Genomic DNA, 123086 nt, shown 5'->3' on the forward strand with positions numbered 1-123086 from the left:
ACTACGCACCGGCGCCTCGGGAGGCATCCGTTGTACGTGTCCAAACCATCTCAACCGATGTTGAATCAACTTCTCCTTGATAGGTGCCACTCCGACCCTATCTCGAATCTCTTCATTCCGGACTCTATCCCTTCTTGTATGCCCGCAGAACCAACGCAGCATACGCATCTCTGCTACACTCAGTTGCTGGACATGTCGCCTTTTTGTAGGCCAACATTCAGCACCGTATAGCATCGCCGGGCGAATCGCCGTCCTATAGAACTTACCTTTTAGCCTCTGTGGCACTTTCTTATCACAGAGGATGCCAGAAGCCTGCCACCACTTCAACCAACCGGCTGAAATTCTATGTCTAACATCTTCATCAATGTCTCTATTTTTCTGAAGCATTGATCCTAGATACCGGAAAGTATCCTTCTTGGCCACCACTTGACCTTCGAGGCTAACGTCCCCATCCTCATGCCTAGTCGGGCTAAAGTCGCACATCATATACTCAGTCTTGGTCCTACTCAGTCTGAACCCCCTCGACTCTAATGTGTGTCTCCACAGCTCTAACTTCATATTAACCCCTGCCCTACTCTCGTCAACTAGCACCACATCATTACCAAAGAGCATACACCAAGGGATATCACCCTATATGTCCCTTGTGACCTCATCCATCACCAAAGCAAATAGATAAGGGCTCAATGCTGACCCCTGATGTAGTCCTATTTTAATTGGAAAGTCACTGGTATCGCCATCATATGTTCGAACACAAGTCATCGCATCCTTGTACATATCCTTGATGAGGGTAATATACTTAGTTGGGACTTTGTGTTTTTCCAAGGCCCACCACATGACATCTCTCGGTACTTTGTCATACGCCTTCTCTAGGTCAATAAAGACCATGTGTAAGTCCTTCTTCTCCTCTCTATATCTCTCCATCAACTGTCGTACTAAGAAAATCGCCTCCATGGTCGACCTCCCAGGCATGAACCCAAACTGGTTTTGGGTCACCCTTGTCAATCTTCTTAGTCGATGCTCGATAACCCTCTCCCAAAGCTTCATCGTATGACTCATCAGCTTAATCCCCCGGTAGTTAGTACAACTTTAAACATCTCCCTTGTTCTTGAAGATCGGTACTAAAATACTTCTCCTCCATTCCTCCGGCATCTTGTTTGACCGGAAAATTAGGTTAAAAAACTTAGTTAACCATACTACCGCCCTCTCGCCCAGGCATCTCCACACCTCAATGGGGATGCCATCGGGACCCATCGCTTTACCTCCCTTCATCCTCTTCAAAGCCTCCCCGATCTCTGCCTCCTGAATCCTTCTCACAAAGCGTCTGTTGGTATCATCAAATGAGTCGTCCAACACGAAGGTAGGACCCTCATTTTTCCCATTAAACAACTTGTCGAAGTATTCTCGCCATCTGTCCTTGATCTCCTCATCCTTCACCAGAAGTCGATCTGTCTCATCCTTGATGCATTTGATTTGGTTTATGTCTCTTGTCTTCCTCTCGCGGGTCCTAACTATCCTATAAATGTCCTTCTCTCCTTCCTTCGTACCTAGCCGTTGATAAAGGTCATCAAAAGCCTGACCTTTCGCTACACTTACAGCTCGCTTTGCAGACCTCTTCGCTAATCTATAGCCCTCGATGTTGGTTGCGCTCTTGTCGAGGTGAAGGCGTTTGAAACACTCCTTCTTCTCCTTAATAGCCCTTTGCACCTCGTCATTCCACCACCAAGTCTCTTTCACTTCCTGCTTGCCTCCCCTACTCACACCAAACACTTTTCTGAAGCCACCTTCCGAACACATATCGCCATCTTTAGCCACATATCATCTACATCTGCCCCTTCTTCCCAAGGCCCCTCGCCTAGCATCCTCTCCTTAAACGTTTGTGCCTCTTCCCCTCTAAATTTTCACCACTTCGTTCTCGCAATCTTGGCACGTTTATCCCGGTGGGTACGTACCCGAAAACGAAAATCCGCCACCACAAGCTTGTGTTGGGGGACAACACACTCCCCAGGTATCACCTTACAATCTAAGCAGGCGCGTCTATCCTCTCTCCGAGCAAGGATAAAATCGATTTGGCTCGAGTATTGTCCACTATGGAAGGTCACTAGATGGGACTCCCTCTTTCTAAAGAGGGTATTTGCTAACAGCAGGTCATAGGCCAACGCAAAATTCAAAACATTCTCTCCCCCCTCGTTCCTACTACCATACCCGAAACCCCCGTGTACTCGCTCATATCCTACATTAGTCGCACCCACATGGCCATTGAGGTCTCCTCCTATGAAGAGCTTCTCACTGATAGGCACGGTACTAACCATGCTATCAAGATCTTCCCAGAATTGACTCTTGGAGCTCTCACTAAGACCTACCTGAGGGGCATAGGCACTGATCACATTCAGGACCAAATCTCCAATGACCAACCGCACTAGGATAATCCGGTCGCCTTGCCTCCTAACATCTACAACCCCATCCTTAAGGCTCTTATCGATCAAGATGCCTACACCATTCCTACATGAAGTTGTCCCCGTGTACCAAAGCTTGAAGCCAGAACTCTCCTCCTCCTTTGCCTTCTGGCCCTTCCATTTAGTCTCCTGCACGCATAGAATATTTACACGTCTCCTAATTGCTACATCGACTAGTTCTCTTAACTTACCTATTACAGACCCTACGTTCCAACTACCTAGACGAATTCTAGTTGGCTCGGCTAGCTTCCTTACCCTTCGCACCCGTCGAGGGAAATGCGAAGACCCTTGCTCATTTTTCACTACACCCGGGCTGTCGGGTTTTATCCGGCTGCCCACCGAGGGGTATCCCCAAGGTGGTAGGTTTTTGGGTTGGGATGCGCCGAGATCAGGAACTCGAAGGTGCAGACAACACAAGATTTAGACAGGTTCAGGCCGCAATATGCGTAATGCCCTACGTCCTGTATGATGGTTAGTATTGCCTTGGTGTTGATCTGGTGATCCTCCCCTTTGAGAGGGGTCCCTGCCCGCCCTTATATATCCGGGGGGCAGGGTTACATGAATCCTAGCCTGATACAAGCTTAGGAATCGTACTCAAGTACAACTCGAGTAGTTTCCTTCTGTATCGACTAGTTCTACTCCGCATGCGAGTAGAATACAACATAAATGAGGTACAGGACATGTCCTATCCCCTAGTCCAATACGGACTCCTTAATGTACACAGCCCCGTGGCCCCGGGTCTGACAAGCCCCCGAGCTCTTCGTAGCTGAGTGCTGCAGGCTCTTCGAGTACTTCTGAAGTAGTCCTCGACTTCTTTCGCAACTCTGTGTTGAAATCTTTCTTCGAGTACTCCTTTAGCTGCATCGAAGCTATGAGGTGCTCATGCCCCGAATTCCTTCTTTTATATGGGGTGCGATGAATAATCGCACTCCATATGGAGTAGCCCCCGAGCCTTAGGTTGAATCAAAGAATCAGGCTGAGGGTCAAATTAGTCTTGAGTCTTCTTCTCTTCTTTATCCTTTGAGTACTTTCGAAAAATAAGTAGTTGACGCCACGTGTCTCACAGCCCCCGAGCCTTGAATCCAAATCTTTTGGAAAAAAGGATCCCAAAGGTCGTGGCAAAAAAGAGTTCCTTTTGAAAAATAACGTCTAAGAAGAGGCAATTTAGCAAAAAATTAGACTCGAAACCCGAAAAACCTCTTTTTCGGGAAAACTAACCCAGAAAAAATAGTAAATCGAGTAACGGCCCAAAAAATCTGCTAAAAAACTGCCTGTATCCAATTAATCCCATTGCGCGACGCTTCATCTTTCACACAGTAAACCACTGCCTGAACGCTGGTTATTTAACCCCGCAGTCAGTTAGGGTTTTTCCTGTGCCTTCAGATCTGACGCCGCCACCAGAAAAACAAAATCCCAATTAGAGTCTGACTTGTCCGACCATCACCCTCTCGCCGCCCTGCGTAGTCGAAAAACTTCGAGCCCACCACCGTAGCCCCCGAGCATTGTGCGAACAACTCGTGGCGGAAAAGGGGTGGAAATGGCGCCAAAGAAGATCAACCAGAAAGACTTGAAGGAAGCGCAGGCGGCGACCAGCGAATGGTCAATTAGTAAGTGCTCTCGCCAAAATCTTGCGAGTTTAGTACTGGGAGGTCTGCTGCAAGAGAGGGATCTCATTAATTGGCGCCTTCCTTTTCGTGATCCCTTCCCCATGGAAAGCGTCGATGAGATTGTTTCTTTCTGCTCTTTTTCTGAACGGGGATTCGCCCTCCCCACTTGCTCATTCTTCTGCGGTCTTCTCTACTTCTATGGGATTGAGCTGCAACACCTTAATCCCAACTCGATCTGCCATATCTCCATCTTCATCCACTTTTGTGAAGCCTTCCTCGGAATTGAGCCCCATTGGGCGCTTTTCCGCTATCTTTTCCGCATGAAGCCCCAACCCACCTCAAAAAATCCTTCTGCAATTGGGGGTGCTGGGATCCAGCTTAGGCAACACGCTAGTGACAAATACATTTCTTACAAATTTCCTTCCAATGTCCCTGGGTGGAAACACCAATGGTTCTACATTACGAACCATGCCCCCCAACTCCCTGTTCGGTCCGGCAGGCCTCCTGTTCAACGCAGCGAATGGACATTGGAGCCCAGTGAGGCCGAAATGGACCAAGTAAAAGAGCTGCTTGAGTTGATTGCCGCACACAAAGAGATGGGGGTAACCGGGGCGTCTGTGATGCTATCATTCTTTAAACGTCGAATTCAACCCATCCAACAGCGCCATACCTTAGGGTTCGAGTACATGGGTACTGAAGACCCATCCCGTATGTGCGCAGAAGAGCTTGGAGATGATGCTGCGCTTGTTCGCGTCAGGCGAATTCTACTAGATGTGGATGCTGTCCCGTATGTTCCAGCAGGGTTTACAGCCCAGAATCGACCACCAGCAGTAAGTGTTCGACTTTCTCGACTTCTTCCCTTGATCTGAAGAATTGATACTAACTAATTGTCGATTTGTCTTAATACAGGAAACATCAGCATTATATCGGAGTTACCCACCACACCCCGATCTGCCCCGGCCTTACCATACGCTGCCCAGTGCCGCCAAAGCACAGAAAGAACAAGTTGGCAGCGAATCAGCTACGGGCAGCCGGGCGGCTGGGGAGAGGGTGCAAGCCGACGACTCCTCCGGATCATCCGTGGACTGGTCGGACGACGCACCTCTCATTCCCCGGCGACGTCGGGATATGAGGAAACGCAAAGCCAGCGCCACTGACCTTGCCGGGTAAGTGTTTGTCGAAACATGAAAACTGTCGAGTTGTTTTGCTGAATACTGATGACAACCTTGTCTTGCAGCCCCGCGTCTTCTTTGCCCGGCTCCCAGCGCCAAAAGGTAGCGGAAGTGCCCCCAGCAGAAAAGGTGCACCAGAAGCCGAGCCCATAGAGGGCGAGAGGGCCGATCCATCGCCTTCTGTCGCAGGCGATGTGACAATTGCCGTGGCAGGCACAATGTCGGGGCAGCTCACGCCCTCGACCGAAACAGCGCCGCCGCTGGCAATAGGTGTCACAGACATCGCCGTGCCCGAGCTGCCAGCCCCCTCGTCCTGTACACCAACTCCTCCAGCCACGAGTACCGTGATAAGGAAACCGTTGAAGCTGGTATGGAGGAAGCCGATAATGACGCGATCCCAGATGTAAGTAATGCCTTGGACCTTGCCCTTAGCCATGTGTAAAGATCACAGTAAAAATGTTGTGCTTTTGTCGTAAGCAGATCAACAACTGCGGTGACGCCAGAACTCGAGTTGGCGCCACCGGCCCCCGAGCTGTTGCGTGGGCTACCCGACGCGCAGGAGCCAGCAGGGAGGGCAGATGTGATCATGCTTGATTCGCCACTACCCGAGCTCCAGCACACAGAAGCCGAAGCCCCCAGCAATGAGCAAGTCGAAGCTACCACCACCATTCCCGCCGACGGTGCAGGTAAATGATCCCACTGCCTTGTGCCACAATCATTGCTACTTTAACACTTGTCCTTTGCAGGGACCTCACAGCCGTCAACTTTGGAGGGTGCGGGTGCTTCTTGCGAGGTACCCGAGTTGCGGACCCCTGTAGGGGAAAACACCAATATGCTCCAAGAAGTGCACCTCCCAGGGGATGATCTGAGCCGTCTGCGCCAAATGATCAAGGCGATCGACTCATTTGCTCTGGTGAGTATTGACTGGACCACTGGTAACTGTAATCGATATCCTCTGACGCCCAAAAACATGTAGGACATGAACCAGAAGACTTCAACGAAGCTGGAAGAGTCCACCAGGCGTATCGATGAGCTGCTGCAGGAGCGAGCCGGCTTCGAGCAGAACATCATCGAGCTCCAAGGCCGACTCAAGGAACAGCGGAAAGCCCATCAAGGTATGTTGAACTCAATTCTCGGAGTCATACCCGTAGTCGATAACTTCATGATCTGAAACCTGCTTATCATCGCAGAACTTAAGCAGCTATTAAATTATAAGGAGGAATTGCTTACTGATTTGAAGAACATGCTATATCGCCGCGCAGATGAAGTCGAAGGTCTGCGGAAGGTGATGGCCGACACAGAGAAGCAACTAGTCGACTGCCTCCAGCAGATCAAGACTTTGGGCGAAGAAAAAGAGCAGCGCCAGAAGGAACTCGATGATTTGAAGGTGGCAGCTCAAGAACTCGTAGAGATGGTGGATCCCCAGGAAGACGGTGCGGAAGATGGGCAACCACTACTTGATCGTCTTCGTGGGGCGCCACAAAAGATCCTTAATTTCGTTACCGAGGCTGCCACATCTTACGTGGGCCATGCCCTAGGCCTTGTAAAGTCCTTCTGGCCAAAGGCTCGGCTAGAAGTACTCGCGGAGGGTACAGCTGCAGATTGTTCTGATGAAAACTTCCGCGAGTATTTGCTAGAGGTCCGGCCTGTAGCTGAAAAAATTGTAGGAAACATGGTCCAGGATTGAACCGTTAGTACTTAAGACTTTTGTAATATAAGAGACCACCTTTGTTCCTTGGTAGTCTTATGTGCAGACTAAAAACCCCATTTGCTTTGAAGCATAGGCGTGCTACCTCTGAGTGCAGCGACTCAGAGAGTAGTCGATTTAGCCCTTCGCGAGAGCTCATCGGGTGAGCTAGATAAGATCCTGCCAAAAAAGGATCCACTCGGACCCGGAACGCGCAGCCTATGGCGCGACGACTAGGATGCTCATGGCAAACAGTCGAAAACTACCCTTAGGTGTAACCACCGCGGGAGTAGCCAAACGAGTTAGATAGAAACCAAGCCAGACGGGCCTATCCAGTTTGAAAAAACACGATCAGCATCGTGACGACTTTTGTGCCAACGGCAGGTAGTCGATTTATATAGAACTTGAGCGTGGCCAGAAGCCGCCACCGTTATATTCAAGAATTTACGTTTTCGGGCTGTGTGGCACAAAGCCGCCAAATCGACCCGGAAAAAGTAAAACTTGCCATGAATGCATACATAAATTGGACACGAGTCTGCCTAGGGGTAGAACCGTCGCAGGTGCTGGATGTTCCACGAGTTGGGTACATCCTGACCATCGGGGTGCCGGAGTTGATAAGATCCCGGTCTTGTAACCCTCTTGACGATGAACGGTCCTTCCCATCTTGAGTTAAGCTTGTGTAAACCCGACTCATCCTGAACGCGACGAAGGACGAGGTCGCCAATGCTAAATGACCTTTCCTTAATGTTGCGGTCATGATATCGCCGGATTCCCTGTAGGTAACGGGCTGACTGAACGAGAGCAGAGCAGCGAGCCTCTTCAACAGAGTCCAACTCCAGCTGTCGTGCTTCGTCCGCCTCGCCTTCTTTATACATCTCAACCCTTGGGGATTTCCACATGATATCTGCTGGAAGAATCGCCTCGGAGCCGTAGACAAGGAAGAATGGGGTCTGCCCTGTGGCCTTTGAAGGTTGAGTCCTGAGCCCCCAGACTACGTGTGGCAACTCGTGAATCCACTTCCCGCCCTTTTTGCTGTTGGCATCGTAAAGTCTTTTCTTGAGGCCATCGATAATCAAACCATTCGCCCTCTCGACTTGCCCATTTGCCCTTGGGTGAGCCACTGAAACATATTTAACCTCGATGGATGAGTTTTCACAGAATTCCCAGAATTGGTTGGCCGTGAAATTTGAACCCAAATCAGTGATAATAGTGTTGGGGAAGCCGAAACGATGTAAGATGTCGGAGATGAAGTCGACCACTCTGTCTGGAGTAAGCTTGGCGATCGGCTTGAACTCGATCCACTTGGTGAACTTATCGATAGCCACCAGAACGTGAGTAAAACCTCCTGGCGCCGTTGTGAAGGGCCCAATCATGTCGAGGCTCCAGCAAGCGAACGACCAGGAAGGTGGTATGGTGATGAGGGTGTGGGCCGGGACATGAGTTTGCTTACCGAAGAACTGGTAGTTCTGACATCGACGTACCAGATCTTCGGCGTCGGACACGGCGGTAGGCCACCAGAAACCGGCTCTGTATGCTTTGCCAACCAGTGACCTTGAGGCGGCATGGTTACCGCACACGCCCTCGTGTATTTCTCGCAATATGTCCAGACCATCTTCTGTTGTGACGCATTTCATGAGTACTCCGGATCGTGCGCCCCGCCGATAAAGTTTGTCTTCGACTAGGACAAACCCCTTGCTCCGTCGCATGAGGCGGGCGGCAGCAGCGCTTTTGGGGTCCATCCCGGTCGGTAAGACGAGATCTCGGATGAAGTCGATGAAAGGTCCTCTCCAGTCCTCACCGACCAGCAGCACCTCCCGTTCTGGTTGTACGGAGCCAGTGGTGGTGGAAACCGGTGGTGAAGGGCTGATGGACGGATGCGTCAGCTCCTGAACAAATACCCCTGCCGGGACTTGAGCTCGGGTTGATCCCAGCTTGGATAAGGCATCGGCAGCCACATTGTGTTCCCGCAGCACATGATGAACCTCTATGCCAGAAAATTTGTTTTCTAGCTTGCGGACCTCTTGTACATAGGTTTCCATGGTCTCCTTGTTGCAGTCCCACTCCTTGTTGACTTGCTGAACGACCAAAAGTGAATCGCCGTATACGAGTAGCCGCTTGATCCCTAGTGATATCGCCAAACGAAGCCCGTGAAGCAAGGCTTCATACTTGGCTTCATTATTGGATACCTCCCAGAGAATTTGGAGGACGTACTTGAGTTGTTCGCCTCGTGGGGAAATGAATAAAACTCCGGCGCCGCCGCCATCGAGCTTGAGGGAACCATCGAAATACATGGTCCAATGTTCTGGCTTGTCAACCGGTCTTGGAACTTGATTCTCCCTCCACTCTGCCATGAAGTCGACTAGAGCTTGGGACTTGATTGCAGTGCGTGGCTTGAAGTCGATCGACAAAGCCCCCAGTTCTACTGCCCACTTTGAAATACGCCCCGTGGCGTCCTGGTTATGTAGGATATCCGCCAGCGGGTAATCCGTGATAACGGTGATCTGGTACTCATCGAAGTAGTGACGTAATTTCCTTGAGGTAATCAATATGCCATAGAGAAGCTTCTGGACCGCCGGGTACCGCTCCTTAGACTCCGAGAGTACCTCACTGACGAAGTACACAGGCCTCTGCACGCCAAAAGCATGGCCTTCCTCGGAACAGGCCTCTGCACGCCAAAAGCATGGCCTTCCTCGGAACGTTCGACAACAATGGCACTACTGATAACATGGGTAGTTGTCGCAATGTAAAGTAAAAGGGTCTCACCCGGTAGTGGAGCCGTGAGGATTGGGGGCGACTGTAGGTGTTGCTTGAGATCCTGCAGAGCCCGCTCGGCTTCCTTTGTCCAACGAAACTTGTCCTGGCATTTTAAGAGTTTGAAAAAAGGTAATCCTCTCTCCCCGAGCCGGGAGATGAATCTGTTGAGAGCTGCCATGCACCCTGTAAGTTTCTGTACATCTTTGATTGTGGCAGGTGCCTCCATATCAGTGATGGCGGTAATCTTTTCAGGGTTGGCCTCAATGCCCCGGTTACTGACTATGAACCCGAGCAGTTTTCCTGACGGAACACCAAAAACGCACTTAGTCGGATTAAGCTTCCATCGGTACTTCCTTAGGCTGGCGAAAGTTTCCTCCAGATCCGCGATGAGGCCCTCGGGACTTCGAGTTTTCACAACCACGTCGTCCACGTAGGCCTCCACGTTCTGGTGTAGCTGATCAGCAAAGCACATCTGAATTGCCCGCTGATAGGTGGCGCCAGCGTTCTTCAACCCGAAAGACATCGTCTTGTAGGCATAAGTCCCAAACGGGGTGATGAACGCGGTCTTGATCTGGTCTTCTTCCTTGAGAGCGATCTGGTGGTAACCTGAGTAACAATCAAGGAAACATAACAATACGCAACCTGCGGTTGAGTCGACTACCTGGTCGATGCGAGGGAGCCCAAAGTGATCCTTTGGGCAATGCTTGTTGAGATCGGTATAGTCGACACACATTCTCCATTCTTTGTTCTTTTTTAATACAAGGACGGGGTTAGCTACCCACTCTGGGTGGATTACTTCTTTAATGAATCCAGCCGCGAGGAGTTTAGCTATTTCCCTTTTGATAGCCTCCCGTTTATCGGGGGCGAAACGACGAAGTCGTTGCTTCTTTGGTACAGCCTGTGGGTACACATTAAGACTATGCTCGATCAGCTCCTTGGGCACCCCTGGCATATCCGATGGCTTCCATGCGAATATGTCTCGGTTAGCCCGCAGGAAACTGACGAGCGCGAGTTCCTATTTGTCACCTAAGCCCGCGCCGATGATGGCTGTCTTAGATGAATCGCCTTCTTGGAGCTGGATCATCTTGAGAGCCACCTCGCCCGTCGACTTGACGCCCGAATTACTCGCCTTCTTTGTCGGGATGTCCAGCTCGGCTTGAGAGAGTTGCTGTGCGGCCGCGAGTACTTCAGCGGGAGCATCTGGCACGCGAGAAGTCGATGCATACTGGATGGCTTCTTGGTTACAATCATAGGACTTCTTCAAGTCGCCTCGGAGCGTGAGCACACCGTTACGTCCTGGCATCTTGAGAAGCAAGTAGACATAATGTGGCACCGCCATGAACTTGGCGAGCGCCGGCCTCCCCAGTATGGCGTGGTAGGAAGATTCGAAGCTGGCCACCTCGAACTTGATGAACTCGGTACGATAATTCTCCCTCGTCCCGAAAGTGACTGGAAGAACAACTGTCCCAAGCGGATGCGCGGCATTGCCAGGAACAATACCGTAAAAGGGAGCTTTGCTCGGGGTAAGCTTGTTGGTAAGGTCCAGACCCATCTTCTTCAACGTGCTGGCGAAGATAAGATTGAGTCCACTCCCACCATCGATAAGAACCCGAGTAAGCTTAACTTCTGCGACCACGGGATCCAACACCAGTGGGAACTTCCCAGGCTCGGAAAAGCTGGTCCATTGGTCGTCACGGGAAAATGATATGGGGACCTCCGACCATCGGAGCGGTCGTGGCACCGCCGGTTCGACTGATAGAATTTCTCGTAGCAGCAACTTTTGTTCCCGCCTGGAGCAAAAATCTTCGTCACCGCCAAAGATGACATTGACGGTTTTGGAGGCATCCTGGAACTTGGGCGTCTCCGATTTATCCTCCTGTTCCTCGTCTTCGGGCTCTTTGCCCATCGACTTGTTTTTCTTGCCGTTTCCAGGAGAGCTGAAGGTACGTTTGAGCTGAAAGCAGTCGATCGCTGCGTGTTTAGAGTTGACACACCACGGGCACTTCTTCTGCAGAAGCTTTTCAAACTGCTCCTGCGTGGTCGACTTCTTGCCACGCGAAGGACGTTCCACAGCCGCGACGAGGTCGTCTGGCTTGCGTTTCCGGGATGAACCCGAAAAGTCCTGCTGGCCTTTGCCAGCCCGGTTGTCGTTGTTGCGCTTCTGGTTGAGGTCGGTGCGTCTTGGGAACCTCTCGCGCATCTTTTCTTCTTGTTCGGACCAGTCGTGCATCATGTCGCGTAACCCTGCAACTGTTTTCGGCCTGTTACGCCCAAAATCACGATATATACCTGGGTCTGTGAGGCCGTTGTAGAAACAGTCGATGATGTCCTCATCCGAGATGTTGGCGATGGTTGCCCGTACATCAAAGAAACGACGGGTGTAGGATCGGAGGAGTTCATTACGCTCCTGCTTGCACTGAGCAACGTCATGCCGTGTGCCTGCTCGAGTTATCGCCCCCTGGAAGTTGTCGATGAAAACCTTCTTAAGCCCTTCCCAGGAGTCGATGGAATCGTTGGGGAGGCTTTCCAGCCAAGTCAACGGTGCTGGCTCCAAAGCCATCGGAAAGTAGACAACTTTGGTAGTGTTGGAGCCGCCAGCCACCTCAACAGCAGTGGAATAACAGCGGAGCCATTGTTGGGGGGCCTGCTTGCCGTCATACTTGGTAATGCCAATTGGCTTGAAACCCTCCGGGTACTTGTAGTTGTTGAATCGCGCAGTGAACGCGGGGAAACGATCGCTGCAGTCAGCATCGTCTCGCTCGACTACCTCGCGCTCCCGTCGCCTCGAGTCGAGGACTGACCGGGCATCGCGCCCCTCATTGATCTTCTGACGAAGATCAGGTTGGTGGCGTGGAGGATTGGGCTGCCTCGGGTTGTTTGCCGGAGGTGGCTGTCGCCTCCCACCGGTGATCTGGCTTCCACCCACGCCTTCATTGTTGTTGCTGCGTTGGGATCTCGGGCGATGACCCGTTGTTCGACTTGGGGCCTGGCTTCGGCTGTCTCCGACGTGTTCGTCCCTGACGAGCGATGCCGGAGCCTGCTGGTCCAACTGGACCCACGCCCGTTGGGCGTAGATGAGTGCTTGCCGGACGTTGGGGTCGTTGCTTCGCTCGAGTAGTGCTGTTACCCGAGCAATGTTGGCCACAGGAGTCCTGAAACCACGTTCATCTGCCGCGGCGAATTCGGCGTCGAGTTCGCGATGTGCAGAACGTATGCGCTCGTTGGCGCGCCTTCTGCGAACTGCACGAGCTCTGTTCCTTGCACGTCGCGCGTCGCGCTCGGCGTCGTTCTCGTTCTCGGCTTCTGCGGTGTCTTCATCTTCCGATATGCCGTCAAGTGCGCCAATGGGGATGAGGGCGTCGTCGTCCCCTTCTTCCGTCATCAGGACTTGGCGAGCTGCGAGTTCTTCGGAAGGGGCTTCGACTAGCTCAGTCGAGCCCTCGGATATGGCAGCCAACGCCCTGCCCTCCTGAAAAGGCAAAGGCTCCAGATGGGCTACCAATCGGTCTTCATGTCCGAGTGGGTCGGACAAGTTCATCCCCCCCAATGAACAATTCGTCCTTCGGAGGTGGTGGTGATCATCAGCCCGCAAGCGGCCAGGTGATCCTCGGCCTCCCGACATGCGGTGGCCTCGGAGCCTCCAGCCTGGAGCAAAGAGTCCAAGTCCTTTTCCAACGTGGAAAGAGGAACAGTAGAGACAGACGCTGCCTCGGTTTCCCTGGCAGAGTCAGAAAACGGCAACTCGTCGAGATTATCGACAAAGTCGTCGAGCCTTGCGGCAAGTATTTTTGGCTTCAAGATGTCATCGGCGACGTGCCGACGGAAACCGCCTGCGCCGTTGGCAACGCAGACCCACGAGCTAAAAACAAAGGTCGTGCCCTCAGGGAGCACGGGACTGGGGAACTTGAAAATTGCCATCGAGTTCTCCAGCGGATCTCTGATGCGCCCCCCTACCTAGCGCGCCAGCTGTCGGGTTTTATCCAGCTGCCCACCGAGGGGTATCCCCAAGGTGGTAGGTTTTTGGGTTGGGATGCGCCGAGATCAGGAACTCGAAGGTGCAGACAACACAAGATTTAGACAGGTTCAGGCCGCAATATGCGTAATGCCCTACGTCCTGTATGATGGTTAGTATTGCCTTGGTGTTGATCTGGTGATCCTCCCCTTTGAGAGGGGTCCCTGCCCGCCCTTATATATCCGGGGGGGCAGGGTTACATGAATCCTAGCCTGATACAAGCTTAGGAATCGTACTCAAGTACAACTCGAGTAGTTTCCTTCTGTATCGACTAGTTCTACTCCACATGCGAGTAGAATACAACATAAATGAGGTACAGGACATGTCCTATCCCCTAGTCCAATACGGACTCCTTAATGTACACAGCCCCGTGGCCCCGGGTCTGACACGGGCGCAGATGTAGCGCGCCACAGAGGCTGCGACGACCCGGCCCTTGCTCATTTAACACCACACTCGGGTTCCGATGTAGCGCGTCGCTAAGAGGGTTACGCCCCAGCGAATTTCTTATGGGTTTCATTTCCATTAGAGTGGCTGATTTTTACGCTGGTTCGCCAAACCTAACACAACCCTCCACATTTTCTCATCGCGGGCTTGGGACCGGCAACGGCAGTGTTTGTTTGCTTCTTGGCCAAATAATAAAATTATAGTTTTTGGTGTATCAGTTCAAATGGGATCAATCTCTGCTGTAGTTGTTTTAAATTCTTATTTCTTGGTAGAAATATAAAATTTTTCATGATAGGTTGCTCAACCACCTATGCTTAAATCACTACCATAAACCCACCACGACCAAGTGCGATGACCATTTTATTCTATTGTGCGTGAAAATCCTTCAATATGAGACCGAGGCTAACGTACCAGTGCTTATGCTCTATTTGCTGTAGCTGTGGATTTTTTTCCAGAAAGATTTAGCTAGAAAGTTTGAGAAACAACTTTATAGATTATGTGGATTTTGGAAGCTAAGACTCCGAAAACCAATAACCTATGCCGAAGTTTGTTTGGCAGCATGGATTAAAGCTACAATCCATAATCTGTAACTGAAACTTTTACGTTAATATTTTGTTTGAATCATTCTTGATTTTAGAATCCCGCTTTCAAAATCCAACTAGGGATCCAAACATTCCAGATTTTATTACAACTACTACAATAGAGTATGAAAATCCAAGGATCCGAGCAAACCTAGCTTCTTGCTGATTCTAAAATTAAGAGGGAAATGGAGGTGCTATTTTTTTCGATGATAACCAAAACGAAGGGGCACCGGAGTGGCGGAATCATCAACCACGAGGAACTTTTCGAAAAGAGGAAAAGCACTCGGGACCTATCTGTAATTGTGCTTTACTTCGCGCGACCAAAGCGAACCCAAAATCCCAAAGATCCAGAAGCTTCAAGTCCGCCGAGGAACCCACGCTGCCCTTGTGCCCTCTCGACCTCTGTAGCCGAAGACCAACACCTCGCCTCGGCCTCCGGCCATGTCGCTCTCGTCGGCGCGCCAGCGCCGGGCCACGGCGGCGTCGCCGCTAACCGACGACGGGTACGCCAAGGACGCCAAGGACCGGAGGCGTCGCCCCGGCGGCGGCGACGGGGACGGCGAGGACGGGGGTATCAAGTGGTTCCTCCCGTTCCTGGCGCTCGGGCTCCTCCGCCACATGAGCGCGTCCTCCAACCTGATCCACGACTGCGACGAGGTCTTCAACTACTGGGAGCCCCTCCACTTCCTCCTCTACCGCTCCGGCTTCCAGACCTGGGAGTACAGGTAGCCTCTCCGACCCCACCCCCTAAACCCTACCTCTATCGGTCATTCCTGCTGCTTGATGCTCCGGAACGGATTGGCAGGGGATGGTAGTGTACTGACCTGTTCTAATTGGAGAGGATTTTGAGGGAGGTTATGACAAATGACGAGTAACCTTGATTGGTTTGAAAGGGGATGTGAAGATATACGGCGTCATTAGGAATGTTTTGCTTGGAGTATGTCGTAGTCTAAGCTGTACTATCGTAGATTAGTGGAACGATCTGAATGTTTAAGGAATTAAGGGGAACGAATGTACTATTCTTCATTTTGTGGGATTGGTGAAGCAGTGGGAAGTGTTGGCATTCTCTAATGCTGGTGTTTGACTGACTGGGAGATTTACTAGTGATGATGGTGAAGTTTGGGGCTGGCTAAGTTTGCAACTCCACCATTCTTAAAGAATGTCATTATGCTGTGAGTATTGTTTTATATTCTGTTTCAGAAATAAGGTTGCAAACTATTTACATTGAAAATAAGCCATCTGCTTGCCTTGGCTCGGCCGTCCTACGCTGCACCTGATGCAACTTACCTAATCGGCCTGCAGCTATCTTTTAAAGCACTGACTGTCAGTGCAACTGTGGACTTCAATTTTGATTTTAGTCACCATAAATTTGGTCATCCTATTATGTATTGAAATTTTATTTAAAATGATGATATTCCATTCTGTAATTTACTTTTTGTTTGAAGTTGTGATGCTTTGCATCCTGTGGAAATTCTGCTGGGAACTATGTTTTATGATATTTGGTTACATTTCTGGCAGTGGGCACATTTCTTTTAATTAACAGTAGTATGATTGGATGAATGATACAACTATATAAGATAGTTTCATATAGATAGTTTCATGTCTTTTGTAACTTTTTCTGAAACTGTTTTTCAAATTAAAAACTATGTTTTTTTTTGCCACATCATAGGACTAAATGCTTAATCCTGTGCCTAACTACCTTTTGTTGAGTGTTGGTCTAGACTTTTACTTCTACATCACTTCAGCTTGCAATATTGCTATAGTAGCATTTCAGTTTGATGTTTCATTCATAGCATCCTGGAATACTCCATGTGCACTTGTATGGAAACTAGACACACTAACAATATAGTTTGACTGCAATGATTTTTGTGTATTGTGTTCTGCATGGCATAGGAAGTTAATATTTGGAAGGACTTATTTTGACTTTCTGCATTTTTGTATTGCAGTTCCGACTTTGGTCTTAGATCGTATTTATACCTTTTCATTCATGCTCTCGTAGCTGGCCCTGCCTCATTGATCTTTGGTGAGCATAAGGTATGTAATCTTTTACTCTTTTGTTTTCTTCACATTCTTATACTTGCTGGTTGATCCACTACCCCACTATCTGTTACTGATGACATTTCACCTATTTTTGTTGTGGTTGTAAAGATCCGTGTGTTCTACTCAGTGAGAATCTTTCTTGGTCTTATTTCAACTATAACCGAAACTGTTCTGGTGGTTGCTCTTTCAAGAAGATATGGAAAAAGACTCGCTTGTTATGTTCTTGCAATGCTATGCTTATCCAGTGGTTGCTTCTTTGCCAGTACCAGTATGTTTCTCTTCTTGAATTCAATTTTCTATTCTTATTTTGAAATTATATTGCAGATGTCTGATTGCTCCAACTAAAGTGCTAGCTTACCTCATATGTATATCTATACCCTGTTCCAGGTTTCCTGCCAAGTTCATTCTCCATGTATGCTGTAACACTTTCATCCGCACTCTTCCTTCTTGAGAAATATGCTGCTGCTGTCTCAGTTGCAGCTGCTGGAGTGATCCTTGGTTGGCCTTTCTCAATTTTGGTATTCCTTCCTGTTACTGTTTACTCATTAATTAGAGGACCTTTTGGAAGGGTATTTTTATCTGGATTCCTGACTTCAGTGAGCCTTCTTGTAAGTAAAACCCCTCATAATTTCACTATTGTACACTATGTACAAGTTTGATCTAACCATGACAAGTGTTGCTAGGTTCTTTCATTTCTTGCTGATTATCACTGCTATGGTCGATTGACATTCTCGGTGTTCAATCTTCTGAAATATAATGTTCTTGGTGGTGGTGAAAGTCACTTGTATGGAACCGAGGGCCCTTCATTCTACTTCAGAAATGGATTCAATAATTTCAATTTTGCCTTCATCCTTGCTCTTCTATTCTTGGGGGTTGTACCATTTGCAAGAAAGAAATATGCTCCAGATCTACTGATAGTTGTCTCTCCTGTTTATATCTGGTTGGCTTTCATGTCTTTGCAGGCACACAAAGAAGAAAGGTAAGCATGAGTTTTGCAATTCAGGCTTATGATCAGTTGAAGACTTGGACATGCATATAATATAAAATAAGTTTTTTTTTCTTTGGAACAATTTACCTCTGCATGAAGATTGTTCAGAGGCTAGAAATGCTAATTCTGTTTGCCTTTGAACCTAGCATATAACCTGCTTTGATTTTATCTAGCTGGAGTACTTGCATCTATTTGACATATTCTCTCTGTTCTCCCTTAGACTCCATTGTTTCGCTGCAGTGACCAGTTCAATTTTTCTGAGATTAGATTAGACTTTAAAGTCAAAATATATTGCCCCGAATTTTGTTTTAACCTGCATCTTCTAAGTTGCTGATGTGTTTAGCTTGTATTGCTGTTGGAATTTTTTCACATTTAAAATGAATTCACAAAATTTTTCATAGGATAGTCTTGAAATCCACTTAAATTTGATTGAATCCAAATTTTTTTTATTGTACACTCAGCCAAATCAGCCTTGTATGCCTTCTAAATTGCAATCAATCTGTCTAGTTATTGCTACTAACAAATGTTAAGTGCAACAGCCAGGTTTTTTGTATATGTTCACCATTATTTTGGTGTATTAAATTTGTAGTGTTGGGTATGAAAAGAATGAAACAACTAGCTACTAGAGAATCCTTCTTTATAATCTCCCAGTATTTTAAATGCTAATATGCAGACGAAACTAAACGTATTGAAACTAACTGGCCTTCTCCGATCTGTTTGTGCAGGTTTCTCTATCCAATATATACATTGATATGTGTTGCAGCTGCAGCTGTTATTGACAGCTTTCCTGATTTTTTCCATGACAAATATTCATCTGATCAGTCTATCTTTGAAAAGGTTAGCTTGGAAAGTTTACTGATATTTACACTTTCTTCTTTATTAACTGGTAATTGTAAGTTGTTTCATGATGCTTGTGACAGATAGCCAAGGGTCTGCGGCCTTTGATCCTTGGTTTTATTTTGTGTGCCTCCCACAGCCGAACATTTTCTATGTTGAATGGATATGGTGCTCCCCTGCAGATCTATCAGCATTTAGAATATCATGAAGATTCTGGGCCTGGTAAGATTCCACCATCTATACACCTTTCAATATGATTTATTTTTTCATTTTGTGCTTGCTTAGTATCCTTTAGTATAATGCATTAGGCGCCTATGACGCTAGACATACCAGAGAGGGTATTGTGTGTCGCAGCTTCTATTTTGCTTCTTGTAAAGGTACTGATACAAAGGAAGAGGCAAAGCTGACTTAACGGATAGCATCCTATGCTCAAAATGTGAGATTCTTAGAGGAATTGTTTTAGCTAAATTACTGTGCCTGTTTGTTTGCAGGGTCTATTCTCTGTGTTGGGAGTGAGTGGCATCGCTATCCATCATCGTTCTTCATACCCTCCTATATCAGTGAAGTTAGGTGGATAGATGATGGCTTCCGTGGGCTGCTTCCATTTCCCTTCAATGAGACCCTGGGTGGCACCACCGCTGCTCCGGCATACTTCAACAACAAGAATAAGGCCTCTGAGGAGCAATATGTATTTTCCTTTCTCTCTGAAGTTTCACAAGGCAATTTTCTTCTAATAGCGCACTGAGTGCAATCTGTTTGATTTTGGATGCAGCTTAAAGACATCGGAGCATGTACCTTGCTAGTGGAGCTTGATCTAAGGAGGCCTTATCCCTCACGTGGAAATGACTTGACAACATGGGAGGTACATTCACACTCACAATCTCCTTATCAATTCATTAAGCAAAGTTTTATTTCCACTGCCTGACAACTGTTTCTGAACTCCAGGCATTGGCGGCACTACCATTCCTAGATAGAGAGCTTTCCCCTGCATTGTACCGGTCGTTCTTTGTACCATACCGATGGCAACGAAACAATGTTTTCGGCCTATACAAGTTGCTGAGGAGGTTGCGTACTGACCAACACTAGTGAAAAGATGTCTAATCTGGAGGAATCTAAGTTCGATGAGAGCTAAACCATGCGATTTCCTTTATCAAACTTCTGATTAGCAAATTTTGGCTACCGTTGATGTTTTTGATCCAAATGGTTTTGCCAGTGTCACGTGCTGGATCGGGCTTGTGCAGCTGAATTAGTCCCTACTCTGTGTGAGGATGTGTCTTTTAGTGCTCGAGGAGAGCCTATCCCTGCATTATGTCGCCTGTGAAATGCTCTGTAGCCGACTAGGGACTCGTTTGTATTGTGTGGAACCTTAGCCAATGACAGACTAATGAACTAGTTAGTGATTGGTTCATGACATCCCAAAATCATTACACGTTACCAGAGTTTATTCAATTTGAGCACCTTGGACTACTAAGATCTTTTAAATTTTCTGGATTTGAAATTTGGTTACGCGCGGTCAATTTTGATTGGAGACTATCGAGCAGTTGTGTTACGATCCATGCGTGATCAACACCAGCAACTGCCCTTGGTAATGGCAGTTGCGGAACGAATGACAGGCCCTTCCGGTGGTGTGACAAACTATACAGTGAATCATTCCATTATACAAGTGATCACAGGGTATTTTCCCTCGAAAAAAAAGAAAAGATCACAGTGTGTTTGTACCATCTCCCGTCCCGCGTACCATTTCGGAGACAAAGTTGGCAACTTCCCTTTGCTTATTCCTCCGATCGCGCAACGCGCGCACACAGGCGGCAGCCATGGGCCGCGCCTCCGCCGACTTCTCCATGTCCGGCCACGGGACGCCTGTCCGTCGCCGGCGACGCGGCGTCCGCCTCCGCCCCCATCGCCGCTGCTCACCAACTCCCACCTCCATCGATGCAACAAGCCAAGAACTCGCCCGTTCGTCCTCCGCGGTTTCAGTCTCGCAGCAACCGTCTCTCCCCTACCCGGACGACGCCCCGGGCTCCTACTTCGCGGTCGCGCCTCTACCCGTCTTCCGCGGCGACCCCGGCGAGTGCCCCGACGCCCATCTCGCGCGCTTCGACCGCGTCTGCCGCGCCAACATCTTCCCGGCCGTGACACCGGCGGCCGCCGCCCGCATCTTCACGGCGTCGCTCGACGACGACGCCGCGCTGTGGTACGACCTCACGACCTCGGGCGACGAGGCCTCGCCGCCCCCGCCGTGGCACGCCGTCCGCGCCGCCTTCCTCGGCTTCTTCCGTCGGCCGGACGCCGCCGACCGCGCGCGCGCCGAGCTCACGTCGCTGAGGCAGGGGCCCGGCGAGACCGTCAACCGGTACCACCTCCGCATGCAGGGGACCCTCCGGCGGTGCTCGGACGTCGGCGCCGGCATCCCCGACGACGCACTTCTGAAGGCCGCCTTCGTCGACGGCCTCCGCGCCGAGTTCCAGGACTGGGTGGTGCCGCAGCAGCTGGAGACGCTGGAGGACGCGGTGGCGCTGGCCCTGAGCCTGGAGCGCGCCGAGAGCGTGCGCGAGGCGCGGCGCGTGGCGAAGGCGGCCTGCGCCGCCGCGGGCCGGTGCTCGTTCTGCGACGCGGAAGGGCACGAGGAGGCGCGGTGCGAGGTGCGGGTGCGGATGAAGAAGCTCTGGCGGAGCAGCAGCAGCAGCGGGAGGGGAGGCGGCGCCGTGGCGGCTAAGGACGGGGAGCGGGCGGAGGAGGAGGGAGGCGGGAGCACGGCGCTGGAGCGGCTCGCGAGCGCGGTGAGCACGCAGTGCCAGTGCCGGAAGCACCAGTGCGGGAAGAAGGCGGTGGCCCCGAGCGAGATCACCGGAGGCGGCGACGTGGACGGTGTGGTTTGGGACGATTGACTCAACCAATGACATAGATCATAGATGGTGTGGCCCCGATCATATGGAATACTAGGAGACTTCTTACCTTGGCATGTGTAACCACCATTCATTAACAAATGTATTTCGAATGGAAGTTCGTGTTTCGATAGAAGGATGTAAGTGCATTGCGTCCAATAGAAGTATTTCGATCCACTGCTTGACTGATCATCCAGACAATGCATCCAAATGTGATGGGTCTGTCTATTTGACACACATCAGTTTCCCAGCGTCTTTGATTACAGCAACAATAACATCACCGATACGAGCATATCGCTCATTACCGGCGGCTTCTACGACTCGAATACACATCAATTTTAGCTTTTCTCGTATACAAACCATGAGGACTAAGGAATATCTAGCAAAGGGCCAAGGCCCAGATGGGTTCATGGCCGGGTCACCAAGTACGCATGCTCATAGCTTCAGAAGGCCGTACACATGCTCGCCGCCGGGCGTGGGTAAGCTCGATCGATCACCTGCGCCGGTTCCCGGAAGCTTCGTTCATCAGTCGGCCAGCAATCGGCCAACCGCGGGTCGCAGCTGGTGGACCTCGCGAGCGCCGCCGCCGTGGACGCCGGCGCGCCGAGGCTGCCGCGCTCCTGGCACGACGCCGTCCTCCGGTGACCGGTCCTGCCTCCTGCGCGCGATGGGACGCATCCGCATGGCCCCGGCCAAGGACAGCGTTTTCCGCCGTGCTCTGGTGGCCGCCGTTTTCCGTGCTGTTGAGGTTGAGCCTGCTCCCTCGCGACGAGCAGGCAGTTCCGCAACGATACGTCATCGGAATCCGGGAAGATCGCACGGGCCCGCCTCCCGACGCCGGTGTCGTGGCTCGCAAGAAGGCCGCTCAGCGCGTCATCGGGGGAGGTCGATCCTGTGGCCGGAAAGGGTGGGACGGGAGCACGGGAGGCGAGCGAGGAAGAACGGAGTCTCCTCATCTACTCTCGTCGCTAATCTCAACCGCAAATGTCCGATCTGACGGTTGGTAGGGGCCCTGGGGGTGGACGGTATTTCATTTACCGTCCACCCCTGGGACGTTGGCTCGCCGGACGGCAGCCGCGTCCCGGCCGTTCGTCGCGCGCTCGGCTCACCTTCCTCTTCCTGGTGGCCTCCTGAGGCTCTAGTATCGCCTCACTATGAACGGAACCGGCGCGGCGAAGGCCCTCCTCGGCCGCTGCTCAGTGCTCACCGCCCCGAGTGGTCCCGAGACGCGCGCCTTTATTTTCGTCGCTGCAAGCTCTGGTCAGCCCCAGATGCCGTTGGCCGGTGTGAGAGATTTCCTCACGTTGCCGATAGATGGGGCCTGTACCTGAACGCCGAGAAGCGCACGTTTCAGCGCCGGGAGACGAGAGAACAACGGCGACGGCGAAGAAACAGGCGAGCCTTGTGTGGAAGAAAAACAGTCCAGCCCGCCGGTAGCCTTTCCGGCTTTCATCGAGCACCTGCTGGCCACCTTCGACGACACGCGCGGCGCCCAGGCTTGATGGCTCTCGTGCCCCCACGACGTGTTCTGGCGGCCGCCGTTCTCTGCGCTGCTGAGCCCGCTGCCTCACAACGGGCAGCAGGATGAGAAGCCTGTTCCGCGGTAGGGCGGTGCGCAAGGACAGATCATCGGAACAAGCGTCTGGGTCTGCCTTCCGCCGCCGGTGCCACGGCTCGCAGGAGGTTCACTCAGCAGTCAGGCGACATCGAGGGACGCAGAGGGGGGACGTTCGGCAGTCGAGCGAGGAAGAAGAACAATGGGTCTCCTTATGTAATTTCGGTGCCAATCTCGGCCGTACAATCTTGATCCGACGGTTGGTAGGCCCCTGGGGTCGTCATTTCGTCTGCAGACGGCCTAGGTGCCGCTGTCTCGCCGGAGCACCGCCGTGTCCCGGTCGTTCCGCGCGTGCTCCCCTCCCGTTCGCGTGCCGCCTCCGCGCACGGCGTCGGCACGACGAGCCCATCACCGCCCGCATTCGTCATTCCTTCAGCCGGCCGAGGGCCTCCGAGCGGTCACCGATGTGATTCGCTTGCCTTGCCGATGGGCGATGGGGACGAGAGGATCAACGGCCACGGCGAAGAAGCAGGCGCGCCGCCGGTGTCCGGCGGCGCATTGCGCGTGGTTTTGCGGCGGAAGACGATATTGCACAGCACAGCTTGTGCTGCTGCTGCTTCTTGCTCTGCTTGGGGACGTGCTGAATCCCAACACTTCGTTTGTTGTAGCTACTGATGATCATTCACTTAGCCCATGGCCTAATTCTTTGGACAAATTTGGCCTTCTACGGCCTGTATCCTCTTACTGATTGATTCTCTGTTTGGTCTCTCAAACGTATCGTTTCTTCAGAAATCCCACTATTTTTATAACTGTATTTGCCAATCTGCATCAGTAGGTGTATGGGCTTGATTCTCAAATGCAACGACCTTTCTAACTTATATTCCAATAAAGTGTTGGTTTCCTTGCTGTATAAGTTTGTGCGAATGAAATAATAGATGCTTGAAAACAGAGTAATGAAACAACAGTGATAGTTCATAGGTAAGACGTTAAATGCCAATTAGTTTAACAGCAGGAACAGAAATTACTGTGATGGCTGGTTGCCCAATGACAGTTCCATCAGGACGAATGAAACACGAGAACCAAATGCAAGCTAAAAAAAGGGTCTGATTTAACCAGTTCCCTTCCCATAGGTTTGCAAAAGGGTACAACGAGAATGTTTGTAAGAATGTAAGCCAATGCATCCTGACGCACTGGATCGCGGAAGCCTTAAGCTTATGGTGATCCCTTCCCGTGAACAATCCAGTTCGGCTTACGCAGAGTCAGTCAGATCCCACTCGATTTACACGTGGCTTCACTGGAGTCTTCGAAGGGCTCACCCTGAACATCCCACAATGCCATCAGCATTAACAAATCTAAATATTAAGATTTTTCAATCTTAAATACAAAATGAACAGGAATAGAAGGAGGGTCATGCCTGACAGGCAGAGTTCCCAAAATCATCCCACTGCAATTCAGAGCCATGATGGCACACTCAGCCTGTGATTCACAGAGTTCAATACTTACAATCAAAACGTCCATCTGAAATGGATACGCTATATGAAAGGAAGAAATATAACATATGACTGTATGGGCAAGATCATGTTGCAGATCAATACACAAGTAACGAGAAAGCAAGAAGCACCACAGTTGTTTGAACGAAGTTCTTAATGTCACTACTCAGTCATGCATGTGCTATTAAGAGATTATGAAACATGCAGAGGTTGGATCTTATCAAACAGCTCCTGCACAATATGCAGCATACTAACTTTAACAGAACAGATGGGATAGCAAGAGCTTACTAGTGACATACTGACATGATTGGTACAGTATTGTGACATTACAAATATTAGGAAGGAAGCAATTTTAAGGAGATGCAAAATAGACAATCTAAACTAGTTCTTTGTGCAGGAGGATTTAGCCAGCAAACATCACTTGCTATAAAATATAAAAATAGGAGCTAACTAACAGAAGTAAAGCATATAACAAAAACATTTTGTTCTTACGTGAACAAACTCAACAAAAGCAATCCTTGTGGAATGTACATTATCCCCTAGAAGTCTCAACCGAGAGACCTGCAAAGAAAGCATATTTTAGCAGGTAAAGCATATAGCAATATATCAAGCAGTTTTTCTCTTAATAAATAGTATGTTTGATGGTGGGATCGGAAAACTGCAGACTCCAATGCTCACCTCACCACAAAGTCCTTCAAAGAAATTCTTTACATCTAATTGAGTAACCTACATGACAAAGAGGCAAATGATGTCACCAAGCATCTAATTTGATAGAATTACCTTCAGAACTTGCCTACTAGATCCAGGATCCCAAAATATGAAGTATTAATGAAAAGACAAATAAGTGAAAGACAATAAACTTCATGGAGTAGAAGGAGATGGGTACCATTTTATCTATGTTTGTACAATAGACAGTTCGCATAACCATTTCCTTCTCATCTTCCGTCTATGGAACAATACAGACACAACACCAGTATTAGCATATTGTGGAATAGTATAATACTTAATGGTATCAGGACATGAAACAAGTGCAAGACTGCTCACTCTGGGAAGAAACTTTGGATTAACAGGTAAGATAGCTGTCTTTGAAGGCAAGACTCTAACAGGGTAGAAACCAAAAATTGTCCCTCCAAGGTTAAGTGCAGTTCGTGCGCCCTCTACAGAGTACAGACAATGTAACTCAAAATTCATAAAGAAAGATTTATTACAGAAAGAAAAAACGTTAGAGTACTAGGTCAATAAATAATACCCTCATCAGAGAACTCAATAAATGCAAACCTAAGAACTGAGTGGGGATCACCACAAATTCTGCAATCAACAACCTAAGAGAGAGAAAGTGAGTTAGCTATCACGTATTTGGAAATCTGCAGCTGATAAATTTTCAGTTGTGAACGTTTATGGCAGCATTTTTTTAAAAAAAGTATTTTTTTTCGAAGGGGTACATTTAGAAGTGAAAAAACACAAACAGTAAATATGATCACTTAATAGACTCTACTTGATAACTTTTGTTGATCAGGACAAACAATAAATCAGTGGAATTTAATATCTGCAGTACACAAGTACCAGTACGGCAGTACAAATCAATATTTTCAGATGAAATAACTTACTTGCCCGCAGGTAGCAAAGATTTCAGCAAGTCTCTCCTCCGTCACCTACAAGATGGTCAACATCATTAGATCTTACAAAAACCCGAGAATATATAATATATAGCAATGCATGCTCAGGTAACCATCAATTACTCACCGTATGGTCAAGTTCAGAGACATAAACAGTTCGCCTAATGCTGTCCTCTCTTTCTGTACGCCTCACCCGATCATTTGCCCTCCTCCTTCCTTGGTTGAGGTATCCATTCCACCTCTGAAAATTACAAAAAACACTCCTTACAACTTACATCATACTTCTCAATGGGATCACAGAGTCCAATATTTGCTCTTACAAACAGCTGATCATCTAGCAAGTCCTATGGGGCTATGAAATAAAACAAATAAAGAAGCAATCTTGGGAAAGTATCACAAAATTGAAAAACTGAATACAGCAATGATCAAAGATTTGAAATGAAGTTTGGTCCATATAATTTTGTCTAAAAGTTCAGTATAGGTATTGAATTGAGCTTTCAAACTTAAGATTTCCTACATTGATAATTGCCGGACAGTGAATGGATCAATGAGCTACTCCATAACAATTAGTATGGAGAAATGTTATGGCGCTATAGTTTACAAATATTTGTTCCTTCGAAATGCCTTACCTACCTACTATTGCTAGTATGGCCGGAAATAGAGAAAATAGTAAAAACTAGTGATTTTCAACAAAGGAAAAGAATAGGTAAGACTTGAAGCAACCACAATATTAACCAAATCAAATGAAACAACAACCAGTTAAAAGCACCATAGCCGTGCAAGCAATCGCACATAAAACCAGATCAACTTGAAGAACAGAATTACACGATAGTACATCACCAGTGGCGCTTATGGAGTGGCGTCCCGTGAAGATCAAACCTTTACATCGAAAGAGGAGGACAAACCTTTTACCAAAGAACGCCAACCACCGCACTACGGGAACCACCAACCGATAACGCAATCCAACACGAAGATAAGAAAGGAAACTCCAAATCGTTACCAAACAACTTACGATAAAAGCGATCGAATCGTACGCGCAACCACAGCGCCGATCCAAGCGCCCCAGCGTCTGATGAAGAATCAAGAACAAAAGGAGCGTTGAGAATTATACCCTGCGCTGTGGGCTCCCAATGTAAAAAGAAGCGTCGGTGGCGGAGTCCTTGGCGCCCCCATTCCCGGCTCCGATCGAGCGGTAGTCGAACACCGGCGCGTCCGCCGACAGCGCCTTCTTGGGCGGCGACGCCGAGGCGGCCGAGGAGGGGACGAACTCCTTGGCGGCCGGGTTGAGCTTGGACAGCAGGTCCACCAGCTTCTGCACGCCCGCCTGGTACTCCACCTCCTTGGCCGCCGCCGCAGAAGCCGATCCGTCCGCCACCGCCGCCATCCTATTCCTAGGAGACGAGGCGGATCGAGCCCGACGCACGCGGCCGCGTGCCGATCTTGGTCAAACCTCGGCCGGATTGGTCGGTGTACAGGGACCAGAATCTACAGGCGCAAGGCCATTCAGCGCCTCTGCACACCGGAGCTGAGGGTGGCGGGGCTGGCGGTGCTGTGATGCCAATGGCGTCGATGGGATGGATGTGCGAGCCTCGGGTGGGTTTTTACTAGTGCTCCGTTTCACAAGGTTTTGGCCATTTTCGGGGTGGGAAAGTGGGAAATGTAGGCGAGAACTCGGAGGAGGAAGCGAAACGGAAACAGGGGAAGGAAGGGAGAGCGGCGAGGGGGGATGGGTAGGCGCGGTCTATGAGCCCGAGCCGGGGCGTGAAGCACGTGTGCAGCAGCACGGGCACTGACAAGATACGAGTCGAGGGCACGACTGGATGGTTTCTTTCTATTGTTTCTTTTTCAAACGACTCCTTTCTAAAGTTTATTTGAACTTGTATAGGTTCATATTCACGGAATGCAGGTTTGCAACGGTGAGCTTAGAGTTATCAAAAGGGATTTTTTTTAATTTCTGACACCAGTTCATCAAAGCATTTTTGCAATGATGCATGAAAAGTTAGATGCAGGTCCAATCTGCTGATGCGTACGCATAGACAACCATGAACGGGATAAGCAAAATAAATAAATAAATAGATACGTATAAGAAAATTAATGCCCAAATCTGATCGGCCTAATCTGATTATCTGAAGTTTACGCATGAACCACCATATTTTTATTTTTTGAGAAAAATCGACATGGGCTACCATCCAGGATACCAAGACGATTTATTTAACTATACTATGAAAAGTTAGGCGCCAACTTTAAGGCCTTAAAATAAGCTCTATTCGACTACTCAATAAAGTTTGAGGACCAAGAATAAAGAAATTTGAAGCAGTCATGGTGGATTGAGTCATGGTCCTCTTCAACTGAATCATCATCCCTATAATGCTGACCACTGTAATATTTAGGAAGGAATCACATTCAGAATTCCACCGACATATAATCAAAGTGTAACAAAATACAAGTGTGTGAGTCTCTCATAATAGCATAGTAATCTTTATGAAAACAGCAACTCCCCCAACCCCAAATGATACATCTGTTTTGTGACAATATCATGATCATCAGATACCTCTGTGCGCATAACTCTCTCCCTTCGATTAATAAGATGGTGTTAAACAAGATCAGATGAATAGAAAGATGGCCATGCCACTCTCCTTTGATGAAGTTTGTTAAACTGAAAGCTGGGTTGGAGACTCGGGGTAGCATTTGCACTGGACCACTAGTTTATGCAGCGAAACCAGGGAGGGGACAAGAGCACGGGCGGCTAAGCTGCTGCCTGCTGGAACCAGAAATTCAGAACCGTCAAAACCGATGCCCCGTCTTGGACGGAATCGGACCGATTCCTGGTCACTTTCTCCCATCCTCAGGTGACTTCTTTTTTCTTATCAGCAATTCGACCGCGAATCCGGCGTCGCGGAGGAATGCGCGTCTCCTCGCGTTGTCGAAAGCCCGGCCGGGGGGGGGGGGGGGGGGGGGGGGTGGGTTACTTTGGTGTTGTATTGATGAGGTGCCTGATTAGGGAGAGCTGTTTCGTTCACCAATTGGAGGAGATTTTGGAAGTAAAGAAAGACCAATTGGGATACATTTAAAAAAAAGACCAATTCGTTTTGGTTTGTGCTGAATTTTCTCCGCGAATTGCGCCAGATTTAACCGCGACAGACAGGAACTTGGTCGAGTTGGTCATTGCACGGGTGTGCAGAGGCTTCCTTGTCTTGTCTCCTTTTGACCCAAGATCTGTCCATCGCGCGTGAACTGAGACGACTTTGGCCGGTGAGAAGAAGATGAATATTGGAGACTTTGGAAGGAGGCAACAACTTTGAGTATGGATCCTCCAATCCTGCTGGCTTGCGTTACAAAAGACCAAAATTGCATGGAGAGTTGGGCATCCTGCATGCTTCCGCCTTCGGAGCTAACAAGTGCAAGTTGGGAGGAGGAGGATGCATAGCATAACCTAGAGTTTGTACTATGTTCATGGATTTCCTTTGCATCACTATCGAAAACCTTGCCTTGTCATTGTTTTCTTGTTTTCGGAAAAAGAAAACATGTTGGACTTGATGTGCACCACGAAGCGCACGGGGTTGGTCCATGCCCATGTCAAACTTGTCCTGCTGTACTCTGTGTTGCGTTATGGCACATCTGACTTGGATGCAGGACTGAGATGCCGAACAAAAGCATGATATTTTCTGTTTTTCAGCATAATGGACTCGTACCGTGATTTGATTTCCGTTGCAAAGGTTATACGTAGCAAATTGACCTTTTCTTTGATTCTTTGGAGAGGTAATACTAGTGACGCGATGTTCTTCTTGGAGAACTGTTGGTGTCATGCTGACAATGAACGGCACCGCAACAGCAGACAGTGTTGAACTGTTGATGCCTTTGTTTATGGGAAATAGCTACAGACTGCTAGTGGAGATGATTATTCCACAGTGCCTCCTTTTCAGGGGCCGTTCACTCCAGTCTCCAATGGAAGAACAGCTATACAGTCGCCCGACTGTTTGCCTGCTCTCTGTGCAAGCAACTGACTGCTAAAAAGGAGCCCTGGCCAGGTTGACCAACCAAAAGAATCTAAAAGGCAAGCGTCACTTTACTTTCTAGCCAAGGAGTTTGCAGCAGTGACCGTCCCTCCTTCGGGGGGATTCTTGCGGTCGTGAAAGCAACGGCTCACATTCTTGGCTCATGGGCGAATAGATTCCATCCCAACATTGAGCATGCTGCGCTGAAAGGGGGGAATCAGAAATAGAAAGGCAAGGAACTCGGCACCAAACAAAACACAGTGCCAACACACAATGCGCGAGCACATCACACCTTGGCAATACTACAACTGGACAACAGGTATTTACCAAATGTTCACAGAAGGATCATCCAGCACAATCTTTACACATGAAGCTCCATGTTTGATCTTTACAAGCTTTAGCACAAACACGAAGCGTTCCCGTCGTCATCATCCACCATCTCGCCACCTAGGTTAGAAGGTATGCATATCACTTGTACATGACTGTTGTTAGGTTCTGGAGAGAGGACCCCTCGCGCTGGTGCTAGAACAGGGTGTACATAGGGTAAGAGATGTTGATCTTTGTGCCGTTCATTCCAGAATCTGTGTTTCCATTAGTGCAGCTATCACGAGGGCTTGACATTGTTGGCTGTTGGAGCAATGTGCTCGCCATACCACCTCCCATGCCTGATTTTGTCCCCTGGCAAAATGCATCATATCCCCCAGTGGACATGTAGCTACCGGTGGATCCATCCCGATACTCAAGCTTATGACGTGGAGGATAAGGTGACAAGCGAGGGTGATTCAACCAACCAGAGAAGAAGGTACCTTGAAACTGTCCGTGTCTCTGGTTTGTATCAGTTGAACCGAGTCGTGAAGAGGTGCTCACGTTTAGATTTTTTGAGACATCTCCATCATCTTTCAGGCAATCTGTAGCCCAGCTAGGGAGGTCTTGTTGATCTGTAATACCACAAGAATCCTTTACCAGGGCATCAGATGCGGGGCATAGTCCAGAGCAAGCAGGGGAGCTCACATATACAAATTTGCCTGAATCAGAAGAGTGACGAGGCTTCTCAAATCCAGGAGGGCAAGCCTGTCTCTTTCTTTCTTTCGTATCTGGTGCTGCTACATCAGTGGATGATACTGCACTGGTTGGTCTTGATAACATAGTGCAATCTGAACCATGAGATGGAACTATATCACCTGATCGAACCATTTCCCTGTTGTAGAAGCTTTCATGCCCTCCTTGTGCTGAATCTTGTCGTTTACCCTCAGTCAAATTTACCTGATTATTAAGAGTGCTATGGCAGAGACTTGCTCTTGCTATAACAGTATTAGAAACAGGTGCACCTTGTTGATTTACCAGCTGCAATTGATTTTGTGATGTCAACTTGCGCTTCAAATCTGAAAGATCATTGGACCCAGCTGTAGCTTGAGATTTGGGATCAGATGTAGAAAGATTGCTGGGCACAGGTCTGCTACTCATGCTCTGCACTACAGTTGATCGGTGTGATGCCGTGCTCTCTAAAAGCTGCTTATGATTTCCTGGGACCAGCTTTTCAATGATATCTGGGAATCCATTCTTTTTCTCTGCTCCAGCATGAGATTTAACAGTAGCTGAAGCCTGCTGTGAAGGTTGTTCTAGGCTCTGGGAAATTAAATGACTTCTAGAAATGGTAATGCAATCGCTGTGATCATCTTTTACCAAAGCAAGTTTTGTAGAACATGAAGTGCCATCACCGATTTGTCCTGTTGCTTTAGGCCTGCCAAGTATAGTAAAACGCCGACTTGATACAACTTGTCCTTGTGAAACTACATTAGAATACTGTGGTTTTTGCTGCGAAGTGTCAGATGTTCCATTTTCTGCTGAGGTCGTTTGATTGGAATTTGAAGTGTCATTTCCTAACTGTGAAGATGCTTCGGATTTATCACTATTGGAGTCCACCTGCTCATTAAGGTGCACCTTTGATCCTTGTGGAACTAAACTCATATTCGATAGGCTCTCCAATGAAGTGCTCTCAATAGGTCTACATGAATGCTGCATATGCTGTACTGATGTCGTACTTGAACGGTTACGCCCTCCAGGTGGTATATATTTTTGAGATTTGGGGTCAGACAAATTTTGATGATTACTGCGTATGCTCTCATGGTCATCTCTTCGATGAAGAACCGCATTTGCAATAGATGGACTGCCAGAAGAAAGGCTTGAGTCCCTGCAACAAAGAAGAGTGGCCATCAGTGAAGGACTGAAGGTTCATACACATACATCAGGATCTGGCCCTAGCAACAACAGCATTTACCGTGGAGTGGTGGCTGGTAGTAAACTAGCATTCTTGTTAGCACCATTGGGTAGTAATCCTTCAGCATTGATGCAAATCTTTGCATAAAAGGACTTGGTTAGTACAACGATGGGTAAGTAATACATGCAAACTATAAAAAACACATCCATTTACCCCCTTTGCAGCAAAACCATAATGTCATATAAAAAAATAACAAGATAAATTTTAATAATTAGTTCAAACTAAATTAGATTCTTACATCTTTGGAGATTCCACTACAAGTAGTAGTTTTTGAACTGCAGTCACCTGGAGGAGGTAAAGTACGTCCTGAGCGATGTTGGGGACCCTTGGTATCCATTCCCATCAAATGTTGCAGCCTAATCTCCAGAAAGAAACAACAGAGATGTAAAAAAAATATATGTGGGTTGTTCCTATAAATAACTATATCATGTGCCCTTTAGGTGCCTGGCAATCCCATCTATGTAATCTTGCATCTAACAATCCAAATGGAGCATGGCAACATTGAATATAGATATGAGTTTGGACTGCAAGGTTCAACTAATCATGCTACATGGCCCTTTCTCTGTTTTGCTTTAGTTGAGCTAGGGCCAGAACCACACATGTGGGACATTCACCTTACTTTTAATGCTGCTGCTTGTACGTATCCTTATGAAACATAAAAGTTTCATGGCACAGGTGCAGGTGCCCTATTATACAGATTAAGAAACAAAAAAGGCACATCTTTAAGATATTAGAATCTTCAGATGCCCGGCAAATAAATGCCGGTTGTTCTGATTTATTTATACTGAGTATTCACTACTAAGCAGTTCCCATTTATTTATACCGAATATTCTCTACTAATCAGCAACAAATACGGGTCCAACAACAAGGTTGACATATTCATCGAATGTGTTGCAACAATCTAAGTCCGCAATTGTTGAATCCAAGGGCCCTACGCTGTCCTGCCATTAATTGCTATGTTAAGCCCCACCCGCCCGCCTACCCAAACACAACCCATGCTCTTCTAGTAATTAATAATTGCTTGGTTGCAACACACGCCATAAGCATCATAATCAAGCTCACGGTGGCGTAATCGGCAAAGGTGTGACCGTGTGATATAAGGGTAGTGAGTGGTTGGAGACTTGGAGTGAGTGGGCCCTGTGTGACAGTAGCGTCCGGTGACAAAAGATAAGCGCTTGTATTGTTGAACCAAACTATTACATTTAAACCAAAGCAAAGTCTTGCAGAACCGGAAGAACAATTCTTCCTCTGCTCTATCTCTCTATCGATTTCCTCTATTGGTTGCTCACATCTCAGCGAGAGATCGCCGGTGGCCAGGGGTTGTCAAAATTGTTCTCTGCTTATTCCCCATAGACGGTGATTTACATTGACTAGCACATGTCAAAATTGTGATATCCAAAAATGTACCTTGCACACACCACAGAAACATCATCTTTGGTACAAATATCTTCTGCTGAGGCTTTATGATGCACATATGAACAGTTTGTCTTATAGCAAACCTGAGCCAAGGCACAGCCAATTATAATTATCAGAAAAGAAATACACAGATGATTGCAGGGAACTAAATATATAATACATACCCTATTGCTTAGCCATATATGGCAATATCTTGTGACACCAAAAGTTGCTCTATATGATCAGCATATAGAGAGTCAGCCATAGCGTTACAATAAGACAAATAACAAGATGGATGGTGTTTTGCTTAAGTCAAACTGTAGTATATTTAGAGCCAACTTACTTTAAAGGTTTTCCATCCAAGATGTAGCCATTAACCGCCTGTATGCATCGGACAGCCTCCTCTTCTCTAGCATACGTAACATATCTAAAGGGATGCGAGCAAAGAATTACACAATAAATAAGCATCTGACCTCAAACGTAAAACAAATAATTAAATTTGATAAGAGTAACCACTGTTCAATAGAAAATGGATCCAGTAGGAACCAACAATATAATTAGGTAAAATCAGAACTGTAATCCCTGCTGCAAAATCATATCCAATGTCACAATAAAAGGTGGATTGTCCATGTCACTAGAAAGTGGAAGGGCATGCAAGCAAATTTGGAACGAGCAAGGCACATTTTCCAAAATGTGCAATTCTGGTTTGTAGGTCTTAGCTGCAAAGATATGAAGAATGATGTCTATATAATAGCGATCATATTACTGATCTGAACTTTCTATATTCAAATGACTTACACACGGCCAGAGTCAGGAATCTGTTGGTTAGCTCCAATATTACCAATGATAATGTTTTCTATTTTCCCATACTGTCCAAGGAAATTCTTCTGTCTCAGCAACTGCATGAATAGCATACGGTTAGCATTTATCTCATATTCATCGAAAGATATTACAGGGAGGGAAGAATCATGATCGTAGTGTTCACACTCCCAGTGCAAAGCATTTACCTTCTCGCTGGCGAACTCATTCGGCATACCAACAATATAAACAAGCTTCCGCTGAATCACACGGACATTATTTGGATCTTTTGGTTCTGACTGCCCCAACTGATCTTTTGCAGATGTTTGCTTATGAGACTTGGTTTGTTCTTTTTGATAGTTTGCCTTATCAGCGCAAAGTTCCTTTAAACTGGCATTGGGGAAAGAACGAAGAGAAAATTAAAGTAAATCAATTACTATTTTATTTTAAAATAAGAAGTTTGATCAATTAGAATTTTGATATTGAAAGATGGTCATAAGGTGATGAATAACACAGAATTTTAGAGATAAAGCACATGCATTTGGTTCCTGGAGCTTGTCCCCAGGATCCTATCCTTGTTATAGACAGAACGGCATCCAGGGCACCTCCCGCCAGATTCATCCTTCTGGTCCATATTCATTATACGATGCCAACACCACAGACATATCTACCAAGAAAATGATATATCATAAACATGCCAAGTTAACACATAAAGCTCACAAAAAAGACATCATTCGAGCTGTGCATATTTTACCAAACAATCATTTGAGTCATAAAGGTAGAAATGCAACAAGCATTTAATTCACTTCAGTCAACGGGTCATGTTATCTAAAATAGGATCTACAGATAAAAGTACAGCTGGTGTTTAGACTATTATTATTGAATCCTGAAACATACTGCATCAGTACTGTTTACTAAACATGAGTATGATGGTTTTATGATTGCTGAGAAGAGTCCTAGCAATCAGAAGGTATTAGAAACATCCAAATATAAAGAATGAAGGCCAGTAGAAAAAAACTAAAACTGAGAAATTGTTTCCATATCAAAATGGTACTCGAGCCATGGATATTCACCTCATATCCACATTTACAAGGCTTCAGCTGTTTATCTGTCAAATCCATCATCTCCATGCAAAGTGGACATTTGTCATTAGCAGTGGCGCTCATGGTGACTCCACCCTTAAAGAAGCAAGAAAAAAGAAGAAGAGTTATCTTACCAGAATAATAAGATATAAAAATGTACATTTTCAGAACATTATTAATCTAAATAATGGCATCACAGCAATGTTGCCAAATGATGTAGGACACACTCAATGCATCAACCACTTCATTGTTAAGGCATAATCGGCTTTCTTTAAGGTACAGGAAAACACATTTTAAGCCAGCATAAGCTTATATTCAAATATACTTTAAAGGTCAGCGTTTAAGACAAAATATCAAATCACAAGAATCTCAAGTGTAAATTTGGTGAATAACCATGTAGTATCCCCTAGAAAAAGTATGATTTAAAGTATTGAAATTTAAACAAAGAATATGATAACACAGCTTTTATGTGGACTAATTATTAAAGCCAGGCATGAGTTCTGTATGGCTTTAACTTTCAGTTCCACCAAGAAGTGCTCCTTTTCCCTCCATAATGGTGTCAAAATATCCTATGAGTAAGTTTTGTATACAAATTGGCACATTCCATAAGCGAAAGCCCAGGCGCCATACTAGTTATGAACAGCTTGTTATCATCAGTTAGGCAAATGATTGCAGTTATTCACCTATTGCTTGCTTGAACAACGCATGAAATGTTTTGTTCGAAGGAAAAATATTTAGTCTGGAATGGTGAAAGTCAAAGTTATTGCACTGTTAGAACCAGCACATCAGTTTGTCTAGACTTGATGTAATCATTGTCATGATAAGAAAAAATCTATCTCTACACAACTTTTCATCAACAAATTAAAGAAAGAATTTGTACGGCGTACAAAACAGGACTCCCACTACACATCATCTAGAATATTTGTTGATTGGGCTATTAATGGCAGCGCACTTTCCTGATTTCATTTCCTGAACTCGAGAAGCCTGAAGGAAAGATGCACCAGGCACATCATCATCATGCACATGGGTACATATCATAGAGCGAACGCGCTGTATGCAGTACTTTCCCTCTATCGGTATCTCCTCTGCAGCTCATTAAGTTCCAGAACTTTGCAAGCTGCACTGACATAAACTGCAGCATGCTGATCTCTTCCTAACAATTTAGGGGTCCACATGCAAATCCTCGACTTCGAGGGGGGCATGCAGCAAAAGTAAACCTAAGATGGAGCTTAAAATCTAATGCTCTCTTATCCTGATCGATCATAATGCAAGTTTAATGTCAAAAACAAACTAATCTCGTACTTGATAAATCAATTAGTCTTCGATACTCCAAGTCAAAGCCTATAATAAAGAGGAAGAACACAGCGAACTCCTGACCATTTCCCACTAAAACCCCACTCCAAAATACCAAAACCCCATAGAATCGAGGAATGCTTTTTTTTCTGCGATGCATCAAATTGCTGGCAAATCAAAACAATAGCGGATTAACTCCAGGCGCGTCTAAATACGCAGTATTGTGCAACCCAAAACCGACCCCCGTACTAGCCCCCATAATCAACAAAGTTAGCAAAAATCGCCGCCAAAAACATCCCACATTTCACCGCAACCAAACCCCGGGAATGATCGCGGGCAACCGCCGCTTTCACCATCAAAGCACGCCCAAACGAACCGGGGGGGGGGGGGGGGCGGGGAATGCCCCATAAATTTTCACCAAAACCCCCGCCCCAGCAAAGCCCTAGAGCAATCCACCACCGGGCAATGCTGGAGAGCAGCACGCCCGCGGCTAAAACGCACCAAAACACCGAGGAATCGCGGCCGAATGCCCCCCAGAACCCCACATTGCCAGCATCGGAAAGCCCTAGAGCGAGGCGAACGGGGGTTTGCGATCGGAGATTGGAGCGGGTGGGGGAACTCACGTCGGGGGAGCGGAGGCGATCGGAGTCGCGGGCCGCCTCGGGATTAGGGTTTCGAGCTCCCCCCGTCGTCTCCCTCCAGAGACTCTCTCCCTCCTCCCCCTTCTCTCGCTCCCCTCCGCCGCGCCCCCCTTCGCAGCCGTCGCCTAAAAACTGAAGAAGAGCTTTCGCGTCCTGCCCCCCTTTTTGTTTTTTCTCTCGGGGGCCAAACGAGTCTTCAATTTTCCTGGAGTCCAAAGAGAAGCGATGGTCTTTAATAATTGGCACCACGACTCGCCCGCGGACCCACACCCGGCAAGATACGCGGCCCCACCCCCGTCCTCACGCCGACACGTGGGCCTGGGTTTGCGTGGGGTCAAGCGCGCGGTGACTCCGGGTGGAACCGCCTCCGGCGTGCCGGTGCGGCCCGTCTGGTCATTTCTTGTTCTGCCTCTGACGCGGCCGCGTACTTTTGAGTGAGGCGGCATTTCTTCATGCCATACTCGCGCGGGCGTGGGACCGGATCCAGGCGGGACCACATGTCGGTGAGTAGGGCGCCCGGGGCCACGGAGGTAGCTTGTCGTTTCCAGGGCGCATCCGTATATCCGCTCGGGATGAGACCCATACGCAAGCTCTTGGAGTTATTATCCACTGGAAACCGGGCCCAAAAGCTTGAGCGCGCCACCTGTCAGTGAGTGGGCGGTGGAGTGGACGTGACCGGGGGTCAGTGGGCTGGCTTCCATTGATGGCAGGGGATAGCATGGTGTGGGGGTGGGGTTGGGGAAAGTGACTGCGAGTGGCAGAGAGAGCCGTGCGCGGTCGCAGCCGCGGCGGCATCCCTTGGTGTGGGCCCGTATCGGGGTTTTGGACTGGGTTCAATACGGGCCCGCGCACAGTGGGTTGATGGGGGAGATGTGCACTTTGATCGCAGGCTTGCAGCCTTTCAGGGAGCATGGGAGGGACCATCTTCTTCTCTTCGAACAGCTTGCGTTACAAGGTCTAGAAGAGCACTAGAGCAGGCTCTCAGGCTGTTCCTCTGTTTTCTACAACGGCATCTCCTGCAATATAGTTCCAAGTTCCAAAACAGGATAGTAGAGTTTTTTTAAAAAAAAGGTAAGGATTGTATAGATTGACAGATATTTTGTTTCCATGGCATGTCTATTATTGAATTTTTTTTATTCTTTTACAAAACACTAGTACAAATATCTTTAAGAGATGAGGACGAAAAATAACAAATACTCTGTTGTTTAGAGGGTGATGGGATATGCGGCACGCATTGGAGTCGGTTTTAGAATAAAAGGAAAAAAAATCTAGATGCGTGCTCCAACTTCAAAGATTGGACCGAGCAATAATATATGAAAAAATAACGTAAATCCTAGTAATCAGGCACCTTTGTGGAAGTACTCCACACTTTCTAAGAGTATAACATATATATGTTAATGAGTTGATGTAAATCCTACTTCGTTCCAAAATGTAGGTTGTTTTGGTATTTTTAAATTTATAATATTTGCTATATATTTAGATATAATGTATGTCTAAGTGTATAACAAAATCTGTAAACCTAGTTAAGTTAAAACGACCTACATTTTGTAACAGTGGGAGGGGTAATTAGGCACCTTCATGGAACGCGGTTTCATTTGTCCAAATCTCAACTCTTTGGTAGTTTAGTTGCATAGTCAATCAGACGCAATAACTGATCCAACTTTAATCAAGACTGGCTAGTTTCTAACCGATTATGTGTTTCTGAAAGTTGGCAGTCCTGAGCCACGCGCATGAATTGGGTCATCATTGGAGTCACCAAACAAGGCCTTACGAGCTGAATTGTGGTCATGTGCTAGGATCCGAGAGTGTGGTGGTGGAGGAAGAATTCACTGCACGTGCCCTAACCAAACTCTTTCTCTGCAGTTCCAAAAAGGAAGCAGCGATAGTGCACGTCCTTGGTAGAAATCGAGAGATGGTTGCCAAGAGAACATATCAGCAAAAGTGCGAGTTAGATGTTAATGTGTTAGCAAATGTGATAGCATCTCAACCGATGCATGTAAAATTGTAACAAAAATATAGATTGTTAAAGGGTACAATCATTTATGCGCATGCAAAATTTAAGCTTGAACAAAGATTTGTGCAATAAAAATTTAAGCTTATTTAACACTGGCAAAGTTACTTATTACTTCTTTGGCCATTGAAAATTCGAATTTCCTTATTTAACACCATGTGTGAAAATTGGTTCCTAATTTGATACTACCGTATATTTTGACAAGTTATGGTATTAAGTTGAGGTGAAAAGACCATTTTACCCCTTTTAAGCCTAGTACAGTGTCCATCCTATAGTTTAAGCAAGAGTCAACGTGCACTTTGGTTTATGTTTTTAAGATATAGGTGTCACATCGACAGAATAAGGTAGTATTATTTTAAAAAATAGAGCAAGGTCGCTGCCCATGCTGCGTCGGGGAGCTGCCTCACGCACGGCCCCCCGCGCGGCTGCTGCACCGCTCGTCACGCGCGGGGGCGCGTCCCGCCCTTCCGGCGCGGGGCGGCGCTGCCCAGCTGCGCCGCCGCCCGTCCCGCACCGGCGCCGCGCGGAGCACGCGCCTGTGCTGCGGTCCGGCGGCCGCGCCGCCGGCCATCTCGCGCAGGGGTCGCCGCCGTTCGGCGCGCGCGGCGCGCGTCGCTTGCCGTGCGTGGCTGTGCAGCACCACCGCGCCTGCAGCCTTGCCCTTGGACGCCACCGGTCCTTGGGAACTCGATCTCGGGTTTGGGGGGAGTGGAAACATGAGGGAGAGACATGGATACGAGGATGAAACGGGAGCCACAGCGTGTGGCCGCCTGGGTGAGAGGGTGCGGTGAGGATGGGTCAACACTTCAAAAGAGGCAAAATAGGCTTTTCATCCTCGATTAACACCGTTAGTAATAGACGGGAGCTAAATTTGAACTAGTGTCAAATAAGGAAGATTGAGATTTCGAGGGCCAAGAAAGTAATAAGTAATTTTGCCAGCGTCAATTAAATTTTTTTCTCAATTTTGGTCCAAACGTGTCAGAAACCCCTTCTAATATAATATGGCGTGAAAAGGAAACTAAAAGACTCAATAGTAACGGGCTGTGACAACTTCACGTTCGGCCGACCAAGTGATTCACCTCGTGCGGCCGTGCCAGCCCAAGTCCCGCGCCCCGTCTCTTCTAATCATCTCTAAATAAATATCTCGCCGCCCCTCCTTCTGCCCGTCACTAAATAAATATCTCGCCGCCCCTCCTTCTGCCCACAAATCCTACCCGTCAGCGGCATCCACCTCCCCCAGTCCGCCTCCTTAAGCGATTCATCCCGTGCGGCCGTGCTAGCCTAAGTCCCGCCCCGTCTCTTCCGATCATCCCTGTCCGTTTGATCGAATAGACGGCTTAGATGCCCGTCACTAAATAAATATCTCGCCGCTCCTCCTTCCACCCACAAACCCTACCCGTTGACGGCATCCACCTTCCCCAGTCCGCCTCCTTAAGCGATTCACCTCGTGCGGCCGTGCCAGCCCAAGTCCCGCCCCGTCTCTTCCGGTCATTCCTATCCGTTGGATCGAATAGACGGCTTAGGTGCTCGTCACTGAATAAATATCTCGCCGCCCCTCCTTCTGCCCACAAACCCTGCCCGTCGGCGGCATCCACCTCCCCCCAGTCCGCCTCCTTCCTAGTCACAGGCGTCCACCTCCACCTCCTCGCTCGCTCCTCCACCCCAACTCATCCCCGTGGCTGGCATTGCGGCTGACCTCGGCTCGCCGGAGTCGCCGTGGTCACGCCCCAGTTCTTTGTGGTCCGGATGCGGCCGGCGCAGCGCCAGGCTCGGCCAACTCGCGCGCGAGCTGGCTCTGCCTTTCCACCGCAGCCCCGCTGATCCGGTGGGTGCCGCGATCGCGCCGCTCGCAGTACCAGACTAAACCCTTATCACCAACGACACAACGTCTTCCGGCAGCGCTATCCGTATTCGTGTCCTCCCTCCGCGGCGCAGGGCGACTTCATGAGGAACCGCTCATCCGGCTCCAAGCTCGGCTGCAGCGGCAGAGCGGGCGTGCGGAGCAGCTTGGAAATGTCCGCGCGCCAAAACATTTTTGGGATTGGAGGTGTGATCACTAGGGTTGGCTCTAGTGACCTGCCTCTGCACCGACCTATCGGCTTCGGTCTGCCTTGTTGCTGGTAAGTCTTTATCTTCTTTCTTCCTCGTCTGGAAACATCGGTCAACTGCGGTGTACTGGGCTTTGAAATTGTTCTGGGCCAGTATATTTGGCCAATATATTTGGCCCATAACAGCTAAAACTCGACGCCAATACAAATAGCCGCACGGCTACCCGCACATCTCCCCGTTTCTTTTGATCAATCATCAGCTTCTTCCCCGTTCTCTCGTGCTTTCGGGATCAATTTGCTCCCCCTTTCTCCCTCATCACATCTTCTGTTCGAGGACTGGCAGCCACCGATCAGGGGTGTTTCACGATGACGGTACTGTTTGCTAGCCCGATGCTCTGGGTTTCTCTGGGGTTTGCCACATTGTGATATATCATGTTCCTCTGATTCTTGTGGGCCAATTTCTGAGGGATTTTCGGTTCATTGATCTGCTTTTGGGTTTGGCTTTGTTATAAGCATGGACGTTCTGGTTTGTTTGGGTAATGTGCTCACAAGAATTAAGAAGTTCTTTATGCAGGATTCTCTCATGTGCAGCGTTCTTGATTTCTTAGGCAGGATTCTCTCGTGTTCTTGATTTCTTTTGGCAGGATTCTCTCGCGTTCTTGATTTCTCGGAAGAACTTAATGCAGGATTGCGTTGCTTGTGGAGAAGCTCTTTAGGCATTTTCTCGATTCTTTATTTCTTACAATCCGGAAGTTGTTCATTAGGCACGATCGGGATGGGTTCTTTCTTGAATTCTTATAATCCGCGAGAAGTTTTTTAGGCATGATTGGGATGGGTTCTTAAGTTCTTCAGGATGGATCTCATTCTATTCTTGATATACAGTGTATGGAACATTTCTTTTCCTGGGTTATGAGATGGCGCTGAGGGATTTTGTTAGGCACGTATTACATTTCTTGTTTGGTTTGTAAAACGCACAAATTTCTTGTGTTTTTGGGAATGAAGTATTTTTTTCTAGGTTTAGGGGATTTGTTATATTAACTGTCTGCTTTTCTGTGATTCTGTGATTACAGCGGAAGGGGACCACTTGTTTGTTCAAGATTGGGTTTCCTACCCCTCCATCGGAGCGCAGAGTTTCAGAAGTGGTGAAGGTACATGTCACAATGCACGTTTTAGCATAGATTATGTTCCAGCACTCTATTGATTGGCATATCATATATTTTTATGTCTCATTACTTTGTTGATCCATATTTTAGCTTATCTTTTGATGTCTTAGTACTCTGTTGATTGGAGTGTATATGTCACAGGTGTCTTTGAAAGACAACAAGGAGTACCGTGATCCTCCACAGGAGGGACTTCCACAGCCAGCCCCTCAGCAGAATGTGGTAAGTTCTTTGTAGCAGAAATTTTTGTTACTTGTTCATGGCGTGTCCTACAATCTGTTGTTTTTTTTTTCATTTTAGGAGGAAGCACAGGTCTCTCTTAAGGAGTATTATCAGGATGATATCTCCTCTCTGGAGGCTCAGATAGCATATATGGACACGAAAGTGGCTGGAGTAATTGGAGATCCTGATATTAGCCCTGCGGACGCAAAGAGAGTTGCTAGAAAGTGGCTGGAGTAATTGGAGATCCTGATATTAGCCCTGCGGACGCAAAGAAAGTTGCTAGAAAACTAGGACGAGGACAAAAGTTTTTAAATTGGGTAAAGGCAAAAGTTGCACATATGTAAGTATCTTAACCGTCAATAGAGATTTGCTAATTGAAATGTCATTGCATAGAATGCAAATGAACATGCTAAATGCACAGGAGTAACAGATCGCGTTGCATTATAATTGCAAAAATGATTCCAATGATATAGTCTATAGCATGAAGCAGTTGGTTTTCAGGTGATAGACTTATGATTGTTTTGTTCCTGCCACAGGGAAGGGATGGAAGCTGCTCCGGGGGTAGGAACCAGAGGGAGATGTGGAGCAAGGAGCGCCTGAGCACATTCAGGAAAAGCCCATAGTCGTGTCTGCTCAGGAACCAGAGGGACCAGATATTGCCCTTGATGGCCTGTCAGTATCTTAACAGTCGATAGAGAGATTGCTAATTGAAACATCGTATAGAATGCAAATGAACATGCTAAATGCATGAGTAACAGCTCTTGCTGCATCATAATTGCAAAAATGATTCCAATAATATTGCCCATAGCATGTAGCCGTTGATCCTCAGATGATTGTTTTGTTCCTGCGAAGGGATGGAAGCTGCTCCGGAGGGACTGGGTGTCGAGGACCAGCGAGTCCCCAGAATTTCAAGTAATGAACTGTCATATAGGCTGAGTGAATTCAAGGGTCTGCCCTTTAGACGAATGCACCTACTGTTTTGATGGACCTCAGTCACCCAGCCTTTTCTATCTCATACTGAGAGGCTCTTTTCACGGGCCATAGTACGTCGAGGCTGTTCAGGAGAGCTGGACGTGTGACTTGTCATCATGTATCTTAAACTTGTTCGCCTGTCCTCGGAGTTGAACTGATTTGTGAGAAGCTAGCCCGCCAATCTTTTGATGAAGACAGGGATGAGTTTTGCCTTTCTGTGGTGGCTGTACATATGGAAGTGGTTTCACACTTGATGCTTTACGTTATTGCTTTTTTTTAATGATATAATTCAAGGAAAACGGTGTTGTTGTTTTTAGACAGAATGTTTAGGATTAAGTTTTTGGTGATGTTTAAACTAGATTCCTCTGTAATTGTCGAAGAGGGAAGGGTTGGCTGTTTCTGAGTCATGAGTAACAGTGCTAATTGTTGAGGGAAGGTTGCTGGCTGTTTATTTCTGAGTCATGAGTGACATTGCTAACTGTTGAGGAGGGAGGGGCTGGCTGCATGAGTAGTAACGGTACTAATTGTCAAGGGAGGGTGGCTGATTTTCGCCTCTTTTTAATCAACTCCATTGAACTTCCAAATGTTCTCAGGTCGTCTGAATTCCAAAAGATGTTCGTCTGCAAAATTCGCTAACGCTGTAACGCACCCATCACATCTGCAGCTACGAACTACGACGCATACATTATGTAGTTCAAATGCCCTCCAAACATTAGATGTAAGCCTTCAGATAGATCGTGGATGAGGATGGAGCCGGAGTCGAGGCCGCGGCTCATCATGACCACCACGTACATGCTGCTCCATCCTAACCGCAGCCTGCCGATGATTTTGTTCGCCGACTTTATGTCTCCTGCCTATGACACGAAGCACGCACGTCTGACATCCCCCAGTCTACCTTTTCAAAAAAAAAAATGACATCCCCCACTCCTCCAGTCTGAATCCTGTATTGACATCAGCATGTCTTCCTTTGTCCGCAGGTTCGCTTCACCAGAAGTCTTTCACCGAGCTTGAGACCGGGAGCATGCTGGGCTCCTAGCCGCAATCCCGCTACGCTGCCGAAGCCGTGGCGCAAAAAATGCGAGGTCAATGGTGTAGCAAGAAAATCTACTGCAAAGCCACTAAAATTCTGTGTGTTTCCCAACTAAAAGATCGCCATCCTGGGCCACGTGAATGAATTGGGCCATCATTGGAGTCACCAAACAAGGATACCAGAGTGGTGGTGGAGGAAGAAATCCAAAAGAAAAAGGGAAATCGGCACGTACAAGAAATCCAAGATTTTCTTATAAACTCGTATTATTCGGTAGTATGCAGAAAGGTGCAGCAGCCACGTGCTTGGATTTTCATATAAACGCGTCAAAAATTAACTGAATTTGGAAATAAAATCATAAGAATTAAACATCAAAGTTGTCTGAATACAAGATGAATTTTATACAATAAGTTCACAACATCCAACGATGATTTAAACCTAATTTTCTTGGAAGACCACTACCATGCATCATTACTATTTTTCAAAGGAAGATACCAATGCAACCGGCTAGCCCGATAGGATAGTCATGCTCGTCTTCCTCCAGGAGCTTCGTGAACTCGTCGAGTTCTGGGGCGAGGAACTTGGGCGGGGGGTACATTCTACCAATCCTAGCGCACCGCTTCTGCCACTCCGTGTCCGGGTCATAAACGTGGAGCTTGCCGGCCCGGCGGTACTCCTCCTCCACCTCCTCCTCCGTCATGGCGATGTAGCGCAGCGCCTCCTCGTGCGCCGCCTTGATGAACCTAAGCGCCGCCATCCTCTCCTGATGGGTTATCTTCCGACGGGCGGCGTCGATGTTGCGACCGGAACTCGGGCTGGCCGCATCTGATGTCTCCCCGCGGCCCTTCCGCTCGCCGGCGGCGGGCTTCGCCGCGTGGCTCCTCGCCGCGCTTGCGATTTTCTGCATGATGGATTGTTGTTCCTCTTCCTCCTCGTGCTCAGGATCTATCTGATTTGGCCGGCGGATCCGCTATGTGCGCGGCCAATATAATGCGCGTACGTGGGTAGTGGTTTGGTTTTTTCCGAGACGCCTAAACGTGGCGTCGGTGCACGTATATATATACATGTAGGACGACGAGAGAGAGATTCGCGAACGTGCCCTTCCTTGTTGTTCCCGACTCGAACCGTGCGTCGTCCGTAGCCCGACTCGGAAGCGAAGCTGTTGCCCGACTCGGAAGCGAAGCTGTTGCATTGCGTAGATGGCAGATGGGGACGTGCCCCACGTTTCAGGGGAGGAGCCAGACAGAACGCAAATGCTAGCCGTCCCAGGGGGCCTTGGCGTTGCTAGAATGCGGCGCACCGCCCGCCACGACGGCAGGAGCCCCAGTCCCCAGACACCGTGCCGCCGGATCCCGACAAGCTAAGCCCGACCCCAGGCTGCGAGTGCCATGGCATCGCAGGGGGCGGCGGAGGAGCCGGGCGCGGCCCTTGGCCCATCCGTCCACGGTGAAGCCGGCGCACCGCCGGCCACCGGAACCCGGCGGGCCGGAACACTAACTAATCAGTGGTTCCTTGGCTATGAAGCAAGTACAGTGCCTGTCGTAGATGTTGCATGCTGAACTGCTGCAGGACCAAGTGCAGACTGTCGCTATCTTGGTATGATGAACGTGTTGCATCCTGCGCAGCAAATTGGAGCGGACCGTACAGGCTTTGCACGCTCCGAGACGGCGATCCAAGTGACGGGCAATGTACAGCCCACAGAGTCGACGAGCCCCACCGAAAAGGTGGCCACACACGGCCGGCACAGCACGGCCTCCCCCGCCGGCCGGCCGGGGCAATCGAATGGAACCGATGGAGGACGTGCATCGGCACGCGGCCTGTTTGCCCGTGCATGTGCATGGGCTAGCAGCTAGCTGCGAGCGAGGTAGCCGTGGGGCCCTGCCGGGTTTCCTTTGTGATCGGCGTGGGGCCAGCTCTAGCTAGTAGGAACAGCACGCTGGCAGAACTCGAAGAGGCGGTGGCTGTGACCGGCGTCTTGCAAAGCCACTCAGGGTGCGTTCCTTTCACCCATCCAAAGCTCGAAATATCTAAACTTTAGAGATCCGGCACCGAACAACCCTCTAATCCGGCCTCTAATAAGACCGCAATTCTTTAGAGGGAGTGAGCACTCTAAAGTTTTTAGAGCCCTCTAATGGAAAACGAACACACCCTGAAATTCGGTGTGTTTTCCATCTGAAAGATTGTCATCTTGCGCCACGCGTATCAATTGGGCCATCATTGGAGTCACCAAACAAGGATCCGAGAGTAGTGGTGGAGGAAGAAATCCAAAAGAAAAAGAAAAATCGGCACGTACAAGAAATCCAAGATTTTCATATAAACTCGTATTATTCGGTAGTATGCAGAAAGGTGCAGCAGCCACGTGCTTGGATTTTCATATAAACGCGTCAAGAATTAACTAAATTTGGAAATAAAATCATAAGAATTAAACATCAAAGTTGTCTGAATACAAGATGAATTTTATACAATGAATTCACAACATCCAACGACCATTTGAACCTAATTTTCTTAGAAGACCACTACCATGCATCATTACTATTTTTCAAAGAAAGGTACCAACAGGCTCCTCCGTCTTGTGAAATAGAGGGAGCTGAATACCAAAAAATCCAAGTAGCCAGCAGCATGAGGTTGGTGAACATTATGCCCACCCCACTGCTGCTGGAATTGCTGAAATGCTTGTTGCCCTTGAATAAACTGGCGGAGCAGCTTGGTTTGGGAGGCCATCACTTCAGCCAGGTTGGGAAGTGGTGGCGGCTGCTGCAGTTGTCCGCTACCACTAGCACCAAAACCACTCGGAGTGCTGCGGGTCCCTTGAACCATCTGCAAAGTGCAAATTTTTCATTACTTCGGGAATAAATAATACCCCCAAGGCTGAGTGTCATAGGTGCGGAAGACTTAGAATTTAAGGATTTATTGATAAATTGTGGACAGATTGCTGCTGATTGTAAGAAAAATCATAACTCCGAGTCTGTTCATCTGAACCAAAGGTTGGCGGCGTTTAGGAAATTTAGTGGCCTAAAACTGTGGCATTCAATTACACCTCCGACTACTACATCTCAGACTACTTCGACTACATCTTCAACTACCACGACTACTAATCCGACAACTATGGCTGCATCATCGACTACTTCGTCTACATTTCCGTATACCAGGACCACAACTTCGAATGCTACGGCTCCCTCATCGACTACATCGACTACATCTCCAACTGCATCGATTACTATACGGCTTCTTTGACTACAGCACCGACTGCTTCATTACATCTACGACTCCTTCGACTACATCTTCGACTACTTCGAGAATATCTACCATGGCTTCAACTACATTCTTGACTACTTGAACTGTACCTTCATCTGTTACGGCTACAGTTCGACTACACTGTATCTTTGACTATCTTGACTGCATATCCGACTGCTTCAACCTTATCTCCGGCTACTACGACTATACCTTCCTACTTCAACTATACCTCCGACTACTACGATTAAAGTTTGACTGCACTGCAATTTTGACTACTTTGACTGCTCACCGACTGCATCACATTTATCTCTGACTATTACAACTATGTCTTCGACTGCTTCAGTTGTACCTCTGCCTAGTACGACTACAACTTCGACTACATTGTATCCATGACTGCTTCGACTGCATCTCCGACAGCCTCAGTTACACTTCCATTTATTATGACTACATCATGGCCTACTTTTACTGTATCATCGACTAGTATGACTACATTTTCGATATGTCGACTACATTTCCGACTACTTGAGCTACGCCTCTGACTACTGCATCATTCATTTCCAACTGCCTACCAATATTCACATACATCCATCAAGTCCTTCACTAAAGCCTACATAATTTGAGTGTTCGAGCTTCTAGGCTACACTCCTTATATCTGGTGGTACTCAACTCGAAGCTAGCCTAATACCACCTGTCCGAAAGTTAGGCTACACTAAGAGAAGTATATGCAAAAGTACTCCAAAGTCGTTGCCTAGTAATCGTCAAGGTTGTTGACAGACGACTCGCAGCGCACGGGGGGGTGGGGGGTGAACTCCCATCTGCGCGGGCTGTGGGGCTACAATATAGTAGTCAAGGTCGGAGACACCCTCCATCTCCACGGGCTCCTCATCACTGTCAACGTCCATCATGTTCAGTGGGGCGTGAAGGGCTGCCTGTTGTGCATGATGCATGTCGATATGCCCATTGGCGTCCTCCAACTCGATGTTGAGGTCATGGATCTGCTCTTCCAAAAATTTAATCATCGCCTCATGCTCACCCACGGTGGTCTCAAGTGTCTGAACTTGGCCTTCAAGCTGGCCAATCCTAGCATCTCGATCACCAATCTCGATCACCAATCTCCTCACCCAAGTCCTGCATCTGCTTGTCCCTCAAACTGATTTTCCACTTGAAGGACTAAGCAAGGTCTATCACATGTGCCATCTCCTGGCTCCGAAGGGCCTGTAGGCAGTAAAGTGCATTCATGCACCAAATTGAAAAGACCATGATCTCAACAGGAATCTGATCTACCAAGTGGCCTAGATGTGCCAACCTGTCAGGCCACAGAGGGTCACTCTCGCTGACTGCCGAAAACAGCCCAGCTGGAGCCAAGATCACCTCCAGTGGGTGCTGCTCACAAAAGGTGGTGAGCGCCTTTATCGCTGCTACCTCCCACAAGTCAATGAGGTGGTGTCCGACAACCTCGGTCTCGATGGCGAGCCACGCGGGGTTAAGTGGGTGCTGCAGAATGGTCATGCGCACACGGCACCGACGAACACCCGTCTCCATGATCTCCTGCCCCACATAAAGAGGCGGATTCGGGTACCTAGCGGCGCTCAACACGCTCCACAAGATAGAGGTGAAGCCCTCCCAGTGCTGGCACGTTGAGTATGCATGTCCTTCCTCGTCCACTACCATGAGAACCAGATTAGCCATCTGATTCAAAAAGATTAAAGGGTGAGATAACGAAGCTGATGCTCGATCTAATAAACAGATTCTGGACAGTGCTCTAAACTGAGCTTAACTTCTGCAAGTGTTGTGCGAAAATTCTCAAATTTTACCAGAGCATACCTAAGATAACTGCACACAACTTTGCTGGTCAACTCCAAAGCTAGATCAGACTCTAAGATAACTATATCCGTACATTTTTAACTTAATGTCCACTCTGAAATTCTAGAAAACAGAGGGCTAGTGGTTTGTAAATCTGGGGAAATCTATCTGGCCAATAATTATCAAATTTTAACAGTAGCTTATTTACTCAATTTTTATTCGAATTTAAAGATATGCTGCACGACCTTTCCGTCCTCACAACTTTATAGTTGCCATTAACTTGGTCTTACGGAGTTAATTCGATGGCTTAATTTAGTACATCTCTCCTTGTACTAGCTAGCCAAGCTCTTTTCATTCTTAACCTATCGTACTCGCGGTTAGTGTACCTGCAGAAAACTCTCATAGATGTATAAATTTTAATTTACATTGTCATCTAGTTATATTCGCATATTCCCATAGCGCTTTACGAGCTAGATATAATCCTTAACGAGTCCAACACATTTTTCAAATATGAGTTTTGTAGTCAAGTTTTATAAAACTTATTTTTAAGGTTTGTTGCATATTCTGGTGTATACTTTTCGCTCTAATACAGTTGTAGTAGAACCGCTAGAATTAATCCAGCTCAACTGCACTAACCATCATCCATAAAGGCAAAATAGTTACCATGCACTTCAAATGGAGTAATCCGACAGTCTGTCGGGTAACTCTCGATGCAACCATTGAATATTTCGATTGAAACAAAGCGTACACTTAACTCGCATGAAGGCAAGTCCAGAGATTACAACATTCCATAGCTTTTACCTCATAAGTCTGATAATTATTTATTACAAGCCAAGTTTATAAACAAGTACTTTAGAGTTCAAACATAAAAACTTTATTCAGAGTTTAAAAGCAGCGGAAAGAAAACACGATCATCTATCGTTGATTCGGATACCACAATGAAGCCCGTACGTGGCATCACTCGGCAGAGTTATCGTTGGCCAGGGACGGATCCTACTCCAAGGACCAACCAGGCGGCAAGGTACAAAGCCAAGTCACCTGAAAACAATGCCACAATCAAAACTGAATATACTAATACTTAGCAAGACTTACCCGACTATTGGCATATAAATAATCGACTCCTAAGCATGCATGGCTCTAAGACTCTAGGTTTTCTTTTTCTGAAAAGTAACAAAGAGTAAGTTCTTAATTTCATATGTTAGCTTTCAATATTCTAGTTCATTTAACCATTTTAAGTGAGTATCTATCTCTAACCAAATATGGTGGAAAATATTTAATCATTCAACAAGTTTTATCATAGCCATAGTTCCTCTTGTTACTGTATGTGGCAGAAGTATTAAGCAGTCTCAATTACCGCGAGAAACGGATGATTCGAATCGAATTTCTTAACCTTGCAAGGCAAACATAACACACACGCCTGGAGTGCCTAAGGGTCACCCCAAGCGACTTTTCCCCTTTCTTTCTTGCCAGGTTGTGGATCAGGGTCACCATCCCCGACTACAGAGCCATGCTCTGCACTCGTACGTATACGCATTTGAACTTCGTTCAAGTAGGGTGAAAGTAAAGTCCACTTGCGGGCCAATCAGGTAGTTAAGCTTATCGAGTACCATATTTTCGACATGTGGTTAGTACGTTCAAACGCTTAACCACTACTACCACACACTACAGCCTTAGCATATTTCTCTACTCAGACGGGACCTCAACCATGAGCATCGTACCATAGCCCCGCATATCGACCTTATAGTTGCATATATAGTAAAATCATTCAACTCCTATAGTTCTCGCGAGTGATAGGAAACCACTCGACTTTTGCCGAACCTATTAGCAGAGCATCCACTCGAACTTCCAGTTCTAGTATTAATTATATAGGTGCTTAAGATCATGCAACTAGGATTCCAATCAACTGCTATGGACTTAAATGCACAGGTAAAAAGAAACAGTAGTAGCATCATTTGAAATACCGGGATCATGCACCACGGCTTGCCTTCTTGGGCAAAACTAGTTGGGGGTTTTTCCGAACTTTGGTTCGGGTCTTCAGCAACTTTAGTTAGATTAACTTGAGCTTCACGCTGCTCACTCTTGGACTCAGACACCAGCTCATAGGTTCCATCGGTGAGAGTCATCGATTCTATATGAACACACATGTATGAGTGGTTTTAATGGTACAAGATAAATAACTATTTCACTATAAAGTAGTCATTCAACAAAACTAAAGTTAAGTTGTCAAGCACTTCATTTTCTTTTCCTTGAGCAGTCATTTATCGAGTACTTATCTTAATTAACTAACTTCATTAAGTAAGTGAGTGGTTTTGTTATTTCATAAACGGCCATTTTCAACAGTAAATATGGATTAAACCAAACTACTCCTAGAGGCAGTTTCTGAGGTTGAGGTTTTTATGCAGAGCACTTTACTTAAGTACAAACTCATTGTAAAATTTTTAGCCATTTTCATTCAGTAGGTCAATCATGAAAAATACATTAAAAAGCTACTGCTAGGATAAAGATCTATTTGTACAGAACAAACCATGTAAGAACTGATGCTCAACATTTTATTGAAAAAACTTACTTGCATGAGTAGGCTACTGTAAATTTTATAGATTTTTCCTATGCATGAATCAGAGGCTAAAATTCTAGTTTAATTGGATCTATCATATAACAAAAGGTACTCAAAACATCTAATTGTGTTGGATTCAGCGTATGAAATTTTTATGAAAGACTACACTCTTAGTACAGAAGCTACCATTTAATTATCATGAGCAGTTCTTTCCTGAAACTCTTGAAACAATTAAAATATATTTAAACTTGATTTAAATCTATAGCTAAAATTATGTAGAAACAGTCCAAGATCCTTTTATAAAGTTGTAGATCTTAACTTAAAGAGTCCAGAATATCTTAGTTTGTATTTTTAGGATTGTTTTGTGAATTGTTTGACATTTTCAAAGTTCATAGATTGGTTTTCAAAGTTCTAGTTTCTAGTTTACAAATAAGTCCCTAAGATTTTACGAAAATCTCCCTGGAAATATTGAAATCGAAGCAAATGAGTCCTTTGTGTAGGGGAACGGTGGCGGCCGGCCAAATTCCGGCGACCTTGCGAGGGACGAGGGTGGGAGAGGCAAGAGAGGACCAAACCGTACCTGTTTGTGGGCTTGGGTAGGGAAGTGGTGGACCGAGCCGGTTCGCCGGCATGGCACAGAGCCGACGGCGGTTGCTGGTGGTGGTGGCGCTGCGGTGAGGGAGAGGGCGCGGGGACCGACCAGAGGCGGAGAAGATGATGGGAGGGTTGGTTTGGGCAATATGGGGGCCGAGCGGCGCGTCCACGTGCGGATGGTGGCTCGCCGGAGTTGGGTTGGGGGCGGCGAGCTCAGGTGCCTCGGGTGGGGCTTTTATAGGCACGAGAGGGAAGATGGCGACCTGGCACGAGCTGCTGGGAAAGGCGCGACCAGGGGGTCCAAATCCGGGGGCGCAGCTGCCTCGCTGTCGCCGGCGAGGCTCGTCGTGGCGCCAGCAGCGCTCGCGGTAGAAAAATGCCGCCATGTGGAGGGTTCCTAAGGGGGAAGCGAGATTTTGTGGGCCAGTGGGGGATCTCCAGGGTGCTGGCGGGCCCACATGGCCGGGTGGGCTCAGTTGCGCTGGGGTGCGCTGGCTAGCTGGTGTGCCGGCGATGGACAGGGCAGAGGGAGGATAGAGGAGGGGAGAAGATGATGGTACTTAAGCGCAAAAAGCAAAAATAGCAGGGGTCTGGATGAAGAAGGGAGCTAAAACTCATTCTTCCAAGATCAAATCAAAAACATTTGAATACTATTTTTGCTCAAATTTTCAAGGTATACATTTTCTCTTTCATGACTATGTTCATTTGAGCAATGTATAAAAAGTTATTTTGAATTTCCAAAAACTAGTATTTAAATGACATATCATTTCATGTGAATTTTTGCACTTTTAGCCCTTGAGTTCAACTATACTTTTGTTGCTCTTGTTATGACAGATGTGCCATTAAATTTTTAGGGTCATTTGTGATCAACTTTGAAAGTTACAAGGGTTTGTTTGCAAGGGTCCACCATGTATATGCATATATACATATACGCATATACATTTGCTTGAAAGCTAGATTTGATAGGTCGTTTTATACTTTTCTTGCTCTTTTATACCTGATTTCATGTTATGGATTTTTGTTTAGCCATTTAGACACCCAGGGTGTCACACAAACTCTAACTCACTTCATTCCACTCCCCTCTCCCTCAACACGGAGCCGAGCGGCGGCCGCCCGTGGCAGCCGAAGGAAGGTGGCGCCGGCGCAAGCCCCCTCACCGTGCTCACCCGTGTGCGAGTGCGCCGCCGTCGTGCGGCTTTGCGTCGGTGCCCGAGCCCGCGCCCCGGCGACGCGGCGGCGAGCGGCGGCTCTTCCCGCGCAGCAGCGGTGGAGCACCGACAAGACGGCCTTTGGGGTGAGCTTCCTGCGGCGCGGCGGCTGGCAGTGGTGGCAGTAGGTGGGCCCCGCTGCATCTTCTCTAGGTTAGGGTTCTACTCATTTGCTTTTTCCGATTTGAATTGAAATCACCTCCTTCTTTCTTTTCTACCCCAAATCCGATCTACTCTGTAGATCGGGCGTCTGATACCATTGTTAGATCCCGTGGACCAACTAGGAGTAGATTAGTGGTTATTCTTGCATTAACAGTGAGTGAAAACATGGTTTACATCCGAGAGATGAAACCGAGAGGGAGAGAGAAGAGAGGAGAGGGAGGAGTAGAGGACCATCATTTTTTCGCTGCAGAGGAGTTGACCGCGAAGTCGAGGTCGAGATCGACGAGGTGGCCGACGGCGAGGTGGTGACGAGGTTGGAGACGATGTAGCAGTGACGACGGCGCGATGCAAAGGGCGGCGAACTTCCCGTCACTTCAGTGCTGGATCTATTGGGATCTAGGGTTATGCTATTCCAGTGAATATTGGGCCGTGTGCCCCTTTCCCCTTTATAGTGTTGCACGACGGAGGCCCGCCAACTGTGTTGGGTTGAGCGCCATCAATCAGGCCACGATCAAGGAGTCTGACACGGTCGATGGACAATGTCGGATGAGATCAATCTAACATGTTGCGTGTGCATGGGCTAGCAGCTAGCTACGAGCGAGGTTGCCGCCGGGCCCTGCCAGGTTTCCTTTTTCACCGGCGCGGGGCCAGCTCTAGCTAGGAATAGGATGCTGGCAGGTCTTGAAGAGGCGGTGGCTGTGGCCGGCGTGTTACGCAAAGGCGAGGTGGATTGTACCATCCGTCTCATCAGCTGACAGGGCTTGCGCATGGGCGCATGGCTAGCGCTGGCTAGCTACCTAGCTAGCCAAAGCGTTCAATCCATGTCTCCCTCGATCACGTCGAGCATCCGTTCCATGGATGGCATGGTTTGAGCTCGGCGCAATACTCGGCGCAATACATGCATGGTAAATAGGATAGAACCGACCTGGCGTGCAATGGCGCCGCACGCAGCAAGTGGATTGATTGGAGGCGAGCGAGAATGTAATCGATTGGATAGGGATAACACAGCGGCAACCTCCAAGTCTGTTGTTTGGTAGGGTTTCTACCGGCTCTGGCTCGGGCTCATTCGGAGGAGCCCTGCCAAACGTCTGTAAGAGGGGCCAACTTTAGTGAAAAACAGAGTCCCACGGAGTCCCACGGGTGGAGTCCTGCCATGGCTAGGCGTTGTATTGTAGGAGGAAGGAGAGTGTGCAGTGGAGGGAGGGTGGCGACTGGCGAGAGTTTGAGGCTGAGGCTAAACTCTGATTGGAAAGCTAGAAAAACCTGTTACTATACAGGAAAGTTTCCTTTCTATCTGAATGACAAGTAAGAGCAGGTGCTTGATTCAAGTGGTCCACCGTTCCCTGAACCAGTTCTTGGTTTGACTGATGTCTCATGCATGCCTGGGGTGTCACAGTGTCCCCATCTCCTAGCTAGGGGTCAAACACTAGCTTATCTATTCACTTCAAATAAAACACCCTCTTTGCGACACATTTCGCTGTTACTCTGCTGGAGCTGTCCAGATGCAACGCACTGCAGATTACAGTGTGCCACACTCTTGTGCAAGGGAGGTGCTGCAGGTAACAACTGACACTTTACGTCCCGTCCTAGCTGCAAGCAAGTACAGCTGTTGGGAAGGGCCACAAAAACAGGCTGGCTAATGTTGCACGATCAGGCCGCAGGCATTCACGAGCGGTTAGGTTTGACCCCGTCTGTCTGTGCCCGCATCAGTGCCTACTGTCTGAACAATTAGCAGTACTGGCGTACTGCAGTAGTTCCACTGTCTCGTTCATGCAACGCATCCATGAACTGCTTCCAAGCACGTTGGAGTTGTAAGATAAAAGAGATTGATACATACTAATACTAGATGGTATATATACCTGTGCACCGTATATATACGTGCATACACTTGTATCAACACGTACTTGGGCCACAAGCAACAGAGCATGGCATACAGAAGCATAATACAAGGTCCTACTAGCTAGCTTAGGTAGCCTAGCTGTGCAGCTTGATTCGATCTAGTAGTGGCTGGCTAGTTCTCGAAGCGGGAGAGGCGGTCCTCCGCGAGCCTAGTCCTGCACCCGCTGTTCTTGAACTCCGCCCAGGTGAATTCCCGGTACCGGCTCCGGCCGCCGTCCCCGAGGAGCTGCGGCAGCGGCGCCAGCCTCTCGCCGGGCGGCGGCCCGCCGAAGAAGATCATCGACACCCTGGACCGCTCGCTGTTCACCACCACCCGGTGCCTCACGCTCCTGAACCTCCCGTTCGTCAGCACCTGCACGCCCAGCCATCAGCAGTGGACACAGATTAAGAAGCATGCCCGGCCAGCAGCATCAGCATATGCTCTGCGTGGCCTTTTTCGAGAGTTGTCGCTGTCGCTGTTCGTGTACGAACCACATGCTTCAGCTCATTGTACGGCTGCCAGCAGGTTTCACGTGCAGTTTGGGCCCTAGATATGGCCGTACGTGCCATTTACAGGTCGATCGATCGTGTTGGATGGATGATGACCGATCGAAAGATCTCGAGTACCGCTCGCTGCTCGTGACACAGTAAAAGCGAGGGAGGATTTCAGTTGCTGAAGCAGCTGCTAGCTACCTGCAGGGTGTCGCCGACGTTGACGAAGAAGGCGTCCCCGTCGGGCGGGACGGAGGCCCAGGCGCCGCCCCGCAGCGCGATCTCCAGGCCGGAGGTGCCGTTGGAGCGGAGCACGGAGATGATCTGCGGGTCGGTGTGCTCGCCGAACCCCGTCAGGCTGGGCGCACCCGCCGCCGCGGGGCGCGGCGGGTAGTGGTTCACCCGCAGCACGCAGTCGCTGTCCGCGCGCGTCACCAGCCGCGCCAGCGCCCCCACCTCGCCGCCGCCGGCGAGGCCCAGCCCCTCCGCCATCAGATCCAGCACCGCGCTCGCCATCCGCCGCACCGCCACCGTGTACTCGTCCAGGAGATCCCTGGCGGACGAAAGCAGATCACAATAAATTATAAACCCAGCTTTGCTTTTATTTTCTCTGGATTTTCAATGATGTCAAGATGCGGAAAGGGACGCGTGATGGGCGCGCCTGCTAGGCGCCGCTCCTGCGTTGGAGCCGCGCGGCAGCACGTCACCACTCGCCCCGGAGCCCGGCCGCCACCACCGCCACCGCAATCAATGGGCGGCGCCGGCGCGTCGAGAGAGACCATGCAACCGACGTCGAGCGGGTGGACGCGGCGGCGCACGTGAGTCAAACGGCGGGCACGTCGTCGGCCGCCAGAAGCCTGTGACGCAGCGCGCTGCCACGACGAGCGGTCTTATCCACGGACAGGAATTCCTTTTCTTTTCTTTTCCCCCCGACGCCTGGTACTGTTCATGCGTCTCGTTTTTGGTCAACTTGGCCGCTAAGAAATTCCGATGGTGATTCCGTGTTGATTCCTGGCACGTGCGCGTGCCTCGTGTGGTATCGCTCCACGTCATGGACGCGAGCTGGAACAAGGGCATGGAGTGGAGTGCAGCTATGGGAAGGCATTGCCGGAAGCTAGCAGAGGCAGGGAGGCCAACAGCGACGTCGGGGCAACACCGACCGCTGACGTAAACGTCACCGCTTCGACTCACCGTAAAGGGCCAGCCGGCGTGGACGACGACGAGGAGGCGGCGGCGGCGGCGGCGGCAGCCGCGGCGCACGGCAATGTCGAGGAGGACGCGGAGGCGACGGGCACGGCGCCGGCTGGGGTGACGCCGAGCAGGAGGTACTCGACCCACCCGATGTCGCCGTTGCCGCCGACACGCTTGCTGCCGTACCCGAGCGTCGGGGCCTCCTCCTCCTTCTCGCCCTGCGGCCGCGCGAAGAATCCGGACGCCGCGGCTTCCGCGGCGCGCACGAGCTCCGCCGGCACGCCGTGGCCCGTCACCCGGAAGAACCCGTGCTCCTCGCACGCCGCCACCAGCGCGCGCGCCGCGGCCTCGCGCGCGGGGCCCGCCGGCGCGGACAGGTCCACCGACCGCACGTCGGCCACCGGCGGCTGCGCCGCGGGGAGGGCGATCTGCTCGAGCTCACCCTTGGCGAGGACAACCATGGCCGAGCGAGGAAACAGAGGAAAGCAGAGGAAGAGGTTTTTGCACAGCACGAACGCGAGGGTAAAGAGAGCCGCGTGCGCGCCTCCTATATAGCCACGCGCCCACGCCACGGTGCATGGCTTGGCAGTCTGTACAGCATGCTGCTGTAACTTGGGCCGTCTGATCAACCATCAGTGGCCAAGATCATGGCCTAGTACTATTTTTTTAAAAAAAACTGGTAGTACTATTTGTTAGTGTCACTAAGTGTAAGTCTTGTTTGACGCTATTGCAAGCACACTGTCAACATGTGAGGCTCGATCTCGGCCATTGGATTGCTTCCATGATCCTAAGAATTTTAATCTGACTTTCATATGGAATTGGGCCTTTACCTGTCAATATGCTTGCTCGGAATCGTTTTCTTTTCTAAATTAAACAACGCTGAAGAAAAAAATGCACACAAGATGAAGTACTTACTTTGACTTCCACACAGGGTATGACACATCCTTGTCATGTGAGCTGTCCATGATCTTCTGCTAAGTTGCAACAAATAAAAAAGATAGGTTTTCAAGGGGTTGGCCAATTACTTTGAATCTCTGATGGCCATCCTAGTTCATGGCATGGCATTTTCTTATCAAGAAAGGTTAAGTGGTGGCGTATATTGCTGAAGGTGCCTCTGAAGTAGTGATCGTTGGTTGGTTGGTTCATCGGCGCGCGGTTGTCAAGGCGTACTCGATCATCTTGCCTCGATCTTAGTGCATCTTCTGATGAAAAAGAGAGGTGATCACGACTGCTGAGTGCTGGCATTACGAAGCACGGGATCACTGCAAACGCAGCTAGTTTTGGAGAAGACCAAACGTGTTTCCTCTTCCTTTTCTCAATTTGACAGGCAAGGACCACGAACCCTACGATCGGTTTTCTAGCTAGTATTGGAATGCTTGGAATGGATGCCACCCTAATCAGATCTATGGATGGAAATTTTTCGTACATCAAGCCCCCTCCTACTCCTAAATTCCTTGTACAATGACTCGCCCCTTTGGGATTTGAATGGAATTATTGAAGTTCCTTTTTTTGTAGAGGATGACAAGAAATTTGCTGCAAGTTTTTGTTAGGATAGTTGTTGGTCAGGAACTAGGGCACGCAATCCCTTGGATCATTCAATCCGTGCCCACAGAAAACACAAAACTATCACCAAAAACTTTGTTTATCAAGTTATCTTTTGTGTTTCTCATTTCCAAAAACACGATTCAAAATCACATACCGGAAAAGGAGTTTACTGTTTTCCTGGTGTACAAAGAGTAGTGCATGGCCTTTTTGAGATTATTGTTGTGCTGCATTGCAGGATTCTCACTCTACTTTTTTCAGCCTAGGTTTTCTTGCCTCACCAGCGTTTTTCTGCTACCATTTTCCCGTGTCACTGTCACTAGAACTCCGCACGTCAAAACGCAACGTGGATCAACTCCGGTTCTCTTCCACGCACACAAGCCGTCACGGTCCACTCCAGCTCGCTATCGGCATTAGATTCTGACAGCAACTTCGACGAGAACGGTCTGATTGGTGAATTGGCATGACAGAAAAGATGTGGGATTCGATTGTTGATGGTATTAAGATACGCTGAGCTCAACCAGCACACTAGCGATGCTATCTTATCTACCCTGAAGAACTTAACTATACATGAGTGCATTTATTTATATATTGTTCTGTTAGACGACTAAGATTGTTGGTTTGAGCAATGAGTTCAAACCTGGATATCGACGTTTCAAAAGAAAAAATTGAAACGGTCTGATTGGTTGGTTGACATGCAGAAAAGATGTGGGATTCGATTGTTGGTATTAAGATACGCTGAGCTCAACCAAAGTAATTTAAACAAGTGGTGATGTCTACCCTGAAGAACTGTACCTGAGTTGGGCATTTAGATAGTGTGCTGACAGACTAAGATGTCTGATTTGAGTAATGATGAGTTCAAACCTATCTAGCTATCAACATTTTATTTCAGTTCTTTTCCGCGCAAAAGGTGATGAGTCAGTTCACATATTTCTCCACATTCTTTCTATTTTAGATGAAAAATGCCAAGTAAACCCAAATGATTAATCGATTCATGGAAGCAAGCATACATACTACTCTGCACATACCATCACTGTTTTCCATTTTCTTGATTCCCAAACTAATCAAGAGATTATCTGTCGAATTATTCGTCAAGAACAAGATGGAGAGATGTGCACGCACGCGCCATTGACATCCTTCCCTTTCGTGGCGCGGCGATGCGATGAGCAGAGGAGGAACCGGCCGTCAATTTGCTTCGCTGTCCGGCTGTCGCGTCTGTCATTGACGAAATGGCTGGATCGAGCGAGGGCCCCCCGGCCCGGCCCATGACATGACGACCACTTGCTGCTGGGGGGCTCTCGGCGGGTCTCTTTCCCGGCCACTGTAGCGGCGCAGTGCTGAGCAGGCGATCGCAACCTAAACAGCAACGACAACGATTTGCGATCTGAATGAAGGTCCTCGCTGCAGACGCTGCTCGTAGCTTTGCAATTGCAATCCCCTAGCAACAGAGTAACAGATCCATCATCAAACAGAAAAGATCACGGCGAAGCTCTGGATTCAGACGACCAGATGCCTTGATTCGAGGAGGGTGCCACTGCACTGCCATGGTCAGCGACACCTGAACTCCCCTGTTGATTCAGGGGCAGGCTCCCATTTGATGCAGCCAGGTCATGGTGAAAGAAAAAGGTTGGTGGATTAGAGCACGCTGCCTGCCAATCAGACATGCATGTACCACCAGAGGCTGTTGTAGCTTTGCTGTGACGACCGGACCCCCCTCAGGTCAGGTCCTCACCTGCCCAAATCCAGCCGTGTCTAGGATAAAGCGGCTGTACTCCAGTAGCCTCTGCAAGGCTGTGGCATGGGGACACCTGATGACCTGAATCGATGGACGCGAATTCATGGCCTCAGAAATCCCCTCGTGCGTGAACAACCCACACCGATGATGATGGCTGACCGAGTGACCGTACCTATCATGGAGGGGCGTGGTTTTGGGCACCTGACACTGACATGTCGATCATTGGTGAGCGGCAGGCCAGGCGCGACACGTAGGCCAGTGGTGTCTACGAGTTGACGCTCGGCGACAGGCGCTGTGTACTTTAGCCTGCGCGCCTAGCTCCAGATGCGCGCCATCAACTTGGCGTCTCGACCGGCCTGAAAATGCATCGCACTAGCTCGCCGTCGCTTATTTTATTAGTTTCGCAACCCACTTGTTCATCAACCACATGTCCACATGCATGAAACAACAGTATAGAAACGTCATAAGGCAGCCTGGCTAAGGTTCAGGTCTAAACTTTTTAAATCAGAGATCGATCGTGTGGTCCTTATATTAATAAAGCTCACAAAAAAGCCCATGTACGGCACTCCAGGTTGGCGGTGAGAAGGGTATGATAAGGCAAAGATCGTCGAGAAGTTGAGGATACCCTTCCCGCTAGATGTGGAAGGATGTCGCGGAAACACAGCAACAATGAGACGAGCACTAGTGGCTAGCAAGAGCAGGCAATTGCACATGGTGGGGTGCGGGAGCTAGCAGCGGTTGATTGGAGGAGAGGAAGAAGAAACCTGGAGATGGGTGGGGTTCATGGCGAGAGCCGAGAGATATTGTTCTGTCAAGTAGTACGTACTACACTACACAGGAGTACATACACAGACCGGCCGGCCCCGGCGCGCGCGGGAGCCGGGCGTCCGGGCGCGGCTGCACCGCGGGGCAGGGGGCCCTGCCGGGTGCCTGGCGTGCACGCTCGCCCCGCCCGCGCGCGCACCGGGCACGGACGTGGATGTTGCCCTCTCTCCGCACCGCGCGTTGCGATTGCGGCAGGGAAGTCGCGGTCGGCGCTGCCACCCACCGGCCGGTCAGGAGGCCGCTACGGCTAGCTAGCACTAGGAGGTCCGGCCGGCCTACCTAGCCCCCGGTGGTCCAGGCATGCATGATGCACCACTCTCGGAGCGGCCCGACGCGTGGCCGGCCGCCCTTGGCCTCTTGCCGGGGCCGTCCCCTACGCGTCCGGGGCGACCGCGCGCCGCCTCGCGTCGCACGAGTCCTGCTCGCCGATGGGGACCGAGGAGACGGCGAGACCCCCTTACCGCGACGCACGTCGTCGAACAATCTGGCCGCCGCTGGCGTCCCGATCGATCGGGGGAGGGGAGCCCCTGCCCCGCGTGCGCAGGACTAGCTGCTAGCAGCGTTGGATTGATCTCGCAGAGACCCTCGGACCCCAACGGGTCTGATGGGCCTCCTCTCACTCGCGCTCTGATCGGGGGCGCTCCAGCTCGTGCGTAGCTGGTGGGCTCCCGTCGCACTGCGCTATAAAAGAAAGGTGGGGTCAGCGGCACATGACACGAGGTCCACCGCCGCCGCCACCCCACTAACAGTCTAAACCCTAGCCAATCTAGTGGAAGCGCAGCAGCGGCGGGCCGCCTCCGTCAACACCGCCACCGCGTCCCCGTACTGCTCCGTTGCGGCCCGAAGCTCGACTACTTCAAGCATCACCGCCACCCGAGATGATGGTGGGTTCCTCTGCTACTCCCGCAATGCAGAGTCACGACGGTATGACCACGTGCCCCTTCTCCTCTCTTCCTCTAGTTACCTCGGCTTGTTTAACCTTTTGGACCCTTGTAGTCCGAAGATCACAGGCTATCCTTTAGCCCCATACCAGCTACGTGTTCCTTGAACACGCTGGGTGGTAAGCCTTTCGTTAACGGATCCGCAAGTATCTTTACTATGCTTATATACTCGAGATTTATAATCTGATCTCGGACTTTATTTTTCACAACATAATACTTTACATCAATGTGTTTGGTAGCACCACTTGTCTTGTTGTTGTGTGCATACATTATTGCGGGCTCATTGTCGCAGTACAACTTTAGTGGTCTAGATATATCATCAACTATTTTCAGATCGGGTATGAACTTTTTAAGCCAGTTCACCTGCTCCGTAGCCTCATAACATGCAACAAGCTCGGCATACATTGTGGACGATATAGTGACGGTTTGTTTGCAACTCTTCCACGATATTGCTCCTCCGGCGAGAGTGAACACATACCCAGACGTGGATTTTCTGTCATCTCCTGCATAATCGGAGTCTGAGTATCCTACGATACGCCGAGGTTCTGTTTTTCTGTATGTCAACATGAGGCCTTTTGTTCCTTGCAGATAGCGCAGAACTTTCTTTACTAATTTCCAATGTTCTGGTCTTGAATTACTCTAGAATCTGCCAAGCAATCCGGTAACATAAGCTATATCAGGGCGTGTGCACACTTGTGCATACTGTAAGCTTCCCACAGCTGAAGCATATGGTACCATTTTCATCTAATCAATTTCATATTGATTCTTCGGACATTGAAATTCCCCATATTTGTCGCCCTTAACTATAGGTACAGGTGAGGCACTGCATTTATGTATACTGAATTTCTTTAGAACCTTTTCTATGTATATCTTTTAGGATAGTCCTAATACCCTTTTCATTATGTCTCGATGAATCTCGATTCCTAAAACAAATCTTACTTCACCAAGATTTTTCATCTCAAAATGTGAGGACAAGAACCTTTTCGTTTCTAGTAGTAGACTGACATTACTACTTGCCAGTAGGATGTCATCCACATACAGGATTAGAAAGATATACTTCCCATTCTTGAACTTTGCGTAAACGCAATTGTCCTCAATATTTTCTTTAAACCCAAACTCTTTTATTGTTTTATCAAACTTCAAGTACCACTGTCTTGAAGCTTGTTTTAGCCCATAAATTAATTTCTTTAGACGGCATCCCAACTTTCTTTACCTTTCATGACAAAACCTTTCGGTTGTGTCATATAGACGGTTTCATCCAAATCCCCATTTAGGAATGCTGTCTTATCATCCATCTGATGTAATTCTATATCATAATGAGCCACAAGGGCCATAATAATTCTGAAGGAATCTTTACATGAGACTGGAGAAAGAGTCTCATTGTAATCAATCCATTCTCTTTATGTGTATCCTTTTGCCACCAGTCGTGCTTTAAATTTATCTATATTCGCTTGGGAGTCATATTTGATTTTGTAGACCCATTTGCAGCCTACTGTGTTGACTCCTTTAGAAATTTCCTCTAAATCCCAAACTTCGTTGTTACTCATTGATTTGATTTCATCTTCCATGGCATTAAGTCATTTGGATGAGTATTCACTTCTCATGGCTTCTTCAAATGAGGTGGGATCATCCTCCATTTGAACTTCTTCGCTATTATAGACTTCATAGTCGTCAGGAATAACGGACTTCCTTATTATTTGAGATATCCCATAGACCTGAGCCAGCGGTGACTCATCTATTTGGGGCTGCTGTTGCTCCCCTCCTTGTGTGGCAACAGGTTCTTCAGGAGCCTGATGGATAGACTCCATATCCTCATTCATTGTTACCATAGGAGGGGCCGCTGCAGGTGTTGGCATCGCAGTAACTTGTACTGGCGGTGCATTTACTGCGGGCAGTGAGAAGAAAGGTTTCTGAATCACAGGATTGGGTGTATAGACCCACTTCTCCTCAAGATCAATCTTCCTAACTGTTCCGCTCCCCCGGATCATTTCATTTTCAAGGAAGACTACGTGTCTCGTTTCTACAAATTTTATGGATCTATCTGGGTAGTAGAAACAAAAATCTTTTGACCTTTCTGGATAGCCAATGAAATGGCAAGATACTATTTCAGAATCTAACTTCGCAATAGTTGAGTTAAATATTTTTGCCTCAGCAGGACTCCCCCAAACCCGCAGGTGATTCACTGAGGGCACTCTTCCTGCCCACATCTAATACGGTGTTTTCGGCACCAATTTACTGGGAACTCTGTTGAGAATATGAATGGTGGTTTTCAAAGCCTCCATCCATAAAATTCACTGGCAACGTAGAGTAGCTGATCATGCTTCGCACCATATCCATCAGGGTACGATTACGCCCTTCAGCCACTCCATTCTGCTGAGATTCGCCCGGCATTGAGTATTGGGCAACTATGCCTTGCTCCATCAGGAACTTTGTAAAAGATCTTGGAACTTGGCCATATGAGGTATGTCGACCGTAGTATTCCCCTCCATGATTGGATCTTACAATTTTAATCTTTAAATCATGTTGATTTTCTACTTCAGTCTAGTATTGAATATTTTAAATTTATCCAAAGTTTCAGATATTTCTTTAATCGGGTAAATATATCTATAGCGGGAATAATCATCTGTGAATGTTATGAACGAGTCATAACCATCCACACTTTTTATATTGAACGGACCACAGATGTCTATGTGAATTATCTCTAATACACATGTGCTCCTTTTGATATTTTTCTTTATTTTTTTACGAATTTTCTTTTTATGCATTCAATGCATTGTTCTAAGTCTGAAAACTCTAATGGAGGAAGAATCTCATGTTTAACTAATCTTTCTATTCTCCCCCTCAAAATATGGTCTAAACGATAGTGCCATAATTTCGACGACGCATCATGAGTTCTTTTTCGTTTTCTATTCGCGAGTGTAGATGAGAATACATTCGTGTTGTTATCGCATACGGAATTCACACTTTAAAGCAACGATATCAAATAAAGATCATTTCATCTGAATGTAATGGAAATAACTGTATCATTACATTCTATTAAATACCTACCATCTCTAAAAAGACAGGTATAACCATCTTTGTCCAGGCAAGACACACCGATTAAGTTCCTCTATAAAGAAGGTACATATAAAATATCTCTAAGAATTATGATAAAGCCAGTGTTGAGTTTCAAATGAACATCACCCACTGCTTCAACATCGGCCTGGGCTCCGTTGGCAACTTTAATTTGCCTTTCTCTTCTTTGAGTGGTTCTCGTCGAACGGAATCCCTGCAATGAATTTGCAACATGAATAGTTGCTCCTGAATCAATCCACTAAGTGGTTTTGGAATAATCTATATACAGGGATTCATTTACAAATGAAATAATGTTCTCACCTTTCTTTTCCATGATCATCTTTAAGTACCGGTGACAGTTTTTCTTGTAATGTCCCCGTTCTTTGTAGTAGAGATACTGGTCCTTCTCTACTAGAGCCTGTCTTTCTTGAAGTCTGTGTTGAAGCTGATGAGAGACTTTTCCTTTAGAGGAGGAAGAAGAAAAATTGCCCTTGAAATTGGAATTCCTTTTTCTGTTCACATAGTTTAAAGATCCACTAGTAGCGGACTTTATCCTCTACTCCTCCTGAACACACATCGCAATGGTCTTTTCTACATCCCAAGTATGTGGTTGGGTGTTATAATTGACAACAAAAGTGTTAAATTTTTTGGGCAACGAAGCAAAAACCAGATGGACAATGTGATCCTCCTTGAAGGCAAGATCCAATGATTTAAGCTTGTTATTCTGGTTGACCATACGATGAACGTGCTCTCTGGTGCCACCTCCATTGTATCTTACTGATGTATCTTTCTGAAATCAGTTATTTGATCAACTAGGTTGCATAAGTCTTTGAAGAACCAGTGTACTGGTTCTTTAATTTCTCAAGATACTCTGTGACAGTGGCATAATCTGGTATTGAGCCCATAATGGCAGGCTCAATAGTGTTCTTTACCACTGCCAAGCACTTCTTGTTGGTAGGGAACCATTTAGCATAAAGCCTCTCATAATTTCTTGTTGGCACGAATATCATTGATGGAAAACATCATTGACAACACTCCTGAAAAAAATTCATGAGTGGTGAGAATATTAAAACAAATTCGAATATATTGTTGAATATCTAAAAACAACGTTGGTCAGAATTAAAACATGCAATAACCTTTTGTATTAAGTCTAAAACACCGTTGGGCAGAATTAGAATTGATACATGAAAAATATCTATAAAAAAGATTATAGCATAATAACTTTTTTGTATTAAGTCTAAAACACCGTTGGGCAGAATTAGAATTAATACATGAAAAATATCTATCAAAAGGATAATAGCATAATAATTGCAATATTGTCATTGTCAACGTTGGTCAAAAAATAACAATATTACAATTCAAAAATTATCTATTTGCCTTGAAAATTTAAATTCTCCTGTTGGTTCGAATTTGAATAGCAAGACAATCAATCATTAGCTATAAAAGGAAGGTGGGGGCCAGCGGCACATGACACGAGGTTCACCGCCGCCGCCACCCCACCGACAGTCTAAACCCTAGCCGATCCAGTGGAAGCGCAGCAGCGGTGGGAAGACTCACCCACGCCTCCGTCAACACCGCCACCGCGTCCCCGTACTGCTTCGTTGCGGCCCGAAGCTCGACTACTTCAAGCATCACCGCCACCCAAGACGATGGCAGGTTCCTCTGCTACTCCAGCAATACAAGGTCACAATGGTACGACCGCGTGCCCCTTCTCCTCTCTTTCTCTAGTTACCTCGGCTTGTTTTAGATCTACTCGATTTCTTCCGATCTTTTCATGCGTAGTCGATCCAAGACTCTAACAGCTAGCACGTCGGCTTCCACGCTCTTTTCCGCAGGCCGTACCTGTGCCGAAACGTGTACCGTGCAGGGTCTGCTGATTCTTGCGGAGCGGAGATTCTTTCTTCATCCCTGAACCTGAACGGAACGGCCGGCACGTACCGTCTGCTGGCGACGTGGAATCGCCTCGGGATCTGCTGGGCTGCTTTCCGACGAGTTCACGGCGACCGGGATCCGGCTGGGCGTCTATCATGCTGAGTTGCTGACAGCGAACGTGCGAGACGCTCGCTGCGAGACCCTCGCTGATCTGCCACGAGGACAATGCACACATGACAGACACTCCAACGTAGTACATGCACGCGAGGTTACAGCCTATCACTAGCCGGAATTAGGGGCTGTTTAGTTTCTGGCCTACGGCGCCACACCGTGCCGCACATCCCGCGCCGCAGGTGTGGCGGCCGAATCGGCCGTCGCACCCTAGGCACGGTGCGGCGCTCTAGGCCACAGATCAAACAGCCCCTTAACCTCTCGGATCAGATCGTTGTGCTCGGTGAATGTTGCGGAGAGAGATGGCGGGTTGCACAGCTCGGCCGGCCGGCCGTGGCGTGCTCCCCCACTTGCGCCGTGCGGATTGGTACGCGTCCTGGTAGCTCCGGCTCCGGCCGGCGTGGCTTGTCGCCAGCGACAGCGTGCCATGAACCTGGACGGCCACTGGCAGCCCGGAGCCCCCACCTCTCTCCGTCCGGCCACACATCCATCGACATGGACGTCGACGCCTGCTGCTGTTGCCATCCGTCCGTCCGTCGGCTGGTCAGTCAGCCGTCCGCTGTTCAAACTGGCCAGGTCGATCCCCGTCTCCCGGCCCACCACTTGAGAGCCTACGATAGCTTAGCTTAGGGTGTGTGTGGGGGGCGTTGGGCGTTGGCCATCTTGCCTAGGGAGTTCTCCTTTTCCTGGAGCAAATCGCATGCAGCTGAGCAAAGGCGGCAAGGCGCTGGATGGATCACCATCCATCTCGACTCGAAAGGGAAAGGGAGTAAGGGACCAATTCGCCTCTGCGAACCAGTGATTCAAGCAAGGATTGCGATGGTTCAACGCACCAGTGCAGTGGTGTGACACGGTGACACTTAGCTTTCCGTGCTGCGTGTGCGTCGGCCGGCCGGCCGGCAAGGGAGATCAGCATAGCATACCCGTAGATAGAGATTAAAATGGCAATAAGTTTTCCTGGGGGGAAATGGCATGCGAAGTACAGTTTTGGTTATTTCACCATGAAGAAAAAACAGAGAGATTTCTAAATGTTGGGTAGACATTCCCAAGAAAATAAAAAAGCTCTGCCTCTGTAACTCAGGCCTGGGTATTTAGTTACAGTTTTGCTCCTTTTTTTTTGTCTGTTCATGTCAATCCTGGGCATTTTGCCATCCGACCCGGCCCATCTAGAAAACTCAGTCCAATAACGCACCGACATTGGTACTGCATGGGCCAATTGTACAGCTGTTGAGTACTACTGGACATGCTGGGCTTGGGCCATATACGATCCAGCTGCGAATGATCTAGCACAACCCTTTTGCACTTGCTGCCCACACAGTTTTTTCTTTTGACAGGAAATTCTTGCGGTTTCGATTTCGAACACTTCTTGCACAACTTTGTTTCCAAGTTTTACAGAAAGGATCGTTGTTCCAGTTTTCAGATGCAACTGCTGATAGGAACACGAAAACAAACTAGGCCTATGCATGCAGAGATGGGAAACACCCATAAGTTCGAGTAGGATCAGTAATTTTACCGAGGATAGTCGGTAATATTTTGTTCTTCTGATTTTTTTTTTACCAGAGACGGTGAGGAAACATCTGAACTTCTTCAGGGTCACATGTATAACTGCATTTCCACGGTTACGGTTACAATCTCACGAAGATTCCACGTATGGTTGATGGTGCAAAACACATCTTGTTCAAGCAGCACGTATCCGCTGCCACGATCTTACTAGTACACCACACATCACGAAGCTACCAGCCATGGTAAACCTTCCGATCGATTACCGGACACCGTCTTCCGCATCGGCCTTCTCCACGTCGGCCGCGGCCACCTTCTTGTCATCATCGGCGGCTGCGAACTCGTCCTCCTCCTCCCCGGCGCACGCGCCGTGCGCGACGTCGTAGGTGGCGTGCAGGCCGACGAGCACGTAGTAGACGAGCATGACGGCGGTGCAGACGCCGAACCGGATGAAGGCGTCCTTGCCGAGCGAGCCCATGAGGAAGAGGTTGGTGGCGATGGACAGCGAGGGCAGCCACGGCACGAGCGGCACGCCCCACACCTTGGGCGCCCGCGCCGCGGGCACCAGCAACTGGATGCCCAGCGTGCCGGCCGCCCACGCCGGCACCAGCACGACGTACCCCTGCCACCGCTCCGGCGAGGTGCCCCAGTACGCCGCGATCCCGGCCGACGACGCGATCACCAGCAGCAGCAGCGCCGCGAACCGCCGCGCGTGCGCCCGGGTCGTCACGCCCCTGACGTAGTACCGGCGGACGAGGAGCGCGGTGGCCATCATCATAAAGATGAAGAGCGTGCTGACGGAGAGCAGGCTGGAGAGCACGTCGAGGCTGGAGAAGAGCGCGATGCAGGCGCTCGCGACGGCGATGAGCGCGGTGGCGTGCACGGGCGTGCCGGTCCTAGGGTGCACGAGCGCGAACACCGGCGGGATGATGTGGCTCCGCGCGATGTGGGTGGTGTACCGCGCCTGCCCGAGCGCCCCGACCAGGAGCACCGTGGTCATCCCCTTGAGCGCGCCCAGGGCCACGACGTACTGCGCCCAGTGCATCCCCACGCTGCTGAACGCCACCGAGTAGGCGGCGCTCCGGTCGATGGCCGTGTACGGCTGCATCATGCTCAGCACCAGCGCCATCACGCAGTAGATGGCCGTGATGACGGACATGGAGCCCAGCAGCCCCAGCGGGATGTCGCGGGACGGGTTCTTGGTCTCCTCCGCCATGGTCGCGATGTTGTCGAACCCGCCGTACGCGAAGTAGACGATCGCCGCCGCGCGGAACACGCCCGGCACGCCGTGCGGCATGAAGGGCCTCAGGTTGCTGGGGTTCGCGTGGATGAACCCGGCGACGATGACGAAGCCGATGACGAGCACGTGGACGGCGGACGCGACCCAGTTGACGCGGGAGGTGCCCTTGGCGCTCAGCATGGCCAGCGCCGCGGTGACCGCGATCACGACCACCGCGATGGGGTCCAGCTCGTTGTACCCCTCGACGAGCGACGGCGCTTGGATGCGCAGCGCGCTCGCCGGTCTGTTGATGAGCGAGGCGAGGTACGAGGTCCAGGAGCGCGCCACCGCCGCGGTGCCGATGATGCTCTCGAGGATGAGGTTCGCGGCGGCGATGAAGGCGGCGACGTCGCCGAGCTCGACGCGGAGGTACGCGAAGGACCCGCCGGCGACGGGGATCTCGACGGCGAACTCGGTGTAGCAGAAGACGGAGAGCATGGCGGAGAGCCCCGAGGCGACGTAGGAGAGCAGGATGGCGGGGCCGGCGTGGTCGCGCGCCTCCTGGCCCGTGAGCACGAAGATCCCGGCGCCGATGACGGAGCCGAAGCCGAACCACGTGAGGTCCCACCAGGTGAGGCATCGGCGCATCTCGTTCTCGCTGCGCCGGCGCAGCGCCCCGAGCTCCGCGGCGTCGGTGGAGCGGCCGGCGAAACGGTCGCGGAGGCGGGCGGGCGTCGCGCCCAGCGCCCGGCGGTAGGCGCCCCAGCTCGCGAACGATGGCTCCGGGAAGAAATCGTCCTTGTGCCACCGCCAGTAGCTCCGCGTCGCCGCCGCCGCTGCCTTGCCCGCGTCCTCGTGCTGCTCCGGCGAGGACGTCTCCACGGGCGCCATGCCTGTCCGCAGAGCGCTTCAGACCACTCGCGCGGCCGCGCCTGCGTGTGGAGGTGGAGTAGCTAGGGAGTGTGGCGGGCAGCAGCCTCGGCCGAGGTCCCCTGGAGATATGGGAGTGCGGATTGGTCACTTGATCCGTCAGTGAGGGAGACGTATTGCTTGTTTTCAAAGATCGAGACGTCTTGGCTTGGAGCTACCTATTCAAACGCCGATTGGGTTGCATGTCCTGTCTCGCAGAACCGCAGTGCGACGCCGAGCATTTCAGGAAAACCGGCGGCTCACTGTTGGTTGCGATTGGACGCATCGCGTTGTGCGGTAAGGATGCAGGTGGGCAGTGGTTCTAATTAATTACGATGGTACGGCGCTCTAATTTATTTCTCGTTTCAAATTATTTACATCGAATACTAGTCTAGTTTATTTCATCAAACTTTTGGATCGATCCAATAATACAATATATATATATAATTGCATTCTCAGTCCTACCAATACAATACGTGCGCCCTGAAAAAGAAAAAAAGGATAGTGGCGGTAGGAAACTAGGAATATCCCCCACGACCACGAGTTAGTACTAATGCACTATTTAACTGAGTGATTGCAAAGGAGAAGATCAATAGCAGTTGCAGCGTCAGCTGGAGTAGTAAAGTTCGGATTTGGAAGCAAGTTCTTGGGCCGTTTCTCGGGCGAACTGATCTGATGCGTCCTGGTTTTCTTTGAATGTGCGCTCCGGCTGCCTGATTGCAAACGCATGGTCAGACGAATGACTGCACTGCATTGCAATTTGCAATAGACAGGCTACCCCATACGGTCACATTGTTCGCATGCGCTGACTCGTCTGACGACCGGTGCGGCGACGGGTAACGACGATACATAGAGTACGATCGCCCGACGGCAGGCGCACGAACTGCAGCGCGCGGATCCCGCAGGCCGGCAGGCCGAGCTGAGTAGCGCTTGGAAGCACACGCGGGGGGCTCGGAAGAAGGCTCCAAAACTCGCCCATCCGGCCGTCGCAAGATGGCGTCCGCGGATCACGGGATCACGTCGCCATCGCGTAACGCGCGCCATGCCGGGTTGCAATGGCTGGCGCGTGCTCCGTCTCTCAGCGGCTTGTTCACACCGATACCGGCTGGAGGCAGCTCGATCAAATCTGCTTGCCCCCGGAAGATACCCGAGAAGCGTGGCCTGCCTTTGTGCCACGACCAGAGACGCGGCGTCAAAGGGTGCATGCATCCCCGCAGATCGCAGGGACAGTTTTTCTCGGAGACAGATGAGACCGCTGCACTGGCCATGCCCGAGGGACCAAGCTTGAGCGTGCCCGCCGGCGCTAGACCTAGGCGCAGGCCTCGTGCGCAGCGGGCGCGGGAACACTGGGCCCTGCCCCTGCACTTGCAACCGGCCGCGCCGCGCTCTTAATGCCGCCACCAGCGGCGCGTCCCAGTCCTCCACGGTGCGCGGCGGCGCGCTCTCGAACTCGCCGATCGGTCACCAGGGGGTGGACGCGCGTCTAGAATCCCCGCGGAGAAACGAAAGCGAGCTTGGGCGCGCTGCCGGCCTCGTTGCTGCAACGCGAGGACGCTCGAGGAGATCGGTGTCCTGGACGTTGTCGACATCGGGGATCCGGGGTACCGTCCACCCCTGAAATAAAATTTTCCAGTCGAATTGGAGACGAAAAATTCTGAAATAAATTATGTAGATGGGGCATGTCATGAAGAAACATCGCATGAGATTCCAGGGTCGTCCGTGATCTGTGCGGGGTGGAAAAAAAATTTCTTTCAATATATATAACCAGTACGGGCTCACACCCCTCCTATTACCTACAGAAAAACGAACCAGACTTCAAGTCGGAACGACCCGTCAACTTGAAATATTTTATTTTATTCTAAAATATTATTACCTCCGCACGAAAAGATAATCCATCCACGCTTGAGTCCACCGCCTGAATCCTACAACGCCAGCACGATCGTACTGTGTCTTTCTTTCTCTCCTCAGAGCGCACGATGTCGTCGTTCCAGCCTCAGGAGAGCGCCGCTGCAGCCCCGAAGCTGTGCGCCGCCGCCTGCTGCGGCTTCTTCGGCAGCCCGGCCACGCACGGCATGTGTTCCGTCTGCTACAAGAAGCACCACGGCATCGTCAGCGGTGGTTCAAGCGCCGCCACGGCGGCGGTGGCGGCGCCCGCCACCGGCATCTGTTTCTCACCCGCTGCAGGCGTCGCTGGAGCCGTCTTACCGCCCTCCTCCGCCGCGCCCGAGGTGCAGCGGCCAAGCCGGTGCGCGGCGTGCTGCAAGAAGGTGGGGATGACGGGGTTCGTGTGCCGGTGCGGGAAGACCTTCTGCGGGAGGCACCGCTACGCGGAGGAGCACGGCTGCGCCTTCGACTTCAAGGGCGCCGGCCGCGATACCATCGCCCGTGCCAACCCGCTCATCAAGGGGGAGAAGCTGCCCGGCAAAATCTGATCGATCGTCGCGGTTGACGCCCCCCGTGCAATGGGTTCTGATGCTACGTTCTCTATGGCCGCTGGCCGGCCCTTGCAGCATCGACTCGTTTATGAGGAGCGTCTGGCTAGATTAATATATGAATGATATGATCAGGGTTTAATTCCGTACGTACTGTTTGTAATTAGCTAATGTTTGAGAAGATGATCAGCATCCATACATTTGAGTTTATTTTTGTCCTCCTTTTCGTCATGTCAAAGATCGTATCTGCTTTCTCGATATGGTTTGTCGCAACGTCAAATTCTGTTATTACTACCAAGTAGTAGTACACTACTACTACACGTACACCTCACACCCTCGATGATTCCGATGACTGAAACTAGTAAGAATTGTATTTTTTGTTCTGCAACAAATAGTTTTCTTTCAAACAGGTGCGGCAATGTTTTGACTTGGTCTTTTCCCGAGTCTGTTGGCAGCTCAACGTTTCCTCCCCACACCCAGATTCTCTCTTCTGCTAGCATAGCCGCCTGTACCGAATGTTTAAGAGGATCAAGAGCAAAAAATGAAAATGAAAAGAGATACGAGCTAGTAGCATACCTATTTCTGCCATTTGGTTCTGACGAGGATCACAAACAGAATAACAGTCTATAACACCGTTCCAATCAACAGATAACAGCCCGACCCAAATCCCCTGAAACAACATACGAAATCAGCGAGTTGCGCTTCGCCGAAGCCAGGAAGCCAAACACCGCTGCGAGGGGCAGGCCGACGAGGTAGTAGCAGCCGATGTTGACGAACGCGACCAAGGACTGCCAACCGGCGCCGATCGCCACCCCGGCGACCATCAACGACAGAGCCTGAATGAATGAAAAGAAACAACTGCGTCTGCGTGCGTCGTCGGTGTTCTCACTGAAACATGCCAACGCGCCGGCCACGTCTTGCAGGCTGCCGCGGCTTCGCCCTGAACGCTGTCATCGACGGCGTGTCCACGGAGGACACGGGCGCGGTCACCAGACACCAGTTCACCACTCGCCACCGGCGGCGACCGAGGCCCTCCAAGAGGAGGCGCTTGGACCTCTCTCAACTGAAGCGGCGGCGGTTCCGTTCACGGCCGGGTATGCGCGCGACAAGGCTAAAGGCTAGTCCCTTCCCACCCTGGCGCCTCCGTCCCGGCGACGCAGCAGGCCGCGGAGGCGTTTGGCGGGAAAGAAAAGGGTCACGGCAGTCCGCAGATCAGCGACGCGGGGATGGCCGCCGGTGAAATAATTTGGCCTTGCGCGTGGCGGTGAGCTCTCTGGTAGCGCTGAGCGCGACGACGGCCGCGAGCTGGGCGAGCGCCATGGCGAGGCACCGAGCGAGTTGCTGAGAAACCTGGACGTGGGGTGGACGGGATTTCATCTACCGTCCGGGGACGATGTCCCGGGTTCGTCGGATCTGTAGCCTACGGCCAAGATGCGACTTGACGACAGCGACACTACGGAGGAGAGCTCTCTCGGCCAAAGCGTAGGCCCATGTTCCCGAGCTCGAGCCGCGCTGGGCCTTTTCGTTAGCTAAGGCCCATATTCTGACGCCGCTGGGCTGCAGCCTCACTTTTCAATGCAGCGGAAGCCACTGCCTCGTCGCCGGCGGTTGGCACGAGCCGGCGATGTCCGATGACATGGACCCGTCTGCACTCAGCGCCTAAAGTAGACAGTTCCCGGCCTACAACTGAAGCTTTGGAGCCTAGGTTTTAATCAAGTAGACAAAAGGCAGAGCGCACTGGATGCCTTGCTTGCGGTGTGCAAAGACGCAAAGCACGATGCAGAGACACGGCGCGCAGGATGGTGCCGTTGCTCGCCACGGATAAAAGCAAAAGAGGAAGCAAAGGGAAGGTCTAGCTAGCACGACGGCGATCCTCAAACGACAAAACTCCACGCTGCAACAGAGCTGGACGGACATTCCAATCGGCGCATGGAAGCATCTCCCAGCACGTTGCACGCGGCTGCTGCCACCGGGGCCAGCGCCGCTCCTCTCGCCCTGCACCGCTGCTGCCGCGGCGGCTCGGGCGCGCCGCGCACCAGGGCTCCCGCCGTGCGCGCCCAGGGGGCGGCGCGGGAACCGGATCCCCGTGCGGTGCCGGTGGAGGGAGGAGGGCCGCCGGCGCTGCCCAAGGCCGCGCTGAGGGTGGGTGCCGGCGTGGCTCTCGCGCTCGCGCTGGGCGGCGCCTCGTGGACGGCGCGCGGCGGGAGTGCCGCCGGCCCTGACCTGCAGCCGGCCATGGTGTGTGCCCTCAACGCCGTCACCGACGGCGCGTCGCGCGCCTCCGCGGAGCGCACCGGCGCCGCGAACATGAAGACGAGCGTGGAAGCGCTCTCGGACTCGCTGTTCCGCCGGGAGGACTCGCCCAGGGACCGCGCCACGCTCATGGACCTCGTCTTCGAGCAAGTCACCAAGGAGGTATGCTTCTCCTTACCTCACGTACAGAATACAGATCACAGCCACCTGCCGATGCTAACGCTATATGGAGCTCGTGTTTGTGGCGTGCGCAGCATATCACCGACAGGGGCAAGCTGACGAGCCTCCTGCAGAAGGAGTTCTCGGCGTCGCGCGACTCCGAGAGGAAGCTTGACCTGGGATTGCTGCTCACTGACGTTCTGATCAATCAGGTAAGTTAACACTTCCACTTGCCACGTGGCATGCATTCATGCTCCCTCCATCAGTGATCTAGCACTTTGTTTTGTCATGCATTGCAGAGAGACTGGCAGAGAGCAAAAGAAGTTTGCCAGCAGCTCACCGGCCGCTACCAACGTGACTCGAGGCCTTACCTTCATCTGGTAATATTCTCACTTCTGTTAAGTTTTCTGAATTTCTTTTTATTCTGAATGTTGCGCTCCATGTTGTTTTCTTCAGGCTGTGATCAACATGATGATGGCAGTGGAAGGCATGCTGTCCCCAGACACGGCCACCACTGACGACATCGAGAAGACGACCAAGAACGCCATGGACGCCTGGAAGGAATTCAAGAACAAGAGCGAGCTGTCCAAGGGGTCAGCAGATTCCACCGCCTGATGTAACACCGTGCTTGCAGTTTGCCTGAAGCCGAAGATTTCTGTTGAGTGCTGACTTATCCTAGTAGTTGCTTGTGATGTTGTTTCAGTTTCAATGCTTGCCACTAAATGTTCTAACGAAGAAAATTATTTTTTACATTGTATGATTATTTACCAAACATTTCTACTCTATCAGAATTACCCTGCAGTATGCCAGTATATGTACACTCATGCAATCTTCAGAAACTTATTCAGCAGACTCCCCCCACATCTTCAGAAGATGTCTCTCACAGCTGCTCCCAGTGATGTCTCTTGAGGATGCCATCCTAGTGACCCCCTGCTTCCCTCCTCCCCGGGCGTCAGGCTTCAAGTTGTGCCGGTACTCGACGGCGATGTGCTCGAACACCTCGACCTCGAACATGTTGATGTTCACCTTGGGGCTCATCTGGTCCCGGACGTAGGCGAAGGCGAGCTGGTCCCGCGGGTTGAACGCCTCCAGCTCGTTGAACAGAAGGCAGGAGAAGAGGTCGCTGGCCAGGCCGTGCCTCCTGATGATGATCGCCGTGTCCGGCACGTCTGCAGCATGAGAGAGAACACGTACAATGATCATGATCCCGTATTCTGATTCCTTTTGTTGCCACACGCTACCATGTAGTAGCATGTGTCATCAATCTTGACCCATTAGCTTCTCATTTTTGTCCATCTTAGTGACATGGTTGAACTGTCAGTTTCAGCTGCTATAGCATCCGTTTCTTCGTTTAATCGAACAAGGTACCAAAACCAATGCAGCCATGTACTTGTGTCCCTGTCTGCATTTCATACCTGATGGATATGGGAGCTTGCTGGGGGACCATGGCTGCAGGCCGTTGGCGCAGTACGTCTCCATCTGCGCCCTGACAGCCTCCACGTCCCCCCACTTGCGCCACCTCGCCGTCGCGACTGCCTCCTCCACGGTGTGCACGTTGAACGGGTGCCTGGACACCGCCATGTCCGCGCCCCTGCCTACGAGGAGCGCGTGCACCAGCAACAGCGGGTCCGCCGTGAGCTGCATCTTGGCGTCAACCCACACGCTGAACCTGGCGTTCGGGAACAGCCGGTGCAGCAGGTGCTTCGCGACGACGCCGTTCATCGCCGGGCTCTCGTAGGGGAGCTCGCCGGCGCGCAGCGTCACCACGCGCCACGCGCCGACCGTGCCGCCGCCGCCGCCGCTGCTCGCGTCCTGTGCCACTGTCAGGATGCCGTGGCGCGCGAGGACCCTGCGCGTGGCGTCGTCGACGAACATGAAGAAGCACGCCGTGGCGAGCGTCCCGGCCCCGAGCCCCATAGGCTGCCGGATCTTGTCGTAGTCGTTGAAGATCGCCGACGCGACCACCACACCCCTGCAGTTCTCCATGGCCAATCTGTCTGAAAATCGTGAACGTTAAAGAACAAAGTAGCATAGTACTAAAAGTATTTGGTAATGTTCTTGGTGATTGCGCTACGACTACTACAAAAGCAAGCACCTGTGACTTGGAACACAGAAGCACTTATATCTGGCTTGCATCCAAAGGGATTATGATTGGCGATCACAAGAAATGATTACGTCACGGTGTGATGCTACTGGAATTTCCAAAGTACGAACATGGTCACGGCAAAAAAAAAATCCCCATCTTTTGATTAGGTCAACAACAATCTCACCAACTTCTGGGATGGGGAATTCCTTGAAGAACCCACAGGGAATCTCCACTTGGTTGTCAGTGTGGCTGAAGAACGATCTCCGCTTCTCGGTCGAGAGGTTCCCTGCAAACGTGTCCCTCCTGCCGCTCTGGTACCGGAGGGCAGGTGATCTGGACGCGGACGCCGAGATGTTGCGGCAGAGGCCATTGATCTCTTCCAAGACAGTCTTGTAGTCTGCCCGAGTAGTGTAAAAGAAACAGAAACACTTTCAGGATCACTCACTACGCACAGAGTGCATGCATGGATGATCGCAACTAGGCAAACAGCAGCAAATTTGACCAAAATTTAATTGGTTGTACAAACATCAAACCAAAATAATGAAAGAAAATCGTCCGAAATTGAGGAAGAATCACTGTGATCAGACGTGCGAAAAAGGTCACAGGGAGGACCCCCGGTCGTTACGATTCGAAGTGACGAAGCATGAGTACGGAAAAGGAGGCACGCCACCGGTGCAGCTCGTCCAGGACGACGGAGCTAGAGACGGAGACCTGCGAAGGCGACGGGGCTGGAGCAGAGCGCGCGCGTGACGGGCAGCGCGTGCTTGTGCTCGCCGTACCCGAGCGGGTACTCGAAGAGCGCCGTCTTCGCAGGGGAGGCACGGGAGGCGAAGAAGGGCAGCTGGAGGCGGGGGCACCGGCGGCCGGGGTCGGAGAAGGAGACGTAGAGCGCGAGCGGGAGCGTGGTGAGGAGGTAGAGCAGCGAGAGGCACAGCAGCTTGGACTCCAGCACCGGCGGGCTCCGCACGCGCACCCACCGCACCATCCCCGGCTTCCGGCGGCGCCGCCTCCTGTGGACGCGGCGTGGACCGTGGAACCGGCGAGCTCAGGCTGCGGAGTGATCGTAGGGGGCGCCGGGTTGTTGGTTGTGGGCGTACGTTGCCACTGGCCTCTGGGTGTGGAGGGCGTTGCCACTTGCCAGTGAGTGACGCGAGTGGCTGCGCCTGCACGGCGTGCGGCGCGGCGAAAGGAGCGCACCTCTCTCTTGCGTTTGGACTTTGGAGTGTTTCCTTAGATCTAGCAAGAAGAACCGTTCTTGGTTGACCAGGGACGAGGCTTCCACCTCGTATTTTCGTTAAGCACATATGCTGACATGCATGATGTGGTTTGTTTACTGCCTGATCGTAGTGGATTAAGTTTTTAAAATTTGGAGCTTCGGTTAGTTTAAGTGCAAGTCGATTCCTTTTGTCAGGTCTTGATCATGCCCCAGGTGGTCTTGACCATGGGACTCGGGTCAGGTCAGTTCATGCTATATTGACATTGAACAATCCAAAACAGTACGTCCTTTGCATGGAAAAATAAAATTGAGCAACAAACTCACCAGCTTCTGGGATGGGGAATTCCTTGAAGAACCCACAGGGAATCTCCACTTGGTTGTCAGTGTGGCTGAAGAACGATCTCCGCTTCTCGGTCGAGAGGTTCCCTGCAAACGTGTCCCTCCTGCCGCTCTGGTACCGGAGGGCAGGTGATCTGGACGCGGACGCCGAGATGTTGCGGCAGAGGCCATTGATCTCTTCCAAGACAGTCTTGTAGTCTGCCCGAGTAGTGTAAAAGAAACAGAAACACTTTCAGGATCACTCACTACGCACAGAGTGCATGCATGGATGATCGCAACTAGGCAAACAGCAGCAAATTTGACCAAAATTTAATTGGTTGTACAAACATCAAACCAAAATAATGAAAGAAAATCGTCCGAAATTGAGGAAGAATCACTGTGATCAGACGTGCGAAAAAGGTCACAGGGAGGACCCCCGGTCGTTACGATTCGAAGTGACGAAGCATGAGTACGGAAAAGGAGGCACGCCACCGGTGCAGCTCGTCCAGGACGACGGAGCTAGAGACGGAGACCTGCGAAGGCGACGGGGCTGGAGCAGAGCGCGCGCGTGACGGGCAGCGCGTGCTTGTGCTCGCCGTACCCGAGCGGGTACTCGAAGAGCGCCGTCTTCGCAGGGGAGGCACGGGAGGCGAAGAAGGGCAGCTGGAGGCGGGGGCACCGGCGGCCGGGGTCGGAGAAGGAGACGTAGAGCGCGAGCGGGAGCGTGGTGAGGAGGTAGAGCAGCGAGAGGCACAGCAGCTTGGACTCCAGCACCGGCGGGCTCCGCACGCGCACCCACCGCACCATCCCCGGCTTCCGGCGGCGCCGCCTCCTGTGGGCGCGGCGTGGACCGTGGAACCGGCGAGCTCAGGCCGCGGAGTGATCGTAGGGGGCGCCGGGTTGTTGGTTGTGGGCGTACGTTGCCACTGGCCTCTGGGTGTGGAGGGCGTTGCCACTTGCCAGTGAGTGACGCGAGTGGCTGCGCCTGCACGGCGTGCGGCGCGGCGAAAGGAGCGCACCTCTCTCTTGCGTTTGGACTTTGGAGTGTTTCCTTAGATCTAGCAAGAAGAACCGTTCTTGGTTGACCAGGGATGAGGCTTCCACCTCGTATTTTCGTTAAGCACATATGCTGACATGCATGATGTGGTTTGTTTACTGCCTGATCGTAGTGGATTAAGTTTTTAAAATTTGGAGCTTCGGTTAGTTTAAGTGCAAGTCGATTCCTTTTGTCAGGTCTTGATCATGCCCCAGGTGGTCTTGACCATGGGACTCGGGTCAGGTCAGTTCATGCTATATTGACATTGAACAATCCAAAACAGTACGTCCTTTGCATGGAAAAATAAAATTGAACAACAAACTCACCAGCTTCTGGGATGGGGAATTCCTTGAAGAACCCACAGGGAATCTCCACTTGGTTGTCAGTGTGGCTGAAGAACGATCTCCGCTTCTCGGTCGAGAGGTTCCCTGCAAACGTGTCCCTCCTGCCGCTCTGGTACCGGAGGGCAGGTGATCTGGACGCGGACGCCGAGATGTTGCGGCAGAGGCCATTGATCTCTTCCAAGACAGTCTTGTAGTCTGCCCGAGTAGTGTAAAAGAAACAGAAACACTTTCAGGATCACTCACTACGCACAGAGTGCATGCATGGATGATCGCAACTAGGCAAACAGCAGCAAATTTGACCAAAATTTAATTGGTTGTACAAACATCAAACCAAAATAATGAAAGAAAATCGTCCGAAATTGAGGAAGAATCACTGTGATCAGACGTGCGAAAAAGGTCACAGGGAGGACCCCCGGTCGTTACGATTCGAAGTGACGAAGCATGAGTACGGAAAAGGAGGCACGCCACCGGTGCAGCTCGTCCAGGACGACGGAGCTAGAGACGGAGACCTGCGAAGGCGACGGGGCTGGAGCAGAGCGTGCGCGTGACGAGCAGCGCGTGCTTGTGCTCGCCGTACCCGAGCGGGTACTCGAAGAGCGCCGTCTTCGCAGGGGAGGCACGGGAGGCGAAGAAGGGCAGCTGGAGGCGGGGGCACCGGCGGCCGGGGTCGGAGAAGGAGACGTAGAGCGCGAGCGGGAGCGTGGTGAGGAGGTAGAGCAGCGAGAGGCACAGCAGCTTGGACTCCAGCACCGGCGGGCTCCGCACGCGCACCCACCGCACCATCCCCGGCTTCCGGCGGCGCCGCCTCCTGTGGGCGCGGCGTGGACCGTGGAACCGGCGAGCTCAGGCCGCGGAGTGATCGTAGGGGGCGCCGGGTTGTTGGTTGTGGGCGTACGTTGCCACTGGCCTCTGGGTGTGGAGGGCGTTGCCACTTGCCAGTGAGTGACGCGAGTGGCTGCGCCTGCACGGCGTGCGGCGCGGCGAAAGGAGCGCACCTCTCTCTTGCGTTTGGACTTTGGAGTGTTTCCTTAGATCTAGCAAGAAGAACCGTACTTGGTTGACCAGGGATGAGGCTTCCACCTCGTATTTTCGTTAAGCACATATGCTGACATGCATGATGTGGTTTGTTTACTGCCTGATCGTAGTGGATTAAGTTTTTAAAATTTGGAGCTTCGGTTAGTTTAAGTGCAAGTCGATTCCTTTTGTCAGGTCTTGATCATGCCCCAGGTGGTCTTGACCATGGGACTCGGGTCAGGTCAGTTCATGCTATATTGACATTGAACAATCCAAAACAGTACGTCCTTTGCATGGAAAAATAAAATTGAACAACAAACTCACCAGCTTCTGGGATGGGGAATTCCTTGAAGAACCCACAGGGAATCTCCACTTGGTTGTCAGTGTGGCTGAAGAACGATCTCCGCTTCTCGGTCGAGAGGTTCCCTGCAAACGTGTCCCTCCTGCCGCTCTGGTACCGGAGGGCAGGTGATCTGGACGCGGACGCCGAGATGTTGCGGCAGAGGCCATTGATCTCTTCCAAGACAGTCTTGTAGTCTGCCCGAGTAGTGTAAAAGAAACAGAAACACTTTCAGGATCACTCACTACGCACAGAGTGCATGCATGGATGATCGCAACTAGGCAAACAGCAGCAAATTTGACCAAAATTTAATTGGTTGTACAAACATCAAACCAAAATAATGAAAGAAAATCGTCCGAAATTGAGGAAGAATCACTGTGATCAGACGTGCGAAAAAGGTCACAGGGAGGACCCCCGGTCGTTACGATTCGAAGTGACGAAGCATGAGTACGGAAAAGGAGGCACGCCACCGGTGCAGCTCGTCCAGGACGACGGAGCTAGAGACGGAGACCTGCGAAGGCGACGGGGCTGGAGCAGAGCGTGCGCGTGACGAGCAGCGCGTGCTTGTGCTCGCCGTACCCGAGCGGGTACTCGAAGAGCGCCGTCTTCGCAGGGGAGGCACGGGAGGCGAAGAAGGGCAGCTGGAGGCGGGGGCACCGGCGGCCGGGGTCGGAGAAGGAGACGTAGAGCGCGAGCGGGAGCGTGGTGAGGAGGTAGAGTAGCGAGAGGCACAGCAGCTTGGACTCCAGCACCGGCGGGCTCCGCACGCGCACCCACCGCACCATCCCCGGCTTCCGGCGGCGCCGCCTCCTGTGGGCGCGGCGTGGACCGTGGAACCGGCGAGCTCAGGCCGCGGAGTGATCGTAGGGGGCGCCGGGTTGTTGGTTGTGGGCGTACATTGCCACTGGCCTCTGGGTGTGGAGGGCGTTGCCACTTGCCAGTGAGTGACGCGAGTGGCTGCGCCTGCACGGCGTGCGGCGCGGCGAAAGGAGCGCACCTCTCTCTTGCGTTTGGACTTTGGAGTGTTTCCTTAGATCTAGCAAGAAGAACCGTTCTTGGTTGACGAGGGACGAGGCTTCCACCTCGTATTTTCGTTAAGCACATATGCTGACATGCATGATGTGGTTTGTTTACTGCCTGATCGTAGTGGATTAAGTTTTTAAAATTTGGAGCTTCGGTTAGTTTAAGTGCAAGTCGATTCCTTTTGTCAGGTCTTGATCATGCCCCAGGTGGTCTTGACCATGGGACTCGGGTCAGGTCAGTTCATGCTATATTGACATTGAACAATCCAAAACAGTACATCCTTTGCATGGAAAAATAAAATTGAACAACAAACTCACCAGCTTCTGGGATGGGGAATTCCTTGAAGAACCCACAGGGAATCTCCACTTGGTTGTCAGTGTGGCTGAAGAACGATCTCCGCTTCTCGGTCGAGAGGTTCCCTGCAAACGTGTCCCTCCTGCCGCTCTGGTACCGGAGGGCAGGTGATCTGGACGCGGACGCCGAGATGTTGCGGCAGAGGCCATTGATCTCTTCCAAGACAGTCTTGTAGTCTGCCCGAGTAGTGTAAAAGAAACAGAAACACTTTCAGGATCACTCACTACGCACAGAGTGCATGCATGGATGATCGCAACTAGGCAAACAGCAGCAAATTTGACCAAAATTTAATTGGTTGTACAAACATCAAACCAAAATAATGAAAGAAAATCGTCCGAAATTGAGGAAGAATCACTGTGATCAGACGTGCGAAAAAGGTCACAGGGAGGACCCCCGGTCGTTACGATTCGAAGTGACGAAGCATGAGTACGGAAAAGGAGGCACGCCACCGGTGCAGCTCGTCCAGGACGACGGAGCTAGAGACGGAGACCTGCGAAGGCGACGGGGCTGGAGCAGAGCGCGCGCGTGACGGGCAGCGCGTGCTTGTGCTCGCCGTACCCGAGCGGGTACTCGAAGAGCGCCGTCTTCGCAGGGGAGGCACGGGAGGCGAAGAAGGGCAGCTGGAGGCGGGGGCACCGGCGGCCGGGGTCGGAGAAGGAGACGTAGAGCGCGAGCGGGAGCGTGGTGAGGAGGTAGAGCAGCGAGAGGCACAGCAGCTTGGACTCCAGCACCGGCGGGCTCCGCACGCGCACCCACCGCACCATCCCCGGCTTCCGGCGGCGCCGCCTCCTGTGGGCGCGGCGTGGACCGTGGAACCGGCGAGCTCAGGCCGCGGAGTGATCGTAGGGGGCGCCGGGTTGTTGGTTGTGGGCGTACGTTGCCACTGGCCTCTGGGTGTGGAGGGCGTTGCCACTTGCCAGTGAGTGACGCGAGTGGCTGCGCCTGCACGGCGTGCGGCGCGGCGAAAGGAGCGCACCTCTCTCTTGCGTTTGGACTTTGGAGTGTTTCCTTAGATCTAGCAAGAAGAACCGTGCTTGGTTGACCAGGGACGAGGCTTTTTGTTAAGCACATATGCTGACATGCATGATGTGGTTTGTTTACTACCTGATCGTAGTGGATTAAGTTTTTAAAATTTGGAGCTTCGGTTAGTTTAAGTGCAAGTCGATTCCTTTTGTCAGGTCTTGATCATGCCCCAGGTGGTCTTGACCATGGGACTCGAGTCAGGTCAGTTCATGCTATATTGACACTGAACAATCCAAAACAGTTCGTCCTTTGCATGGAAATAAAATAAACTGCTGGCAAGCAAATTCAATGCAAAAGCAAAGCAGTGTATTTACTTGAGTTACTTGAGCATCTTTTAGAGCTCACATTATTCATCTGCTGACAAGATACATTACACTACCAGTTTCTCTCATCAAGAAAAAAAAAAGATAAGAGTACTCGATCGAGCAGGCACACTTGTTGTAGATAGATACAGGCTTAGTTGACGTCAGAGCCGACCTTGGCGCCGTCAAAGAGCATCCAGATCTCGTTGACCCTGCCGCTGAACTCGAACGGCGAGTTGTACTGCGCCACGGTGTAGGACGCGCCGCGGCCCTCGTTGACGGCGGCGGCCCACCTGGTCCCCTGCAGGCTGGCGTCGAGCCGCGCGGCCTGCTCGCCGACGTCCGCGTCCGCCACGAAGCCCCCGAACCGGCGCACGGCGGCGTACCTGGCCCCGGCCCAGCGGCGCACGCGCAGGCCCTCGGCCGGCGGCGGGTCCGCCTGGTTCTCGGCCGGCACGTAGAAGCTGACCACGAAGGAGGAGGCGCAGAAGGGCCCGTCGCTCGGCGACACCTCCGTCAGCACCGGCGCCGTCATCTCGATCGTCTCGTTGTAGGCGTTCTTGCCCTGGATGTAGTTGAACAGCCTGCGCGCACACCCCCCATGGGCCCAAGTGTATTCATTCAGCCCAGCGAGCAAAATACAATTAAACTAACCAACTACCAGCACCAGCCCGTTATCTTCTTATGCGGCCCAAAAAGAAAGGCCCCTAGGTGCAGAACCAACTTGGAGGAAACCAACGGGTGTGGTGAGCGAGGTGGAGGAGAGTCAGAGCTTACTGGAGGAAGCCGGCGCGCGTGGCGGCGACGAAGGAGATGTCCTCGATGGGGGCGGTGGAGACCCACATGGCGTCCGTGTACCGCCGGATCTCGAACCCGTTGGCGCTGTCCACCACCTCGTACGCGGGGCACTCGATGCGCTCGCACGTCGGCGGCACCGCGGCCGCCGCGGCGACGGCGAGCAGCGCCGTGGCGGCGACGAGGAGCAGGCTGCTTCTCCGGCGCGCCATGGTTGCTAGTTGCTTCTCTCGCTTGCGCTACTGCTGATTCGGGAGGGTCGTGGAGTGGGATGGGGTGATCGCGTCCCTGCGGCTGGGGATCGAGCGTGATAAATACAGGCACTGGCCTTGCCCGGGCTCAGGATGGTTGCGGCGCAGGCGCTGCCACGTCGCGGGTGTTGGAGCGCTTGGCCACCGTTCGAGTTCCAGAGCTTTGCTCGAGACCTTACCACAAGCGTGAGGTTAACTGCAGAAGCACGTAGAAAGTAGATACTCGTTTTGGTGGTTCCTGAGATTTTTGTTTCTGGTCAGGTTGTCGCATATACACAAGCACGTCTGCAGCTGCTGATTCTAGGGTTTGTTCTTCTTGCCAACTCGGTATTATTTATCTGAAGAGTGAAGACTGATGATGATACAATACCTAGTCACTGCTGCTGATAGTTGCCTACAATATCATCAGAACTACCTGCTGATGATTGGAAAAAAAGGTCTGCTTGTATATATTGTAGTTGCCTACAATATAGATCTGCACTTGAACAACTACGCGGTGTTGTTGGAATCGTTCGTCAGTTTCAGTTTCAGTTTCAAGCCTGGATGCTGCACTGGTAAAGCAAGCAAGGAGCTCATATCCTACACCTCTGAATTCCCCCTCAGTTATATGTATGCTGTTGGAAGTTGGAACGTGTGGGATTGTGGACTCTTGTTCTATCTATTGCTGGCTGTCTCTGTCAAGAGTTTGTTGTTATCCTAGCTGATGCTAATTATCGATCTGCAATTTGTGAATTGACTGAATTGAAGATGATGCTAATTATTGTGTATTCACTTAAGAATTAAGATTATTAAAATAAAAGGTGAAGGGCAGAGAACCTCTGTCGAAGGGGAGGCAAGCTTCCAAAGCTGATGATTGATTCTCGTTTCATCATTCATAAATAGAACATAAATTTAAGCAAACAGTAGCAGCAGTACAGACTTCATTATTCAGAACTGTCGTAGTATAGCAATAACGGCCAGCGCTACTAACTAATACTGTATTAAGCAGGTAGTTTAACCACCATAAAAAGCACTCCACTCCGGTCCTCGCCGCCACCTGAGACTCACTCACCGCTGACGGCGGCGGCGGGCTCCTTGCCGTTGGCGGCGGCGGGCGCCTCCTTGGGCTTGGTCTTGCCGTTGTCTCCCTCCTTGGCGAAGGCGGCGACGGGGAAGGTCCTGCCGAGCCCGGTGGGCGTCTTGAAGGTGATCTTGGACGTGTCGTCCTTCTCGACGAACATGTCGGAGAGGGTGACCCAGATGAGGAGCTCCTTGGTCTTGACTCCCGTCATGCGCTTCATCCTGCGGTCCTCGACGAAGGCGGTGACCTCGGCGGCGTACGAGACCTGGCGCCCGATCTGCCGGAAGGTGTGGGTAAGGGCCTTCCTCTGGCGGAGCCAGACGAAGCCCGTGGACCGGTTGTAACCGACCTCCTCCATGTCGGCGAGCGGGAGCAGGCCCAGCGGGAGGTGCACCTCCGCCAGCAGCTCCGCCGACTTCTCCGCGCACAGCGCCGCGCCGCGGTACACCTCCGCGCCCGCGCGGTGCGCCTCCACGGCCTGCGACCCCATGGCTTTTGTTGACGGATCCGGCGGGCGGCCGAGCGAGCGAGATCAGGCGAGTCCCGGCGGGCTGGGGGTTCCGGCGAGCTGAGGGGCAATGGCAATGCTGGATTGCTGGGGCGGTGGGATTGTGGATTGGGGAGGCCGGGGGAGGAGCCGGGGATTTATAGCGGGGGGGATCGGGTCGGCGGGGGACGGTTGCCGGTTGGGGTGCGGGGGATTTAAGGCGGGGTTTAGTTAATGCGCTGGGCGCGACGTGGTGGGGTGGCCGTGCCGGTGGGGGTTGCCGGGTTGGGTTGGGATCGGCTCGGCTTGGTCTCCGACCTCCGCTACGGGGATGCCGTGTCGGTGTCGTGCTCGGCGGCTGGCCGTGCAGGCAGGCAGTGGTTGCGCGCTAAACCGCGTCGGTTTGGTGCCTTGAAAATTAAGCGACGGGGATCGCCGGACCGGCCTCCCCCTTCGCCTCCGCGTCACCAAGCCGCTGAGCGAACGAGCTGTTCGGGCTCCGCTTGTTTATTACGCTACCCTGTTCCGCTTGTAATGGAACCCGTTGGCCGGAGACTTCGAGGGAGCGCCTGGCGATGCTGCCTCAGAAGGAGATTTGGCATGGAGGCGCTGCCGGCGCCGGCAGCGCGCGACCGCCTGATTCGATGTGTCGTGCCGAGGTCCGGTGTCGATGGTGGCTGGCTGGCTGCCGATTCGCGGCTGCTTTCAGCTACCGACAGTTTCGAACACGCGTGCCGCGCGGATGAAAGCTCCGGGCATTCATGGCAAGTACTGTGACCCCAACCACCAACTGCTCGTCGAGGAGATGCGTGTGCATCTGCGGCCTGCCATCGGCGCGGTGGACCGGTTCTCGGAGCTCAGAAAGGAAAGGAAAAGGGGAGCAGCAGAGGAGCGGCCACGGTGGTGGACTGGTGGTCATCGTGGAGGTGGAGGTTGGATGCGTCGTCGCCGAACCCCAGATAAACCGGCTCTAGATTCCTGATCCAACGGCCAGGAGAAATAGGTCGAGCGAGTTACGGCGACGGCGGCAGGTTCGGCTGGTCCGTTGGACTTGCCTGCCGCTGCCGCGGCCGCTGCTACCCCGCCGATTCCCTCCTGCCGCCGCCCGACCCGCTCCCGGCGTCCTCCGCGCCCGTCGAGCGATGCCACGGAGCGCCATCACCCGGAATCTCGCCTCAAGGTGCAGGCGCATTCCCAATCATCCCCTAACCTCCGGTCACATTTGTGGAACTTCGGGTCTGCATTGCTTACGGCCTGCTCGCTTCCTTGTGGAGGTCTGTTGATCCCTACTGGTCGCAGGTTGGATGATTGGGTCTGCCTGTAGTTGTCGAGCCGTTCGGCTTGTTGTAGGGATCTGTTCGGTTAGGTTGGTTTCCAGCTTCGATTGACAATGTCAGGGGTTGGACCTGGAAGATGTTTTGATCACTAAAAGAAGTTACTTTGGTCTCTATGACTTTAGAACCCAAATTAATATGGTGTGTTCTACACACTACTGCTACTATTTTAGCCTGAACTTCATATTCAGGATACTGATTGTTTTGCATCTGACCTTGGCAAAGTAAATCTGGACAATTTTTCTCCTCAGCAGTAAAAACAGCTCATCTCATCACTGACTTTGTGAGTCAAAATATAGAAAGAACCACTAGAGTTTGTATTTGTTATGCGCAGATATGTTCGAAAAATTTAAGTTCATTTCAGTTGATATGACACTAGGTAGCAGCTTTTACGCATACAAGTGCAAATGATGAATTGTGGCCCAGTTCTCAAATTTGTATCTATGTGAGGGACTTTTCACTTGCATCCTGGTCTATGCAGTTTTATTGCTTGGTGATATACAATTTCATTCATAGGAAACCTGATTTTTTTCCCTATACATCTTATCCGATATTGATTACTCAAACCAGCGTTTAAGTCTGCAGAACAGAGATAGTATAACCTTGGCCATCTCTATATGGTTTTGTACAGTACTTTCCTAAAAAAAATGTACCTCCCATTTTCTCCTAAGCAGCAAATGTTCTTCATGATTCCACCAAGTTTCACAATTCCGTAACCTGCGGCCATGGATCACAAATGGGAACAGACCATGCAAAGGTGCCAATCAGCAGCCACTCCTCTAGTTATTGGTATTCTTAAGGGAAAAGGAACCCTTGCTCTTTGCATAGTTGATGTCATCGATGAGCTTCCATGATCAAGACTCCATAAGAAACAAATGGTCACCATCTCGAATAACTGTGATATCATCAATTTCTGCAAATTCTTGATTGAATAGTTTGATAGGACAAAAACCCATAAACTTCTGACCTGCACCACAAAATTGCAGGATAAGATAGTATGGTATTGACTGTTCTAGGAATTTCCCACTGATAGTATATGGTATTGGTTAATGGTTACGGGCCCCCATCACACTTAAACCAACACAAATACAGCTAGATATTCTCGTGTCAGTCCAGTTATCCAGATAATGCATGTACAGTGTCAACTTCAAACAATCAATGTTGAATAGTTGTGTGGTAGCTGTTGGGATGCAATAGAATACATGGCATTGTACCATAAACTCTATTGAAAGAAAAATATCTTTTGGTTAGCACATTACCCACTGGGTTTATTTTGTTGATTAAAACAGCATTAAGATGTTCAGTTGTCTTGGTTATTTCTGATTTCACAAAAAACGTATTGCCTACTGAGATTTAGTTCTGTAATTATTAGTCATTCTTGCACAACTTAAACTTCAAATGTTTCTCTAACACGCAAGTAAAAGTTGTATGCAGCGCTGGCTGCAGCCTGGCAGTGATTTTGTGGATCAATACTTTGTCTTACCTCACCATTTTGTTTTGGTTTCACTTTGTTCAGAAAGGTCATTTTAATTTTGTATAAAATGAAAATTAAAATACTACAACAATAAGCAATGTGAAACCTAGGCTCTCCTAACATATGGCAGCTGGAATGACTTCTCAAGGAAGCTCACCTCCTTTTGTATTTAGAAGTTAGATGCCATAGCTCCTTTTGGACTTCTGTGAGCTCTCCTATAGTCTCATGGATGCCTTTAATGGTAATGATATGCATGAGTTGAAGAATACTTACTCGCTACAGTGAATAATTCATCCATAGATCCTGGTAGATTTATAACTTTTGCACATGGGACCTTCAAATTTGTGTTCTTCTGTGAATACCCATGAATCGTCACTCTTTTATTTTCTGTAACCACAGAACCACCATCCTTATATGAACATGTGCCACCTTCTGTGTACTTATCAGTTATCTCCTGAAGGTCCTCAGGCACCGAGAATGCAAGTATCTTATCAGGGATCCTTGACTGCCTGATTTTTGTGTGTTCCTTTGTGTTTTGGGTAATGACACGAGCCTTTTCAGATCCAGTGATGCTACTATCAGTCAACTTCGGTTGATGAACGTCCGCCTTTCCTTTGTCCATAGACTCTGTACACATCGTTTTTGTAGGAATATGTTTCTCTATGCCTCCACTTTTAGCATTCAAATAATTGATTCTGTTGCAGTCACTGTGATTTGCAGTCTTATGAAGTGGTTCATGTCTATCTGTTTCTTCAAGTTTTTTACAGTGCTCATCTCCGCAACACGATGTTAATCTTCCTTTTCCTTCTGATTCATTTTCTTGACTGACTTGGTTGAAGGTGGAACAACTATTATACTTTCTGAAGTGTTGATTATGCATTGATTTGGCCATGAACACAGCGGAGAATATTGGATCTCTGCCTATTTTCTGTCAAATGATGAATAATAACATCAATTTCTTTTCCTGCATAAACAAGTGAATTATATAACACAATATCATGATTATATCAAATGATAAACACCTGGAATATATTGCTCAGTACAATTTGTTCATCTTCTTTGTTATCCCCAATAACAGTTTTTAGCACTGTTGTGCTCACCCTCAGGAGTTGTGAAACTTTGGTTGTACAGACTGTAAATGGCTGGGGGACATTGCAGAGAGCCCCGATTTCACCAAATATTTCACCAGTGGACAGTACTCCCTGAACCTGCATTTTTTTAGTGATGCACTTTAAAATTTTAAATGTTCCTTTTCTATTAATGTAAATGAACATGTGATAATTCATACCTTTTCACCCTCATCCATCTCAATCCGCTCTTCCTGCCAAAGAAGGTAACAAAATGATAATATACATGGATGTTACATATGACAGAAAAAATGGTAATGTTCAAAACTACAGATGTACTAACCACCGCTCCTGAAACTAATATGTAAACATCTGTCGGCGCTTCATTTTGTAATATGACAAGTTCTCTGGGTGGAAAGTACTCTGTTTCCATTGCAGTCACCTACAAAGAGACGACAATTCGTGAGCATTCATTTGTTTTCATATTTATTGGATACATTCTTCATTTCCTCTAGCATAGCAAAGTAGTTTTCTTGTGCATCATACCAGTTGGAGCATGCAAGTAAAAGAAACACCACGGAAAAGATAGACTTTTTCGATGATGGGGAAGAATAAATGGTATGCTATGCTTGATCGGATTCCTTTTGGGAGACTGTCCAAAGTTTCCTTCTGTTTCAGACCCTCTGTCTTATACCTTAGGCAGATATGAGCTAGCATTTCATCCCTTATGTGTTTAGGTAACTGATTTCTTGCAGCAAACTGGGAAGCAGCATGGATTGTGTCTCTCTGCACCATTGGAGAAAGGAAATATCAAGAAATTTTAGAGAAACCGACAACAACACTGAAACAAAAGGTATATCATTCATGTATATGTTTATGCATTATAAGTGGAGTTTTAATCTATGTTTACTTTACAGGCATGATCCTGGAGTACTAAACGATTGGAAATCTAGGCATGACAGTTACAAGTAGGAATGCAAGTTTCATTTCTTTTGGATCATTTGGTCAACCTAAATTTGATAAAATGAACTACAGTGACATTCCATGTAATTAAGTTAGGGGAGAGAAATTAACTAAAATAGCAAGTCAAAATAATTTATTAGCCGACGAAAAAACACCATTAGGTACCCACTTGCACGCCTTGTTACAAGTGTATAGAGAAGGTAATTTTTTTCTGAGTTATCCTGGCATTAATACCTGAGATGCATATGCTTTACAATAGAATCAATCTAGCAATTGAACTCTTCTTTTTATTCATTTTCTACTTCCATCCTTTTGCTTAAGTTATGCAAAGTAGTAATATCAACATCACCAGAATTATAAAAAGATTAGCTGATGGTGTTTCGAAGGGAACGTACAAAATTTCTGGTACGGCAACTTCCCTGGACAACCAGGTTTGTCATGTTACCTATGATGTATGCTGTCAGTCCCAGATTAAAGAGCATGTAGCATGTACTAAATAGCATCTCTCTTGGATTCTCTGCATGCAAGTCCCCATAACCAGTTGTTGTGAGTGTTGTAATGGCCCAATAAATTGATGTAACGTATCTAACCCATAGGCTCTCTGATCTGTAGTTTGGTATTGCTGCTCCTATCCAGGTTCTCACTGGATTAGGATATCTATCAGCTATTAAGTAATTGAAGCATCCTGCACAATGTACTGCAAAAAGAGTAACCTGCAGAATTTACTCAAAAGTACCGAGTAAGTTTCTTCTATGGAGGCATATATGTTGATTTGTATCATGTCTGAGGGAACATACACACTTACAGAAATTAGTTTGATGCATCTTATCCAGTAGTAGTTCAATCTGATATCCTTTTCAATCCTAGAAGAGATTAGTTTCCCTATTAGTTCTCAGCCATCTCATTTCCAAGTCTTGATTCCAAAATTCATACCTGGCAAATAAAGCACTGAGGCGTCGGAGGCGCCATAACCGAAGCATGCCAAGCATCCTATAGGCAAGGCCATTTGCATGTTTTTTAAATAGTAGCCCAAATGGTTGATATGGAATTGTTGAACAAACGTCAAATATGAACCACGAGGAGATATATCTGCATACAGTCTATTATGAGTTTCATGATAACTGTTATTTTTGTACATGTTCCCACTATTAGGTATAACATAGTTAAGATGGAGGTGCTGACCTAGCTGCAATCCTTTTTGGATTATCCACTAGAAGATACGATTTCTGATCCAGATATGCTATAAAAAAAGTGAGAATGATATCTATTGCGAAGATGCTATCGACAATGTTCTCAACAAGAAAAAGTTCCCACGAGAGATATCTCAGAAATGCTAGTTCAAATGGGCAGATCCATGCTGAGTAAACAACAAGAACAAGCAACAACGTCTCCCAGATTCTGATGAGGTATGGCAAGCAAGTAAGATAAGTATTTCTGTACTCATTCACAAGAGTTGGAAGTAAATGCAATGAGTTTACCTGTAACGCGGATCATAAGGAGAAATGATGAATTTCCTCAACTTGATAGATTGGTTTGCTCTTGCTCCTAGAGATGGGAGTAGATCATTGTGGAATATATTGCTAACATCTTCCATTGGAGTATTTAACTCAAACAATGGTATACCAAGGTTGATATCCTTGTGCTATTTCTGTTGCAGAGTGATAGTTGTGAATGCGCTGCATAAATAAGAGTTTGGTTTGGCTGCAAGAAAGAATAGGATCAATAAACATGGAAGTATGATATTTGATGTGGACTTCATTAGAAAGTGACGTGTTTTTATCTCTTTATTTCTGTACAAATAAATGGTCTAGGCTATCTGCTCGTGGTGTTTAGTTAGCTATGAATGTTGTCTGCCAGTTTTCTGTGATGTATCACCTATTAGGCGCGATGCACAAATTTCATGGAGTGACTGATGGATATAATCATCCACTAATAGAATTTAAATGTGCTTTTGAGAATGTAATAAACTTTAATTCGTCTACTATGGTGTTTATAGGGGATTGTTAGTAGCATAAGAAAGTTGTTCTTAACACAAATAGTTCGTCATGCTTTTCTGTGTAAAGGCATACCCATTTTTTATGACCTATGGGATACGAAATATGTGCATGGAATAAACTGGGGAAACTTCTGGCATCTGAAAAATGCATGAATTAAATGAAATATTACATCTGAAAGTGTAGATATTGATGTGCAAGCTTACCACTGCTGATTTCTTGTTATGATTCATGCCACGGAGGTCTGAAATAGTAACAAAGGTGGAATTATTGTAATTCTCATCATGAACAACTTTTTTTTTCACACAAGCTATCCTATGAGTTTGCACATAAAAATGGCAAGACATAAGACAATGGGGAATTAAATTGTATAATTTCTTCTTTGCAAATTTGCATGTACTTTCATGCACCTATCTTGCAATGCACGGCTATTATTGGAGCATTATAGTGACAATTCATGCTTATTTTCCTTTGCAGGTGTGCTGGTTACAGAAAATTTAGACAAGGCTGTGTCAATGAAGCTGTGTGTGACAACTAATAATAAAAAAGGAGGTTCCTTTCTTGGAGAGTGAAGAAATTGTTCAGATTAGATGACTTTGGTCTGGGCGTTCGGCCTTCCTCACAAGTCACAACCCACTAACTGCCTTCCAGATGCTGATCTTTTGTCACAGGCTGCCTGTGGGTGTGCACCTTTGCTAGAAGCCTGGCTCAAGACTTGGCTGACATTTGTTGTACCTTTTACTTCATCACATGTAGCTAACTCGTGATCCTGGATTCTAGAGATGAGCACCTGGAAATGAAAATGTTGATTGGTGAAGAATGAAGATAACTCACGGGGTTCTCGCCTCTTCTCATTGCTGCTAAATTGCAGCTTCCATGTTATCACCCAGCAATATATCCTACTAGATTAAGTTTCTGTTCTACAAGTTGCACTTAAATGGAACTCTTCAAAACGAATATAACTGGCTATTGATCAAGACCGTGGTAGTCGTATTCTTTATTGATGAAAAAGATTGAATTAGGGAAAGCCATGAACCCCTTTTTGCCAGATCATGGCATGAACGGAGGGCAAACAAGAAACGGCACCTGGCATGGTTACCTTAGAATCGTACCGTAACCCCTGTTGTTCGACATATTAGTACTTTCTCTTTCTCTTTTTTCTTTGTTTGCAATCAGGCTGTTTAATTTGAAGCTAGAAGTTACCAAATTTTGACAGGTTTGGGCCTACTGCATACATCTAATAAAAATTGGGAGATTTGCCCATTTTTATTTGTCAGTTTCAGGTTTGCCAAGTTCTGTGACCAAGCTTTGGTGGGTTCAAATTTTGGTAAAATCGAAGAACTGACTTGGAGACTGCAGATGCTAAGTTCCAGACAGCTTTTCCTGTTTTTCGCCTCGATGCCGTCATATAAAAATGGAAACGGAATATTCTAGCATATAATGCCATGGGAGCTCAATTTATTTCTCTGTCGTACCTCCTTGTTTTTCTCCCTTTTAGGATAAAGACGACGAGGCATTGTGCTGTCAAAATATTTATCACCAGAGACGAGAAATGATAGGTTACTGAAATTGGAGACCTGATCATCGCCTGAAACCTCCAACATCAACAGCTTGCTTTTTTCTTTCAGTAGAAAAACGCATCCAATGGTAAAGAAAGCATGTTTTCTTCATACATGAATGCACCGTGACTCGTATCGTCACACCAACCAAACATTCAGGTTCTGATACTAATTTGGTTCAATCTGCACAGTTCCTGCGGCATCTGGGACAAAAAAAAAATGCTTGGTGTCCAAACACCGTGCACCAGCCGATAACATCAAGAGCTCGCTCCAGAAGTCTGGCGCCAATTCCATACTGAGGTTGCTGCGTTCTGGACATCTTTCAGAGTTATGGATTTGTTTTCTGGACATCTTTCAGAGTTTTGGATTTGTTTGCAGTCCTGAGGAATCCAACGTTAACAGCTCTAAAGCACTGCATTTGAGGCAAAACAAATGAACCGGGAATCGATGTTTTAGTACCTGGCAGTTGATTATACATGTCCAATTCTGATCATGATAGCAAATGTCCTCCAACCAATGCCATGACTCAACTGAATGATGAAACGAAATATCTGCAGCCGTTGCTGATGGCTCAACGAGCAATGCCACTTCGGTTGGGTGTAGCTGAAGATGAAATCTGGAGGACCAAACGTTTCAGCCTAACCAGTACCAATACCTCCATCCAGCACTTCGATTAATCTGATGAGCGCAGCGAGGAGCCACAGCCAACACTCCTGAATCAGGGACGATGAATTCCACCGCGGCACAGTGGCGACTCCGGCATCCCGGTGGGCGTCGGCGACCCAGATTGAGCGGAGAGGATTATCGCAGCTCGACGACTTGGCTCAGTCACCGGTGAGCTCCAGGCCTCCAGGATGTCTCCGGCTGTGTTGGAAGAGAGGAAGGCTAAGCGCACTGGGCTGGGCATGGTTGAAATGCGGCGGCTGGCCGGACTTATCCTAAAAAGGAACAACGAAGACCATGGTCGGCGGAGGATGGAGGCGGTCTGAGCACCGAGGTGGGTCGGGGGACTGCTCGGAGCCGCCATGGCCATGGCGACGGCGGGTTGAAGCTCCTCCCCTGTCCGATCCGGCGATCCCTGCCTCGATCCAACGGGAATACTGACGGTTGATTGCGGTCAACATGTGTCTCGAAATATTATCAAAAAGCTCCCCGAAATGGATCGCAGTTTTTATCCTAAATTCTACGTATAACCCCTAGATAGGATCGTAATTATTAATCGCGATTCAAATATTTATATAAAACCCCGGATCGGATCGTAATTATTAATCGCGATCCAAATTTTTACATAAAACCTCCTAAATCGGATCTCGATTATTAATCGCGATCCGAATTTTTACACCAAACCCCCTAGATTGGAATCGCGATCCGAAGTTTTGCATAAAACCCCCTAAAATGGACGTCTTATTAGTAATTAGAAACCAAAGCCGAAGCCGTGCGCAGCGCGCAGCCGACGGAACACCGGGGCCGTCTGGGTCACTGGCCTATATGCACCGAGTCCACGAGGCTCCCCCACCTCGAGGCCACCGATCATCGCCATCACCGTCGCCGTCGCCGTCTAAAAATACCTCCCGATCTCCGACGAGGTGACAAACATGGCTTCTCCCGCGCGCCCGCCACCCCACCGCCCCCGCCTCCGCTTGCGGCGGCCTCTCCGCGCGCCGCCGCCGCCGCCGCGGCTGCCTCTTCCCTCTTTCTACTCCGGCCGCCCCTCGGCAGTCCAGGTGAAGTTCCAGATCTCTCGCCACCTTTTTTCTCCTCTTCTAGCGTACTTCCTCGTGATTTCCGCCTCCCTGATCTCCGCGGACATCCTTATTGCGGGCGTGAGCGCGCAAGTCCGAGTAGAGTGATCTCTCATATTCTTCGCCCTGCTTCACGTTTCCGCGAGGTTGTTTGCGTAGTTCGATTTGGTGCCATTTGATTGAGAAATCCGCTCGGAATGGTCAGGTTCTTGCTGTTGCGACAAATGTTCTGTAGACCTTGAGGTCGGACCTTTTCTATTTATACTTGCATGAACATTACTTGGCTTGTGAGCAGAAGGATTTGGCTCGTACTTTAAACCTCACAGTGATTAGTTTCTGTTTTTTTTTCCCTAAGGGGAGTGTTTGAAACTATGTAACTGATCCTAGTCGCTTCTACAGGTGTCCCAAATCAGAAGCATAACCTCAAGAACTGCACGGAGGCGTAATCCGGTTCAAATCACCATGGCATTCGATGATGTACTGTGATTCTTCTACCCTTCAAGTGACAATTGTTCACTATTAAGTAGCTTGTGTAACCATTTGTACTGATTTGGTGTAGGATCCCGGGGACTTCTCGTTGGTGCTTGATGATGGAGAGGAGGGTTTTGGCATTGCTCCATATTCAAGTGAGAGTGAATGGAGTGATGAGGACATTGTGTTGACCGCATTCGGGGATGTTGAGTTACCGGTGGCTGGCAAGAGCCGTGCTGAGGGTGCTTTGACTGTTGTTGCCCATAGGTTCGCCACCATTGACAAAGGGCATAAGAAGAGCAGGTGAGTAAAGTAGTTTTTTTCTGACAATCCTATAAACCAGATGTTGTGGCATATATCACCGCTTTTCCTCTCTTTCGTTTAGGGGGAAGGGGGGTTTGTAGAGTAGCAGTTCTGAATTATTTGCTTGGAAGTAGAAGAGGCATAAGTGCAATTAACTCAAGTGCTTGTATGGACAAAGTAGTGTACCATCTAGGAATAAGGCTACATGTTATATTTTTCCCCCTGAGATGTGTGCATAGCATTTATACCTTAACTTTTTTTTCCTGGGATGGGTGCATAGCATTTATTGAACTATCCTAGGTCCTAGGATGTGGTATGTACTATGTACTTTATTTCTGAATATGATGTACTATTACAATAAGGGCATATGCTACTATCTTCGAGGTTAATGTGTCTCGGGGAAAATTATGTAGTTCCTGTTTGTCGTGGTAAATAGAACAGAAAGAATGTCATACTACAAATATGGATAGATAAGATTTTTTACTGCTGCATTAACTAGGTTCTGACTAAAGTTCTTTACATTAATTCCCAGAACTCAACAAGGGCTGATGAATAATGTTGGACTGGTTGCTTTCTTAGCGATGTTACTTTTCTTTGTCGACTGGTGTTCTTGGAAGATTGTTAGACTACCGCTGGACTCTTTTTACTTGACACGCCCTTTTTTAATATCAGCAGTTTTATCAGCACTTGCTGGATTTCTGTTTGCACCAGTCGCTGATAGCTTGAAGATCCAACATTTCCGGAGGAGAGGGAAGTCCGTTTCTCCCTCAAGTAGAAAGCCAACCCCAGCAATGGGAGGATTGTTCTTTGTTCCTATTGGTATTTTTGTTGCAAGAAGAGAGGTTGGTTCCAACTCAAATGGAGTTAATGGAGCAGCTATGATTACCCTCATATTTGCGATGCTTGGGTTGCTTGATGATATTTCAAGTCTTGCCACAGATTGCAATCGTAAAATACCACAATGGATAAGGTTCTTGGTTCAGGTGAGCTGTTCTTTTCCAAAGCGTGGATCTGCAAATATGATGTCCGTTCATGTTACGCTGAATTTAACATTCAAACTATTTTTGCGTGTGTTGCAGATTGTTGCTGGGATTTATTTCTCTATCTGGTTGGGTTCTGCAGATATTTCGACACCATATAGCATGTAAGCATACCTGTAACTTATATATGCCTTGCTCCATCTACAGCTTAACTGGTTCCAATTTATTATGTGAAGGAAATTTTTGGTTCCTCTGCCTCCACCTCTTGGCCTTGCATTCATGGGAAAAGTTTATTTGGTTCTGGCTGCTACATGTTCTCTTTCCATGGGAACAGCAGTAACACTGGTTGATGGTCTTGATGGCTTGGCTGGTGGTATTGCTGCTTTAGCACTCATAGGACTGTCTGTTGCTGCTCTCCCAATCTGCTCTGGTAAGATGTTCTATATTCCATCATCCTGTGCCTTATAATTCTCATGTCTAATATTACATTGGAGCAGCAAAAATGAAAGAGTAAAAATAGTTCTGTTTTGTGAAGCTGGCATATGATATGAAGCTTTTCCTTGCACAAAGGGGTCTTGTATATGAGAACCATCTTACGAGTTTGTCTAACTGACCTTAAAGTTATAGTGAAATAATTATAAATCAGTGGATCAATATTTGATATTAATTTTTTCAACGCTGTAACATGATTAGCTTTGCATAATCTCTGCAGAGCTCAGTGTTTTTGGAGCATCAATGTCAGGTGCGTGCACTGGCTTTCTTTTTCACAACAGATATAGAGCCTCAATAGTTATGAGCCGGGTTGGTTCTTTTGCACTCGGAGGAGCAGTTGCCGCAATTGCAGCATGCAGTGGAATGTTTCTTCCAATGTTAATTGCATGCAGTCTCTTCTTTATTGAGCTATTGTTTGCAATATTGCAGGTGTGTGATTCTGTTCCTTCATTTTCTTCATTAGTTTGAATACTAAAATATGTTCATGCTTCATGTTATGCTGCATCTGCACCTGGCTATTTGTTGATCGCTTCTCTGGACCAACTACTTCATGCCATCCTCCAATCTTTGTGAACCCTAGCCCAGAACGGCTGTTCGTTGTGTGATAATGGAATTAAAGATGTTGAACAAGGATGTCATAAGAAAGCCTTTTTGGTATAAATTGCTACAATTAGTGAGCAACATAATTTAAAACAAACGTAATGAAACTGACTTTTGCTTTGTGCATATTTGTGTTGCTTCTTTTTGCTACCGAAAGTTAAAGTTACTATTTCTTTCACATATCCCCTCGTTATATTATGAATTCCTATTAGTTTGTATCACCAGATCTCATATGGAGAATAACGTTGTGCATGTGCAAGTTATGTTTTTGGCCAACTTAGAATCAATTGTGGTTCTGTCAGAATTCAAATAGCATCCATTCCATTTGTTAGCACTTTTGTAGTGTCATGACCTTCTCAATTTAGAACATAACTGCGAGGTCTGTATTATTTTTTTTCTGCCTCAGGTTCCTTTTCGTATGGCTACAAATTCTTTCCGTGGAACAAACATACATCCACTGCGAATTCGCCCCTCGCATTACTACCTCAGACTGTGGGGCATAAAGGAACCTTACATTGTGGCGGGTGCATACATGATATCATGCTTCTTAACTCTGTTGGCAGGATACCTTGGCCTTGTTTCAGCGTAGATGAAGGCTCAGTTGTCATTCTTTCATTGTTTCCTATTTCAGGTGTGTGATATAATATATGTTTTACACGATAGCTTTTTTCTTTTATTTTTGCCAAGGCTGCGGTTCAGTGATATTATTACTGAATAAACTGATGTAGAGGAGAATTGTGGAGTGAAGCTTGTTGTATCGTCTGCCTTCACTTTTCTCTTCTTTTTTTCTGGAAAGGGGACAAATGTAACTTGTCTGTGAGCTTAATTAATATTATCACAGAAGGTATTAATGCAGAAAATTCTTTTATCGCACATGAGTAATTGAATCATAGTTGTTTCATCAGTGTGCCTTGACTGACGTCTGATGGAATGAAATTGTTGAATTTTAAGCATGGTCGAATTGAAGTCTTGATGCATGCTCTGCAAGGAAATTGGCGCATGGTAGCCCAATTACACGGGTATGCGCCGCTTGATAGGCCCAAAGGGTGCTACAGGTTACCATTTCTCGGGTAATAAGATTCCGGTAGTTCTCTGGACATTTGCTCTTTAAAAAATCATTGGCGAGTTGACCTAGACAGCTCGCCGTCGCCGATTCACATTTTCTACTGCTAGATTCTGCTTCTGCGTCCGAGTAGCATATGAAAATATGAATCCAGCTGATTGCTGTATATTTCTATTGTTTGCAGTGCTGCATTGCGCCTCGTTAATTTATTCCTGATAATTGTTCCTGTCAGTTGTTAGTATGAGCCTGGTCCGTAGCTCTCGTTCTTTTTCAGTCGTCCAGGCATGCAGCTCTGTTGTCACCTCAGACACCATCTACTCCCAATGATTGCATCGCCGTGAGCAGTTCAACCCAAAGCTCGGGCATGCATTGGGGAAATGACGTGTGCCATGCTAGCCGGGCATGGTGCTTTGTGAAACGGGGAACGTGACAGGCAAGGCAACTATTCTTCTCTAGTCACGGGGCTGGTTTAAGAATTAAGCGTGTCATTTCGTAATGCTTACAGGTTATAGACTACGACGTAATGCTACTGCAGCTATGATCAGTGGTGACGACTCTCAACTGATTGCAAAAAAAAAAATGCTGGCCATGGGATCATCTTCAACCCTGAGCGACCTATCTCTTGTCATCGACGACTTTTCGTACCCTATTATAAGCAAACGGATCGAATGCAGATCTGACACCCCAGGAAAGAAATCCGGGATCCAGACAAGCAACGGCCGGATCGTTGCGAGATCAAGCGAAAGGTTGGCAGGCAGGCAGCCTCGTAGCGATACGACACGACCTCACGTATACACTAGAAGTATCTAATGCACGTTGTGTTCATTCTTTCTTGTTTTCCCCCCTTTTTTTTATCCGAGGGACCAATGCGTGCACGTTGCTTCGCAGCCGCGGCACACGGGAACGCAACGTGCGACCCGCTGCCGGCAACGTACTCGCACGATCGCGACCCGACTCGACTCGACCGCCGCGCGCGTGTGCCGTGATGGGGGATGGGGGGGGGATAGTACCACCGGTGGATAAGATTGGGTCCTGGTCCCGTCAAAAAAAAAAGGTTGGGCCCTGGTTCTGGCCGGTGAGCAGCAGAGTTCTTGGGTCGTCGAGGAAGCTGAGGCGGAGCGGCAGAGGCGGCTGCGTGGAACGGCGCGCGCGCCGTGCATGTGCTGCCGTTCTCCCCTCGCCCACACAAACCGGAACGGAGTAGTAGCCTGCACGGAACGTGCTCTGGGAATGGCCGCTGGGAGGTTGCCTGAAACATGGAGAGGCGCAGAGTACCGAGACACGGCAGCCGCCGCGCGGTTGAGCGCTGATGATCAACCAAACCGCACGGCCGCCGCGCGCCGCGGCGAGGTACCTGGTACGACGGGTTGTTCGGCGGGCGGCCGCCGGCGCTTGTTGCTTCTCCTTGAGTCGAACTGGACAAGGACAGGCCCGTACCCTGCGGCCGGCCATCAGGGCGTACGTGCACGGTGCGTGGCGCGACCTGCCTGCAGCAGCGCGTTCCGTGCGGCGGCCAGCGGTGTGACTGCGGGCGAGCGACGTCGTACGGCGGTCACGGCCGGTTAGCTTAGCTACCAGATTATGGTGTTGGTGCCGGTGCTAGATATTGATCGATGTGCCTGGCGGATCCGAACACGCAACGGCCAGATCGTCGTTGCAAGATCAAGCGAGCGGCTTGAGGTTGAGGTTGCGTTAGGCTCTTATCACTGTCCGCGCACATGTCCATGCGCATGTTGCTTTCACCGATGGTCGCCGTCGTCGTCGCACAACGGCGGCGGCACAGGGAAAAGTAAACGTCCGGTCGCAGGTCGCCCAGCCCCGGTGCCGAAGCCGCAGCATGTGGCGGCGGCTGGAGCTCAAGCTCGCCGCGTCTCGACCGCGAGGTTGCCGTCACCCAATTAAAAACAGTGCTGAAACCATTGGGCAGCTAGGCAGTACAGCACCTGCGGCGTGCCGCCGGGGTACGTGCTGGTCTCCTCAGGCAGCTGCCGGCGATATCGCTGGCTCACGTGGAGGATGGAAGCAATAAAAAAAGAAAAAGAAAATGCGGAGCATTAAACGCAGCATGCGGCGCGGAGATAGAAAGCTTTCCGCAAGACGTGCGCGATCGGCGATCGCAGGCTCGCTAGCGCGTAGCTTTTTCGTGCTCTCTCTCTTCCACGTCGGAGAAATTCTGACACGAGCCGGCGATTTCGACCGCCGCTGGAGGAGGCCCCAGGTGCTCCGATGGGGATCGATCGACGGGACACGCATGCGTGCGCGCGCGCGCGACAGGGTCGAGGTTCCCGTGCAACCACGACGGCGTTGTACGGGAACGGCCGGTTGCCTAACTCGCTTCGGGCTCTCGCGCCTTGCGGATGGTTACCTACCTACCAGATCATTATGGGAAGCGATGGTTACCTAGCTAGACCAAGGTTGGAGCCCAGAGCAAACTGAGCAGAAGGCGCAAGAATTTCTGCTGGAACATTGACTTGGATGATGAGGCGTCGGCCCAGGACGGACCGCCGGATCGGAAAGGCCTCCAGCTCCCAAGGGGTGGCGCAGGCTGCCGGACGTCAGAGCGTGACGTGCCCGCCGTTGACCGCGCGCGGAGGCCAGGCCGCAGCTAGTCCGGCACGTATCACGCGCGGCTACGATTAATCCGGGGGTCACTGCTCGTGAAGCGGGGCCGGAAGAACGAACGGTCCCTGCGGACAGTACGGCGCCGGTCGCGTGGGTTTCGGGCGTTTCCGGGGCGGAGGCACGGGCAAAAGCTCTCGAACCAGAACCAGTCTTCGAAGCAAACGGCTCGTGCGTGCTGCTGTGCTCGATCGATGGCGGCCTCCGAGGACAGCGAGAGTCCGGTGGAGAAGAGCAATGGCGCGGCAGGTTTCGCGCCGCGCCGTTGCGTGCGGCCACCGGCGACACGTGAAGGGCGTGAGCGCGGCCGGGCGGCGGGCGGGGCGTGCGCGATTGCCCAGGCTGTCCCCGACACGCGAGCCATTCGGCTAGATAAGGGTAAAATGATCACTGTAGAAATACTGTAGCACCAGGCATCCGTCTCCAACAGAGTAGGTACAAAGGTAAGGTATTTTGGCCACTAGGGGAGGGGGAAGCTAAAATGCGTATTCTGCCAGGCCAAGCCATCCGCGACTCGACCAACGGTCACTTGGGTAGGAGGAGAGAGAAGGTTGTGCAGCAAGGGAGAATGCGCGGGAGAGATTTCAGGAGAGATTTCTTATCGCCGGCGGGAGCCAACTACCGGTGGAATGCAGTATACTTTTTGACTATGCTGTTGAAGGCTAGAAAAAATAAGTACTGTTGTATTTATATGGCTTCTCTTGTCGGAGACAGCGTGATGGCCGAAATCATTTGGGGGAAGAAGAGAAGGAAAGGGAAGACGTTGATGATTGCTCGACTGTTGATCGCAGGCAGGCACCTGGACACATGGGCCATCCGGGCGACGCCCACATGCTCTGGATCCCCTCCCTCCCTGCCCTTCAGATCTCGGGTCGGTAGCTAGCTACACTACTAGAAATGGGCAGTCGGCAGTGGTGGCCAGCCGGACCGGGGCCAAGCTCAAGCCGGAGGTTGTGGTCAAGCTCTGCAATTTTTCAGTCCTGCAGGGACGCCGGGACGGGGCAGAGGATCTGAGCACGGAGTTGGACGAATGCAAGGGCTTGCGGTGAAGTACACACCGAGGACGGAGCAGTTCCACGGCAACGTGCAACTAGCTAGTACAGCCACGCACAACGTGCTATTTCTTCCGGTTCTGAAAGAGGACAAATGTTAGCTTGGAACCTGCCCTGTGGACGCCAATCTACACACACAGCGTAGTGCCACGGGCAGCAGTCGACACCCACACTCGCGACGAAACCCAAGCCGGAACATCAACCACGAAACCATGAAAGGTGCCATGCGCACGTACGCCGTCCACACACACACACACACTACCTGTTTTTTTTTTGCCAAATCCATCGACGGAATTCATTCATTCATTGCAGATACTGCTCCGCCGCTCACCACACCAGCCAAACAGTACACATGCAGTCACCAACAACCCACAGTATTCATTCATTCACACTGACACTGCTACTATCTTCTTCCTCCTCTGGACAGGCTGGGACCCCAAGCAGCAGATCGAGTCCCGAACCCGACCAGACCCAACCCAATTGCCAACAAAATAATTGAATGGAGTGTCCCCGCCACACAGCAGACACGAGCAAGCCAACACCACAACCTACAAATCATCATCACCACCACCAAAGCATCACACGGCGACCGGAGGGCGCGACCCGCCAAGAAATCGAAAAGAAAAATGGAACCGAGAGGAGAGAGGGAATGGAATGGCAGAGGAGGCAGGAGGAGCGAGAGGACAGACAAGGGGCGCTCAGAAAGACGGGAACTTGGCGCGGCGCTGCGTGAGCCGCACGGCGCAGCCGTCCTTGGGCACGATGGTCGGCATGTACACCGGGTCGTCGCACCCCGGCGACCTCTCCCGCCGGAAGTCCACCACCGACACGAACAGAGCCATGAACAGCACCAGGTGGTTCAGCGCGTACCGCTGCCCCACGCACTGGTGCGGCCCGGCGCCGAACGCCAGGAAGTTGCGCTTGAACGCCACGTCCTCCCGCCGGGACTCGGAGAAGAAGCGCTCCGGGTCGAACTTCTCCGCCTCCGGGAACCCCTGGAACGACGACTCGTACACCGACGGGAACACGATGGCGCCCTTGGGCACCGTGTACCACTCCGTCAGCCGGAACGCCTCGCCCGCGATGTGCGGCACCAGCGTCGCCGGCGGCCGGTGACGGACCACCTCGCGCGCCACCGCTTGGGTATACCGCATCGCCTGGATCTTCTCCGCGGTGATGGGCTCGCCCGACTCAGGCGACCACACCGCGGCCACCTCGGCGCGCACGAGGGCGAGCACGTCCGGGTGGGAGTCCAGCGCGGAGACCGCCCAGCAGAGGGACGACGTCGACGCGTCCTGCGCCGCGAAGAGAAAGTCGAACATGAACCCGCCGATCTCCTCGTCGTCGGTGTGCGCCGGCGGCGGGCGCCCCGCCGCCGCGGCCTCCTCGATCTCCCGCAGCGTGTCCTGCATCCAGTAGTCCACCAGGCACTCGGGCTCGCCGCCGGCGCGCATGCGCGCCTTGCTCTCCCGCGCGCACTCGCCCAGCGTGCGCACCAGCCGAGCCACGCCCTGCCGCGCGCGCCGGAACGCGAACCCGGGCAGGTCCACGGGCAGGGCCATGAGCCCGACGTTGAAGAGGTTGTAGTCCCGCTCGAACCGCCGCCGCGCCTCCCCGGTGAGGTACGGCCCCACGAACACCGTCTGCGAGGTCTCCAGGTTCATGTCGCGGCAGGGCACCCGTATCGGGAAGGCCCGCCCGCCCTCGGCGGCGCTCCGGTCCAGCCACCGCCGGAGGTGCGCCAGGATGACGCGCTGCTGGAGGGCCGCGTAGGTGGAGAGCGCGCGCGGCGTGAAGTTGGGCGCGATCCGGCGGCGCAGGTCCTTGTGGTCCTCGCCGAACATGTAGATGAGGTTGTGCTCCCCGAAGAGCTTCTTGCCGAAGGGGTGGCCGATGAGGTGGAACGCGTCGGGCCGGACGTTGGCGAACACGCGCTGCGACAGCTCGGAGTCGCGGATGAACACGATGAACCGCCCGACTAGGAAGTCCGCCGCGAGCCCCGCGCCGGACTTCTTGGCGCGCGCCGCCTGCCCGTCCCAGTACCCCGTCGGGTCGCGGATCATGTGCGCGACGCTCCCGAGGAACGGCACGACGAGCGGCGGGCCCGGCAGGGGACCCTTCTTGCGGTGGTAGGACAGCTGCTCCACCAGGAAGTAGAACGCCACCGCCGCCACCAGGAACGGCGCCGCCGCGCGGATGTCCAAGAAACCGGACAGCGACTCCGCCGCCATTGCTCCCCGGCCTCAGCCGCTGCTAACGCAGGTCTCCTGAAGGGCTGAGGCTCGCGGGGAGCTGGAGCTCGCCTCTCCCTTTGACGCGGATGGGTATTCCAAAGAGGTATATTTATGCGGTGCCACGGGGCTCGGGTGGAAGGGAAAGGAAGGTTGGAGCGGGAATCTGCGGTCAAAGGCTGGCTGGGAAAGGGAAAGGCGAAGGAGGTGGCCTTTTCGCCTGGCTGGCACGGCCGTGGCGGATTGGCTGATGGCCGCGGGGTGGAAGAAACGAGGACGAGGAGGACGACGGAGGCGCACGGATTAGGAATTCCTGTCACGGATTGGGGAAGTGGAAGAAGCAGAAGCAGAAGCAGAAGCCTACCAAGGCATCCCAGGATAGCGGCGGCAGGGGTGGACGGCTAACCGCCTGGGGCTGAGAATTTGGAAACATATTCCACCACCGTTGGCAGGCTAAAATATTCCGTGCCGGCCTTTTTCCGCCCCGCAAGAAAAGGGCAAATTTTCAAACTCCGCTTAAGTTTTTTTTTTCCAAATATGGAGTTCGAAACCATTTGCTTACCACAAATGACTATGTCACCGACTTTCACTTCGAACAAATGACGAAGTCAAGTCAAACAAAACGATTACAATTAAGGTGAAGGAAGTAAAGTGAACACATTTGGTAATTTAGATTTGTCTTCTACAACATAAAGGTCGCTTTAAACTGTAGAAGTCAAGTCAAACAAAACCGTAAAAAATTAAGGTCGAGAAAGTAAAGTGATCAGATTTGGTAATTTATATTTGTAGACATGCCACGGATATGTGTCAACCCTTAGTATGCTTGTAGGTACAATATCCTGTGATACTAGAACATATTAGCCTTTTCTAAATTTATCGATCGAATCTCCACACATATTGAGCAGAGCCTAAGTTGATATTACTTGATCAATGTTAAATGTTTTTTTAGTGGCTATACAATGAGCCTAAGTATGGTAGAAGGTGTTTGTGGAGAAAATGCAAGACAAAATGAGGCGATTCTTGCATAACACACTCAGAATATAAGATTGATCCAGGTGGTGGCAAGGCTACATCTTGCTTGACCCTCTAGAATATGGAATACAGGCTGTCGAAATAACTACTTTAGATAATAATAATAAATGGACTGTTTTACTGTAGCAGCGCTAGATTTTATATAATTTCCAATTTCTGATTGATCAGCTGGATCCATGTATGGCCGAGTTTCAAGAACAAAAACAAAATAGAAACGCCTGCAGATGTGCGGAAAGAGCACGCAGGCACAAACACGTTGGGTCAAACAAGGTGGAGCTGGCGCTTTTGGTTGCTATAGCTGATCCCTCCAGATGGCAGATCGGTCCGGCTCCTGGGGCCTCCGACAACGACGCTTCCAGCTCCCACGCCTGCCTGCAGTCCGGACTGACCTTGACAAGCAGTGTAGAACGTTCCGCTCCAAGCGAAGCTAGCCGAACGTTCTAAAGTGGCGGCCGGCTTGCATGAAAGGTCAATGCAACTGGATGAGAGGGGGAGTCAATCCTGCACTGGTAGTTCTTTTGTGGGAAAAGAAGAGGGAGAAAAGTGTCGCTTTCATTTCATCCCTGTAAGGCTATAGGTTGCGCAGACTTTTATTCTTGTGTTCTAGATACTGCGAAGCCATTTCTTTGGTCCATCTTGCTATTCCTGTACGATTTCCCCTCTTCTTCAAGTATTTTTCTTCAATAGAATAGTTTATCCGATCAGATTCACAATATCTAGCCTGTTTGACCAATGTATGCTATTCAATCAATCTTGGTTTATTAGATACTCCAGAGTTAAAAATTGTAAGACATAATTTTAGGAGCACAAATAATTAACTAGAGAAGTCCAATGGATTATTCCAACGACGAGGAAGCCGCAGCCACTCAAAGAGACGGACAAAGAGTTACCGTTCACGAAAGGTAACTAAGTTTTTGTCTCTGTAACTATTTGCGAATGAGGAGAGAATGAAATGTACATATATTCGTTGCCCGACAATAGATGACAATGACACGATACATAAGAAATTAAGAAGTAGCGCGACTCCAAATGGAAAATAGAGAGAAACATTGATCGAAAAGTATAAGGAAGTACATCTGATACGCGGCAGCATAGATGGCTGATTAAACTTCTTAACATCCTGGGTCTGGAAAAAAGTCAATTTAAACCTTAGATGACACGGGAAAAGGAGACCTGCCCGGGCCTGCAATTAGCTGACTTGACTCGATGCTGGCGGCTTGGCTAAAGAAAATTGAAACCTGGGGGCTGCTGCCGCCTGCAGGTGGGAGCTGGAGCAGAGAACGGGAGAAGGGCAAAAGAAACAGGAGCTGGCTGGCCCACGACTCCAGCACCACGAGGAGCACGAGCACGCGCAGCAGCCGGCGACGCCGCCGCACCTGCCCGCTAGCTCGGCTGCTGCTACGCGAGCGCTAGCTTTGCATAGATAGCCTCGCCGGCGGCTCCCTCCAAGAAGAAGCGCACGCACCAACGCCGGCCCTGCCTGCCCCGCCGACCTCTGCTCCTCTCTGCTGCGCTGCGCGCCTGCGCCCCTTCAGTCGAGGCCTCCGGTCCAACGGGGGAAGGGCTCGCCACGGCCCACCGGTCCATGGTCCAACTGGGCACTGGCGGCCGAGGAGGAGGAGGCGGCTCATTGGTTCAAGCTTGCACGCGTCGCAACAAAACCCGACCCAGGACACGAGTTGACTTCCCGGGTGAATTTAATAATTTAATCTGCTAGCTGCTGCCGGATGTTCATTGTTTTGGGTCTACTAGACGACGAGTAGACCTGGCTGATCTACACCCGGACATGCAGAGACCCTGAAGATCGCCCAAAAAAAAGGTTGCACTTTCAAGTTGTGTTTTTCGTGTAAGTAGGACCGTACCTGGCGTGTCCATGGTCAGTGTGGTCCGATGGGTGCAGAGTCGGATCCGCCATGCACCCCAGCAAGGATTTGGCGCTGTCGTCTTGTCCTGTAGATGCGGCCACGCAGAGCACGTGAACGCATCTGGCGCGCCACCGTGTTGGCAGGGGTACAAATGCAAGAGACTACGTGCATGCATGCAGGCTCGGGGCATCCTCCGATCGGATCAAGTGGCCGTGACGCGACGGCGTCACGTGCGCACAGCCGTGGCAGCGAGCGGTTCGTATTCAGAGCAGTTTGCTTCCCAAGGATCCACTGATTCAGAGCTGTAGCAGCCAGCAGCCAGCGATTCAGACCTTGTCCCTGTCGGGCCGCTGCAGTACTGTACAAAACCAAGCACACAGGCAGGTTCATTCAGCTGGATGCTAATTTTTTTTTTCAAAAAAGAAACAATTGACATTGACATGTGAAGCTACCTTACAGCCAGGGATCAGCAGGGTTTGGGTTCCAGGGGGCCGGGTAGTTCAGCCTCCAACACCAGAATCAGCAGGCAGCGTTACGCTACCACACGATGGAAGTGTGCGTGCGAAGAGAACAGTAACGTGCACGAGATCACTGCTTCAACGCCACGGTTGGAGTGAAATCTCGAGGATGGCAGACGGTGGTGCCATGACGCTGAACCTGACACGGGATCCGCGTGCGCGTGCCTGTCGGCGCCGACCCAGATTCCGTTGGGTCCTAGCACGACGGACAGGGTCCATACAGCCGAAGGAGGCCTGCTAATTAGCGAGCTGACCACCCCTCGGCGGCGGGCGGCGGGAGGAGACGAGACAACGGAGACATGCATGCGCGCGAGGTTCACGGCGTGATCCTTGACATGATTTGTTTGTGGAGGTAAAGATCCGGGCCGGGAGGGCTCGGGCTCGTGCACTCGGCGGCCGGGGATGCGTGCAACGGAGCGGCAGGCATGGAGTGCGGGATCAGTTGCTTAAGAATTGCTTAGCCTGCGGATCCGGCGGAGAGGTCGGTCACGATCCGTCTCTTGGCTGCCGCGCAAAACCACCGCTAAGACTTATCTCCAACCGTCGTTCTCTATATCATTCTCTATATCCTTCATTTACAGAATTCTCTACAAAATTCTCTCCTCTATATCTTATTTATCTCCAACAACGTTTTCTAAATCTCGTTCTCTGTACATTAAACCCTATATTAGAAACGTATTTTGTTCCAAATTTTTGTACGTACGTATTTATCATACCTCAAATGCTATGGACATATTTTATTTTTATTTAATTCAGTGTTTAAAATGTAAAGAAAAAATAGAGAAGAGGAGAGAGAATCTCTATATATAGAGGAAACCTGTAGGATTCTCTATTTTAAAGGACCATTTAGAGAACGCTGCTGGAGCAATAGAGAACGGAATCTTCTCTATATATATATATATAGAGAGAACGGTTTAGAGGGTACCGTTGTAGACAGAGTAATGTTCGGATTCGCCTTGGCACATGCGCCTCCAATCCACACATACAGTTGTCTGTTACCAGATGGTCGGCACTCACTGCCAGCTAGTGCAGGCCTGCCTAGGGAAGCTCACACTGCTGCAGGGCGGCCCTGCCCACGCTTCTGATGCAGGCACTGCCCTTCCGCTTGCGATGAAAGGAGGTTCGTTAGCAGGCGCAGGAGCATTTCTTACGCTAAGTTGAGGTTTCTAGGAAGTTAAGTTTGGGGGTCTATTTCGCACGGTTCCAGCAACGGGATCCATGCATAATCTGGAGTTTGTATGAAAAAAGAAATAAAGTGGTTTTAACCTCCTTGTTTAATTCAAACTAAAAGCAAAATGGATCTAGATCTTTGCCAAGCAGCCCTTGTGCCTAATAAACTGTTTCTTTGAGAAAGATTATGCCTTTTCTAGGGAAAGAGAAAGATTATGATGCCTTACCTCCAGCAGTCTTCTTTCCCCGATAAACTGTTAATATTGACAAAATATATGCTCTAGCAATTTCTCATTACCTCGCTCTTTCCCCAATGATTATTGGGTTGCCCCAATATTTCACCCAACTCCCCTTAAATAAAAGGAGAATTTTAGCTCCCGCGATACGTTAGTTGTATTGGGATGGAAGATTTAAGAACCGTAAAAAGTATCTCCTCCAATTAAACCATGAAAGTAGTACTGAGGTATTCAATAATACGTTATTGGGAAGTCCTACAACTTCGATAGTGCTGGGCTGCTGGGCTGCGTCAAAGTTGCAGCTGGGACCAAAACTGGCCTGGTAAAGAGAGCCAAACTCGAGCCCAACTGGCGGCGAGATAAGGCCTTGCCCTCTGCTACTCTAGCCCAACCAGCCTATTGGACATCTTCCACTCCAACACTGCGCTGATAGCTTCACTGTCTGGCCTTTCTCAACACAACTTCTTTGCCAATCATCAGAAATTCAGAAATCAAGTAGCGGCGGATCCCACCCAATCGTCTGGTTGCTATAAGAAGAATCCCCAGCTTCCCAACCAAGTAGTGGTGGCGATTCCCCTCATATCGTTCGGAGCACCAATTTGCAGTGGTATTCTTGCGACATTTTTGCACTAGTTTTTTTTTTCAATAATCAACGGAGGAGAGCATCCCCATCTCAATTTGTATTCAAATAGTATGGTAGAACACGAATTAAAGATCTCATTTTTGAAGAAAAAATAAGATAAAAGCCTACAATACTCGGTTAATTTAGAAAAATCGGGCTAAAATTCTAATAACCTACCTAGCTAAACTAGACCTCATACAACACATCCTAGCATAAGGATAAATTTCTAGCATAACCACAGATAACAACACCATGTCGTAACACAAGGATAAAATTGCGGCTTAACCACGAATAACCACCAGTAGCCACAGCACTGTACCACTGGCAATACCATGAGCTTAGTGGCTGAGATTGACCTCGAGGGTCTAGCACCATGCACAAATTCAAGGTACCCATCTTCAAAACAATGCCTCCAACCAGAACTTTCCATGAAATTCATGCATCTCGTTCCAAATACGGGTTTACTTGCAGCAGCATTGCCTCCTCCATCGTGGGCAAGCTGACGAGTCCAGAAACCAAAAAGCCAGGCTGCTGCAACTTGATTGGTACTCCTTGACTATCCTGGTTAGCCACACTAACCTAACCTGCTCGCCAGAATAACTTCCACCGGCCGGTACGGGCGCGGCACGCACATGCACATGCTGTGCAGCTGCAGAGGAACGTGCCTATCCCTTGCAGCGGAAGGAAGGCACCTCCTGCTCTTGCCGCCGCCGTTTTAAATTCCTGTGGCGAAACAGCAAGGAATGAGATGCCTGCATGTCTGGTTCACGGCTGATCGCATGTGACAGGGAGTGTTAATCCTAATCCGCTCAGTTGTAATGTACTCCACCGTTAAACCATCCGGCGGCGAGTAGTTCATGCATTGCAGTCACGGTAAGTTACTGTACACTCTATGCAGATTCCAGCAGAGCTGCCTAGATTCTGGAGACAGTGGCAGCAGGGAGGAACGAATTCAAGGTGGACAAGACTGGTTCGTTCCGGGAACATACATCTTTCGAATGATCAGATACAAAACCACCCCAAACACACAAATCGACCTCAACCAATCTGAATTACATTTGATCTCTCTTACCTACGACCTTCGCCCAAAACGCCCAAACAAAAAATTACAAATCAGGGAGGTGGAAGAAGGAGCAGAAGCAGGCAGCCAGCAGCGGAGGATGCGAGAATGAACAAAACCAAATCAATCGAGTCTCTCCTTTACATCACGATTACACCCCCAAAGAATGCACAAACCCAAGCAACCGCGCCACCGATCCTAGCAGCCAGCGGCACCGCTCGTTGTCATGGGCGACAGGCGGAGGCCACCTCCCCCCCACTACAGCGACCGGACGGAGATGGATGCATGGTCTCCGCATCACGAGGGCGGCGGGCAGGGCGCGGCGGTCCCCTCGCTGGCGATCAGGTCCTTGTCGCCGCGGATCGGGGCCGCGTCGGCAGTCGGGGACGACTCGGCGTTCTTCAGGCTCTGCTGGTGGTAGATTTGCCTCAGCCTCTCGATCTCCTTCTTCAGCGCCTCCTGATGAGCTGCACACACACAGAGAAACAGAGGGAGAGTTCAGACCGGGTCAGATACTTGTAGCGAGAGGTTCGGGACGCCATCATCATGGCAATTCCGCATGCATGCAGAGCCGAATTGAATTCCGATGGTGACCGGCGATGGGGGGGGGGGGGGGGGCGGCAATGGCGGTCACCATCTTTGAAGATCTTGTCCTGCGCGAGCGCGGCGATCCGCTGCTTGAGGTGGCTGTTCCCCAGCGTCAGCAGCGAGCGCTGGTGGTCGAGGAAGGCAACGCGCGGGGATAACGTCGACACCTCCGTCTGCGAGCGAAACAATCCACCCAGGCACGGTCAATTTCACAGATATTTTTTTCTCTTTACTTCGGGCGAAATGCATAATTCAGCAAAGTTCTTGGCAGAGACCGGGTGAAAATGCATAATTCAGCACGGTTCTTGGTAGGAGCTAAGCTTAAAATGCATAATTCAGCACGGTTCATGGCAGAGCTCATCTCAAAACGCAAAATTCAGCACTGTTCTTGGCAGAGCCCAGCTCAAAACGCATAATTCAGCACGGTTCTTGGCAGAGCTCAGCTGAAAATGCATAGTTCAGAACGCACCTGAAGCGACGTGACGCTGCGCTCCAGCTCCGAGATGTACTGCAGCTTGCGCACGCGCGACCGCTGCGCGGACTGCCGGTTCGCCAGGATCCTGCGGTCGTGGCAACAAGGAACGCGAGAAAATTGGTGAATTCTGCCTCGCAAGGTGGCGCATTGCCAGAATTGAGCGGAGCAGGTGGGCAAGGCAAGAATCAAGGTCACCTCTTGACGCGCTTGGGATCAACTGCGGCGGCGGAGGCCGGCTGCCCCGGCACGGCGGCGGCGTCCCCGTGGCAGTTGCTCTGCGCCTCCTCGGTCTCGCCCCTGTCCGTCTTCTCGTCATTGATGCTGTTGTGGTCGGACGGCGACGACGAGCTCGCCACGGGCGCGGGCGCGGGAGCGGCCTGCTGCTGTGGCGGCGGCGGCAGGTCGTCGGAGAACATGGACAGGAGCTGGTCGTCGTCGAGGCGGTCGAAGTCGTGCGCCCCGACGCCGGCATTGCCGTCGTCGGGGCCGGGCTCGAGGAAGGCGACGGAGTCGCTGACGGTGCGGCGGTGCGCGCCGCGCTTGGCGGCTGTGAAGTCGAGGAACTCCTCGACCCACGACGGCTGCTGCTGGTGCTGCTGCGGCGGGGGGAGCGGCGGCATGGGCGCGGCGAGGAACGTGCCCACGGAGGGGCTGCGCTGGTGATGGTGGTGGTGGTGCCCGCCCCCGAACTCGGGCCATGCCGGCGCCATGGCGGGGATCTTGGGCGGCAGCTGCGCCATGGCCGGGACCCCGCGCCGCGCGTTGGTTCGTGGAATCAACGCAACACGCGGGAACGACGGCGCAACGCCGGAACCTCCCCCAATGCCGAGGGCCCGGGCGGCAATGTAAGGCCGACGGGCGCGGGTGCCGGGGATCGCGCGCGCGCTGCCCGTTTTTAGCTCGCGTGTTTTGCTGCTCCCGCTGCCGGGGCACCGTGCCGCCGCTGCGGAGCGAGAATGGCGGACGGGTAGCGTGGATGGACGGTGAGGGGGGGAGGTCGGCTCCCCGCGCTAAATTGGGGCAATGCCGCAACGGGAATGATAGGGACGAGGGTGGGAGCGAGGATTGAGCTGAGCTGAGGGAGTGGGGAGGCCGGTCACATGACAGGAGGAGAGAGACAGCTAGCACCAGCTGGTCTGGTGAAGAGCGCGGGAGGAAGGGGAGGCGGGAAGGGGGCTAGCAGCAGCTTGGTGCTTGGACATGGGATGGGTCAGGCCTATAGCTTGGTCGGTGCACCTCGTCCCACTGACATGCGGGGCCTGCTCGTGCTTTTGCTATGCCGTAGTACTGCATGGTAGTGTAAACTTCCACGCAATCAAAAGACGGGCGGCGACGTGACAACCATAGCTCTAGAGGGAGCAGTAGGGGTAAAAATTCAGAAGACGAGAGCGGTTCGTGGCCGTGGGTGGGCAACGCGCCGATCGGATTCGGATGGATGATGAAGCGAGGGCGAAGGCAGAGAGGCAGGCAGTCGATCGGCCGCGCTCAAAAGTCGCAGGGGACGGGCGGTTAAATTAAGCGGCGGGACCAGCCGCCACGTGCTGACGTGACCCCGAGGTTTCCTGGCGGGCCTCTCTCTCTCTCTCTCTCTCTCTGCCTGGATCTCCTTTCCACCGTGGGCCCGCCCGGCCCCGTTACTATCCTCTCAGCTGGGTCCTTCTTGTTGCCGCCGCCGCCGCCGCCGCCGCCCCTCTCTCTCTCTCTCAATCAAACAAAAGAAAAAATCAACAGCCAACCAGGTCGTTGTTTAGTTGGGCGACGTACTTGCTGCTAGCTGCAAGCTGTAGGTGGCTCAATCCGGCTCATTCCACGCCCGGCCACCAACAAAAACCAAGCCAACGCGCTCAGTTCAAAGATGACCGAGCAGCTTTCCCGGAAAAGAGCCTGTCAGCCAGACTGCTCGCTCGTCATCCTATCCTCGGAGCACGACGCTAGCTGCTAGCGGTGTCTTCCGAACCTGCCGCCGCGTACGAGTACCATGTGAAGTATCTCTAGCTTTTCCTCCAGTATCTGCAGACGACAAAGCTAGCCTTGGTTTGGTTTTACGTATCTCTCGGTGGGAAGAGGAAGACGGCACGCTAGCTCCTTTGTTTGGCTCTACTCTCGGCTTGTTTTGTTTGATGCATGGAGTAGTACAGCGTGCGTGCTTCAGGGTTGCAGACAAGTAATAAAGCAGCGCAGGTTGATCGATTCAGTAATCAGTGGAGTGTATTTGAGGAGTCGTACGTGGCGTCGTCCCTACAAATGCATGCATGGGATCCACCGAGTCTGGGGATCGGCTTGTCTGTAGCTCCGATCCGGCCGGTACGCGTCCTTCCGGATCTACCACCACTGTCTTCTTGTTGGCAATGCATGCACGCCTGCCCACTCCTGCCCAGCTAGCCCAACAGTAGTGTTCAATTTGAACGTACGTACCGGAATGCGTGTACCACGCGCGGAAAATTCAGCGCTCCATTTTCTGAAAAGAACTGGTACTACTGTGTGTGTATAGAGTGATCACGTATCTACGCACCTCCAAATCTAACGCTGCGCAACCCACAATTTCCTTTTAGTACATAATGTAACTGGAGACCTCCCGGCCACTTATCACTTAGCATTATGCTATGCTAATAAATCCTAATTGTTGCTAGTTTTATGTACCCTACTGACTGCTACTCCCTTCCTCCGCTCCAAATTATATATATATATATATATATATATATATATATACACACTAGATTAAGGAAAATTCCAACCTCGAACAATCCACAGAAACGAATGAGTCAAACGTTACTAGAGTTCTTAGACTCTAAACCTCAAATGAGAAATTTCACAAAAGCAAGAAAAAATCTACAAAACAAAAGAAGAAAATTAGAAGACTAAACTTTAATTTTCTTCTTCATTCCCGCTTCCACCTTGCAATGTCTTCGCGCAGCACCAAATCATCACATCTCTCGTCTGCTTAGAAACTTGATGTCCGGATCGTCTGTTGCTTGCTATATCTTTTCACGTAAATCTCCTCGTAGCGCATGATTGTGAAGAGATATTGACATTGCCTTCAGGAAGGGAGTGGCACCACGAGGTGTCACCAGTGTCAACGTGAGCATAATGCCGGATAAAAATTCCCTCAAACGGTTACCCATCGCACCCAGCGCCAATACGATTTTGTAGGTAGCGCATCGGCAAAGTCTCCAATGAGAAAAATGGTGTAAAAAGCGTCGCCCTTGCCGACCGGCGCGAGGCTAGGTTGGAATTTCGTCCTACGCTCCTCTGTAGCCACCTCCGCCACATGCACTACGCACCGTCGGCCAGAGCCCCCACTAGGAGCCCCTGCACAGCGATGCCTCCACCAGCCGAAGTGAGCCTTGCCGCTGCCGCTCCCCATCCCGCCGTCGCGCCAGCTCCTCGGGCGAGGTCAGCTCCAGCCTGGATCCGGGGCTGCCTCCCCGGGGCATGGGTGCATGCCATTGCCGCCTAGCGGTCGCGCGGCCGCCTGGTGCTGGGAGGGGAACGGCGGCGGGGACATGCAACGAGGAGCCAGGGTAGCGCGACGAGGTTGGAGGGAGTGGCGGCGACGGGAGGGAGCCGCGGTGTAGATGCACTTGAGGGTGGAGTTGGGGACGACCTTCTTGGTGACGATGTTGATGGGGGCTACTGCTTCTCCTGCTCGCACTGCCTACTCGAGGCCCACCTTCCCCGTCGGCGTTGGGAACATGCGACAAGAAGAGGGAGCGGCGGCGCTGAGATCTGCCCAGGCTGGGGGAGGGGAGGTTGAAGGAGCCCCGCCGCGGCCATCCTAGCACCCTACCAGACTTCCGGCGGCCGCTCCGGCAGCGGCGAGGTCCCGGTGAGGGTGAGAGGGACGGCGGCCGCGGCGGGACCCGAACCCACCGAGTCGCCCCTTGGGGACGACGTGGGGGGTAGGCGAGGATTCTGACCCAGTCGATCTTGATGCTTTTTCTAGAAAACTATAATAACATACTGCGGATCTTGATGCATTTTCTATAAAATTAGCTAAAGTAAAAGAAATTCGATTCATTATAAAGCTAAAATAATCTATAATTTTGAGCGGAGGGAGTATTACAAACGATAGATCGAGAAAGAAATGAGGACAGAAGAAGGTGAGGGCTCGGCAGCTAGCTTGATAAGGAGCGTGCTCCATATGCATGTGCCGCTCTTTGTGGCTGCGCACTCATACACGCCAACAACATATCATGTCCTCTGGATCGATGCATCGCTTCTCCATCCTCCCCGGCCTCCCTTGTTGGTTTTTGGTCCCCGCCGAGCCATGATCCGCCACATGCGCCGCACATGCAGCATGCTACTACTCCCACTATGCCTCTCCTTTCTTTCTTCTTTCCGTTTCGATGGATCGTCGCCCACCTTTTCCATTACGCCGCCCCGTCTCCTGATCACGGATTGCCGGCCCGGCCCTTTTCCGTTTCAATGGCGGCCGGCAGGCCCGCCCGGCCCGGCCGGAGCCGAAGTTAATTGCTGCTGCCGCGGCAGCTCGCATTGATCAGCCCGCCGGCGGCCGGCGGCAGCAGCTTGCATTTGCTTGCGCGCGGCGGGCCCTGGGATCCGGCGGATCGGAGCTTCCATGCAGCGGTGGACGTGCGCAAAGCCGCGGAGCGTGGGATGTCCAGCTTGTCGCCCGGCCGCCCTGTTCCGCATTTGCTGCGCCCTTATTGGCTGCCGCCTGCGGTTGTTGGGGAGCTCCGATCCGGTGGTCGATGTGCATGCAGATCGAGCTCGAGACGCAGCGCATGATCGATGTGCGTGCACGCGTTTGTTGGTGGCGATGGATGGATCGGAGCATGATGCGCCTGCGCCATGCATGAGGGTGAGGGCAGCCACTGCACCGCACGCACTTGAAAACCGAGCGAGAGATCAGAGCTGGCGGAGTATGCCTTAGACAATCGATCTTTCCACTGAATGCCTTGCATGCATGTCCGCGTCATCATCATGTGATGCGAGTGATGATCATCATCATGATCATACAACACCAGCAGGTCCACAGCAGATTATAATGAAGGAAGGATCAGAAGAAAGCGATCGCGGCGACGGCGAATTCCATAGACCGATCGGCGGCCACGAATCGGTACCCTAGTTCGTGCGAGCACTACTAGACCCGGGACGGTATGCACGCAGCACGGTTCAGTGCTTAGTACGCGATTAGCTTATACTAATTAATACGGTGCGGACTGCAGTGCATCTAGCTGATCGATTGGGCCAGCGGCGGCGGCTGTCATGGACTCATGGCGATGGTAGCAGCTAGCTCCCCACGTGCCGCCACCAACCAGCCATGATCATCGCACCGGCCGGCCGGAACCCCCGCGGCCAACGATAGATTGGCCGCAGTACTGATGCACGTGCCACAGTTGGCGCCGAGATGGAAGCAGCAGCGTGCATCCCCACCGGCGGCGGCCTCTCATGAGACCGGCCGGCCACGTCGCCGGCCGGCCGGCCAGCAGCCCCGTTCCCGGCCGTACCATAGCTTGCTTAGCCATCATATTGCCGCACCTAACCCCCCCGCCCCACCCCATTCCTTGAGGACGTACGTACAGCCACACAGCTCACGGCAGCATGCATGCAGCCGGCACTCGATCGATCGATCATGCACAGCGTGCACGACGGCAGGCGGCAGGCCCGCCTGCTGTCAGATCCATCGATCGATCGTGTCCATTCCAAGCAAAAATGAGCACATCATGCATGATACGTAGTAGTATACAGTAGTGTTGTCGACGACGACGTACTGTTTGCCGTTCCGCATGCAGTCCGGCCGCATACTTAATTATTTGCCGAGAACCAAGGGATCGAAAAACACACGGAAACTATAATTAAACCTATTCAGAGATGACCTAATAATAAACATACGGAAATGCTAAGACACGGTCGTCCGGACGGGGAAGAAAAATCGGACGCTCCGACATATATTTCAATTTTCGATGTTGCAACTATTATTTCCGTATTTTTCATGATGAATGTTACGTGAAACATAGTGTTCATGTTGCAGCGGGAATTTTCGTATTTGAGAGCCAAACTACTTAATTAGTTTTTTGCATACTTTTAATGGTGCATCTATATATTTTCGATGTTGCTAGCGAGCCCGATAAACATATTTGGCCTCTATCTCGATCTCTCTCTCTTCGTCTCAAGTGCCTGATCGATCGAATTTGTCTCGCTCGCTCGCTGTAAGAGCTAGCTAGCTCAGAGACGACGACGCAGCAGTGGCCATCGATCGATCGACCAAGGAGGAACACGGCACGGTTGCATGTGGAGATGATTAGCTAGGGAGCAGATCGAGAGGATGACGAAAGCAACGGCGGCACATTATTGGCCCCCCATCGATCGGCAGGCGGGGCGGGGCCACCATGCATGCATGTCAATCGATTCGGTCGATGATCGACGAGGCCACACTGCATGCACGCAACGGGCCGGACAGACACACGCACGAGAGCCGCGCCCACAGCCAGTCCTCCTCCTGCAGCTCTAGCTAGCTAGCTGCTCGCTAGATCTCTCTGCTCGGCGCTCACTGAGCTGCGCGCGTGGCTAGTTTTAGCTACGCATGCCGACCCCTACAGCCCTAGAAAAGGCCAGGCATCTCATTTCCAGCCCTTCACCTACCCTCCCACTCCCATCTGCATGCATGCGCACGGCACGGCTACTACCGCAAGGCCGGCCAGGGTAGGCCCACCTGCATGCAGCTTTAATTTACTACGTGCATACCGTACGATACGTACGTGCTCTGACAGCGTCAGTACGTACATCATCGGCGTCCTATTTATTTGTTTAGAGACGGAATCATCGACGTCCTCGAACCTCCGACAGCAGCAAACCGTATCACGCACAGCGTACTCGGCGGTCAGCATTGCGATCTCTGTCGCGTTTGGTTGTTACTCCAAGCCGTGCCAGTTGTTGCCACAGTCATCTTCTCGTCTCAACGCGGCCAGTAGTAGAATGTAGAAAAGATGAAGGCATGCCGCGACCGAGCAGGAACCCAGGCACACATCAGTTTCAATTCGGGGTCAGCTTTTGCCGTGCGACCACACGGAAAGCAAATGATGAGGGCGATGTGCAGATCGCCAATTTTAATCGATGCGTCGGCCTTTAAATTAAAACGTCCCTTCCATCGATTGAAAGATGCGAAGACGTACGCGCTCACCAATTAACTCTC

The 123086-nt window shown here is 50.3% G+C and overlaps 15 protein-coding genes and 3 long non-coding RNA genes across 20 annotated transcripts; 7 read left to right on the forward strand and 11 right to left on the reverse strand.

Annotated features, from left to right (window-relative positions):
• The first annotated feature begins 15057 nt into the window (after positions 1-15057).
• Positions 15058-20042, forward strand: LOC112895514 (dol-P-Man:Man(6)GlcNAc(2)-PP-Dol alpha-1,2-mannosyltransferase). Its single transcript, XM_025963466.1, has 10 exons — positions 15058-15435; positions 16657-16744; positions 16859-17018; positions 17138-17358; positions 17434-17729; positions 18464-18575; positions 18659-18797; positions 19067-19263; positions 19348-19437; positions 19521-20042. Exons 1-10 carry the CDS (start codon positions 15152-15154, stop codon positions 19659-19661), a joined length of 1728 nt encoding a protein of 575 aa, XP_025819251.1. The 5' UTR covers positions 15058-15151; the 3' UTR covers positions 19662-20042.
• Positions 20043-23969: 3927 nt separating this feature from the next.
• On the reverse strand, positions 23970-27837 carry LOC112895773 (polyadenylate-binding protein-interacting protein 9-like). The gene is made up of 10 exons (XM_025963762.1): positions 27233-27837; positions 26249-26362; positions 26113-26157; positions 25755-25827; positions 25550-25662; positions 25392-25451; positions 25184-25231; positions 24998-25066; positions 24430-24491; positions 23970-24332 (listed from the first exon to the last, which is right to left on the reverse strand). The coding sequence occupies exons 1-10, from the start codon at positions 27503-27505 to the stop codon at positions 24275-24277; spliced, it is 915 nt and encodes a 304-aa protein (XP_025819547.1). The 5' UTR covers positions 27506-27837; the 3' UTR covers positions 23970-24274.
• A 2585-nt stretch (positions 27838-30422) lies between these two features.
• Positions 30423-37702, reverse strand: LOC112894626. Its single transcript, XM_025962392.1, has 11 exons — positions 37586-37702; positions 35661-35765; positions 35127-35254; positions 34797-34977; positions 34588-34688; positions 34133-34216; positions 33975-34023; positions 33802-33893; positions 32633-32750; positions 32395-32471; positions 30423-32307 (listed from the first exon to the last, which is right to left on the reverse strand). Exons 2-11 carry the CDS (start codon positions 35751-35753, stop codon positions 30639-30641), a joined length of 2592 nt encoding a protein of 863 aa, XP_025818177.1. The 5' UTR covers positions 35754-35765; positions 37586-37702; the 3' UTR covers positions 30423-30638.
• Positions 37703-41288: 3586 nt separating this feature from the next.
• Positions 41289-44214, forward strand: LOC112895401. The gene is made up of 5 exons (XR_003229187.1): positions 41289-41734; positions 42733-42810; positions 42967-43044; positions 43123-43384; positions 43581-44214. It is a non-coding gene; the product is annotated as an uncharacterized LOC112895401 (long non-coding RNA).
• A 12218-nt stretch (positions 44215-56432) lies between these two features.
• Positions 56433-58806, reverse strand: LOC112891856 (gibberellin 2-beta-dioxygenase 3-like). The gene is made up of 3 exons (XM_025958845.1): positions 58160-58806; positions 57170-57521; positions 56433-56849 (listed from the first exon to the last, which is right to left on the reverse strand). The coding sequence occupies exons 1-3, from the start codon at positions 58618-58620 to the stop codon at positions 56610-56612; spliced, it is 1053 nt and encodes a 350-aa protein (XP_025814630.1). The 5' UTR covers positions 58621-58806; the 3' UTR covers positions 56433-56609.
• Positions 58807-69855: 11049 nt separating this feature from the next.
• On the reverse strand, positions 69856-71995 carry LOC112891882 (cationic amino acid transporter 5-like). Its single transcript, XM_025958882.1, has one exon. The coding sequence runs from the start codon at positions 71907-71909 to the stop codon at positions 70062-70064; it is 1848 nt and encodes a 615-aa protein (XP_025814667.1). The 5' UTR covers positions 71910-71995; the 3' UTR covers positions 69856-70061.
• Positions 71996-73903: 1908 nt separating this feature from the next.
• Positions 73904-74359, forward strand: LOC112892867 (zinc finger A20 and AN1 domain-containing stress-associated protein 5-like). The gene has a single exon (XM_025959969.1). It carries the CDS (start codon positions 73904-73906, stop codon positions 74357-74359), a length of 456 nt encoding a protein of 151 aa, XP_025815754.1.
• Positions 74360-76287: 1928 nt separating this feature from the next.
• On the forward strand, positions 76288-77743 carry LOC112894831. Of its 2 annotated transcripts, XM_025962653.1 has the most exons (5): positions 76288-76774; positions 76867-76983; positions 77071-77151; positions 77228-77428; positions 77623-77743. In XM_025962653.1, exons 1-4 carry the CDS (start codon positions 76289-76291, stop codon positions 77384-77386), a joined length of 843 nt encoding a protein of 280 aa, XP_025818438.1. In that variant the 5' UTR covers position 76288; the 3' UTR covers positions 77387-77428; positions 77623-77743. The 2 variants fall into 2 exon arrangements, with proteins under 2 accessions (XP_025818438.1, XP_025818437.1); XM_025962652.1 differs by lacking the exon at positions 77623-77743 and having other exon boundaries at positions 77228-77521.
• On the reverse strand, positions 77581-81380 carry LOC112894830. The gene is made up of 4 exons (XM_025962651.1): positions 80925-81380; positions 80398-80610; positions 78187-78768; positions 77581-77940 (listed from the first exon to the last, which is right to left on the reverse strand). Exons 1-4 carry the CDS (start codon positions 81196-81198, stop codon positions 77612-77614), a joined length of 1398 nt encoding a protein of 465 aa, XP_025818436.1. The 5' UTR covers positions 81199-81380; the 3' UTR covers positions 77581-77611.
• Positions 81381-81651: 271 nt separating this feature from the next.
• LOC112892868 lies at positions 81652-85266 on the reverse strand. The gene is made up of 4 exons (XM_025959970.1): positions 84993-85266; positions 84466-84678; positions 83110-83322; positions 81652-81966 (listed from the first exon to the last, which is right to left on the reverse strand). Exons 1-4 carry the CDS (start codon positions 85264-85266, stop codon positions 81677-81679), a joined length of 990 nt encoding a protein of 329 aa, XP_025815755.1. The 3' UTR covers positions 81652-81676.
• A 568-nt stretch (positions 85267-85834) lies between these two features.
• Positions 85835-86919, reverse strand: LOC112893545 (heme-binding protein 2). The gene is made up of 2 exons (XM_025960939.1): positions 86605-86919; positions 85835-86411 (listed from the first exon to the last, which is right to left on the reverse strand). Exons 1-2 carry the CDS (start codon positions 86832-86834, stop codon positions 85982-85984), a joined length of 660 nt encoding a protein of 219 aa, XP_025816724.1. The 5' UTR covers positions 86835-86919; the 3' UTR covers positions 85835-85981.
• Positions 86920-87708: 789 nt separating this feature from the next.
• Positions 87709-88592, reverse strand: LOC112893546. The gene has a single exon (XM_025960940.1). It carries the CDS (start codon positions 88421-88423, stop codon positions 87917-87919), a length of 507 nt encoding a protein of 168 aa, XP_025816725.1. The 5' UTR covers positions 88424-88592; the 3' UTR covers positions 87709-87916.
• Positions 88593-90585: 1993 nt separating this feature from the next.
• Positions 90586-97898, reverse strand: LOC112893541 (potassium channel KAT2-like). Its single transcript, XM_025960934.1, has 13 exons — positions 97271-97898; positions 95459-95496; positions 94737-94959; positions 94441-94656; positions 94192-94347; positions 94064-94121; positions 93654-93971; positions 92842-93081; positions 92639-92737; positions 92517-92549; positions 92251-92436; positions 91502-92156; positions 90586-90721 (listed from the first exon to the last, which is right to left on the reverse strand). Exons 3-13 carry the CDS (start codon positions 94850-94852, stop codon positions 90609-90611), a joined length of 2190 nt encoding a protein of 729 aa, XP_025816719.1. The 5' UTR covers positions 94853-94959; positions 95459-95496; positions 97271-97898; the 3' UTR covers positions 90586-90608.
• Positions 92732-93614, forward strand: LOC112893548. Its single transcript, XR_003228845.1, has 3 exons — positions 92732-92913; positions 93051-93148; positions 93213-93614. It is a non-coding gene; the product is annotated as an uncharacterized LOC112893548 (long non-coding RNA).
• Positions 93895-96072, forward strand: LOC112893547. The gene is made up of 3 exons (XR_003228844.1): positions 93895-93997; positions 94411-94664; positions 95730-96072. It is a non-coding gene; the product is annotated as an uncharacterized LOC112893547 (long non-coding RNA).
• A 380-nt stretch (positions 97899-98278) lies between the features above and the next one.
• LOC112893544 (phospho-N-acetylmuramoyl-pentapeptide-transferase homolog) lies at positions 98279-102272 on the forward strand. 2 transcript variants are annotated; one of them, XM_025960937.1, is made up of 9 exons: positions 98279-98535; positions 98953-99030; positions 99113-99327; positions 99860-100310; positions 100407-100471; positions 100544-100737; positions 101020-101049; positions 101137-101228; positions 101806-102272. In XM_025960937.1, exons 1-9 carry the CDS (start codon positions 98407-98409, stop codon positions 101986-101988), a joined length of 1437 nt encoding a protein of 478 aa, XP_025816722.1. In that variant the 5' UTR covers positions 98279-98406; the 3' UTR covers positions 101989-102272. The 2 variants fall into 2 exon arrangements, with proteins under 2 accessions (XP_025816722.1, XP_025816721.1); XM_025960936.1 differs by having other exon boundaries at positions 98280-98535; positions 101020-101228.
• A 4214-nt stretch (positions 102273-106486) lies between these two features.
• LOC112893543 (cytochrome P450 710A1-like) lies at positions 106487-108464 on the reverse strand. Its single transcript, XM_025960935.1, has one exon. It carries the CDS (start codon positions 108362-108364, stop codon positions 106832-106834), a length of 1533 nt encoding a protein of 510 aa, XP_025816720.1. The 5' UTR covers positions 108365-108464; the 3' UTR covers positions 106487-106831.
• Positions 108465-114778: 6314 nt separating this feature from the next.
• Positions 114779-117271, reverse strand: LOC112894334 (basic leucine zipper 2-like). The gene is made up of 4 exons (XM_025962001.1): positions 116126-117271; positions 115925-116015; positions 115502-115628; positions 114779-115334 (listed from the first exon to the last, which is right to left on the reverse strand). The coding sequence occupies exons 1-4, from the start codon at positions 116668-116670 to the stop codon at positions 115165-115167; spliced, it is 933 nt and encodes a 310-aa protein (XP_025817786.1). The 5' UTR covers positions 116671-117271; the 3' UTR covers positions 114779-115164.
• Between the last annotated feature and the right edge of the window lie 5815 nt (positions 117272-123086).

The sequence above is a fragment of the Panicum hallii genome, chromosome 5 (genome assembly GCF_002211085.1).
Source record: "Panicum hallii strain FIL2 chromosome 5, PHallii_v3.1, whole genome shotgun sequence".
Lineage (NCBI taxonomy): Eukaryota > Viridiplantae > Streptophyta > Magnoliopsida > Poales > Poaceae > Panicum > Panicum hallii.

What these genes read in the sequence shown, in the direction of transcription:
- LOC112893545 (XM_025960939.1), bottom strand. Translation starts at nt 86,834, where the DNA reads ATGGCGCGCCGGAGAAGCAGCCTGCTCCTCGTCGCCGCCACGGCGCTG. An exon ending in ACGCGCGCCGGCTTCCTCCA is followed by an intron (nt 86,412 to 86,604) that starts GTAAGCTCTGAC and finishes GTGTGCGCGCAG; the next exon opens with GCTGTTCAACTACATCCAGG.
- LOC112893541 (XM_025960934.1), bottom strand. Translation starts at nt 94,852, where the DNA reads ATGGAAGATGTTAGCAATATATTCCACAATGATCTACTCCCATCTCTA. An exon ending in GATGCATCAAACTAATTTCT is followed by an intron (nt 93,972 to 94,063) that starts GTAAGTGTGTAT and finishes TAAATTCTGCAG; the next exon opens with GTTACTCTTTTTGCAGTACA. An exon ending in TACTGAGCAATATATTCCAG is followed by an intron (nt 92,157 to 92,250) that starts GTGTTTATCATT and finishes ATCATTTGACAG; the next exon opens with AAAATAGGCAGAGATCCAAT.
- LOC112893546 (XM_025960940.1), bottom strand. Translation starts at nt 88,423, where the DNA reads ATGGGGTCGCAGGCCGTGGAGGCGCACCGCGCGGGCGCGGAGGTGTAC.
- LOC112895514 (XM_025963466.1), top strand. Translation starts at nt 15,152, where the DNA reads ATGTCGCTCTCGTCGGCGCGCCAGCGCCGGGCCACGGCGGCGTCGCCG. An exon ending in TTCCAGACCTGGGAGTACAG is followed by an intron (nt 15,436 to 16,656) that starts GTAGCCTCTCCG and finishes TTTGTATTGCAG; the next exon opens with TTCCGACTTTGGTCTTAGAT. An exon ending in ATGACTTGACAACATGGGAG is followed by an intron (nt 19,438 to 19,520) that starts GTACATTCACAC and finishes TCTGAACTCCAG; the next exon opens with GCATTGGCGGCACTACCATT.
- LOC112891856 (XM_025958845.1), bottom strand. Translation starts at nt 58,620, where the DNA reads ATGGTTGTCCTCGCCAAGGGTGAGCTCGAGCAGATCGCCCTCCCCGCG. An exon ending in ACGCCGGCTGGCCCTTTACG is followed by an intron (nt 57,522 to 58,159) that starts GTGAGTCGAAGC and finishes TTCGTCCGCCAG; the next exon opens with GGATCTCCTGGACGAGTACA. An exon ending in ACGTCGGCGACACCCTGCAG is followed by an intron (nt 56,850 to 57,169) that starts GTAGCTAGCAGC and finishes CTGGGCGTGCAG; the next exon opens with GTGCTGACGAACGGGAGGTT.
- LOC112892868 (XM_025959970.1), bottom strand. Translation starts at nt 85,266, where the DNA reads ATGGTGCGGTGGGTGCGCGTGCGGAGCCCGCCGGTGCTGGAGTCCAAG. An exon ending in ATTCCCCATCCCAGAAGCTG is followed by an intron (nt 83,323 to 84,465) that starts GTGAGTTTGTTG and finishes CTACTCGGGCAG; the next exon opens with ACTACAAGACTGTCTTGGAA. An exon ending in ATTCCCCATCCCAGAAGCTG is followed by an intron (nt 81,967 to 83,109) that starts GTGAGTTTGTTG and finishes CTACTCGGGCAG; the next exon opens with ACTACAAGACTGTCTTGGAA.
- LOC112894831 (XM_025962653.1), top strand. Translation starts at nt 76,289, where the DNA reads ATGGAAGCATCTCCCAGCACGTTGCACGCGGCTGCTGCCACCGGGGCC. An exon ending in TCGAGCAAGTCACCAAGGAG is followed by an intron (nt 76,775 to 76,866) that starts GTATGCTTCTCC and finishes TGGCGTGCGCAG; the next exon opens with CATATCACCGACAGGGGCAA. An exon ending in CTGACGTTCTGATCAATCAG is followed by an intron (nt 76,984 to 77,070) that starts GTAAGTTAACAC and finishes CATGCATTGCAG; the next exon opens with AGAGACTGGCAGAGAGCAAA.
- LOC112894334 (XM_025962001.1), bottom strand. Translation starts at nt 116,670, where the DNA reads ATGGCGCAGCTGCCGCCCAAGATCCCCGCCATGGCGCCGGCATGGCCC. An exon ending in GATCCCAAGCGCGTCAAGAG is followed by an intron (nt 116,016 to 116,125) that starts GTGACCTTGATT and finishes CCACGACCGCAG; the next exon opens with GATCCTGGCGAACCGGCAGT. An exon ending in GGACAAGATCTTCAAAGATG is followed by an intron (nt 115,335 to 115,501) that starts GTGACCGCCATT and finishes GTGTGTGTGCAG; the next exon opens with CTCATCAGGAGGCGCTGAAG.
- LOC112893544 (XM_025960936.1), top strand. Translation starts at nt 98,407, where the DNA reads ATGGCTTCTCCCGCGCGCCCGCCACCCCACCGCCCCCGCCTCCGCTTG. An exon ending in ATTTCGACACCATATAGCAT is followed by an intron (nt 100,472 to 100,543) that starts GTAAGCATACCT and finishes TATTATGTGAAG; the next exon opens with GAAATTTTTGGTTCCTCTGC. An exon ending in TATTGTTTGCAATATTGCAG is followed by an intron (nt 101,229 to 101,805) that starts GTGTGTGATTCT and finishes TTTCTGCCTCAG; the next exon opens with GTTCCTTTTCGTATGGCTAC.
- LOC112894830 (XM_025962651.1), bottom strand. Translation starts at nt 81,198, where the DNA reads ATGGTGCGGTGGGTGCGCGTGCGGAGCCCGCCGGTGCTGGAGTCCAAG. An exon ending in CAGCCCCGTCGCCTTCGCAG is followed by an intron (nt 80,611 to 80,924) that starts GTCTCCGTCTCT and finishes CTACTCGGGCAG; the next exon opens with ACTACAAGACTGTCTTGGAA. An exon ending in CAAGCTCCCATATCCATCAG is followed by an intron (nt 77,941 to 78,186) that starts GTATGAAATGCA and finishes CTCATGCTGCAG; the next exon opens with ACGTGCCGGACACGGCGATC.
- LOC112891882 (XM_025958882.1), bottom strand. Translation starts at nt 71,909, where the DNA reads ATGGCGCCCGTGGAGACGTCCTCGCCGGAGCAGCACGAGGACGCGGGC.
- LOC112893543 (XM_025960935.1), bottom strand. Translation starts at nt 108,364, where the DNA reads ATGGCGGCGGAGTCGCTGTCCGGTTTCTTGGACATCCGCGCGGCGGCG.
- LOC112894626 (XM_025962392.1), bottom strand. Translation starts at nt 35,753, where the DNA reads ATGAGCGCCACTGCTAATGACAAATGTCCACTTTGCATGGAGATGATG. An exon ending in ATGAGTTCGCCAGCGAGAAG is followed by an intron (nt 34,689 to 34,796) that starts GTAAATGCTTTG and finishes CTATTCATGCAG; the next exon opens with TTGCTGAGACAGAAGAATTT. An exon ending in GTAGTGGAATCTCCAAAGAT is followed by an intron (nt 32,472 to 32,632) that starts GTAAGAATCTAA and finishes TTTTATGCAAAG; the next exon opens with ATTTGCATCAATGCTGAAGG.
- LOC112895773 (XM_025963762.1), bottom strand. Translation starts at nt 27,505, where the DNA reads ATGGCGGCGGTGGCGGACGGATCGGCTTCTGCGGCGGCGGCCAAGGAG. An exon ending in ATCCAAAGTTTCTTCCCAGA is followed by an intron (nt 25,452 to 25,549) that starts GTGAGCAGTCTT and finishes ATTGTTCCATAG; the next exon opens with ACGGAAGATGAGAAGGAAAT. An exon ending in CTTTTGTTGAGTTTGTTCAC is followed by an intron (nt 24,492 to 24,997) that starts GTAAGAACAAAA and finishes TGTGAATCACAG; the next exon opens with GCTGAGTGTGCCATCATGGC.
- LOC112892867 (XM_025959969.1), top strand. Translation starts at nt 73,904, where the DNA reads ATGTCGTCGTTCCAGCCTCAGGAGAGCGCCGCTGCAGCCCCGAAGCTG.